Source organism: Urocitellus parryii, chromosome 4, assembly GCF_045843805.1.
Source record: "Urocitellus parryii isolate mUroPar1 chromosome 4, mUroPar1.hap1, whole genome shotgun sequence".
Classification (NCBI taxonomy): Eukaryota; Metazoa; Chordata; class Mammalia; order Rodentia; family Sciuridae; genus Urocitellus; species Urocitellus parryii.
This window is the reverse complement of record NC_135534.1, coordinates 105,594,237-105,726,848: the sequence shown is the minus strand read 5'-3', so window position 1 is coordinate 105,726,848 and position 132,612 is coordinate 105,594,237. Positions and strand designations below refer to the sequence as shown.

Sequence of the window (132,612 nt, the reverse complement as noted above, 5' to 3'; positions counted from 1 at the left end):
AAGTCAGCCGGGAAGACTTTGAAAGAGGAGCCAGTCCTTCTCAGAGGGTCAGAGATGCTCCTGCTATTGCTGGCTTTGGAGAAGTAAGCTTCCATGGTGGAGGGTTTCAGGGCAAGAACTGCTGCGGCGTCCAGTAGCTGAGTGCTGTCTCTGGCTGACGGCCAGCAGGAGAATGGGAACCCCAGTTCTATCCTACAGTAGTAGGAGATGAACTCTGCCAACAATCTGAGGTGAACATTTCTCCACTTGAGCCTCTGATGAGAACACAGCCCCAGGCAGTCCCTGAGAGCAGCCTAGAATGTCCCTGAAGCAGAGAACCCAGCTAAGCTGTGCCTAAATTCTGACTTACAAAAAGAGGTAATGGCTGTATGTGGTGGGATACACCTGTAATCCCCGCAGCTCAGGAGGCTGTGGTAGGAGGATCTCAGGTTTGAGGACAGCTTCAGCCACTTAGCAAGGCTCTTAGGGCAACTTAGCAAGATCACGATTCAAATTTTTTAAAAAGGGCTGTGGATGTGGCTCAGTGGTTGAGCACCTCTGAGTTCAATCTCTGGTACCAAAGAGAGGGGGGAAAAAAAAAGAGGCAATGTGTGCTGTGAAGCTGCTAACTTTGTGGTAATTTATTACAGAACAATAGAAAATTAACATGCATTTTACCTGATCAACAAGCAGCTTATGAAACAAAACATGGCACAATCCCATTTTTTTACTTAGAAAATGAATCTTTATATATACTAAGAAAAATACCCAGAAAGAACAATGCCAAAGCAAACATATTATATAAAGATAGTATAAAATATCCTTATATTTTATGTAAAAATTATTTTATTTATATCTTTAATATAAATAGGTGCATGTAAGCAGTTGAAAGTATTAAAAAAAAAGAATAGAGGCTGGGGATGTAGATCAGTGGTACAGGGCTTGCCTAGCACGTAGGAGGCCCTGGGTTCAACTTTCAGTACCATTAAAAAAAAAAACAATGAAAGAGAGAGAAAAGAAAGAAAGGTGGTGGGAGAGAGGAATGATGCAAGGAAAGAGAGAAGAAACATAGGAAGAGAGGAAGGAAAAAAGCAAAGGAAGGAGAAGAGTAAAATACTAAGAATGAGCATAATCATCATGAGCTGTTAACATTTTATCAACCATGAACTACATATGTGACAGTTGCTGCTGAGAGCCATTAGCCAAGTAGGTATGACAATTTCCTTGCCAGCATACCCCCATGTTGCTTAGAGGAAGGACTCGTGGACATTTGCAGTGGACATTTGCAGTGACATTGCATGTATGTTTGAGAAAGGTGACCCTGCTCAAGGACCAGGGTGGATCCGGGTTTAGGGAGGATCCTACTGGATTAGGGCGGTTCCAGGTTTAAAGTGTACCCTGCTGGGAATAGGGTGTATCCTGCTGCCTCCGGCACACCCACTCCTTGAGTTCCTGTTGAGTTCTTGTGGGATTCAGAGAGTATTTGGGATTCAGAACGTGGATTTTGCCCAGAACGTGTGTAGAGTGCCGGTGTGAGTTCGGGAATAAAGAATTGCTGTTTGAATCTACAAGGCTGTGAGTGGCTCGTGATTTTGTGCCCAGCCAGACTGCGGCAAGTTGCAGACGCCTTTAAGTCCTGATGCACCAGGTTCTGAGCAATTATTGCCTTCCATAGTACCCTGGGTGTTCCCCCAGCTTGGATAACAAGGCGTGGCTCTGGGAGTAGGTGTCACCTGCTGGGGTTGAGTTTCACCCACCTGTTCCTTTGTGATCCTTCCCCTTTGCCCTTTTTGGGATAGGACATTCCATGGAACCTCCCCTTGTGTGTCCCCTATATAAGAATAAAGAATTCCAGTGGCTCTCTCCCTTTCCGTGGCCCTTAAGGTCGAAGAGCCGTCATGGGTTTTGAAAAGGTACTTCTGTGCGTTTGTGTGCTTTCTTTGTCATTTTCTGAAGCTATTGGTATAGTCCGATTTTGTGAACCCAGCATGAGGGCGCCACTGGGTAGGTGGTGATACGGAAGAGTTCTTAGCGTATAACAGACGCTTAAAACACACCTTTGGAAGGAAAAGGACCAGAAAGTAGAAGCAGTAATAGCAGCACAATTCCTGAACAGAATAAATAAAAATAAACCTGTACTAGATACATTTCAGAGAAACCACAGAACATGGACAACAGAGATGATTTTAAAAGTCACCTGACAGATCACCGGGGGCAGAGGCAGGGGGTGGGGGTGAGGGGTGTCCAGGAAGCAGAACTCTCCATAGCAGCCATAGAAGGCAGAGCCACTGGAGTTCAGATTCAAAGTGCTGACGTCAAGAAATAACTCACGCTGGAATTCAGACCCCACAGAGCCATTCGGGAGGGTTCCTGTTCCCTACTGCTGTTTGAAGGCACTCCAAGATGCCACAGCGCGAAACCCACTGCCACCTCCTCACTCAGGGCACAGTCACTTGTCTGGTCAGGGCTCAGCTGGGACGTCCTGCTGTGCTGTGTGGTGTTGGGGGTGGGGGGTGGCTCAACTTGGGCCATAGATCCGACAGCCTCACTCACAAGTGTGGTCCTCAGTGGAAGGGGCTGGAGTCGTTGGTGGCTGGCTGCCATCTCTCTCCCCTTGTTGGCTTTCATCTTTCAGGTCCACTTTTTTAAAGAGAGAGGAGAGAGAGAGAGAGAATTTTTTTTTAATATTTATTTTTTAGTTGGCGGACACAACATCTTTGTTGGTATGTGGTGCTGAGGATGGAACCCGGGCCGCATGCATGCCAGGCGAACGCGCTACCGCTTGAGCCACATCCCCAGCCCTGGACTTGGTTTCATGATGGTTGGATCCCAAGAGAGTGAAAATGGATGCTGCCAGACCGCCAAGGCCAAGGCCTGGACCGTCCACCTCCTATTGGTCAAAGCAAGTTACGAGGCCAGCCCAGACACTTAGGAGAGAGAAAATCAATTCTGCCTCTCCTTGGGAGGAGTGGGGGCGTGCACAGGGCAAAACTGGCCGCCATAACCTCCACAGGTCATCCCAAATGGAGTGCAAGCAAAAAAAGGACCTTTTCAGATGAAGACTGGAAGAGTTTCTCCCAGCATCACCAACGGCAGAACTACTGAGATATTATGGTGAGAGAAAGGAAATGGAGCTCAGGAGTGAGATGTAAAAACAAACCAGTGGAACCTATGGATAAACTAATGTGGGCACCGCCGTGGAGAACCATATGACGATGATCCGGGGACAGTGAGAAGCCAGGAGTGACCGGGCCAAGTCCCACTCCCCATAAAGACCGTCCCTGATTAATTTTAGTCTTGTCAATAGAGGCAAGCACTTAGAATAGGAATGAAATCCAGCACTTCCAAACCAAAGAAGAGAACAGATGAATGAAACTTACAAGTGATAAGAGTCTAAAGAAATTCAAAAGGAGTAGGAAGCAAGAGAAGGGAAACTCAGAAAAGGGAAAATCAAACTCAGATAATCATCATCATCATCATCAAAATAACCTTAAATCACTTAAACTTCTACATTAGAAGGCATTAATGCTCAGACTGAATTTGTGTATTATGATAGCTAAGTCTCAAAAACATACAGCATTGAAAAAAGGCAGCAAACTGGCAAATGATAGTCAAATACCTTGTCCTCCCCCCCCCAGTACCAGAGATTGAAGCCAGAGGCACTTTACAGTGAGTTACATCCCCAGTACTTTTTATTTTTTATTTTAAGACAGGGTCTCACTAAGAGTTACTCAGGCTGGCCTTAAACTTACAATCTTCCTGTCTCAGCCTGCTAAATTTCTGAGATTACAGGTGTGTACCACTGTACATAAGGTTTTTAATGAAGCAAAGCACTGTGACAGTTCCTCAAAAATTAAACTGAGCACCAGTCATGGTGGTGCATACCAATGATCCCAGCGGCTCGGGCGACTAAGGATCACAAGTTCAAAGCCAGCTTCAGCAATTTAGTGAGACCCTAAGCAACTTAGCAAGACCCTGTCTCAAAATAAAAAAAATAAAAAGGGCTGGGGATGTGGCTTGGTGGTTAAGTGCCACTGGGTTCAATCCTTGGTATTAAAAAAAAAGTCATTAAAATGGTAAATTTCATATTATGTGTATATTTTACCATGATGAAAACCATGCTTTGTTCCTCACCAAGCTCTGTTCACAGACATACACATATCCAAGAGCAGCATAACTGTTAGGACAGAATGCTGATCTGCAGGCTCAGGAGGCCAGTCATGTCCAGGACAAGGAGCAAGATAAAGGAAAGGGAATTCAGGATATTTTGGGTGGAGCTGTGATGTTTCCATTCCAAAATCAGAATAAGTACCCCTGAGATCAATCTCCACTTAAAAAAAAAAAAATCCAAAATCCAGAATCAAATCTGAAGGAAAGAAGACAAAGCCAGGTGGTAGGCACATTTGTGTTTCTTATATTCTAAACATTCCAATATGCCTTGAAGATTCATAATGTAAAGAAGATTTTATCCATACCTGTCGGGTTTCTGTTCTCGCAACTAAAAGGCTCAGGGGTCACTCCAGTTAAACTGGGCTAACTGGGCTGCACGAAATAACCACACAAGAGACACAAATACCTTTTTCTTTGGGGTTGCTGTGACGGCTCCTCTGACCTTAAGGGTCCGCAGAAAGAGAGAGAGCGAGAGCATGCGCTGACCCTTTTTATTGTGGAGAAGCTATTCAAATGAGGCAAGGGGTCAGGTTTCAGGGGGCTGAGTCTGTCTTCATGATGTCCACTGTCAGCAGGTTGACTGACACCTGGGTAGGCCACACCCAAGGGCACAGTAAGAGAAGGGGACACACACAAGGCACTTCCATGGAAGATTCTATCCTAAACAGGGCAAGGGGTTATATTACAAAGGAACAGGTGAGCATAGCTTCACCCATGGGGCTGTAGCAAGACACACCCATTTCTGTGACTGAGTGCCTCAGCACCCAGCTGGGGAGTGTAACTCAGTCACCCATAAGGTTGGCCTCCCACACATACCTGGTTAAGTTGAAGGGAAGGGGCCCTGCAACCATCTGCACAGCGGAGATTGACCAGCTTTTTAGAGACTCTAAAGTAGAGAGCTACTTTCCTATAACCCTTTCCGTATTTTTTTTCTTTTTGTAGTACAGGGGATTGAACTCAAGGGCACTTGACCTCTGAGCCACATCACCAGCCCCATTTAGAGACAGTGTCTCACTGAGTTGCTTAAATGCCTCCTTTTTGCTGAGGCTGCCTTTGAACTTGTGATCCTCCTGCCTCAGCCTCCTAAACTGCTGGGATTACAGTCTGTGCCACCATGCCTGGCATCTTTCTCTTTTCTTTTAACAAAGGGTCTCACTAAGTTGCCTGGGCTGGTCTTGAACCTGCAAATACCCCTGCCTCAGCCTCCTAACCAACAAGTAGAGGCAGTTACCATTATGCCCAACATGATAAGTCTGTGTGTGTGTGTGTGTGCGCATGAGTGTGCATGTGTACATGTGCATGTGCCCGAACACGCACATGTGTGTACTGAGGGTGGAACTGGGCCTTGTTGCCTGCTAGACAAGGATGTAACACATCCTGTCCAGGAAGGCAGAACCTGGTGGCCTCAACACCTCCCGAAAGCCTACCTCTCAATACTACTGCATTGGCATTGAAGTTTCAACAATACTTTTGGAGGGACACACTCTTCAAACCACAGCACAAGGAAACAAAAGTCAAGGGAGTTGGTCACGCCTGGACCTCCCCTTCATGAGAAGAGTCCTTCATGATGAACTGAATGACATTAGACAGGGACTCAGAAATGGGTGACGCCACACAAGTCTCTGGATATGCAAGTTCATGACAATTCTAAGAGCTGGAATTACTTTGGTTGTCTACGTGGAAGGGACTAATTTAGAAAAAACACTCAATTAAGAGTCTGTGATACCGAAAACATTGTGTATGCCCAGGTGGCTTTGTGACATCAACAACCAAGGGGGATGGGGTCAGGGCTGCACATTAGAATATTATTGTTGGGGCTGGGGTTGTGGCTCAGCAGTAGAGCGCTCACCTAGCACATGTGAGGCCCTGGGTTCAATCTTCAGCACCACATAAAAATAAATCAAATAAAGGTATTATATCCAACTACAATTTAAAAATAAATATTTTTTTTAAAAAAGAATATTATTGCTGTAGATTCACATCAGACTTGTATCTTCCACAGTTTAAGTGGAAACCCCATGGGAATCACAAAGAAAGGGCCAGAGCACACACCCCAAGTTGGTGATAGGAATAGAAATGTTCTACTCCAAAAACTTGCCCTGGCCACCCCTCCATTCCTCCAGGCTGATATCTCTGGACATACATCCGTCCCTGCTCTCCTCACCCCATAGGATGTCTGGCTCACTGCTCAGCACCCCTGGAAATTCATGGTGGCTGAAGAGCCCATCCCTGGGTCAGGATTCTCAAAGGGACAGTCCTGTGGAGCTGCTCAAGAGATCAAGCATCACCTTTGGAAGACGGAACTCCTTGCATGTTACGGTCAAACTAAGAAGCAAGAGCAGCTCCCAAGCTGTTCTGGGGGAGGCACCCACCCATACCCAGACTCCCATCCTGGTCTGTACCACGGGGTCTCCTTGAGCTATTCTGGGTGTCTCCCCAGGAGTACGCTAGCTGATGGCTCCTCCTGTCAATGGTTCCCTTCTGACATTGGCAGCCGGGCACCATCTGTGTCAGGTCACACACAAGGTCCACATTTCTGCCACCAGGCAGCTCAGAGTCTTGTCCATTGGAACACTTTGAGTCACGTGTTGCCCTTGGTGGACCTTAGTAGGTCTCTAAAGTCACTACCAACTTACACATTCCCATAACGACATTACCACCCACTCTTCTGATGCTGCGGGGAGGAGGCCAAGGAATGAAATATCTGATCATTGATGGAGCACCAAATTTATGATAAGATCTGGGAGAGATGGAAATGTATTAGGAACTTATTGAAAAGCACGTCTACCCCAGGAACCTGGGAGAAAGAGCAGAGAAGGCAGCACAGGGGCAAGTGTCCCAGGAAGGTCCCTAATGTCTATTCCCATGGAGCGGAGAGGCCACTGGAGTCTGGCGGCTTGGATTGCGTGAGGCAGCAGGCACAGCAGGTTGCTCGACCCCCTCCAGCAGATGCAGCTCCTCCTAGGTGAGACCCCATGGGATCTGACTAAGGACACAGATAAGTGAATAGGCAAAAGTCAACCACCCCATGGCGCCCAGATTGGCCTAAACCTCACAGCACCCCACAAGTGTGCACGGAGCTGATCTGTGCTTTGGAAAAGGACACCAAGCAAAGCACAGGTGAGATCAAAGGCAGCAGCGCCCCTCCTACTTGGCTCTGCTGGTGTCTCAGCTGTGTGCCCCCAGGGAGCCACTCTACTCCTGAACCACCTTCTGTGGCCCTGCCCTCCACTGGGGGGAGTCACTGGGTCCAAAGGTGCAGGTGGTGTGTGTCCTCCTGGCCCGGGAGCCACTGTTTGTTTTCAGGGCCCGGCTTTGCCCCCACCCCCCCACCCCCGGCAGTGGAGCATGAGGTAGGTCGCTATGACTTCATCAAATGGGCGGTTCGTCACCGACACCCAGGTTTCCTGCAGCCCATAACCCAGGTCCAACATGGACAGCAAGATGTGGGATCTGGGTACTTGGGGAGCAGCTCAGCAGGAGGACTCACCCTGGCTCAGCCAAGGGTGCCCCAGGATCTGCTCTAGCATGGGCCTGTGCTTGGCCTCCATGGTCAACATCTGGGAGATGAGGCTTCGCACCTTAATGGACAGGTTGGAGGGGAGGGTGTACCTGGCCTGCAGGACCTGCTTCTTGAGCTGCGCCAAGGTGGTGCCGTTAAACAGGAGGCACCCCATGAGCATATGGTACAGGAGGATACCCAGGCTTCAGACGTCCACCACGGGGCCTACGTACTCCTGCCCCTGGTACAGCTCTGGGGACCAGGAGGTAACAGTGGTACAGAACACGTCCAGCTACTGCCCAGCCATGAAACTGCAGACCAGGACAAATTCACAGAGCTTGATGCTGCCTCTGGCAGGATGTTGTCTGCCTTCAGGTCCCGGTGCACCATGCTCTGTGCAAGGCAGTAGCTCCAGGAGTACACAAATGTGCCATAACTTGAGCCTTGTAAAGACCCCATTCTATGTCCTCTCAAGCAATGTAATTCCTCCTCCTTCCAACTCAATTGACTGGCGTCAAAAGCTTGGTGGCACTTCACTCACATCAGCACACTGGAACAAAATGCTCTGCCCCCTGAGACCCATGGCCACATTCCTAACATCTGGGAGCCTGAGAGGAAGGGCTCCTCCAACATGACTTCCTCACAAGTTCCTATCACATTGCTCACCAGAACCTGCCTGGAACCCAGAAGGCAGTGGGTTGGTATTTTCAAAGTGATGAAGGGTGATCCTGTCAGCCAAGCACCCTATGGCCAGAGAGTGTCCTTTCCAGAATGCAGAGAAATCGAGGCATCCCAGATGCCTCAATCTGGATCATTTGGAACCTCAGAAACTGATTGGGATCCACTTCTGAGATCTGAGGAGTCTGAGGAGTCCAGGGTCAAGGCTCCAGGAGACCAGTTGTCTAGAGAGGCTTACTTTCTCCTTCCAACGTGATACCTTGTTGCCGTGTCCTCAGGCTGATAGAAGGGCAGAGCTTTGAACTCACCCCTTCAAGCCCTTTTCACCTCTCTTTCCTTCTCTCTTCCTTGGTAATAGGCTCTTCCCTCCTTCGGGAGCCTGCAGCAGTCCACACTGATTTGGGGATCTTGTTGACAACTCTGAGGACGAGCCTCCTGTATGCTTCTGTCTCCCCTGAAAATTTTCATGTCAGAAGACCCCACCGGCCCATCCCCACCGGACCATCTACACATCCGCACTGTAAACCCCAGGAATGGAGGGTGGAGAAACTGCCAGAGGAGCCAAGCTGCCAGACAAGCCAGGGCAGGTGGGTAGAGCAGGGAAGGCTGCCTTGTTCAGGTGGAGACCTGGAAGTGTGTTTTTCAGGCAGCAGTCAATGCCATGGAAAGGTGGTCAATGTTCCGGGTCAGGGTCTGCTGCCAGAGCTTCCTCCTTCCCTTCGAAGCTCTGCAATGGTTTCAAAGTCCCACCCAAACTCATGCTTAAATTTAATCCCCATTGAGAGGTATTGAGAGATGGGACCAGGTGGGACCTTTAAGAAGTGATTAGGTTGCAAGGGCTGTGCACACGATTTGCCTGCATTCATGAGGCCAAGTGTGGCAAAACCAGGACACGTGTCTCCAAGTCCCCTGCGGAGGGCTGCCTCAGCCTAGTGATCAAGAGCGAGCAGTCCAGGGGTGGCGGGCAGCCGAGTCTCAGATGGCTTTGGCCAAGTTCTGCTGCCCTCGCCCAGGGCACTGATTGAGGGTAGTGCGTGGGAGGTGTTAGACCGTAGTAGTTTCACAGCAGCAGAGAATTGTCTGTGAGGATGAGCTTGTCCTTTTCTGCTTTTTTATTTAGTTTTTTTCACTATTTCTCACCACAACAGAAACTGCTTATCTGCAGGTGCGCAGCTATTCTAAGAGGTGAACAGCTCGCGGCTTCCCATCAGGGCTCCGGGGGTCAGCGAGAGCCAACCCCAGACGCCGGCCTATCGGGAGGCTGCGGACCCATCCTCCAGCCAGATGCAGCTGTCCACGTCCCAAGGCGAGCCACTGGCCATCCACGCCCTTTCCCCTCCTGTCCAAATGGAGCCAAATCATGCTGTCTGATGGACTTGTTTTTGAAATTTCCAAGTGATTTCCTCATGAGCTATATATGGCATGGCGCAGGAAGATGTGTAAGACTGTGTGGCAGTTTAACACATCACTGTATGCAGACACCTCATCGTGGGGTAGTGAAGTTGAGCATCACCAGCATCCAGAGCTGGAAGTGGGTGGCCAGACAGCCCCAGCCTCACTACCCGCTCCAGAGCTCCCAGGAGTTGGTTGCCCAAGAGTGCAGATAAGGTCAGGTGTCTGGAACTGCTTTCCTCTGTGTTGGGGAAAACTGGGAAGCAGCCAATGCGCATGCTCAGCACCACCTGCTGCAGGGATATTTGGATCCATGTGAGTAGGGATTTAGGCTTTTGTTGGTTGTGTGCTAGAAGGTATCCTCTCCCTCCTTTTTCCTCCTTAAACCCCTAGAGCTGGGCTGGGGTTAGGACAGGCAGCCAGGAGCACAACAGTACTGAGACATTGGAATCTGGCTGAAAATGTCGTGGGGATGGAGGAACATGTCCTGGCCTGAAGCCACCTGGGGAAGAGAACAAGAGCTGCTCTGTTAGAAACTCCCTTCAGCCATAACACCAGAGCAGTCTGAAAACAACCAAGGGGTTTGTCTGTCTCATATAACAGGATCCCAGGGCTCTGGTGACTCACAGAGACCATAAGGGCCCAGTCAGTCTCTTTCCACCTCCCTGCTCTGCTGAAGCTTGCAGCTGTCCATTGCCTCCTGATTGCAAGGTGGCTTCTGAAGCTCCAGAACATTTCACCTGTCCTTCAGACAGGAAGAAGGGAGAGGGGTAAAAGGTGAGGAATACAGAGCCAAGTCAGGTGAATCTTTTTTTCTTTTTTTTTTTTTTAATACGGGGGATTGAAACCAGGGACATTTTTGCACTGAGTTACAGCCCCAGCTCTTTTGTTTATTTATTTATTTTTAAAATTTGAGACAGAGTCTCACTAAGTTGATTAGGGCTTAAGTTGCAGAGGCTGTCCTCAAACTTGTGATCCTCTTGCCTCAGCCTCCCAAATCACTGGGATTACGGTCATGTGCACTGCACCTGGACCAGAGGAATCTCCTTTAAGGAGCTTTCTCTGAACCCTCTCCAGGGAAAGCAAAAGGGACTTCCTCTTGCTCATCCTATGGAAAAACCAATGTCCAAAGTACAAGTGCTAGAGAGAAAGAAAGGCTCTGTTCAGTAGCCAAAGAATGGAGAAGAGAAATCTCAGCTTACAAATCAGCTTCTCTCCTGCAGGGTTGAGGGGTTAGAGACATAGGACAGGAACAAGGTAGGAGAGACAGAGGCTAAGGACTGGGGGAATATTCATGTCTTTTCTGGGAATAGATGGAGATCTTTCAGGAACTCAGGTGCCACCTCTTTTCATTCCTTCCATAGCAGCTAGGAGGTGTCTTTAACCTTAAGGGGTGACAGGCTAGGGAGACTAGGCAAGTCTAGGTCAAGTTAACCCCGTATTATAGTTTTGGACAACGCATTTCTCAAATGTTCCACGTGTCCACGTGCTGAATAGAATCTGACCAAAGGCTAAGGCAGCAAAGCAGACAGACACGATATGAAGGTAGAGATGCCAAGCCATTTCTTCCCATTCCAGCCCCCAACCAACATCTGCAGGCCGAGTGAAGAGTGTGTTTTCAGCAAAAGTGGCCTTCAGGCCAGGTGCAGTAGCATATGCTCATAATCCCAGTGGCTTGGGAGGCTGAGGCAGGAGAATCACAGGTTCAAAGCCAGCCTCAGCAACTTAGCAAGGCCCTAAACAACTCATGGAGACCCTGTCTCTACACACAATATGAAAAAAGGGCTGAGATATGCCTCAGTGGTTAAGTGCCCCCGGGGTAAATCCCTGGTAAAATAAATAAACAAACAAATAAATAAATAAAATAAAAGTGGCCTTCAGGTCCCTGGAGAGTAACCTAGGCAACTGTTACCATCATTACAGACACATCAGAGGTGTTACCAACAGCAAAACTAGTGGGAGACTAATAATGTATTGATTACCAAGTTGTGTAACTTCAAAATTGGTGATTTTTAAGCAAAGTTAGAGAGTTTATTTAGGTTTTCTAGACAGAGGTAGCTCTTCCTTAAATACATACATAGGATCAGAGGGCAATGAGACACACCCAAGATGTTGTCAAAGGGTGCTGGGCCAATAAATCCCAGCACCATTGCTGACAGGAGTGTAATTTGGGATCAGGTGGTGTTACTAGGAGAAGGAAAGCTGACCCCTTAGGCTCGCTAACAAAGCCCTGATGGCAGCTTGGAGTGGGGATGTCTCAGTCCTTCTCTTCCCAGCCTGCAATGCCACCTCAAAGTCAAAGCTGAATAAATAGTTTGAAGTGCTGTTTTTCCCATCAGTGCTGTTTCTGCTTATAAATATGTAAAAGACTGGGAAGATCAGGGTGAGCCTTAGAGGATCAGGGCACGGGCAACCCGGGGGGTGGCCAGCAGCTGGATCCTGGGGCCGAGGCCTAGTCCACATCTAGAGAAGAATGAACACAACTTATGTTTATTGGCCGTTCAAATGTATTCTGTACACTTTTTCTGTGTGAAAGCACTGTTTTTCTTTCCTTTTAAATTTGTAAGAGATCTCTACCTATTAAGGATATCATTATACACACAGCACATTGATTTAAGGGGGACACCAATGACTCAGCTAACATTCCAGGCTCAGGGGCTGGGGCTGTAGCTCAGTGGCAGAGCGCTTGCCTAGCACCCAGTGTGAGGCACTGGGATCGATCCTCAGCACCACATAAAAATAAATAAATAAAAGATATTGTGTCCATCTACAATAAAAATAAATAACAAATAAATAAATTCCAGGCTCAGGCTGGGTTCTAGGACAGAGCCCTGAGCACTGTGGAAGGAGAGGATCCCACACATAGAACCCTCTGGTGGTCATGCCCCCTCTTAAATACGTACACCACCACCCCCACACACACAGCAATTGCTCTCAGATTTACGGTTAGAATTTGAGACATTGAGACATTGAAAACTGAGAAGATAACACTTAGAAATATGCATTTCTACCTTTCCACCCACCCTCAACAAATCAGGAATATATATATTAGTTGTAGACAGATATAATATCTTTACTTATTTATTTTTATGTGTTGGTAAGGATCGAACCTAGTGCCTCAGACATGCAAGGCAAGCGCTCTACCCCTGAGCCACAACTCCAGCGCCCCCACCCCGGAACTTCTTTAAATAATAAATCCACATGCCCAACAGCAACCATCCCCTGTGGCTGAGCCCCTCATGACACAGCATTGTATGTCCAGGTCACTCCAGTCTCGGTCACTCTGAGCACACCCTACCTCTCATAGCCATCCAGCTGCTGGCTTCCTTATCTGCAACCTGTTCACCGACAACTTGGAATTTGAGTTTCACCCACAGATAAAGAGCAAAGCCTTCAATTCATAGTAAATGACCTGAAAAGGAGCTGGGACTTGCCCGAGAGCACACAGCCTGTGGTGCGGTAACTGAGGCTTCAATCGGGTCTCCTGGGATGCAGTTCTGATTTAAAACGTCTCTTGTAGGGATCTAGGAATCCTGGGGATGGCAGGGAAAACGCAGGAGAACACGTGACTTGAATTGGGGTCACCAGTGGCATCTGACTTTGCTGATACAGGCGGCGGCAGTGGGACTCCCCGGCTGGCAGGGAGAAGCCCAGGAGCCCAAGCATGGTGGGTGCCCCTGACCCCCTGTCCTGTTCCCACGGGGAGAGAGGAAGCCACGGTGGTTGAAGTGAGAACAAGAGGTCGGGCGGGTGCTGTTGGTGGGCAGAGGCGGCTGCAGGCAGCTGCAGCTCGCCAACGCCAGGCCCAGAGGCGCACTCTACACACTTGCTTCAAAATTTGCTGCCATGTGCTGAAATGCAGAAGCGTGCAGACGCTGAGGGTGAGCGCTCAGAGTCCCCGGTGTGTGCAGGCGCAGTGACTCAACTCCAGCCCCAGTCATGCACATCTTTCAGGTGCACATCCTTCAGGCAATTGGGGGTTAAATTTAAAAGAGAGAGGCCTTGTTGATCCACAGGTGGCTGTGGTTTGACTGTAGATGAGTTGTTTTTTTTTTTTTTTTTTTGTGGTCCTGGGGATTGAACCCAGGGCCTCACACATGCTAGGCAAGCATTCTGCCACTGAGCTCCACCCCAGCCCTGGTGGCTGTGGTTTGAGTGAAGGAGTAGGGGGAGGGGAGCTGAGCCTTCCTTGTCTTGTACCAGATTTTGGCCAAGTGGGAGGCTCTGCCCTGGGAGTAGAGGGCAGCAGTAACAGGTCAAGGGTCAAGCTGCAGAGGAGCAAGCCCCATGTCCAGCCCCCTCACTACAGGCCCCTGACTCTTTGCCCTCTGCAATCTCTCTTGCCCCAGGGACAACTCAAGAGAAGAGACTAGAATTCTAGGAGGCTCTGCCATCAGGCATTCTGGCCTGCTTCTGCTGCCAAGTTACCATCTTTGGGCAAGTCTGCCCTGCAGCCCTGGGAGGTTCTCTGTAAGATGCAGCCTTAGCCTGAAGGAGCCTGGGGCCCCGTTTCCCTGCACAGTTGGCACAGTGTTCAGCATGGAGCCTCCAGACCTGGGACGAGGTGAAGCAGCCTGAGAATGGCCTGTGCACAGTCCAGGAGCTGCTGACCAGAGCCTGCCCTCCAAGTCGCTCCTTGAACCACAGGACTCAAACATTCTGCCCAGTGTCCACAGCCTGGGTGTGAGAGGGGGCCAAAGGCCTCCAGAACCCCTGGGTAGGCTCGGACCTGATATTCTCTCTCTCTGTCCCAGGGCAAGTCAAACCTCCCTCCTGAGTCTTGGCTTCCATCGCCAACTACAAAGTGAGCCCATCCTGCCTCCTGCACGCAGGGCGCCGACCACTCTTCATTCCATGTGGACTTGCGGAGCTCTCCTCGCCCACCCTGACCACCTCACTAGCTCTTGCAAGAAGAGCATGAACAGAAGTTAGATAGGGAGAGAGGCACAGATCACAGTGAATGCAGCTGGGGAACTGCTCAGGGTGAACAGAGGGTGTTGGACAAGAGGAAGCAGAATAGTGTCTCTGGGGAGCAGAATAGTGGAAGGACCAATCCCTGATTGGATCAGGGAGGGGACAATCAAGGCATAAAAACTGCATGCAAAGGCCTTGAGGCACCTTTCAAAGATCAGGAAGCAGGTTCTTGTGGCCAGGATAGAGGTGAGAACAGGCTGAGTGTAAGAGGAGGAGGGGGCTCCCAGAAAGAGGAGACCCTGTCTTGTCTCCAGGGGTAGCGCTGGGATGGTGCTGAGTGGTTCGATAAGGGGATTTATTTTGAAGATTGAACTTGTTGGTGATCAGCTGTGGAGCGTGAAGGGAAAGACAGTATCTGGAACAATCAGGCTTTGTCTTGAGCAATTGCAATGAGGACTTCAGAGAGGCTGGCTGGCTGAGTGTTTTCTGTTGAGCTCACTGCCATGTGTGGAAAGAGGACCCTCCTTCTCTCAGCCATGTTTGTCACTAGACTTTTAAGACCCCCCAACAAACACACACAAACGTGTTCACATGCACACTGACACACCAGGCCTTCTCCAGTCCCTGGGAACATCACATCAGCGGGCCTGGCCCTGCCCAGGACACTGCCTGGCTCCAGGTTCCCCAGCACTCCAGGCTCCGCAGCGCCACATGCCACACAGACCTGGCAGCAGCAGGCAGTGAGTGGCCAGGCTCCGCTCCAGGTCTGCGGCTGCTCGTCCAGGTGGTCAGGGCCAGATCAGGCCAAGCCTCGGTGTCCTCAACTCCCTGCTACTGGCCCTTGAGGACCTGGCTCAACTGGATTCTGAGTAGAAAGCCGACCACTCAGCTTGGCACTGGGCAGGTGAGCAGCCTGCAGTGACTGAGAGGCTGTGGCCCCCTGTGTCCCCTTATCCTCACATCACGGCTGTCACCAACAAGCCAGATCCAAGGGGCCAGCCTCCACCCCAGTGTCTGGCCAAGAGGGAAGGAAATCCCAAACGCTTTCCCCAGGTGTGGTAGATATGGAGGAATGTGTCCCGGGAACAGCAAGGGCAGGAGCCGCGGGGGCTTGCACATCAGGTCCTCTCTGCCCTCTTCTGCCGGCTCTAGTGTGGGAGGTTCAGCGACTCTGAGGAACCAGCAGAAGAGGGTGCAGGTGTTTTCAGGTCAGGGAGGAAGGGGCTGTGCCGGCACAAACATGCTGAGCAGCTCTCAGTGCCAGGGAGCGCCAGGTCCTGGGTGAACTTGGGCAAACTGCTGGCTTCTCTTAGCCTCAGAGAAAGGGGAGGAAGTTCCCCCCACACACGGCACCAGTACCATCCCTGGTGGAGAGGCCTGGCCCAGGAGCCCAGGCAGGGGAGAGCCAGTGGGGAGCCCATGTGGCACAGGGGGCAGCACTCGGCAGCCTGGAGGTGACCGCAGTCTACGTTGACCTGAGGAGGCTGGGAAGGCTGTTGGGTTGAAACCAGGGGTTAGAGGAAGATGTTCCGCTTCAGACCTCAGAAGCTCTTTCCTTAGGACCCAAGGCAGGGCCCTGCTTGTTCAGTCCAAATGCAATGCCACCACCAGGGAACCACTCCCAGGCTGAAAGGTACAGAAACTTGCGGGCCCAGCGCTTGGCCGCCCTCAATGCCCTCCTGTGGGACGAGCAGAAAGGCGCCTGGTTCGACTACGACACAGAGAAGGGCAAGAACCTGGAGTTTTACCCTTCCAACCTCACCCCGCTCTGGGCCGGCTGCTTCTCTGACCCTGCCACCGTGGACAAGGCTCTGAAATACCTGGAGGTGAGGGACAGCTGGCCGCTCTGAGCCCCTGGAGACACTGAGCAGGGACCTGGCAGGCCAGCCACCTACCCAGTGCTGTCAGTGCCTGTCCTCGCCTGCGGGTCCCACTCAGGCCACCAGGGGACAGCTGTGAGCCAAGAAGAGGAGGGACAGGAAGGGCCCCTCTGCTCCCTGAGGGCCCAGCATCCTGGCTCCCTGCCCAGGCTCCACCCACAGTCCCAGCAATGTCTGGAACCTTCTAGGACAGCCAGGTCCTGACCTACCAGCATGGGATTCCGACCTCTCTCCGGAACACAGGCCAGCAGTGGGATTTCCCCAATGCCTGGGCCCCCCTGCAGGATCTGGTCATCAGAGGTAGGCAGGCAGGCAGGGGATCTGTGCCAGGGTGGACCCCAGCTGCTCCGGGACTGGGGAGGTGTGACTGAAGGATGCGGGACCCCTGGTCCTTTCTCTGGCTCCTCTGTTCTCTCTGCCCCGCAGCTAACACAGCCTCCCCGCTGTCCAGTATAACCAGCCCTCCTCTCCCTCCAAACCTCGGCCCTGGGTTAAGTGCAGGGTGGCCTCTGGTTCAAGAGGTCTCAGGACCCAGCCAGGCCTCATTCCCTCTGTGGGGACAGTAAGGCCCAGTCTGTTGTGCCAGGGAAGGGGGCTCTGGGGATTCAGGTTCTGCTTGGGGTGGGGTCTAGGCTTGGCCAAGTCCTCTTCGCCTCGGACCCAGGAAGTGGCTTTCCAGCTGGCCCAGAATTGGATCCGAACCAACTTTGATGTCTACTCCCAAAAGTCAGCCATGTACGAGAAGGTGAGCTGGCAGGGGTGTTCTCTGTCCCTCACCCTCCTCCCCCAGGTGAGGTGGGGAAGAGTCAGGCTTGGCAGACCCTGGACTGTGCAGCCAGGACAGTGGCGGCGCCCAGTGGCCACTGCCAGGCACTGCAGGGGCCAGAGCTTCAGGCCAGAGCATCTCCCAAGGGCTCCAAGGCTGGTTGCCTGGGGCTGGAGTGGTGGCTTGGGGACAGCTCCTGACCTACAGCTTGCCCTCTTGTCCCCAGTATGACATCAGCAATGGTGGACAGCCAGGTGGAGGAGGGGAGTATGAAGTTCAGGTGAGCGGGCCAGGGCTGAGCTGGCCAACACCTTACAACTCCTGGGCTCCACTGTCCACAAGAACCGACTTGACCCTCTGGGCCCCAGTGTGCCTTGTCTGGGGGCCCACAGGGAAGACCTGACTGGTGCTCCTTGGTACCCCTGGGGATGGGCGGGACAGAGCTCCTGGGGTAGGGAATCCCACACCCTCAAAACAGGGGCTTGGGCTCCCCCGAGATCTGGCCCCACAGGCCTTGCCTCTCTCCAGGAGGGGTTTGGCTGGACCAATGGAATGGCCCTGATGCTCCTGGATCGCTATGGTGACCGGCTGACCTCGGGGACCCAGATGACTCCTCAGGTGCTCCCCTGCCTGATGGCTGCCCTTCTGTTCCACCTCCCGCTCAGCTTCCTGCCCTGGTGACCAGGGCCTAGCAAGGTGGCCTCACAACCTGCCCCTGCCTGCTGCACTTCCTCCTCTGCCCCGTCTCCCAGCCTTCTCTGTTCACAGTGCAGGGGGCAGGGCAGTGGCCTGGAGGCCAGGTGGTGGGGCTGGGGCCCTCTGGAACCTTTGAAGGGATGCTAATCCTGCAAGGTAGAGAAGACACCGCCCCGCCTCCCGTGTACCCCAGCCCCATACAGCCTGTTCTTCCACACACTTACATAGTCCAAATGCTTTATTGTTCTGCTTATTTGTAAATGCTTACCAATACTGAAAAACACCCAGCCCGGCCCAGGCCACAGGGACACGGGGCTGGGGAGGAGGGCAGGGGAAGTGCTGTCAGAATGACTATCTGACTCTGCCTTCAAAGGATTCCAGACCTTAATGGATTCCTCTCTCAAATGCATTTATATTCCTGAGTCTTGTTGAAGACAGGTGAACAATTGGCTTGCAATTAGTGGAGATTAATTGCTGGGTGTGCTCAGGGAGAGAGCCCTGCCCAGACCTTGGAATGACTAGGCACACCCAAAGCTCTGGCCCCTCCAAGGAGTCACACCGTGGCCTTAACACCTCAGGAAGGTGCCTATAACACACAGGGGACTGTTATAATCCAGCCAGACAGTCCACACATAGGTGAACAAGTAATAATGAACTCAAGGAAGAGGAAATGCACAGATTGCTACAATATATAACCTACAATGCCTATTTTTTTCCTTTGGTACTGGGGATTGAACCCAGAGGGGCTTTACCCCTGAGCAACATTCCCAGCCCTTTTTATATTTTTACTTTGAGACAGAGTCTCTCTAAGTTGCTTAGGGCTGACATGCCCCAATAGACCTCCAGGAGCCGAATCCGATGCAATCACACAAGAGTCTTTATTGCAAGCTCGAGCCTGGACTCACAACCATTTCCTACGCAGCGGTCCCGAGAGTGAGTCCTGATCCTTAATTCAGTGAGGATTTATAGGTTTTGGGGGGATACTCTATGCGTCACAACATCACACAGCAAATCATTTCATACCACGCGAAAATCAAACATTGATTAGTACATTCACTGGCGGGAACAAGTCAGGAAGGGGTGATTGGTGAGTTTAAGTGGTGGATACATTTGAAATGATTGGTTTAGGCCGCAAGAGGTTGCGAGAGTGTATATGCTAAACTGCAGGGTTGCCTAATCAAGTTATCAATCACCGAAACTACTGGGAGGGTCACTGGGCATTTCAGGTATTTTCCCTGTCTCACTCTGATTGGTTGTCGCTATGGTCCGAATCAGGCCTCAAGTATTCTTTTGGTCTTTTCTGGAACTTGCATTAGCTGAGTCATGGACATCTGGTACAGATGAATGACTCAGCAGGGTAGCTTATGTGCCTAGGAACGGGTTTTCCAAGGACAAGGGTCATCCCCTGCCCCCCTTTGGACTGGCCCTGCTCTGAGGTAGAGGCTGGTTTCTCAAAAATGGAGTCACATCAGTTTCTCAGGGCCTTGCTAAGTTGCCAAGGCTGGCCTCCTGTGATCCTCCTGCCTCAGCCTTCTGAGTCACTAGGATTATAGGCACGCACCACCATGCAAGGTCTCAAATGTCTATTTTCTTACAAAAACAAACAAAAATCTGGGATACATGTCAAGAAAAGGGAAAGAATGATACACAGCAAAACACATTCACTCGGGCAATAGAAACTGTCTGGGATTGTAACCATGGTCCACTTTATGCTTTGAATATAGCCCTTGGTGCTCTGCCACTGCAAGTGATTTTTAAAATGATGTGTTTCTTTCTTTCCTCTTTCCCTGCTCTTCCCTGATCTCTCCCCCTTCCTGATCTCAGAGGAAACGGAATTACCTTTCTTCCCCACCCTAGGCTGGGTTATCTGTCCTTTGAGGACTCACCCACCGCAGGAAAGAAGTAATCAGGACTTTGGGGATGGTACGAGAAGACCTCAGAAATGGCTATTTCCCAACTCCAACAGAGAGCATGTGGAATGCAGCCTTTGAGTCACCTCTACAAAAGCCCCCTCACAGCCTCTGGGACAGGAGTGCCCCAAGGTTCACCTTTGCTAGCAAAGCAATCAACTTTCTTTCTCCTTTTTCTCAAAATCGTGTTCTCATTATTGGACCAGCACCCAGGACAAGGACCGAGATTTCCACCACAGGATGTTGTCCCAGTGTTGGAGACTCTAGGACTTGAAGAAATAAATGACAGAAAGATGGCAACTCACACCACATAAAGAATGCTGATGGGAAGACAGAGCCTGAGGAAGAACCCAGCAGGGCACCTTGTTTCTGGTCTGGCACGTGAGGGTCACTCCATCAAAACAAGTAAACGTTGAACAACAGAAAATCGACAGTTTCTTAGATCTGCCAGAGAATCAAGGTCACGGGCAAGCCGCTGCTCTCCAACACTGGAAGGGCAGACTGGCAGGTACGGAGACCCCACAGCTAGCTGACCAGGAACCTCAGCAGTCATGTCTAGCCTTCAACAAAAAAATCCTGGGCAGGGCAGAGGGAGGAGGGGAGGAAAGGAGAGGGCTAATGGGAATTGGAATCGAATTCCTTGTCTGTATAATTGTGTCAAAAGGAACCCAGACACGATGTAGAAATATAATGCTCTAAATTTAAAAAAGAAAAAAAAGAAGAAAGAAATGAGAAAGGAAGGACGGAGGGGGCTCAGGGAGAAAGAAATGAAAAATGCCCAAGCAGGGCTGGGGACACCAAGGCAGGGCTGGGGACGTGGGTCAGTGGTAAAGCACTTGCTTCGTATGCACAGGGTCTTATGTTCAATCCTCAGCACCTAAATAAATAAGTAAATAAATAACAAGGCCTAAAAAAAGGCGAAAACAGTTTGAAGAAACCGGTAAAGTATCTGAACCAGACTTGGATAGAGCAGCGTGCTGGAATTTTCAGACTGTGATAACTATATGCTAAGGGTTCCAGTGGAGAAGGGAGACAACGTAGAGAACACTTAAGGCAATCATAACAGAACGGAGAAAATTCAAAGGAAGAATAAAGGAGATGCTGCTGTACACTTTGTCCCTCCAGGGGTCCGTGTGCAGAAGGCTTGATGCTCAGGTGGCATTGTTGAAGCAGTGAAAACTTTATAGGTAGAACCTAGACTGAGGTTCTCAGGTTAATTGTAGGGTGTGCTCTTAGAGGGGGTTGTGGGGCCCCAGTTTCTCTCTGGCTTCCTGTTTGGTGATATAATCTCTTTCCCCCACGCTTACTCTGCCATCCACTGGGGAGCCCTTGCCAGAATCTGCACCATGCTATTTGGACTTTCTGCCTCCAAATCTGTGAGCTAAAGCTCTTTTCTTTATAATGTTAGCCTGCCTCAGGTATTCCATTATAGTAACAAAAAGGAACCCAATAAATTTAAAAACACTGTAACAAGTGAAAAGTGCCTTTGATGAGCTTATTTGACTGGACATGGCTGAGAATCAGTGAACTTGAGGATATGTTAACAGAAACCTCCCAAACTCACCTTTTCATTTATTTGCTGCCGTAGTCTCTCAGGGATCTGAGCAGTTAAACATGAGGGATAAAATAATATTGAGCCACTGTAAATTGGGGTGAAGTAACTTTTCTCTCTTCTACATGGTCTAGACATTGTTTTTGGAAGAAAAAGAAAGAAAGAAACTTCTGAAACTCAAAGACAAAGAAAAAAGCCTGAAACATAAAAAATACTCAAGCACTGTAGGACGACTACAAAAGGTGCATCATATATTTCGGAAAACAGAAGAAAAAAGAGGGAAGAGGACGGAAGAAATATTCGAAAAAATGATGAGAGTCTCTCAATATAATATCAGACACCAAACAATGGATTCCGGAAGCTCAGAGGACACCAAGTAAGATAGACACCTCCAAAATCTACACCTAGGCCTTTTAGATCCACACTCACAAATTCAAAGTTAAAGAGAAAAATCCCAAAAGAAGCCAGAGGAAGGAAACACCATGCGTAGCTAGAAGAAGAATTAAATCAGAATTCTTAGAAACCCGAGCAGTGGAAAGAGAGCAGAGTGAAATATTTAAAGTGTAAAGAGAAAAATAAATAAATAAATAAACCCCATCAACCTAGAATTCTTTATCTTATGAATGGATCCTTCCGATGAAACGAGATGAAATGAGAACTTACACAGACAAAAAATTGAGTCCTGGGGCAGGAGAGCTACTTTGCACGAAGTGTTTAAAACGAAACAACAACAAAACTTGCACAGGAAGGAGCTTCATGCAGGCCAGAGGCTGAGACAATATAAACTAGGTAAGAGCATTAGAGAAGGAGTGACGGCAAAATCAAAACTTTTTTTAATTGTATATCGTCTGGGGATCAAACCTGGAGCTTCACACACACTAAGCACACACTCTACCATCTTGGGCCCTATTTTTCTTATTCTGACCACAGCCACATAGTCAGTGATTGCAGTCAGTGGATAAGTGAGATGAAAGGCCCAGGGCAGCCGGGAGGGAGTCAGGCTAACTCGGTTATTGTGTTCTCACAGCCCAGGAGGTGGCACCGTATTTATTTGAGTGGACTCTAACTTGTCAAAATTTGTCATAGACAGTGAACTCAGTGATTGAAGGAAATTCATAGCACGGAATGCATTTATTAGAAAAGAAGGAAGATCTAAAATCAATAGTCTAAGCTTTCACCTTAGAAAACTAGAAAGAGCAAATTAAATCCAAAGTAAGCAGAAGAAAACAAATAATGAAAAATAGAGCAGAAATCAATGACATGAAAAACAGGGAAGCAAGAGGGAAAATCCATAAAACCTGAAGCTGCTTCTTGAAGACTTCATTATAACTGATAAGTCTCTAGCCCAAGCCAGGCGTGGTGGAGCACACCTGAATCAACTCAGGGAACTGAGGCAGGAGGATGGCAAGTTCAAAGCCAGTCTCAGCAATTTAGTAAGGCCCTAAGCAACTCAGTGTCTCAAGATAAAACAGAAAAAGGTTGTGGACGTGACTCGGAGGTTAAACACTCCTGGGTTCATTCTCTAGCACCAAAAGGAAAAAGGAAAAAGTCTGTAGCCCAGCTGTGAAAAAAAGACATGAATTACTAATGTCAGAAAAGCAGGGGCTGGGGAGGTGGCTCAAGCTGTAGCACACTCGCCTGGCATTTGTGCGGCCCGGGTTCAATCCTCAGCGCCACATACCAACAAAGATGTTGTGTCCGCCAAAAAATAAATATTAAAAAATTCTCTCTCTCTCTCTCTCTCTCTCTCTCTCTCTCTCTCTCTCACACACACACACACACACACACACACACACACACACATACTCTCTCTTTAAAAAAAATTAAAAAGAAAGAAAAGCAATAGGAACATCACCACTGATCCCACAGACATTAAAAGTATAGCAAAAAGCCAGGTACAGTGGCTCACACCTGTCATCCCAGCAGCTTGGGAGGCTGAGGCAGGAGGATTGTGAGTTCAAATCCAGCCTCAGCAAACTTGAGGTGCTAAGCAACTCAGTGAGACCCTGTCTCTAAATAAAATACAAAATAGGGCTGGGGAGGTGGCTCAGTGGTTGAGTGCCCCTGAGTTCAATCCCCGAAACCAAAACCAAAAAAAAGTATAACAGAGAATGTTGTGAACAACACTATGCTCACAAATTTGATAACATAGATAAAATGGGCCAGTTCTTTGAAAGACAAACTTTGCCAAAACACAAACAAAAAGAAAGTATTTGAATAGGCCTATAGCTATTAAAGAAATGGAATCAATAATAAGAGGCCAGGCCCAGATGGGTCCACAGATAAATTCTACAAAATGTTTTAGGAAGAAATTATACAAGTTCTCTACAATCTCATCCAGAAGACAGAGGCAGAGAAACTATTTCCTAACTGGTTGTGAAGTTAGCATTACACCAACACCAAAACCAGACAAAATGTTGTAAGAAAGGAAAACAACAGATAAATATCTCTCATAAATATAGAAGCAAAATTCCTCAAGAAAACTATTTGGCAATTGAATCCAACAATTCATAAAAGGAACAATACACCACCACCTCTTGGGATTTATCCTTCCTATGCAAGGCTGGTGAAAGTCAACTAATGTAATTCAACACATTCATCCACAGGCTAGAGGGAAGAATTGCATAACTAGGTCAATAGATATAGAAAAGGTATTTGGCAAAATACTTTGTAGTCCCAGAGACCTGGGAGGCTGAAACAGGAGGATCCCAAGTGTAAAGCCAGCCTCAGTAACTTAGCAGGGCCCTCAAATGTTCTCTCTGATATGCAGATGCTGACTCACATTAGTGCACTGGAGAGTGGAGGTTCACTGGATTGGATAGAGGGAGAAGGGGAAAGGGAGGGGGCTGGGAATGGGAAAGACAGTAGAATGAATTGGACGTAACTTTCCTGTGTTCATAGGTGAATACACAGCCAGCGTAACTCCATATCATGTACCACTGCAAGAATGAGAAGTTATACTCCATGTATGTATGATATGTCAAAGACTAAGAAGAACAAATAAAAAAAGGATTCTTGGCTGGCAGGTTTTCCTTAAGTACTTTAAATATGCCACTGGCTCCCTTGTTTCTGATGCAAAGTCAGATATTACTTGTGTTGAGGTTTTCCTGTGATGAGTCATTTCTCTTTTGCTTAAAGCCAGAGAGTTTAAAATACAAATTTGTAGAGCTTGAATCTAATGAAGAAGTCCCCCATGAACTCAGTTGCTGCAGCAGATTGAAGGGCACCGTGGGTCCTAGTGGGTCACTTTGCTTGGGCAATTGGTACTCCTGGGGCATCTCTGGAGGTCTGCGTTGTTTTGCTTTGTTTAGTTGTTGTTTCTGTTTTGGGGGAGAATATTGGGGATTGAACTCAGGACTACTCGACCACTGAGCCACATCCCCAGCCCTTTTAAAAATATTTCTTATTTAGAGACAGGGACTCACTAAGTTGCTTAGGGACTTGCTAAATTGCTGAGGCTGGCTTTGAAGTTGAGATCTTCCTGCCTCAGCCTCCAGAGCCACTGAGATGACAGGCATGCACCACCAAGCCCTGCTGGAGGTCTGCTTCAGATTCCACTTCTGATACCAATCTTTTAGAAGAGAAATTTTAAACAAATTAAATTCAGCAGCATTTATTTGAACAAAGAAGTGATTCATGAGTCAGGCAGCACTCTGAACCAGTAAAGTCAGTATTTGTAGGGAGAAAAAGGAAGTGCCATACAGAAATAGCCTGATTAGAGAGCTGGGAATGGCAGCTCACGACTGTACAGCTGCTCCGGAGGCTGGGGCAGGAGGATCGCAAGTTCAAGACCAGTCTCTGTAACATGGAAACTTATGGAGACCTGACTCAAAATAAAGAATGAAAAGGAATGGGGAGCTAGCCTGTGATAGAGTTCCCCTGGGTTCAATTCCCAGTGCTGAAGGGCTGGGGATATAGCTCAGTTGGAAGAGTGCTTGCCTCACATGCACAAGACCCAGGATTCATTCAATGCCAGCAGCACGGGTGCGCGCACACACACACACACACACACACACACACACACACACACACACACACACACAATCCCACGATGCTAAGAAAGAAAGAAAGAAAGAAAGAAAGAAAGAAAGAAAGAAAGAAAGAAAGAAAGAAAGAAAGAAAGAAAGAAAGAAAGAGCCTGATGAGTCTCCACACAGTGCTTGCCGATTTGAACACACCTGATCAGTTTGAGACCCAACGGCTTGGTTTCAAGAGTTTATTCTCAAGTTAAGTTGCAGACTGGTCAATAACATGTGAAGGTAGTTTGGCCCTTAGGGAGGCAGCTTTAGGCTCAGTTTAATTTCTCAACTCAAGCAAGGTGGCCCAGTTCAAAGAGGCCCCTTGACAGGGCTCCTCTCCCTACCACTGTCACCCCTGATGGCCAGATGTCATACACTTTCTTCCTTCCTTAATTTTTTTTATGATGGTCAAATATGTGTAACATAAAATTTGGCATTTTAGCCATTTTAGGTATACAGTTCAATTATTTATATTACATTCACAGTGCACAACACCTTTGCATTCCTTGAATAAATCTCACTTGCTCAAAGTGTATCTTTCTAATAAACCATTGGATTTGGTTTATTAGCATTATTTTATTGAGGACCCTCACACCTGTATGCACAGAGGATATTGGACTGTGATCCTATTTTCTTGTTATATCTTTATCTGGTTTTGGTGTCAGGATAATGGTAGCCTCATAAGACAAGTTAGGAAGAGTTTGATTTTTGCAGGGGAGGGTACTAGTGATTGAACCCAGGGGTGCTTAACCACTGAGCCATATCCCAGCCCTTTTTAGTTTAGTTTAGTTTTGTTTTGGGGTGCACCAGGGATTAAACTCAGGAGCACTCAACCACTGTGCCACATCCCCAGCCCTACTCTGTATTTTATTTAGAGACAGGGTCTCGCTGAGTTCCTTAGTACCTCACCATTGCTGAGGCTGCCTTTGGACTGGTGATCCTCCTGCCTCAGACTCCTGAGCCGTTGGGATTACTGGTGTGCATCTGGCTTTATTAGGTTTTTTTTTTTTTAATAGGTTTTTTTTTTTTGAGAGAGAGAAATTTAATATTTATTTTTATTTTTTAGTTTTCGGCGGACACAACATCTTTGTTGGTATGTGGTGCTGAGGATCTAACCCGGGCCACACGCATGCCAGGCGAGCGTGCTACCGCTTGAGCCACATCCCCAGCCCCTTTATTAGGTTTTTGATCAATTACAAAAACTGAGGCCTCTATAAAGCTGAATTACAGTTTTCTACAATTATGTAACTTTCCATATTTGCCTTTGATGTCTTAATTATCCCTTTGTCTAAATGACTACTGTTCACTACTTTGATCAAGTGTTTTAAGCCAATGTTTTTTTTTAAATATTTTTTAGTTGTAGACTGTCACAATACCTTTATTTTTCATTTATTTATTCATATGTGGTGCTGAGGATGGAACCCAGTGCCTCACATATACGAGACAAGTGCTCTGTCACTGAGCACAATCCTAGCCTGCCATTGTTATGTTTTTACTTCCCCAAATCAAACTCTAAATTCTTTCTTGACCTCGAATTAGCTTTAGGATTTTCTAGATGAGCTTTTGCGATACCTCAGGAGAATCCCTCTTTCTATAATAAGATAAATAGTAAACTAATTGGACTTATTTGGTGTATTAGATTATACAGAAAGCATTCTCAATAAGCAATGCTAAGCTGGGCACCGTGGTGCATGCCTGTAATCTCAGCAGCTCAAGAGGCTGAGGCAGGAGGATCTTGTGTTCAAAGCCAGCCTCAGCAATTCAGTGAGACCCTGTCTCTAAATAAAAAATATAAAAAAGGGCTGGGGATGAGGCTCAGTGGTTAAGTGCCTCTGGGTTCAAACTCCAGTATTAAAAAAAAAAAAAGCAAAGCTAAACCCTTCTTTGAATTATATTTGTATGGATATGTTATTAATAACTGTTTCAGAAGTTGTATGAAATCACAGAAATCTGCTTGTCCTGGTGTACCACTATCGCTCATAATCATAGTTATTCTTTTTTTTTTAAGTTGTAGATGGACACAATATCTTTATTTTCAGCTTGGACTGGGGTTGTGGCTCAGTGGTAGAGCGCTCGCCTAGTATGCATGAGGCACAGGGTTCGATCCTCAGCATTACATACATACATACATATATATACATATGTCCATCTACAAACAAGAGAAGTACTTTTAAAAAATGCCTTTATTTATTTATTTTTTAATGTGGTGCTGAGGATCGAACCCAGTGCCTCACAAGAGGTAGGAGAGCGCTATGTCACTGAGCCACTCCAAGCCCCCACAGTTATTAACTTAAAATGTTATATGCAACAGAAATAATAAACATCTTTCTCATTGTAAGATCTCTCATCAGATGTTTAATGGTAGTTGTTTTGGGTCTTGTCATAGATGGTTAATGTTTACTATGATATATTTCTGCACAACTAAAAGCCAAAGTATTTTGTCTTCAAGGAGATTCACAGCAAGGACTCTGACACTTATATATTTCTGATCACTTTAAGATCACACCATTAGGCTGGGTGCGTTGGCACAGGCCTTAATCCTAGCAGTTTGGGAGGCTGAGGCAGGAGGATTGCAAGTTCAAAGCCAGCTTAGTTCAAAGTTGAACAGCAAGAGCCTATCTCTAAATAAAATATAAAAAGGGCTGGGGATGTGGCTCAGTGGTTAAACGTCCCTGGCTTCACTCCAGTACACACACACACAAAAATCACACCATTGGATGAACTGGTTCATTAAACTGCTAACTCAACATTAAGCAAAACAAGAATCAATTAGATAACAAGGAAATTATTTGGCAGATTTTCATGCTAAGTCAGCCAGTACTGAGATTAAGACAGGCAATGTGAGTGACATCCAAGTCAAATTGCCTGACAACCTACTTATTCAATGGTGCTGTACACCTGAGTTGGGGGGAAAACCTGTGTTTAATTGGATGTTCAGACAATGTTAAACAAAAACTAGTGGAGAGGCTGCATGGTTGCCTACTCTTTCCTGAGTCCTCAAAATTTCCATTATTATAAGTTTTTTTGTGAAACAGTTCATCATGAGAAAGGTAAAAGGACCCCATTTATGAGAAAACATGGTTGTGGTGACGGTTCTAGAACTACTAAAATGGTGTATGACCAATGTTTGGTATGTCAAGTCCATAATCCAGGTAAGACAATAAAAACCTCAGGTGAGCCACACGTGAGGGTGCACACCTGTGATCCCAAGTAGTCAGGAGGCTGAGGCAGGAGGATTGCAAGTGTGAGGCCAGACTGTGCGACTTAGTGAGACCCTGTCTCAAAAAAAGTCAAGGGACTGGGGATGTGGCTCAGTATAGACAATTTGCCTAACGTGTGTGAGGCCTTGGGTTCCATACCCAGTACCCCAAAGCAAAAACAAAACAAGCTTCAGAGGACACATACCTGGTACCTGCTGGATCATTCAAACACATACAGATGGATTCTATTCAATTGTTACCTTGCTTTCTGCCTGAATAGAAGCTTTCCTGTGAAGGACGTTTGGTGCTAGAATAGTAGTGACAAGGTTATTAGAAATGTATTTCCCTTATGGGGTGCGAATGGCAAAGTCCTCACGGATAGAGGTATGAAACTGTGAAGCAATTAAATAAGGTATTACAAACACAGTGGCATCAGGCAAAGCTAACCGAGAGGACTGGATCACCCTTGGTCAAAGGTATTGCCCATTGACAGCCTGCAGGTGCCCTCCGCTCGAAAACCTTTGACACCTTATGAAATCATTATCTCCCACTCACAGCTCCTGATATGACTCCGCAGGGCAAGGTTCTGGTGCATTATGCCAAAGCATATTTCCACCAGGGAAAAGAAGAGATCCACCAGCTGATGACAACCAGACCTTTCATGATCTAGAACCTAGAGATTGAGGCTCTTGGAAATGACACCACAGAAAGACTGCCCTTGGGCCCCATTGGAGAGGACCACACCAAACGCTTCTCTACAGCAGGACTTCAGGGCCTGAGTCTTGGATCCATGTCTCTCAAAGGGCCAGATTCCGGGATCTGCACACCTGTGGCAGACCTTCCTGTAAAGCTAGCCAGGGAAGTGCTTCCCCAGAAGCAGCGGCATCCCAGATGTGGGCAGCTTTCCCAAGATTGTGGATCAAGACTTCTCTTTCATCATAAAAGTCTAAAATAGTCTCCCTTTCTCCTAGTTCCTGTGTCCCATCCCCCTCCCTTTCCTCACAGGAAAATCCACAGGACCATAGTTTGTGGATAGCTTTTGATATGGTCCCTTCCAGTGGAGTTCAAGGGCAGTCTTTCTCTGGTGTTACTTCCAAAAGCCTCAAACTCTCTGGGTTCTAGATCATGAAAGGTCTGGTTGTCATCATTGGTGGGTCACAAAGGGCCTCTTGTTATTTTTTTTATTTGTTCTTTTTAGACAATTTAGGACAATAGAGTGTATTTTTGACATATCATATATACGTGGAGTACAACTAATTCTAATTAGGATCCCATTCTTGTGGTTGAACACGATATGAGCATAGGTAAGTTATGTCTGATTCATTCTGCCGTCTTTCCTATTCTTATCCCCCTCCCTTCCCTTCATTCCCCTTTCTCTAATCCAATGAACTTCTACTCTTCCCTTCCTCACCCTCCCTTGTGGGTTAGCATCTGCATATCAGAGAGAACATTTTTTGGGGGGACTGGCTTATTGCACTTAGCATGATATTCTCCTGTTTCATCCATTTACCGGCAAATTCCATAATTTCCTTCTTCTTTATAACTGAGTAATATTCCACTATATATTTGTACCGCATTTTCTTTATCTGTTCACCTGTTGAAGGGCACCTAGGTTGGTTCCATAGCTTAGCTATTGTGAATTGAGCTGTTATAAACATTGATGTGGCCATGTCACTATAGGATGCTGATATTTAAGCCCTTTGGGTATATACTGAGGAGTGGGAATAACTGGGTCAAATGGTTGTTCCATTCCAAGTTTTCTAAGGGATCTCCACACTGCTTTCTAGAGTGGTTGCCCCAATTTTCAGTCCTATCAGCAATGTATGAATAAACTTTTCCCTACATCCCCGCCAACATTTATTGTTACTTGTATTCTTGATGATTGCCATTCTGACTAGAGTTAGATGGAATCTCAGTGTCATTTTAATTTGCATTTCTCTAATTACTAGAGATGTTGAACATTTTTTCGACCATTTGTATTTCTTCTGTAAAGTGCCTGTCCAGTTCCTTTGCCTATTTATTGATTGGCTTATGGGTTTTTCTGGAGTTAAGTTTTTTGAGTTCACGAAGGGCTTCTTCTACCTGGTGGAGTATGCTGTGGCGTAAGGCTTTAGACCCTTGCCCTGTAGGCCGCCTCCGGGGTTAGGAGCAGGAGTTACATGAGGTTTTATACAGGAGAACAGGCTTCCTATACTCCTGCTCTGGCCAGAAACCAGAGCAGTTGCTGGGTTTGTAGGTTAATGCCTCCAAGTCAGGAAACATCTCACTAATGCCAGTGCCTCTTCACCATCCCAGTGACAGCCCCCCACAGCCCCAAAGGAAGAATGGAAAGCTACCTTGAACTTCTAAACATCACTGCTACTTGACTTCCTGCACTTGCTCAGAATAGGTCCTGTGGTGGTGTGGAGGGAAGTTTCCAAAGACCCCTGTGTTAAAGGCTTCACCCCGAGAGGTGCTGGTGGAAGGTGCTGAAGTCTTTGAGAGATGGTGCCTGGAGGGATGTCCTTTAGGTCTCTGGGGTCCTGCTCTTCAAGGAGACTGTGGGTTCCCAGCCTCTCAGTCTCACTGCTTCCTGGCAAATGGCTTGCTGCACCACATGCTCCTACCATGATGTGCCACCCTTCCTCACCAGAGGCCCCAAGCAAAGGGGCCACTCAATCTTAGACTAGATCCTATAGAAACCCTAAGCCAAAATACATCTTTTTTTCTTTATAAGTTACTAGCCTCAAGTATTTCATTATTAACATGACTAATACAATACCCCTATTTTTTCCCCAATTACTATCAAATGTATAAGACCCATCGAGTGATGAAAAAGGTATTTTGTGCTTCCAGGAAAGAGTCCTCATGACCTGGGGACTATCTACATAGGTATGAGTAATCACTTTATGATTTCACGTATTAAATCCAATAAAGTTCCTTTCCACTAACTGTGTTATGTATCCTTATAGCATATTATTCAGAATCCACAATAAAATAAGTTTTCTACTGGACCCTGTTCAAGATCAGCACAAAATTACAGGCAAACAAATTTAACTGAACTCTGCTCTAATGACACCAGGTGGCGCTCTTTCCCAGCCTCTGAGGGCCTCTATTGAGCAGAGGGAGTTTTGCTTACTGTGTTGAAGAACCTGTCTGGTTGCAGAACCTGGGTATGTGACCTGGCTCTTTCTTGCCTTCCAAATAGCTTTCCTTGAAAGCTTCCAAGATACCTCCCACAATCAGAAGCCTCGGCGTTCAATAACTGGAATTAGTACTAACCTCAAAGTGGATAAAGATAAGTTTCACCAAGAAATGTTCCCAAAAGTGTTCCTGGGAGTGCAAGAATATTCTTGGAAGTAGGGTACAAGTGGTATGGAATTTAAAGCTAATCCATAAATTGCTAGAAATCTTGGATTTTGTAGCCAATCATACCTCCCAAGGGTTCAGGTGGGTAGAAGACACTCCAAGGAGGTAAAGAGAACATTTGTGACCAACAAAAGCACTTAACAGCTCATCCTGAAGCTCTAAGTCCCTTTGCCCAAGTTTGAGGTTTACAAACAGTGCTGAACAAACTGAACATTGCCTTGTCTTTTCCTGACTTTATTACTACAAAAGCTACATTTAAAAGTGACTAAATCCTAGATTTGCTCTAGATCCTGCTTCTGGATACATGAAGGAAATTTCTCAGAAGGAAGGAACACAGGAGATATTTCTGAGAGCAGCTAACATATGGTTTGCAGGCATCCTGAATGGTGGACAATAAGCTGGACTATTCTAATTTTTTTATTATTATTTTTTGGTACAGGGGATTGAACTCAGGGGTGATTTACCCTTGAGCTGTATCCCCAGTCCTTTATATTTTTTACTTTGAGATAGGATTTCACTAAATTGCTCATGGTCTTGCAGAGTTGCTAAGGCTGGCCTCAAACTCGTGATCCTCCTGTGATCAACTTTCCAAGTCCATGGGATTCAGGTGCATGACACTAACCCTATCCCCTGTTCCCCATCCCCCCACTCCAGGGTAATTTTCCAATATTTTCATTTCTTCCAGTGGGGTATCCAGGTAACTATAACTTGTATTACCAGGCTAACAACAAAAATGGATGCCCCTTTAAATCAAACCGTTTTATAGTGACCCATGGTCCTTAATTGCAATCATGCCTGGAACAAAGGCTATGACTAATTGAACTAGAATACTATTGAACTATCTTTATCGTGTGAACTTTGAATTATTTGATTTTTGTCAGTTAAGTTCATGGAGACATGTGTCAAGAAGCAACTTAAAAAAAAGTACACTTTTACAAATAACCTATTGAAACTCACCCTTTAAGTGTATGGTAATCAATAGGTGCTTGAATTAGGGTCATGCAGCTACTCACACTGAAACGAAAAAAACCGAAAAACTCTTCAAGATGTTTCTTACTTTTGAAAAGATTCCTATTTTCCTCAGGGAAGTAATTAATCATTATAATCAAAATCAAAATAAGTCAATGAAAAGGTATTCCTATAATAATAAAATATTTGTTTTGAAGAAAATAACACAAGACAATCCCTGCCTAACAGCGGTTCCACTTACAATTTTTTGACTTTACAATGGTGCAAACATGATAAACATTCAATAAATACCACCCTTTAAAAAAAAAGCATACATCAGTTTATTGTCATCCTCTCCCAGATTGTCACTATAATCATCTCCCTGGTGTGTTGTATCCCTTCAAAAGTCCTAAATGCTTCTCTGTAGACATCCTTTGTTACTAAATGATTCATATGCACAGAACAACAAAAACATAAAGCATAAAGCACTGCCCAACCGCCCAACTAATTGGATTTTTGTGAATTGTGAATTTCATACTGAGACAAAACAAGTCCATTATGATGATGGCAGAAAGTGGTGTCAGTGGTCAAGGTTTTAGCCAATCCCTTAAAACTGATTAGTTTACCAAAACAAGAACGATTAAAATCGTCCTAAAGCTCCTCCAAACTATAACCAAACTTCACAGGTAGGTGAAGGCAGGCTCCCTTGGGAGCACAGTTTCCACAGCAGTGGCCGAGTCTCAGCCAACACTGCACCTGCGCTTTCAGCCAATCACAGGCTGCAAACTTCTCAGACAGGTCCAAACCAAGCCAAGGCCAAGTGGTAACCCAACGGGTTATTCCTGCAGGCACTTCCTTCTTCCCTCTGTAAATACTGCCCTGCGGCTCCGGGGAGCTCCCTGAACTTTACTGTTCCCGAGCGCTGCCTGGTTCATGAATCCCTTCTTTGCTCAAATACCGATAAATTTAGCCCAAGTTCTTGGAACGGTGGCACACACTGCTCAGGCGCTGAGGCTGACAGCCTCCGACCGACCTCAAGCCTGTGTCCTGCAGGAGGCACCTCCCTGTGGGCTCCCCCAATCCCACCCCGTTGCTTCAAGCCTGAGTCTTGGCCCCCTTGCATCATGGCTGCGCTGCCTCCTTGCTCCAGCCTCCTAATGTGCCTGCCCATCCTCCACCACTCTTCTTCCAAGCAAGCCTGCCGGTTCAGCCAGCTGCCTCCTTGGCTTGGCAAAGCCCTCTCACAGACCAGTGCCAACGCGACCCGCCAGCTTGTCTCACAACCTCCCCTGCAAGGCCAAGTTCTGTGGAGCTGGCCCAGCTTCTCACTATTCCCTTAACAGCACATGGAGATGGCCTCCTGCCCATTCCCTTGGCAAACTCCTATGTGATCTTCAAGACCCACTGGGTCATCCTGACCCACCCTGTCCTGCGTTCCCACAGTGCTTCTGTGGGTAATAATGAGGGTCCCTGAGCTTTATGCAACACTGAGGATAGACTCTTCAGCCATTCTGTTTCCAGTGATGTAGAAAGGGTCACCCTCTGAGGCTAGCAGTTTTGGAGCCACACCAGGAACTGGTATCTAGCTCATGGATGTGTGGCCCTAACTATCTCCCTGGCCCTCAGGGGCCCATTTCCCCAAACCTAACCACATGACTTTGAGGGACAAGCCTGAGCAGGTGGCTCCAGTTGAAACTGGTGAACAGAAAAGGCAAAAAAAAAGTGGAAAGAGAGGGGTGAGCCCTGTGGTCAGAGATCAGGAGGGGTAGGTAGGCCACATCCCCTCAGGTGGCCACACCTCAAAGCCTGAACTTTGACTGACCCGGATAGGTAGTGAAGCCAGGCTGTGCCCAGGGAGCTGGAGGTGCCAGGCTTGCTCCCTCTGCCACAGTCAGAGCCACCATGGCCTGGAAGACCTGGGAGCTGCACCTGCTGCTTTTGCTGGGGCTGGGACTAAGGTCCCGGGGGGCCCTACCGCCACCCTGTGAGAGGTAGGCTTCTGGGGAAGGCTTCTGGGGGCAGAGAGGTGGGCTGGGATGGAAGGCTGGAGTGAGGCCTCAAGCTCTGAGATTCAGCTCTTCAGAGGGAAGAGGGAATTAGGTTTTCTTGTGTAGCAGGCTCTGTGCCAGGCACCAAGCCTCCAGTCCTGGGACAAGGTGAAGCTGCCTGAGAATGGCCTGTACATGGTCCAGGAGCCTGCTGACCAGAGCCTGTCCTCCAAGCTGCTCTTTGAACCACAGGACTGTTCTCAGGATTATATTATTCTAGCAAATAGTGATAAGTGCCTCTGGGTCCAGTCCCGGGTACCAAAATAAACAACTGAGCAATGCGGAGATCGGGGAACGTAAACCTATTTCTTTACTTCCCTCTAAGGCCTGAAACGCCAATAAGAGCTGTTCTGTCTGTCAGCAAAAGAGACTGAGGCCCCTGGCTATTGTACAGAATCCCCTGGGAAAAGGCCCTGGACACAGGGGCAAGTTGGATTGATGCCAGGGATCCTGGAAGGCTGCAGGTGTGTCCTAACAGGAAGGGACAAGGCTTTGCGTGGCAGTGCAGGTGGAAATGCTCAAAGTACTGCAAGAGGACCAGGACAGAGGACGCAGCAGTTGAAGCATTTCTTATCTGCCACAGAGCAAGATGAAGGCGTAGAAGGCTGCTTATACACCTTCCCACACGTGCTCACACTCCACGAGGGGGAGCGCCTCAGGAGGGTCCCTGCTAGATAGAGGGCTCCGCTTTTCTGGGGAATTGAGAGGTGGGGGGCTGGTATGGTGATCCAGTTCTTCCCATGGGGGGAGATGACATCATAACTATACTTTTTTCCTTGGTACCCACGTCACCTTTCTTTTTTTAAAAAAAATATATATTTTTAGTTGTAGTTGGACACAGTACCTTTATTTTATTTATTTATTTTTATGTGATGCTAAGGATCCAACCCAGTGCCTCCCCCATGCTAGGGGAGCGCTCTACCACTGAGCCACAACCCCAGCCCCCCCTCCCCCCCCCCCCCCCCGCCCAGCCCCGCCACATCACCTTTCTCTATCCTGCGTGATACGGTGGTCTCAGTACCAACTGCAAGAAGCGGCGATGATTCCTAAGTTTAGAAAATGTAACTAAACTTTAAAACCTTCATGTGAGAATTTCTCAGGGCCCTGTGGGTGGCCAGGCCTTCTCTCCCTCTGACAATATGGGGCCAGCCGCAGAGGCAGCCTCTGTGCTGCGTTAGCCCACCTGGTCTGTAGGGATGCAGCCCTGCCTATGTGAAGGCACTGAGGGAGAGGCACTTGCTAGACCAAAATTGCTAACTGCAATCTGCACAGGCACAGTGGCAGAATCTAATGTCTTTTCCAAAGGAGGAAATGTTTGGGTATCGGTGGAGAGAAGGAAGGATTGCCGCTGGGGGAGGAAAGGAATGAATAGATGGATCAATGATAAGTGCAAAGAGGGAACTCCCCTGTTCTATTAGTGTTCTGAAGGAGGCTCAAAGGAAGGGATGACATCGCCTCTTAGTCACTTACACCAGGTGCCTGCCTTGGCACCTGATAAGATCAAATGGAACCCTGTACACCTGAGTGGCCTTATCCTGGAGGACATTTTGTCCTGTGATATGATGATAGCCTGTCATTGAGGACAATAGGGCTCTAGTGTTATGCCAACATAGTTTCACTTTTATTGTTCTGCTATTATCTGCCATATGGTGATATTGTAAAACATTGGCATTGTTGATAAGATTATAATGTTAATATTAATGGTCATATGTATTGGAAAACCACCCCATCTCTTCCTCCTTGCTAGTTTCTCTAAATTTTAATTGTAGCATTTTGATGCTGTTTCTTTATCTGTTAAAAAAAAAAATGCTACACCAAACATAAATGCTGAGAAAAAGTATGACTGTTTTGCTGTAGGGGACTGGTGGCCAAAGACTAGGGGGTGGACTGTTGTATAATTAACAGGTTTGTTCTTTGACCTCAGTTCTTGGGAGGTGACCTCTAAACTCTTGGAATTTCCCAAATGATAGGATTGTCTTTGGTATTCATGGCCATCTTATGCTAAATAGCTTTTGCTGAGGAATTGACTCAGTCAGGGGTCAGGCCACTGGGGAAAGCCTGACCACGTGGTTAGGAGGTGGGCTCTGAGCCACCTGGTACCAGCCCAGACTCCTCCTTCTGGGTGGGGGGCAGGGGCTGGAGATGGATTCCAGTTGTGGTCCACAATTCAATCAGTCTTGCCTATGCAATGAAACCCCAAGCTCTGGATACCCAGGATTGGAAAGGAAGTCAACCCGGCAGTGGGCGGGAGGGCTGTGTGTCCTGATTTTACAAGGAAAAGACGTGGGAGCTTGCCCTCAGGACCTTCCCACACCTCCCTGTGTGTGACTGTTACTGTCCAGGGGTCTTAGGTTAATGGTTTCCATTCAGCAAAGAATTAACGAATGGGACAGAGATAGCAGTTGAATAGAGATGTGTTCCAAGCCACAGCAACAGACTTCAGGAAGGGGCCTGGAGCTAGGAGTCAGCTAGAGAAGTTCTGGATGGTTCTTTTTATGGTCTCTGGAATCCCTCCTTTGCTTTTCTTCTCCCCTGCCCGTGCTCTCCTCTCTATTGGTGTTCCCTGTGTCCTTGTGTCTGTCTTAGTTTGTCTGTTGGACACACTAAAGGAGCACCAGCTCACAAGCATCTATCTATCTGATTGTGTCTGACTGTTTCTCGCTCGTGTCCGTGAGCACTTGCGTCAACCGGGAAGTTGACCTCCTTGGCGGACCTTCTCCCTGCTCCCTTGGTCTGGAGGCGCTCTGACCTCCTCCTTCACCATCCTGCCCTGGCTGCCTCCCCCTTCTACATCTCCCTTGTGTTTCTTCATTTCATTATTAGGATAACGCTGTTGTGGAGCTGGGGCTTTTCAAGGAACTGAGGCGGCGCAAAGGCCCCTCTCAAACCCCAATTCTTGTAATCAAGTCAGAAAGATTTCAGAGTAATGAGTTTATTGAAGGGACACGAAAAGGGAAAGGGGACACTTTCAGGGGAGAGAGTGGATCCTTTCAGAGAGGAGGACATTGTGCCTCTCCTGCACTCCAGTTTTATTGGGGATCCCGGAGAATTCCACCCAGGTCCACCTCTTGACTTTTGACTGACAACAGATTGACAGACAACTCTATGACAACTCAATGTCACCTTGGCCCATGGTGACTAGTTATATTGGATTCTTTTTTTTTTTTTTTTTTTAAGAGAGAGTGAGAGACGGAGGGGGAGAGAGAGAGAGAGAGAAAGAGAGAGAGAGAGAGAGAATTTTTTAATATTTATTTTTTAGTTTTCGGCAGACACAACCTGTGCTAGGGATCAAACCCAGGCCGCATGCATGCCAGGTGAGCGCGCTACCACTTGAGCCACATCCCCAGCCCTATATTGGATTCTTAATCATCTTTATAGGTTTTTATGGTTAGGAAGAATTATCCTTATCTTCTGGGATCTGTTCTATGAAAAGGTCACAAATGTCTCTCCCTTCAAAGTAACTTGGGTTCCTCTCTTATCGATGTTATTTCCTGCCTGCATTTCCTGGCAGATAACAGGGAGTTTGCTGAGGAATGTGACATAGCCTGTCCACTTAGGCCAGGGAGGGCTGCAGGTAAATTGCTTTTTGGTAAAGAAAACCTGTGGAGTCAACACAGTGGGCCTATTTTATAGAATTATTCTCTTACCCTGTGTTCCCACCATCCACATCTCTCTGTCTCCTAACAAAACTATAATTTTAAATGTAGTTTGTCTACTGTACTGATTTGTATAAAACTAGAATTGTAAGAATAGCACCTCCCAGGGCTGGGGCTGGGGCTCAGCGGTAATGCACTTGCCTGGCATGTGTGAGGCACTGGGTTCAATTCTCAGCACCACATATAAATAAGTAAAAATAAAGATCTATCAACATCTAAAAAAATATTTAAAAAAAAGAAGAATAGCATCTCCCAGAGTTCCATGAGCCACTTTAGCAAATTACCAAATATAAGGGATTATGGGAACCCCCAGATTTGCAATGAGTTGGCTGAAGTACAAGTAGTCTGGGGACCCCCAAACATGCAGCTGGCATCTGAATTGAGTATGGTTTTATTAAGCTGTGCCCTGAAACCTGTGCAGTCCACTCAGCATCACAATTAAATTGCATATACCAACATTCCTCTGACCTCTGCTCTCTTATGACAAAACCATTGTATTTGCTGGGTATTTAGTATAGAATTAAGTGATAGATACAGCAATAATATCAGTCAGTCTGTGCCTGATATGAGAAGAAAGCAATGATGGCTAGAGATAGATTTAAAGAAACTACTAATGTGACCTATTTGCATCTTATGATAAACTTGTGCACTAAAGGAGCACCAGCCTACAAGCATCTAGCCAGGCGTGGTGTGCACACCTGTAATCCAAGCAGCTCGGGAGACTGAGGCAGGAGGATTGCAAGTTCAAAGCCAGCCTCAGCAAAAGCAAGGTGCTAAGCAACTCAGTGATTCAGTGAGACTCTGTCTCTAAATAAAATACAAAAATGGTGGGGAGCTGGGGATGTAGCTCAGTGGTTCAGTGTCCCTGAGTTCAAATCCCCAGTACCCCCCACCAAAAAAAAAAAAAAAAAAAAACTTTTACAGAACTGATATAGGACATATGAGGCTGGACACCTGAGGAATTTTCAGGAAGCAGTTTTATTTAAACTGCAGTGGTCCAGAGGGGCTAATACCCAAAATTCTCTGAACCTCAAGTCTGGAAATTCTCTTAGATTAATACTCAGCGAGGTGGTTATTACACAGTGGGTGGGTACATGACAGTTACTCCTTGTCCCATGATTTAGGCTAGACAGAGGTTTTTCAAGTTTTCACCATGGAAAACAGATAATATCTTTAGCACAACAACAAGCTTGGTGGCAGACCTCGCTTTTACAAGAGAGAGAAACCTGGCCTTTACAAGACAGAGGAAGCTTCAAATCACACTGAGTTCTTTGCAGAAATCCTGCTAACAGTCTTTGTAAAGATCTTGCTGACTAAGAGAAGCTTGTATGTTACAAATATGGTGGGGGGTTTCTGGAGATGCTTAATTATGGGTGGGGGTGGGGAGTACCTGGTCTGCATCAGAACTGCTTAGTATAGAAATTAGCAGCAGGTGTGGTGGCACATGCATGTCATCCCAGAGGCAGGAGGATGGCAAGTTTGAGTCCAGCCTCAGCAATTTAGTGAGACTCTGTCTCAAAATTAAAAAAATGAAAAAAGGGCCAGGATGTGGCTCACTGGAAAAGCACACCTGTGCTCAATGCTCAGTTTTTGTTTATTCTTTTTTTTTTGGTAAAGGAATAAACAAAAATTCCTCTTCAGGCCGGTCACTTTCCATTGGTATTACATCCTCAGGAAGCTTTGACTCAGTCTCCTAATATGGTCAGTCGTCACTCTCAGTACTATCATATGATTTGTTTATATAAGGTAGTTAAATCTTATCAACAATGCCAGCCTGTAAAAATTACAGAGATGTTTTCTATAAAGCCCTCCTAGTAGAAGAATAGACATTATGAATAGACATCAGTGCAGGTGACATGACTTGATAATTTTCAGGGTTCTAGGTTGGTTGGGGACAAGGCCAGTCACCCTGCCTTAGTTCGCAGGCTTGCACTGAGACTGGTTTCACTGTGTGCACCAATAGTACAGGACCCCCCTCCTACAGGGAGGACATGGTGGTATTCAGAATAGTCGTCTCCTTGCTAACTGGCCTGCAGGGTAGGTAAGGACAGACATAGTGCATCAGTGCATGTTGCAGGTACCCCCGGAGAACCCCCACAAGTAGGAATGCCCCTAAGATCCCCAGAGCTGTGGCCTTGGAGCCTCAGCAGCTGGAATGCAGGGTGTTGCCGTGGTTGCTTTGGTCTTAAGTCTGTGTTCACTAATCAAGAGGCCCTGCTGGGGCAGTGCACTGGCCCTTGCCCACGCTGGGTCCAGTCATAATCCAGCATGATTAGCACTTGGCCTGACTCTTCACTAGAGTGTCCTCGTTGGTCATTATTCCTACGGCTTGATCCCCTCCTGGGAGAGAACTCCCCAACCTGCTTGATCTAGTTAATAAATCCTTTTCCTCTGAGTGCTGCTCCTCATTAAAAGCATATTCATCTTGTTCCACAGTCGGGGAACCTGTCTCGCCCAAAGCCTCCTCTGTCTCCTGGCCAGTGGTGTTCAATCCGTCCTGTCTGTCATTGTCTTTGAGTGTGGAGGGCCTGAGCGCTGGGTTCCCCACTGCAGAGTGAGAGGCACGGTGGGTCGTCGAACTGAAGTGAAACTGAGTATGCTGAAGGAAGGCCCACAGCCTTCCTCGTCTCAGGACGGGGCTGTTCCTCGGGAGCAGTTGGACGGCCAGATGCTGCCACGCTTTGATCCCCTTAGAAACCCATCTTCCTCTATTCTGTTGGGTAATCATCTGTCTCCAAAAACAAAGGTGGCCGGCCTCTGTGCATATAGCACACAGTGTGGGCTCAAGCGTGCTGCTGCTGCCGCTGCTATATTTTGTCCACCGTAACCAGGAACTTTCTAAGCACTTGATTATCAAGGTTTACAGTTACAGTGATTTGTCTGCCACACGGTAAACCACCCACTTCAAAGGGCCAGTAGGGAGAAGTTTCCGGAAATTCTTTCCCAAATGCTCTGCTCTCCTTGTAGTAAATGTAACCTGAACCTAAGAGTCAAAAGACTGGCACATTCCTCAAGTGACATCCAGTCCTCAGCAATTGGTCCAGCTCATCAGCTTATCATATGACCAGCATGTTTCAGAGCAGTGCCACCCGGGTTCCCAAAGCAGGAGGACTCCTGGCAAATGCAAGGCTTCCCACCCGCAGGCATCTGCTATGCCCATGCTAAAAGACGGTATTATTCTCTTGTTCCAAGTCCCTCTCAGGCGCCAACGTGATGTTAGGTTTCCTTCACTGCACAACTCATTTATTTATTTATTTATTTACCTACAGCTACGTTTCTCCTCTCCATTACCCATCAGTTTTTTTTTTGTTTGTTTGTTTTGTTTTTAATATACTGGGTATCAAACCTAGGGACATTTTACCACTGAGCTATGTCCCCAGCTTTTTTTAGTTTTTGAGACAGGGTCTCAAAGTTGCCTAGGGCCTAGCTAAGTTGCTGAGGCTGGCCTTGAACTGGCATCCTCCTGTCTCAGCATCCTGAGCTGCTGGAATTCCAGACATGTGCCACCACACCAGCTTCACATTGTGTTTCTTGATCTGAAGGAAAGTCGCCCAGCAATCCACAGAGCTGCAGGATCTTCTGTTCCAAGATAGCATTTCATAGAATTCTGAGCATTTGCGTCTATACACAGGTGTGTTCTGTCACTTTAGCATCCCCTCTTAAATTTCTATAATAACTCCCATTGGGTTCTGTCCCGTAGGGAGGACATCTCTAATAGTTCAGTTTTTCACTGCTCATCTACCAGGCCATTGGCCACTGCCTGTGAGTCAGTAAAAACCCAAACAGAGGGGGTTTCATCATCCAGCTTTGCCTTCACTGCAGGACAACAGCACGCAATTCAGACCCTGGGCTGATTTGTTCTTACCTTCTTCAGAGATTCTCTGTTAGAGTGAGTGGCCTCTTAAACAAACCCCGAAATCCACCAGCTTTTTGTTGGTCAATAGAGAGCTCCCAGGTGGCCATAGGATCCATCAACCCCTTGGGGCCTGCCAAAGTTGGCTATGGGGGAAGAGAAGCTGCCTGCTCATCGGTACAGCAGCCTCTCCTGGCCTCCTTCCCGCTGCACGAAGCATGTCCCTGAGCACCATTGCTATTGCATGAGGAGCTCTTCTGGGCTCCGCTTCTCCACCAGAAAACTCTGTTGACATCATCAAGACCTTTCGGGCATTTCAGGTTTCAGAATAAGTATCCTGTAGTCATGGAGCAGTTTCAGTGAGCACCCAAGAGCAAACTAGTCACTCTTTTACATGGCATCCATTGTACACCACATCTGGAAATTTTCTGGTCTGAAATCTCAAGTTTCCACCAGGTGCAACTCACAGGCTTTTGTTATAACACTTCCTGGTCCTGGTTGGATCCACACGAGGCTGTTGTGCAGAGAGCTGGCCCACGCCAGCCCTCCAGGGGCTAATACATCACTGACTGAAGCACTCAGCTTCTTTCTTCACCAGCTGCCCTGCACTGGGTCCACATAACAACCAGCCAGGTCCCTGGCCACTGCGCACTTCCTTCACTATACGAAGACCCTGCTTGTTCTCCCAGCCATGTCTGTCACCACCTCCCACAAACTGCCACCACAACAAACACCACAAACATGCACGGTCCTAGTCCAGTCCCGGGGAACACTCCCTGAAAAGCCTGTTCAGGCTCTAGCCTCTCTCTGACCCTTTTCGCCCATGAATGTTGCTGCAGCCAGATTTACTGCCATGGGGAACTCCTGCACCAAGTTCAGATGGCCAGGCTCTTTCCAGACGACAAGCAGTTTGTGGACATGTCGCTCTCCACAGCTCCAGGTGAGGCCACCTCCTACCCAAAGAAGGCAAGGGAGAGCAGGGCGCAGTGGTGCATGCCTGTAACCCCAGTGACTTGGGAGGCTGAGGCAGGAGGATCACAGGTTCAAAGTCAGCCTCAGCAACCTAGCAAGGCCCTAAGGAATTCAGCAAGACCCTGTCTCTAAATAAAATATTAAAATATGGCTCAGTGGATTCAATTCCTGGTACCAAAAAAAAAAAAAAAAAAAAAAATGGCAAGGGAGAGAGCAGGTGGAGAGGCAGCCTGCTGAGCCCTCCCTGCTGGTGCTCTCCAGACCAAGTCCTGCAGAGGTTCGGCGAGCTGGCTGAGGCCCACAACCACAGCATCCCCAGGCAGCAGCTGCAGGAGTTCGTACAGCAACACTTCCAGGCTGTGGGGAAGGAGCTGCAGCCTTGGACCCCCGGGGACTGGAAAGAGAGGTATGAGTCTGGACAGGGGATGGGAAAGGACCCTTCTGCCAGGAGGGCCTCCCTGAACCCTGTGGGGCCGGCACTCTTCCAGTCCCCAGTTCCTGCAGAAGATCTCGGATGCCAAGCTTCGTGACTGGGCACGGCAGCTGAACCAGATCTGGAAGAAGCTGGGGAAGCAGGTAACGCTGTCCTGGGGATGCCCAAGGGTCTGGCCCACAGCTCTGGGAGTGGGAGATGGATGGTTGTTGGGCTCCTGGATCAGGCCTCTGCCTCGGGACAGTAACTGCTGCTGTGTGTGTGTGGGGAGCCCTCCCTCAGCACAGTCCCAAGGAACTTTCTCCCATTTGTCTGAGGCTCAGAGAGAGGCCCGTAGTTTGTCCACCTGGAGGATCCCCCTGAGTGGTCTCCCAGGACCACCTGAGTGCTCTCCAGTGGCCTCTGTTTGCTGGCACTGAGAGCTGCTCAAATCACCCTCGACAGCTTGGCCACCTTCTTCCTCACAGGGACCCACCTGTGCCCCGTTCTGCTAGTCCCTCAAAATGACTGAGGCAGGCTGAGCTTCCACTGATACCATGCACACTAGAATTTGGACAAATGGGCAGAGAAAGGAGCTGCTGAGCCCTGTGCAAGCCCCACACTGCTCTTGCCCTTGCTGTCCCTTGGCCTGATTCCTGGGGAAAGGCATTCACCACAGCTGGGGAAGCATTTGAGATTTTGTTCCCACCTGCCAGAGCTGCGGGTGGGAGGCTCGCCCATGGGGCCTGACTTGGATTGGTGGTAGCCACACAGAGGTGGGAGTGGAAGGGAAATGAGGGCCAGCACCCCCTCTCCTGCTTAGGCCCCCAGGTTGCTGCCTGGTGGTCACCTGCCAGGTGCCAAGCTGAGTGGTCAAGGCTTCCACACACGGATAGGTTGAGCCAGGACCCTGAAGGCTGTGGAAGAATGAGGACCAGAAGGCTCCTCATGGCCATGCAGCAGCAGAGACAGATCCTGGCTCCTCAGCCATGGCACCAGGGCCTCTGCCCCCACCACCATAGCCTCCACCCTCGTGTGGCAGTAGGCTCCCCTGTACCCTCTCTCCTGACTCCAGATAAAGCCAGAGGTTCTCAGCCAACCTGAACGATTCTCTTTGATCTACTCAAAACACCCCTTCATTGTGCCCGGCGGGCGCTTCGTTGAGTTCTACTACTGGTGAGAATCCTCAGGGGTTGGCAGTGGTGGGGGACGCAGGGATAGTGCCCGACTGGCCTGGCTGTGCAGGGCCCGAGGGCTGATGCCTGACTGCCCCCTTTCCCAGGGACTCCTACTGGGTAATGGAGGGTCTGCTCCTCTCTGAGATGACAGAGACTGTGAAAGGCATGCTGCAGAACTTCCTGGACCTGGTGAAAACGTAAGTGGGCTCCTCCAGATGGGACTGGGCAAAGCAGGCTTGCAGCTGGATCCGCCTTGGCCATTTCATCAGGCCCCCCCTTTTTTTGGGCAGCTATGGGCACATCCCCAATGGCGGGCGCGTGTACTATTTGCAACGGAGTCAACCCCCGCTCCTGACCCTCATGATGGATCGCTACATGGCTCATACCAACAACATCACTTTCCTACGGTGGGTCTCCCCCCCCCCCCACCTTGTGCTGCCCTGCAGGACTACCCTCTACTGGGGACCTCCCAGGAGGGGGGCCACCCTGTGCTTGGGCTGAGGCTCTGCTGCCTGCACTGCAGGGAGAACATCGAGACCCTCGCCTTGGAACTGAACTTCTGGACAGTGAATAGGACCATCTCTGTGTACTCAGGGGGAAAGAGCTATAACCTGAATCGCTATTATGTCCCTTTTGGGGGACCCAGGTAAGGAGCTGCGCCCTGCCACACACACACAGTCTTCTTTTCCATTCACTCTGGTGTGAGCATCACAGACCCAGGATTGGGGGAGCTGCAATTTAGCCTGGCCTCTCAGATGGGGATGTTGAGAGCCCTGAGCCACCTAGGGCTGTGGGGCCCAAGGGCAGCTGAGTGGAAATAGCTCAGTCTCCTGCTTGAGCAGAGGGGCCGAGCACCTCCTAGTGCCAGTCCGCACCTCTCCTCTTTGCCAGGCCCGAGTCCTATAGCAAAGACGCTGAGCTGGCAGAGACCCTGCCAGAAGGTGAGCTGCAGGAGGCTGGGGGGAGGGCAGCTGGACTCCTACAGTGGGTGTCAGGCCTAGGTCAGCTGCTGCCTTGTTCTGCTCTGTCCTCACAGGGGACCGAGAGGCTCTGTGGGCGGAGCTCAAGGCTGGGGCTGAGTCTGGCTGGGACTTCTCTTCTCGCTGGCTGGTTGGAGGCCCAAACCCCGACTTGCTCAGCAGCATCCGAACGAGCAAATTCGTGCCTGTTGATCTGAATGCCTTCCTGTGCCAGGCAGAGGGGCTGATGAGCAACTTCTACTCCAGCCTGGGTGAGCACAGCCCCCCCGGGAGGAGGGGACTGATCAGCTTGGTTTTCTGCCTTGGCTAATGGGCCGTGCGGTAGGGAAGGCCTGCCTGCCCAAACCCCATCATTGGCAAGGTCAGTGAGTCATCTCTGCAGTAGCATAAATGTACTGGGCCCCCCTCATCGTCACACTACCCCTCCCCTTCCTACTGTGAGGCCTCGAGGACCTATGGGGGGACACCCCAGTCCACAAATCCAAATTCCCGCCATTCCCTTTTTCCAAAGCTATACTTGGCCCTCTCAGAACCAGGGGGACACACATACAGAGACCCAGGCAGGCCCAAGGAGCAGTCCAGGGCCATTTGCTCAGGAATTTTATGACTCAGAGGCTTGAAAAGTGGTGGGCTCTGGGGAGACATGGCCCCTTGACCAGGATGGCTCAGCCCCTGGGGAAGAGCACAATAATGCAGATCAAAGGAGAGTCATTTAAGACATGGGGACCCAAGCACAGGGCCCTGCTTGTTCAGTCCAAATGCAATGCCACCACCAGGGAACCACTCCCAGGCTGAAAGGTACAGAAACTTGCGGGCCCAGCGCTTGGCCGCCCTCAATGCCCTCCTGTGGGACGAGCAGAAAGGCGCCTGGTTCGACTACGACACAGAGAAGGGCAAGAACCTGGAGTTTTACCCTTCCAACCTCGCCCCGCTCTGGGCCGGCTGCTTCTCTGACCCTGCCACCGTGGACAAGGCTCTGAAATACCTGGAGGTGAGGGACAGCTGGCCGCTCTGAGCCCCTGGAGACACTGAGCAGGGACCTGGCAGGCCAGCCACCTACCCAGTGCTGTCAGTGCCTGTCCTCGCCTGCGGGTCCCACTCAGGCCACCAGGGGACAGCTGTGAGCCAAGAAGAGGAGGGAAGGAAGGGCCCCTCTGCTCCCTGAGGGCCCACCATCCTGGCTCCCTGCCCAGGCTCCACCCACAGTCCCAGCAATGTCTGGAACCTTCTAGGACAGCCAGGTCCTGACCTACCAGCATGGGATTCCGACCTCTCTCCGGAACACAGGCCAGCAGTGGGATTTCCCCAATGCCTGGGCCCCCCTGCAGGATCTGGTCATCAGAGGTAGGCAGGCAGGCAGGGGATCTGTGCCAGGGTGGACCCCAGCTGCTCCGGGACTGGGGAGGTGTGACTGAAGGATGCGGGACCCCTGGTCCTTTCTCTGGCTCCTCTGTTCTCTCTGCCCCGCAGCTAACACAGCCTCCCCTCTGTCCAGTATAACCAGCCCTCCTCTCCCTCCAAACCTCTGCCCTGGGTTAAGTGCAGGGTGGCCTCTGGTTCAAGAGGTCTCAGGACCCAGCCAGGCCTCATTCCCTCTGTGGGGACAGTAAGCCCCAGTCTGTTGTGCCAGGGAAGGGGGCTCTGGGGATTCAGGTTCTGCTTGGGGTGGGGTCTAGGCTTGGCCAAGTCCTCTTCGCCTCGGACCCAGGAAGTGGCTTTCCAGCTGGCCCAGAATTGGATCCGAACCAACTTTGATGTCTACTCCCAAAAGTCAGCCATGTACGAGAAGGTGAGCTGGCAGGGGTGTTCTCTGTCCCTCACCCTCCTCCCCCAGGTGAGGTGGGGAAGAGTCAGGCTTGGCAGACCCTGAACTGTGCAGCCAGGACAGTGGCGGCGCCCAGTGGCCACTGCCAGGCACTGCAGGGGCCAGAGCTTCAGGCCAGAGCATCTCCCAAGGGCTCCAAGGCTGGTTGCCTGGGGCTGGAGTGGTGGCTTGGGGACAGCTCCTGACCTACAGCTTGCCCTCTTGTCCCCAGTATGACATCAGCAATGGTGGACAGCCAGGTGGAGGAGGGGAGTATGAAGTTCAGGTGAGCGGGCCAGGGCTGAGCTGGCCAACACCTTACAACTCCTGGGCTCCACTGTCCACAAGAACCGACTTGACCCTCTGGGCCCCAATGTGCCTTGTCTGGGGGCCCACAGGAAAGACCTGACTGGTGCTCCTTGGTACCCCTGGGGATGGGCGGGACAGAGCTCCTGGGGTAGGGAATCCCACACCCTCAAAACAGGGGCTTGGGCTCCCCCGAGATCTGGCCCCACAGGCCTTGCCTCTCTCCAGGAGGGGTTTGGCTGGACCAATGGAATGGCCCTGATGCTCCTGGACCGCTATGGTGACCAGCTGACCTCGGGGACCCAGATGACTCCTCAGGGGCTCCCCTGCCTGGTGGCTGCCCTTCTGTTCCACCTCCCGCTCAGCTTCCTGCCCTGGTGACCAGGGCCTAGCAAGGTGGCCTCACAACCTGCCCCTGCCTGCTGCACTTCCTCCTCTGCCCCATCTCCCAGCCTGCTCTGTTCACAGTGCAGGGGGCAGGGCAGTGGCCTGGAGGCCAGGTGGTGGGGCTGGGGCCCTCTGGAACCTTTGAAGGGATGCTAATCCTGCAAGGTAGAGAAGACACCGCCCCGCCTCCCGTGTACCCCAGCCCCATACAGCCTGTTCTTCCACACACTTACATAGTCCAAATGCTTTATTGTTCTGCTTATTTGTAAATGCTTACCAATACTGAAAAACACCCAGCCCGGCCCAGGCCACAGGGACTCGGGGCTGGGGAGGAGGGCAGGGGAGGTGGGCTTAGTGTTAAGGCGGCAAAGGGCTGAGGCCAGACAGCTGGAGGCTGGTCCTCCACTCTCCTTTTCCATTATCCTTCGGAGGCTGAAGGGTGGGCAGTGGAGCTCAGGCCAGTCCCTCTGTGGCTCCCTCTTGCCCAGTCCTTCCTTCTGAGAGCTCTGAGCCACCCCTCTTCCTGTCCGGAATTCAACCCTGTAGGATCCAGAGGACACCCTTTGGCTTCCTCTCCCAGGTGCTGGCTGTCCCTCTGGTCATAGATCCCCTGCATCATCCCTTCTGGCTCTAGGCAAGGCACGAGTGAAGGGAGAGGGCTGGCGTGGAGTGCCGCAGGCTGCACGACTGGGGACTAGACACAGGCAGGGGGTGGGGAGGTGCTCAGTCCTTTCCCCCTGCATGAGATGACCCTGCGCCTGGGCTGGAGAGACGATGGCGCGTACCCTCAGATGGCCCATCACTGAGCAGTGGGCTCAGCCATGGAGCCGCTGCAGTTAGTATGTAACCATGACAATGAAGCGATCACCATGGAGACCATGGTGGTGGTTCTCCAACCAGGGAATGGGGCTGGAACCTCAAGGGTGACACTTGAAGTGTCAAGCAAATTAAAAACATAGAAACGAGGGAGACAGTGAGGCAGAGGGCGCTGGAGCAGTGCGCTGCCTGCGCTGCTGCCCCGCGGGGTAGCTCTGCTCGGCCCCAAGGCCCTGCAGGGCGGAGGCAAGAGGATCTTTGGCAGAATCTGGTACCATAATTAGTCCTTTACAAAGAGAAAACAGACTGGGGAGAGCAGGTCAGACTGAGCCTCTGTGGCAGTTCCTCCACGGTGTGGGCCGGGCACCAGGCAGCATTCTGAACAGGAACTGCGAGTTCTGGGCTCCCAGGAGGCAGCAAGTCCCCTCCCACCTTCCTCTTCTGAGCCCAGAAACTCACAGGACTGAATCCCTACAGAGTACCACAAAGTCTTCTTGCACAAAGGCCCTGGCCGCTCCGCTACATCCTGCTCCTGTGAGGGCTGGCGCCCGCTGTGCAGCTGCCCACAGGGGCCAGCAGAGCAGCAAGAGGCTGGCGTGGGTCCTGGGGCCAGCCTGAGGGTCCCGGAGGCCACGGCAGTCAGTTCATAAACTGAGTGTAGCCCTCAGCCCCTGTGACGATGACATCCATCCAGATGCGCATGGCCTCCGCAGACGGGGCCACCATGTAGTACAGTCGGTCATGGGTCTTCACGCAGAAGGTGAGGGCTGGGTTCGGGCTCTGTCAAGGGAAGAGAGGAAGGGCTGAGGCAGGACTCGCCAGCCTGGAATATTCTCCTCACCTGCCTCCTGTCTGCCTTTCCCTCAGCCCCAGGAAACCCCAGAGCTGAAGGCTATGTCCACACGCCCCAGGTGGAATGTTCCCCTTCTCACATCATGGCAGTCACGGGCTCTCTGTACCAGTTTTCTTTTTTTTTCTTTTTTTAGTACCAGGAATTGAATTGAACTCGGGGCACTCAACCACCGAGCCACATCCCCAGCCCTTTTTTATATTTTATTTAGAGACAGGGTCTCACTGAGTTGCTTAGCGCCTCGCCCTTGCTGAGGCTAACATTGAACTCATGATCCTCCTGCCTCAGCCTCCCAAGTCACAGGAATTACTGTTTGTTGGCCCCCCTCCAGTTTCAGAAGCGAGTATGAAAGAATAGATCACAAGAAGATACTCCAGTGGGGACCAGAGTTTTTCAGCAAAAAAGAGGCAGGAAAGAGCTATCAGCAAGGTGCCAGGAGGGGACCCAAAGAGCAGAGGTCAGGATAGAGCTGGCATGGGAGGAGCTGTTGAGAGAAAGGTGGCACGCAGTAGGGCTGCTGGTCCCCTGCCCCAGACACCTCTTGTTCCCTCCCAGATCTAGTCTGAGGCCCCTCGACCCCTTCTAGCTCCCCACTCTGCACTGCCCGCCCCCGCCCCCCACAGCCCAACATCCTGCTGCCACCAGACTCAAGCCCACAGGGGCTTCTTGCTCTCTCTCCTCCCTCAGGCCTGGGCAAGTTAGAGCGATGGAGGGGAGAGTCAAGGTCAGGACAGTGGACTCGGAGGTGTTAATGTATGTAGCTATGGTTACAGGCACATGGGGAGGGGTACCTCAGTCACCATAGTGAAGTGGAAAAACCTCTTCTGAGAAGGAAGAGGGAGAAAGGAAGAGAAAAGTGACAAAGAGAACAGGGACTCGGCCGGAGCCTCCACAGAGGGCAGGCTGGAGGCCTTTGCTCCCAGAGTCCAGCTGGCCCACCCTTCCCTGGGGCGGCCCCTGCTGCCCCCCTCTGGTGCTCCACCTCTGACCTTGGCTGCACTGCGCAGGTGGTCATAGTACACTTCCTCGATGGCCTGGAAGTAGATGACCCCCTTCAGCTTCGTCTCATGCTTGTCTGCAAAGGGAATAAGGTCCAGGTGAGGAGGCCCACCATCCTTCAGGACCCGGGCCTGAACTTCCCCGTCTGGGAAACGGGGTGATGGTCCTAGCCTCCTGGACGCCGAAACAGTGCTCAGAAAGGGAACCCCGAAGACATGGATAATGCTCAGCACATAATTAGAGAAATGCAAAGTGGAACTCTAGAGACAGGCCTCTGCTCACCTGTCAGAATGGCCAAAGTATACAAAAAAACACACACCACACTTTTGGCAAGGCTATGGAGAAGGAGGCAGTTTAATAAATGAAAATGGGAATACAAACTAGTAAAACACTTTTGGACAATTTTCTCATGTCTATCAAAATTAGAAAGTCCAGGCAAGTAGTACATGCCTGTAATCCCAACTACTTTGAGGCGAAGGCAAGAGGATCATAAGTTTGAGGCCAGCCTCAACAACTCAGCAAGACCCTAAGCAACTATCTATCTATCTATCTCAACAGAAAAAAATATAAAGGGCTGGGGATGTGGCTCAGTGGTTAAGTGTCCCTGGGTTCAATTCAGGGGTATTCTACCACTGCAAAAAAAGAAAAGAAAAAATTCAAGCTGATAAATACGCCCCCACCCAGTACAGGGAGCCATCTGAGTTGAACCCAGAAGTGCTCTGCCACTGATCTACCTCCCCAGCCCTTTTTACTTCTACTTTTTTAATAAATGAGACAGGGTCATTAAATCATCCAGGTTGGCCTGGAACTTGTGATCTTCTTTCCTCAGCCTCCACAGTCACTGGAATCAACAGGTGTGAACACCACACAAGGTTTCAGTCTAAACATTTTCCTGGTTGGTTGTTTATTTGAGTATTGGGGCCAGAACCCAGGCCTTGGGCATGCTAAGCAAGTGCTCCTAGGGATGCTTAACCACTGAACACCATCTCCAGCCCTTTTTATTTTTTATTTTGAGAAAGGTTTTCAATAAGTTGCTTAGGGCAGTGCTAAGTTGCTGAGGCTGGCCCCATATTTGCAGTCCTTCTGCCTCAACTTCCCAAGTTGCTGGGATTACAGGCATGTACCACGGCACCTGGCCTATATTTTGATTCTTGAACCATATAGATACATTTACTTCATTTGAAAACAGAAAGAAGGCACAACACAGATCCCTGAAGTGCTCCATAGCACACAGCATCCAGAGGTCAGGGGTGGCAGGAAGTGGGAGCATGGCCATTAGACGCAAGAGCAACAGGAAGGGAGAACTCAGGGCCTGGGCCGTCTTTGTGTGGCAAACACTGCGCCATCGCTACAACCGATGCCCTCAACCACGAGCCTGTGTCCTGCAGGAGAGGTCGCGCCAATCTCTAACTCAAAGGTGAGAGCCGCAGTAAGCCCCTCCCCGTGGGCTCCTTGGGTAACTTTAAGCCCGAGTCGTGGCTCACCTGCACCCGTGTCATGGCCGCACTGCCTTCTTGCTCCAGCCTCCTAATGTGCCTGCCCATCCTCCACCACTCTTCTTCCAAGAAAATCTAAGCCTGCAGCTTCAGCCAGCCGCCTCCTCGGCTTGGCAAAACCCTCTCACAGACCGGTGCCAACGCGACCCGCCAGCTTGTCTCACAACCTCCCCTGCAAGGCCAAGTTCTGTGGAGCTGGCCCAGCTTCTCACTGTTCCCTTAACAGCACACGGAGATGGCCTCCTGCCCATTCCCTTGGCAAACTCCTACGTGATCTTCAAGACCCATTGCATGTGTGACCACTATGATGCACTCTCCACATAGAATCTACTAAGCTGAATTGGACCTTCCTCCATTCGTGAATCCGCCTCGCTAACACCAATAGGTTCCAGGCCCACAGCAGGCACTCAATCATTGTGGAGTGAATGAGCCCTATGCCCTGGTGTCCGGAGGGAATTCAGAAATTCCTCTCCTAGGAAACTGCGGCACAATGGGGAGAAGGCACAGACAGCCTGTTCATTGGCAGGCGTAGCTGGGGAGTCCACGTGCACCTACGCATCCTGGGTTGCCAAGAGTATTAACGTGAGAACACACACAAAGTATGCGGCGTGGTGTCTGGCACATATTGCACATCTGTCACTGCATCATTATACCCTGGACTGATGTCACACGGCAGACAGACCCTGGATCATGGCAGGAGCTCAGAGGAGGGTGGGAACCTCTGCAGTAAGGTAGAGCCACGGAGGCTTTGCAGAAGCAGTGTCTGACCTGATCTAGTCCAGGGGCTTCCAGCAGGAGGCAGGAGGTGGTATAGGCTGAACAGGCCAGGCCCCTCCAGTCCGGATCCAGCCCCACGCCCATCTCCATCTCTTCCTCAGGACAAGGACCCTGGCTCCAGGCCTGGCCAATAGCTAGGTTCCCATTATCTCCTATTCCTTCCTTCACTGGAAATAGTAACACGCTCTGCCTCCACTTCCTTACCACCCACCTATCCTTGATCTTGTGCAATCTGGCTCCTGCCCCAAGCACAGCAGAAACGTTTCTCTCCACAAGCTCCAGTCCCTGAGTCTAATGGCCTTCGGGCCACATCATTCTTGGCCTTTCATGCAGCATTCAGTAATGCTGGTGACACCCCCGGCTTCCAAATGCCTGCCCCTTTGGCTGGCTTCCTTCCCTGTATTCACTGCCTGCCTGAACTCGGTCCCCTTTTATTTCAAAAACAGTAAGGAAGGTCACATATGCCAAGAGCCAGCCCTGTGGCACCTGACATATGGTGGCACTGGTTTCCTGCTGCCTGCCTCTCCTGTCTCTGCTGGTCTCTCCCCCTTTCCCAAGCGGGAGGCCTGCCCTGGATATAGCTCTCTCTCTCTCCTCTGCTCTACCTCGCAGCAGCTGTGAGACCCAGGGAAATCTACCTAACTTCTTTGGGCCTCAATTTTCTTCTTTGTAAAATGGGTGCAAACCTATGCTTTTCTTCTAGGCTTGTTACAAAAATTAAATCACTAAATCAATGCATAGAGAGCGCTTAGCCCAGCTCCTGGCTCATACAAGTACCTGATAAACAGGATCTGTTATATTGTAGGTCTTATTATTATCAGTCCAACAAATTCGGCTATCACTCTGCCTCTATTACTTTTTCCACACCTAGAAGTCTCGGAGGACCACAACATCAATAGGCCAAACCTGGAGCTCATCTCCCCAGCTGTGTTTCTCTCTCCCAAAAAAGACCCTCTTCCTTCTCAGCCCAGGTAGAAAGGTGGGGACACCTGTGCCTCTTCGTCTCTACACCTAGAGCCCAGGGAGGTCAGGGAAGGCTTCCTGGGGTATGTGTGTGGGGGGGTGATACTTGATAAGGGACCAGGTTAGAGGAAGAAGTAGGACACTCCATGTCTGGGCTTCCATGATACCAAATCCTGCAGCCTTTCCCCACTTCCAGGTTTCTAGTGGGATTGCTCTTCCTGGATTTGTGGCAGTGGGATTGTGTGACTCAGTGAAAGGACCCATCCATGGCTTTTGAACAGTTAGGATGTGTGTCACTTCTAAGCTGGGGTATTTAATGCCAATGCAAGGCCCATTTAAGTATCTCTTTTCCCTCTGTCACCGTGGCCAGCAATGGTCTAGAAAGACATATTCTAAAGCAAAGACAACCCACAATGTACACCACATACATACTGGGAATAAAAAGGAAGACTGAAATTCTGAGCTACCAGAATTTGAGAACTGGTTGTTACTACAGCTTATCCTTGCTTAACCTGACTAGGATATACTCCAAGAGGTAAAAGTCCAAAAGGAGTTCCAGGGATAGAAACTACACCAGAGACAGAAGAAAGGGAGTTGAGGGAGCAGTGGGGGCCAGTTGTTTATCCCTTGTCCCTGGACTATCCTGAGTGCCCCTTGGCACTGCTTAACTGCTTATCTTGGATAATTTCTAAGGGAACTTATCCAAAAGGGCATCCTCAGCCCACCCTGTGCACCTGCATTGTGTGGGATGTCCCCTATCAGCAAACCCACTGTGTTTTCTTTTAATCTTTGTTCAGTGTTTGCCTTCATGATAGTGAGTTTCCAAGGGACAGAGCTGTGGCCACTTTGCTTATCATCAGAACTTACAGTGGTACCTAGAATTTGTCAGATGCTCAGTAACACTGAGCAAATGAATGAATGAACGAATAACTAAATGGAGGTGAACCACGTAGACTCCATACACTTTCAGGAAGGGGAGGTCAGTTGTCCTGGGTGTTAAATCCCAGGGGTACCAGTTCTGGGGGGCCCCAGGTGGTACTCACCCACATAGTAGGAAAGGGTGCGCTTGAGCCGGTCAAAGACAAACCAGCGCTTCTTCCAGGATTTAATCTTTCCTCCCATCTTGACCAAGTAGCCACGGCAGACCTGGTGGGAAGCAGGAGTAAGAAAGAACCCAAAGCGCAGCCCCTAAATCCTTCTCCCGGAGCAGCCTCCATAAGTATGTGCTGTCCCCTGCGCCTGTATCCCCAGGGGCTGTTCCCAGTATTTCTTCAGGCCCCAACCTCTCATTAGGTCTGGGACACAGACCTCGTCAGGCTGGGAAAGGAACAGAGGCCACTATCCCAAGGCCCCAGGAATGCCTCTGATCACAGGACCCTGTCCCCAGCATTCTGGGGCCACATCAGCCTAGTACCTTACTGCTGAGCACCACATGCAAGCAGGTATCCACACCATGGCCTGATGACTCGATGTGGGTCTTCAGGTCAAAGTCCTCCTTCCGGATAGGCAGGTAGCGGGTCAGGGGCCGTGCCTGGAGCAGGGGGCAGGGTCAGCATTCTCTTCTCTTTCCCCATCACTCCCTTGTCCTGGTCCCATGGCTTCTCCTGCATCCCCTACAACCTGGCACTCTCTCCCAACCCTCACTCTGTCCCTCAGGTTTCACAGGCCTGATGGCAAAAGTGAAGACTTACACGCTAACTCCACTTAGGCCTGAGCAAAATGCCAAATGAATCCTTGCCTCAGTTTCCCCACTTGGGACCAAGACAGTCATCCTCACCTGGCTCCTGCCCCTCCTTCCTCCTCCCTCCTGGGCTGAACCAAAGACCTGATGTGAACATCCTCCAAGAAAAGAAGTCCAATAAGAAATCTGCTCTCTAGAGCCGGGGTGTAACTTGGTGGTGGTATGTGCAAGGCCATGGCCTAATCCCCAGAAATGTAAAACACAATAAAGCTGGGCATGATGGCACACACCCGTAATGCCATTGACTCGAGAGGCTGAGACAGGAGGATTGCAAGTTCAAAGCCAGCCTAAGCAACTTAGTGAGGCCCTGTCTCAAAAAATGAAAAGGGTTGGCGATGTGGTAAAGCCCCTGGATTCAATCCCTAGAACCCCTAAAAGTAAATAAATAGATAAAATAAATCTGCTCTCCAAATTCAAGTCTTATTCCCATCTGGGCCTTACTATCCTTACATGTAAAAGGACTAGATGATCACTAAGGCCTCCTCCACTTCCCACACTAACTAGAATCCTCAGTCAAGTGGAATCTTAAAACAGCAGGAAAAGGAAAATCACAAATTAGTTAAAGAAACACAGAACATACAACTTCTAGAAGGAACCCCCAAAGATGGACTGACTCTAGCCCCCCTCTGATACCAGACACTGGCATCCCCTCCAGCATGACTGAGCCACAGGACAGGGACTGGAAGAGACCGTCACCAACTGAGGCAGGAAAAGAGAATTAGGCATTTGACAAAGATTCTGAGCTGAGCACAGTGGTAATCCCAGCGACTCGGGAGGCTGAGACAGGAGGATCACAAGTTCAAGGCCAGCCTCAGCAATTTAGCAAGATCCTGTCTCAAAACAAAAAAAATAAAATAAAAAAGGAGCTGGGGTTGTGGCTGAGTGGCAAAGCACCCCAGGATTCAATCCCCAGTACCAAAAAGAAAGAAAGAAAAAAGATTCTGACAACAGAGGTGAACTGACCGAGTCCCTGATTGTTTCTTAATTCCCAAACCCACCCAGGTGATTTGCCCTTTAGCACTTATGTTGTTGCACTGCAGAAAACAGGTGACTGCTTGTCACCACTGTGGGGAGATCCCAGAGAACCCCCACCTGGGGAAGCCTGCAGAGAACCCATCAGAAGGGACGGCTCATCTGGATCCTACAGGTCCTCACAGGGCCAGGGGTTGGGAGCAGGGACACAGGGAGATGCCTTTTCTCAGCCCCATTTCTCCTTCTCCTGGCCCGCATTTCCTGTGGAAGGGCTGGCTCGGGGCAAGGAGGGAATCTCTGTCCGAGGAGAAGCTATGGCCAGGCTCTTGGAGTTGTGAACCCAAAGTCAGAGTGAGGTCATCTACCAACAAGGGATGGAGTGGAAAGATCCCATGCGGCTAGGGTCAGGACACGGTGGGGTGCCATAGGCAGGACAGGCAACAGGGCAAGTGGGCGAGAGCGGGCAGCACAAATTCACAGAGTGGATGGGGGGCCAGAGAGAAGCCAACGACGTCACACTGACTCTTGACTCTCAGCTCCCATGTCTGAGAGGCCTGTCCAGACCCTCTTCTCTGACCCCAAGGCTCTGTAGGTGGCCTGCCACAACCTCACAACTCACCCACCACCAACAAACACACACACACACACACACACACACACACGGACTTGAACAAGCTCCAGTGGGTCTGTTTTGGGGGACCAATGGCAATCTTTCGGGAGAACAAGTTTGACAGCCCACCAGAGGACATCCATCCTCCTCTTCAGCCTGCACCATCTATCCGACCATGGCCCTACCCCAGCACCCACTCACCTGAGAAAACTGTTTCTCCCGCATCTTGACCTCCTTCTCCACCAGCTGCTGCCTCCGAGCGCTCTCACTCTGCAGCCTCCGTTCCACCTGTTCCCGCCTCCGCCGCTCCTCCTCCAGGGCCTGCCTGCGCAGCTCCATCTCCCTCTCCTGTCCCCAAGGTCAGGGGTCAGTTCCCAAGGAAGCCCTCTGTGCCCCCTGCTGGTCCTCCTCAGGCCTGCACAGGGCTACAGGAGGCCTGGGACAGTGGCCAGGGCAGAGGAGGCACCGTCCTCAAAGTTCACCTTCTCTGAAAGCCCTGCTGGCTAAGGATAAGCCCTTTAAAGTATGACTGTCCCGGCTTCCAATGCTGGTTCTGCCACCATTATTACCCTCACAGAATCATTAAACTCTCTAAGCCTCAATTGCCTCATCTGGAAAATGGGTTTAAGAATACCTATACCTGTCAAGCTCAGAGGCACACACCTCAAATCCCAGCAGTTCAGGAGGCTGAGGCAGGAGGACTCCAAATTCAAAGCCAGCCTCAGCAACTTAGCAAGGCCCTAAGCAACTTAGCGAGACCCTGTCTCAAAAAATAAAAAGGGTTGGGGATATGGCTCAGTGGTTAAGCACCCCTGGTTCAATCCCTGGTATCAAAAAAGGGGGCATGGGGTGGATTAAAGAATGCCTACTCCTAGAATTGTAATAAAAAATAAATGAGATCATGTATATAAATGCCCATCACTGATCCAAGAAGTAAAGTAGCACTCAATAAATAAATGGAGCTCTTAATACTTTATCTGAATTCCTAGAACATGAATTATTTGACAACTTTTTTTGACAGCTAGTATATTCAGTAGTCCTTCCCTTATCACTGATTTAAGGCCCTTGGAAACTTCAAATTAGTTTTTTGTGTAGTTAATATTTGTTGTTGAACCCTAAACTTTATGGGGAAAAAATATGATAGGACACCAAGTTCACAAAGAACTTATATAAACCATCCCAAAAGGTATCAGGGTCAATAAAACAATTCCTAGGGCTGGGGATGTGGCTCAAGCGGTAGCGCGCTCGCCTGGCATGGGTGCGGCCCGGGTTCGATCCTCAGCACCACATACCAACAAAGATGTTGTGTCCGCCGAGAACTAAAAAATAAATATTAAAAATTATCTCTCTCTTTCTCTCCTCTCTCACAAAAAAAAAAAAATTCCTAAATACGGAGCATGTCTCAATACTTTATATGTCTTAACCAATGCTAAAAACTTTGCCATTTGCAATTTCTTCCCAGCTTGAAACTCAGCAGAACATCTTTCCCTCTCCATTCACCAAGAGATGCTTTGTACTACTTTGATGTGAATAAGACTGAGAGGCACTCTATTCTGGTCTGCCATCTAAATGTTTAGAGTCTTTTAAAACCAACAAACGAAAATCTCTAGCTGCTGACTCTCACTCTCATCTCAAAAGATGCAGAGCAAAAGAAAACAAAATATTTTTTTAAAGTAAGCCAAGAGTGGTGGCTTGAGCCCACAAGTTCAATGAGATCACCTGGGCAACATAGCATGATCCATTAAAATAAATAAATAAATAAAAATAAAGATGCAGAGTGCCTGGTCAGCCTCTGCAGACATTCTGCTGAACTTCTCTCCCAGGCACAGCTTCCCTCTGCCTTTTAGTTGCCCAGGATACACCACTAGTCCCTCTTTTCTGAGTCCCAGCTCCAAGCACACATGAAGAAGATCGGACTTTTCCAGAGCTCCCCAGCCAACACCTCTGCTCTGGCTTGGACAACTGCCTCCTCTCCCATCCTGGGCCTCAACCCCCAGTTCCTGATTTCCTAAGCACCCCCAAGAGAAATGACCTTCTAGACAGAAATCAAACTTCCCATGGTTCCCAAAACTCCACAGAAGGAAGCAATCAGACTGGAAGTTCCCATTCAAGAAATGCCTGCTGGACGGGGTCGCTGTGCTGCCTTCCCCGTGCTGAAGAGCTGTGAGGCTACACCCTGGACAAACCTCCTGTGCCCATTCGAGGAACACAGACTTTTTAAATACTCTATTCCCAAGGGAACAATGGGCAGTTAATGGGGTGAAAGGGCTTGGGACAGAGCACAGGCCCTTGGCAGGCGGAGGGCAGCTCTGGGCCCCACTGCCTTCTGCCTCTTGGCCCAAGTTAGCCTCACCCTGGACTCCATGAGCCGGCTCTTCTCTGCATGAGCTTCTTTTAGCATCTTCTCCATCTCTTCAATCTTGCCCACGTCCAGACCACTGGCACTGGGAGGGAGAGGAAGAAAGGCTGCATCAATGAGCCAAGGGGACATGGTGGAGGAGGTGGACCTGGCGCAGAGGTGGTGGGCCTGGCGCGGAGGTACCTGGACATGTTGTCAGGAGAGCAGGCTGAGTTGCCTCCAGTGGAGATGCTGGTCTCCATGCTGTCTGAGCTCTCCAGGCTCAGCGTGTCATAGGCGTGCTCACCCTCGTCCCCACGCTCCCGCCCAGCTGGCAGGTGGTGCAGGATGGAGTGGTGCATGAGTGGGGGGTAGCCCGAGGGGCCTGCCTGGAAGGGCACTGCCCCATGCAGGGCATTCCACTGGCACTGCGCCTCCGCCGCCGCTTTCTGCTTCAGCTCAGCCAGCCGCCGCCGCTGCTCCTCGATCACCTGCTGCCCTGCAGGAGAGACAGGTGGGAGTCACAGTGGGCTCCCCACCCAACCAGGAGAGGAGATACTAGCATAATCACAAATCATCACAGACAGAGGGAGGAGGCGAGCAGGGACAGGTTAACACAGGGCAGCCCTCTCCCAGCACCAGCTTCCCTGAAGCCCCAACAGCTCCAGACTAGCAACCCTGCCCAGGCTTCGCTGCCCGCACAACTGGCCACAGCGCACAGTCTGGTTTCAGCATCCTTTCAGCATCCCAAGCCCACACAGGGCATGAAACTTGTCCAGGGGTACCCTGGCAGCATGACGGCCAGCTGGCTGCAGCTTACAACCAAGGCCTGAACAGGGGAGCAGGACACATGCACCCACTGCCTGCTAGGGGAGGAAGGAGATGCGGAAGCCATAGGAGCATCGGGTTGCCAATGCAGCCCCCTGCAACGCAGAAGCAAGAGCAACAAGAGCAGGACAGAAGGCACCAGAGACAAGGAGCAGAGCTGAGGGCAGCTTGGGTGAGCTGGAGGGGCAAGGCCAGCGGGCACCCAGACCAGCTCGGCCTGGGAGCCTGCCTGCAGGCAGCAGGGCCCTGGGCAGGACACATCATGCTGATGCTGGGGCGGGGGCTGCCTGGCCAAAGCAATGCCCTCAGTGACCAACGCTCTACCTGCTGGGTCGTCAGTTGGGAGGGGCTCGGCAGGAAGCAACTCGACTGATGTGGGGAACCCCAGGCAGAGGGTACGGAAGAGAGACACAGGGGGTGAGAGGAGAGAGAGGCACAGACATGGGCTTTTCAAAACAACCAAAATGCAAACGAGCAACAGGGACTCTGGGTCCCCGGAGCCAATGTCTCAGGGAACCATTCTGGAGGTCATCCAATCCATCCCCCTGCCTCCAGACAGGGCAATGTCTAGACCTACTTAGGTCAACAAACACTTCCCTTATTGGCTGGACTCTCTAGGAGAGAACATGTCACAACCCCCTAGACCCTTTGTTCCCTGTTCTGGAGTCTTCTTAATATCCAGTGATGCTCTTCCTTAGGCACCTAATCAAAATCCTTTCTGCTATTGCCCAGAACCCAGTGAAGGAAACACAGCCTGTGAAAGGTGGGGAGGGGGGTCCCCCAGGGAGCAGTGGGGCTGGCACCATGGCCACTCACCCTTCTGCTGCAGAGCCAGTTGGCGCTTGGTCTCAATGTCCTGCAATGTGGCTGCCAGGTTGCGGGGAAGGCTGCCAGTGCCATTCTGGGTGAGCAGAGCACTCTACAGAGGGAAGAGAGGGCTGTCACGGGGGCTCAGCACCCCACCTCACCCCCAAGGCCTGCATGGGTGGTTTTGGCCTCTTCCCAACATGGCAGTCTCCATTTTCCCATCGCCCTGTCCTCAGACCTTTGGAGAAGGGCTACGGCCCAGGGTAGCCACGCTGAGCTGTGAGGACGAGGAGGAAGAGCCAGAAGAGGAGGGGAGGGGGCCACTGCGAGTCCGGGGCAGGGGACTGGTGGCCTCACCATCCATCTTGGAACGGTAAACCTGGAGGGAAAAGACACTGCTCTGTGACCTCGGGGTCCCCCACTGGTCACACCCCCTTGTAACCTAGGCAGGCTGTGATCTCAGGTATTGCCTTGCACCGGGCCTCTGAGACCTTCTGGCTCCAGCTAACAAGAGCTTGAGCTTCCTCAGCCAGGCCAGGAGGGAGAGGCTCTCTGCAGCTGCCAGGCCTCCTTCACACACCATTTCTTCCAAGGCCGATCCTTGGCTCAACCCTGGGTCTGAGAAAGGAACTGTAAATTGACCCATGCAAGGAGTCCATGTCAGTCAGGCAGATCTGCATAGGACACCAACTGGAGACCAGTGTCCTTCCAGTCCTAGCTCTGCACTAACAGGCTGTGTGACCTCAGGCCATGCACCTCTGGACTCCGGGCCTTGGCTTCCTTATCTGCAAAAGGAAGGGGCAGCTCTAGACTAAATAACTGCCAAGCTCTCTTGCAACACTAACACAGAGAATATGATCTTTGGAGTCAAGAGACCTGACTCTCTGCAACTTTCCAGCTGTGTCACCTTGGCAAGAACACTCATCTTCTCCACGCCCCAGTGTTTGATCCGTAAAATGAGAGTTAACATCATCTCAAAGGTGAGAAGTGAGAGTTAACAACACCTCAAAGGCCTGTGGGGGTAATTAAATGAATGAGACCATGTCAGATTCTCAAGGCAGCTGGACACAGGAGAGGTACCACAGATATTCTATGAACCAACCTCTCAAAAGGAACACGGAGCCAAATATGGATTACATATGCCAACACATGTAATCCTAGCAACTCAGGGGGCTGAGGCAGGAGGTTTGCAAGTTCAAGGCCAGCCTCAGTAACTCAGTGAGGCCCTAAGGATTTAGTGAGACCCTGTCTTAAAACATAAAAAAAGGGTTGGGAATGTGGCTCAGTGGTTAAGTGTCCCTGTGTTCAATCCCCAGGTCATAGCCTTAGAGGTACAGTGCCTTCACTCAAGAATGAATACTGAATGGTGGAATCTCAGGCAGGGCAGCAGGGCAGCAAAGCTTAGGGAGGAGACTGCCTATCACCCTGCCCCATGGTCACCCTGCAGCTTGCTGCAGGCTCAGGAAGGCCCTGCCCTCTGTGGCAACTCTAAGGAGGCTGGGGCATGTGTCTGGGGATGCAACTTCAGAAGGGGATGTCCCCTTCTTTTCTGTCCCCAAGTGTCACTCCTGAGAAATCAGGAGAACAAAATACTGACTGTTCTCCAAGGACACACTGGTTCTAGCTGCAATAGGCCCAAGAGTGTGTCAGGCCCCCATCCTGGGAGGAAAGCTCTGGGGAGAAGCCCCTTCCACCCCCTTCCATCATGTCACCTTAGGACTTAGGAGGCTCATCCTCCAGCTGTCCTAAACAACAAGATAGCTGCCCACAGAGAGTCCCTCATTGCTCTCTCAGGGCCCAGAGGCCCTCCTTGCCATGCTGGGATGACCCACTACCCAGAATGCACTGTGTGGCTGAGGGATTAGCAGGAGGACTCAGTGTAGACAGGAGCAAGACTTGGAAGGCTAGATGGTGAGGAGGTTACCTGCAGTTGACGGGAAGCTTTGGCAGGCAGAGGCGGGGGGGAGGAGCGAGGGGAGGCTGCAGTGGGACCAGTCCCCAACCCGGCCATCAGCTCCTGGTACCACTGCTCTAAGTCTACAGCAGGGAGCAGCAGCTTCTCCATCTGAAGGGGCAAGTGGAGGGTGGGGATGAAGAGGAAGGGCCCGGACAGGAGGGGAAAGGTGATGGGAGGAAGAGGGTGCAGGGAGGAGAGGATGGGAGGGAGGATAAAGGAGGGTCAGGAGGGAGAGATGGACAGGGAGGTGAGGGAAGAAAGGAAGGGAGGGAGGGAGAAAGGAGAGCATAAAGAAAAGGAAGAGAAAAACAGTGAGATGACAGTTGGCTTTAAAAGGGCAAAGAGAAACAGGGGACAGCTCCCAGAGCACAGACCCTCACCTGCCAGCCAGCTAGCCAGCCAGCCCTCAGGCACTGTGCAAGCACTCCCCTAGGGCCAGCCCAGGGCCAAGGCCGGCAAACAAGGGTGGCACACACACAAACAGCCAGCCAGCCATGGTGGGGCAGCAAGAACACACAGACCACCGACCTTGGGTGAAGGCGTGATGGAAGCGAAGGAGGAAGGCAGCGCGGGAGGAAGGCAGGTGGTGGGAACCAGGTCCCGAGAGGCAGAGGCCCAGGGAGGCAGGCCCGGCGCGGGGGCTGGGGGTGTGGGTGAGGTGCCCCACAGCACCTTTAGCTGCTCAAGCATCACGTACTTGGGGGAAGGCCAGATGCAGAAGGGAACATAAGAGGTTAATGGGACTGGAACCCAAGAGACGCCCTTCCCACAGGGGAGGGAAAGGGAGGAAGCACAGAGCAGAGTCCAGCCCAGGATGGCCAGAGTCCCTGGGCAGGATGCCTTCCCAGAGCAGAAGGCCCGCTCCTCTTGGGGCCATCAGGAGCTGAGGACAGCTCCCTAGGCTCAAGGGAGAAAGGGAACCAGTCTTGACCCTACTGTGCCAACGTCCTTCTCCCTTATTGCTGAAGACAGACCCTGCAGTTCCTCCACCCCCACCCAGGCCCAAGGGGAAATGGAGGGCATCCACAAGGAGGCCCTTAGGCACAGATGGGCACACTCGGTGGCTGGTACCTCACTGTCAGGCAGGGGCTGTGTGAGCACGCTGGGGGAGGTGGCAGAAGCATAAGGGTCCAAGCGGAAGCACAGCTGGAAAACCTCTGCCAGGCTCACATACTCCTAGGATGCCCAAGGGGGCGATGGGGGGGGGGCAGAAAAAAGGTTAACAGGGTTGAACCAGGTCTCTAGCATCCCACGTTCCATGCCAGGCACAGAGCCATCACTCCATGTCAAAACAGAGCCCAGAGCAGGAGTAGGATGCTCACGGTAGCCACCGAGGGCTTTGAAAGTGAAGAAACTTGGAGAGGCCTGACTGCTGAAGGCTCCTCCTGACCTCCACTTTGGGGACCAAACTGGCATTTAGTCACTGTCTCCAGAATATCCTAAAGGCCCATCCCCGAGTCCTGGCTAAGGCAGGTGAATAAGCTCAGAAAAGATCTTCCAAAAGCCCACAAGGAGCAGCACCCAGTACCTAGAAACCCTACCCATCTTAACCGCTGAGCATCCCCAGTGGGGCACACACATGCAGCATCGAACACAAGGCACACTGTTCCCCAGGGCCCCTCACACCCCATTCACCAGGGCAGAATTGGAAAAGAGCGAATAAGTGGAGACCCCACTAGGGTCTCAGAAGGCAACCTCTGAGAAAGAGCAACTAAAAGCCCTGGCAGGAATATGGGCCCACTGCCTAGGGTAAGTACTTGCAAAGATGTCGGCACACTTGACTGAGTTGGGGGACAAGGACAGTCATACTTAGAACTTAGAACCTGAGCTTATATATGTGCTGGAGGTACAGCAGGCACCCACAATATATGCTGGATCAAAGCATAGATTCCTTGGCCTGCCCTATGCAGGGCACCCATGCAGGATGAGCTCCACAGCCAGACTGTCCTCTGGGGTAACTTAAAGGGAAAATGGGCCAGAGTGTCCAGTGTATTGTGAAAATTGATGAGTGGCATGCAGAATATATGCAAATTTAATATGCAAATCAATGTTCTCATTTTGCAAAGGCTGATCAGGCACTCTGTGACGACAAAATGGCACACTCACACAAACTCCCACACTCTGCCCAGCGAAAGGATAGTCATCACACGCCCTTCAGCTGGGCCCTAGGGAGGAGCTGTAGGCAGGAGCTCAGTGGGCACGCAGACAAGGCAGCGGGCAAAGAAGAGCAGGCAGTTAGCTGCAATTACCTCTTGTGCTTTGGGGCAGAGTAGAGTGGAAGCAGACGGGGTGAAGGAGACAGAGGAGACCCCAGCCTGAGAAGACCCCGAGAATGGGCCCAGAGCCTTGGTCCCCAGCCCCATCTCTGAGGATTCGGAGATGAGCAGCTGAGCCTACAGGGAGGGTACATAGTGAGGGGCTCAGCCCAGTCAGCCCACTCAGGCCTAAACTGCTTGTGCGATGAAAGAGATAGGAAGGCTGGAAAGAGGTCGGGAAACCTATCCTAGGTGTACTTCACACACAGCATGTACAGATGGGGAAAGAACTGCTTGAGGGGCCTCAATGCCCACTTCTGAGATGAAAGCCTGTCTCCAGACTATAGCCTAGGGAACCCCAGCATCAGGACCCCTTGATCCCTACCCTGCCCCTTGAGATAAGTCCACACAGTCCCATACCCCACCAAACCTCTGAGCTGTCCACCAGGCCCCTCACAAAAATTCAGCCCCCAAAATGATGAGATTGATGACTCCCGAAAGCAACTAACAGGAAGCAAGTTGGTGGCCACAGAGAGCCAATCCCAGACCTCAGGGAACTCCTCAAATCTCTCCATTCAGGAAGATATCATTGGGGTGAAGGTGGCACATGTTGCTCCAGGCCTCCCAGGACCCCTCCCTTGACCAGAAGCTAGGAGCTGACCCAACAATGTTACCTCTTTGAGGGTCGAGGTGGTCTTCGGGAAAGGCCTGCCCCCCGTGAGTGAGTGGTACCTTCTTTCCAGCACAGTCAGTTTCTCCTTTTCCTGTGAGCCCCAAGTGGCAGAGTCAGAGGAAAGAGGGGGCAAGGGTGATAGAGGGGGGGACTCTGTGACCGGGGCTCCATGCTGGCAAAGGTCCACCCCAGCCCTCTGTGCTCCCTGCACTCACCCTACTCCCAAGCCCCACCCAACCCAAGGAGCTACCTTCTGCAGCAGCTGCAGGGATGCATTCTTGTCCCGGGCCAGACGCTCCGACTCCTGCACAGCCTGGGCCCGGATCTGCCCAGCTTGACTGTCCAGGACGGCCAGGCGCTCCTAAGGAGATGGGGTGATTAGTCAGGCCCTGGGGAGATGGGGCTGAGCCCAAGGTGAGGAATGGCTGACTCTCTCCTGCCCAGAGACCCCAGGCTCCAATGAAGGGAATCAACCACCTCTTCGCCTTGGCCTTGACTCAACCCAGGAAGACCTGGCTGCCATGGTCAGCTCCATCTCTGCTCCTCCCTCCCTCAACCAGTGACACTTTGCCACCAGGCATTACCACCAGAACCCAGATCCCCAAATCTCTCTTCCCTCACCCCATAGCCAATGGCTCCTGAAGCCTAGAGACACTGAATAGCTCCCTGCCTCATGCACCCACAGCCACCACCCAGCTGGGTCCTCTCACTAACCTCCTGCTTCCACTCTCAAATTTCTGATATACTCTACATTGTCACAAAATGTCTTCCTAAAAGGTCTCTGGCTTTATCTGAGTTTTCTAATCTTTCTAAAAAGAATATATATTACTTGAATTCTTTTTTTTTTTTTTTAAATCCACAACTAAGGTCATACTACCTCTTTCCTCAAAATCTTACAGTGGTTTCTCATTACCCATAGGCTACAGCACAAACTCCTTACCTGGCAACCAGTCCCACCCTTTGCAGTTTCCTGCCTGCTTGGCCCTCTGTACCCCTAGCTCAGCATGCTATATACCCAGCTCTGCGCCTCTGGACTCAGGCCTTCCTCAGTCCAAAAGGGCTATCTGGGGTTTGTCCACTCATCCTGAGTCTCCTCATCCTCCCAGAACAAATGCTACCCCACCACAAGCCTTCCTTGATCACCAATTTCTTTGCTCCCTTCTCTGTGCTCATATTCCACCTCACTGCCCTTCTTATCCTATTGCTATTTGTGAATACATCTGTCTCCACCACCAGCCCTGGCTAACTATAAGATCCAAGGGCAGGACCAGTGTCTTTTCCATCTCTATAACCCCAACAGGGCTTAGCACAGTGCCTCACTCAACAATCTTGTGCTGAAAGGAAATGAAAAGACACTAGTGAGGGGGAAGCATGAGGGCTAGGGACAATGGGCTGGGTTATTCCCAGGAAGGTTTTCTGGAAGAGAAGGTCTTAAAGCATCTTCAGAGCAACACATGGGAGAGGAAGGCATGACTCCCTAACCTGGAGTCATCTCAAGTCAGTGCTGCAGCAGGCCAGGCAGACCCTCAGCAGGAGTGCCATTTACCAAAAATCTAGTAGGAGCCAGGAACTCTGCTAAATGTTTTGCATTTGTTACCTCATTTTAATCTTATGAGGCAAGTGTTCTTATGCCCATTTCATAAGTGAAAACAGACATATTTAGGAGCAAACATCGTTTAGTTAGTAAGTGGTATAGCTAGAACCAGATCTGTTGGATTCCAAGGCCAGTGCTTTCAACCGCTCTGAACCAGAGTGGACAGAGAAGCACAGAGCTCCAGGGCAGACACAGCCTGGGGTGAGACACTGGGAGCCCAGGATGAAGATTAGGCAAGGCTCACCAGGAGGAGCATGGGGAAGAATGTGATCCCCAGGGTCTCAATGGTTGAGGGCACCCAGAGGCCATGGTGGGCGTAGAGAGGAATGAAGTAGAGCCCACTACCACTGACCCCTCCCAGACTTCCTGAGCTCACATCCACTAGGGCTTCAAAGGCACAAGATCAGTTGATCTAAGGCTCTTTGCTGCACCTCCTCTAGGAGGAAAGAAAAAGAGGCTGAAGAAGTGCCAGCCCTTAGACCCTGTGGGCCACAGTACAAGAAACATATATTGTGGACCAAGCTGGCCTGGGTTCCAACTCTAACTCTGAAATCCATAGATGGGAGGCTTTGGACAAACTTGGCTTCTGCAGGTTCTAGTTTCCTTGTCTATTAAAAGACAATAAGAGCACCTGTGAGATGACCTAAGGACAGCAAGGAGGCCTCCTGGCAGGGTCCCTGGCACATACCCATGGGCTTGGGAAATGCCAGTTTTCTTCTTTCCTTGCATCAGCCTTACATTGGAAAGTGGATGCAGCTCTGGGAAGAAAGCATGGACTCTCTAGACTTGGGAGGTCCAGCAGCTCCACTTTTGCCACCAAACCAGTCCCCCAACTTACCACTTTTGGACACTGTTCCCTAGATCTGCATCCTTACCTTCCACACTCATTCCAGCCAGGGAAACTGCAATGCTTGTATATGGATGCACGAGCTTGAGGCTCAGCCAAGAGCATGTGAACCACCTGGTCTATCTTCTACATTCCCTCCCCTGCCTCAGACTAACACACACCTGCCCATCATCCTGTCACCATTTGTGCCTAGTCTGGCTGAGATCAAAAGCAGATTATCAGAGCACTAGTGCAGTAGAACCCACCAGAACACAATACTCAATCCCCTTGATTTATACCTCAGCCATGTGGAGACTGAACCAGAGATGGAATCTAGAAGATGCCTATCCTGGGGCCCCAGCTAGCTCTAATATTCAGATCATAGGTCTCTATATGTGTCCCAGCCTTACATGGGCAAGGGCAGGACTGGGGATAGTGGTAGAGTATGTGCTTAGCATGCATGAAGGAGGGGCCCTGGGTTCAATGCCCAAAACTAAAATAAATAAATAATGACAGGAGCAAGCCTCTTCCTCTTCCACTTCATCTTTCTTTTCTTCTTCTTCTTCTTCTTCTTCTTCTTCTTCCTCTTTTTGTGGGGGGGAGGTACTAGGGATTGAGCCCAGGGGCACTCCGCCACTGAGCTACATTCCAGCCCTTTCTATTTTTTTTTTTTTTTTTAATTTTGAGACAGGGTCTCACCAAGTTTCCAAGGCAGGTCTTGGATTTTTGATCCTCCTGCCTCGGCCTGGCCTCTAAGTGGCTGGGATTACAGGCTTGGGCCACCATGCCCAGCTCTCCACCTCCATCTTTTACTTCTCTGACCAATCAGTGCCCAACTCTCAAGGTGAGCCCACTCCACTTTCTACTGGAAGACTGAGGGGAGTCAGAGCTTAATTTTAGCCATCCTTTGTTGAGCACTTTCTACCATCATGTCCTGTTCTGCTTCTACATACTAATTCTCATAGAATCTTGTTATACTTCTAATACTACAGACAGGGAAATGAGGCCTCAAAAGTGAAGTTAACTCTCATTACATCACCAACTTCGATTTCAACGCAGGTTACTGGCCTCCAGCCCCCTTCCCCACGGGCCGCCCTCAGCAGCAGTGGACGGGACACACCTTCCTCTGGGCGACACTGCGCAGCAGCTCGGCCTTGCTCCGCAGCAGCCCCTGGCCCGCCAACTCGCGCTCCTCCTCCACGCGGCTCTCGCGCTCCAGCTGCTGGAACTCCAAGTCTTCAAAGAGCTTTGTCTCCGTCTCCAGGGCCTCTGCCTCCTTCAACGACAGCGACATTGGGAATTGGGTGGTGCTCACAACGCCACTCTGGGCCAGGAAGGCCAGGCCACAGAGGTGTGGGTTTGGGGGGCTGCACCCGGGAAAACTAGGGAAGGCACCTGCCCCCACCCAACTCCCTCTGCTCTGTTCGGCTGTGCGCCTTTAGCGGGCATCACAGCCTGGAGCGCTGATCCCCCCCAACCTTGCCGGTCCCCTCCAAGCCACAGCACCGACCCTGGTGTCCGGCAGGTACTGCAGGGGCCAGGCGGTCCCGTCCCACTGCTCTCCTCTCTTCTGTCTGGGCGGTGGCCCGCGGGGGCCGGGGGAGGGGGCTGGTGGAACTGACCCTTCTCAGCTGCTCCTGTAACTGTTCCCGCACTGACTCGGGGCAGTTATCGAGCTGCGTCTGGAGCTCGGCGTAGAGCGCCTGGCGGGCCTCCAGGTGCCTCCGTCCCGCGGCCAGCTCCGCCCTCTCCTGGTCGGCGGGAGGGGAGGGAGGCGGGGCACAGGGGAGAGAGAACACACACTCCTCAACTCCGGCCCGGCGGGGGAGGGGCGCGGGCGCAGCGCGAGACCGCGAGCGGGGCAAGAAATCAAAGAGAAGGAAGAAGAGGGCAGAAAGGGAAAGTGAACAGGGTGGAGGTAGAGGGAGGCAGGCCAGAAGCAAAGGTGTAAAACAGGGCTCAGTGGCGCAGGGGACAGTGTAAGACAGGCACAGGTGTAGGGCAGGGTGGAAATTTTGGTCTCTTGGAGTTCCTTGAACTAGGAATGTCTGGGTAGGCATTAAAGTAAGGCCTTCTGTTGCCTCTCCAAACCAGTCAAGGTCAAAGTTGATTCTACCTGGTGAAGCAGAGCCTCAAGCTCCACGCGCTGCCCAGAGACCAAAATTTAACCCAGGGAGAAAGAGGAGTGATGAGTTAAATCCAGGGGCTGGGGAGGATGTTAGAGCTACAGCAATGCAGCAAGGGGACCCCAGCCCAACACCCTGGCTGCCCTCCCCTCCTGCTCGGGGTGGGGGTGGGGTGCCAGCTCTGCAGGCTGAATTTCAGCAGGGATGAGGGTTACAATTAGTTCGGCCGTTGCCATGGTAATAGGAGCCCCGGGAGTGGGTACAGAGAGGAGGTGGATGGCTCTGTCTGGGCGAGATGACACTCTGAGGGCGGCAAGGGGGACGAGGGGAGGAGTTGGTGAGTCACCCCTCTAAAGGACAGGCAAAGGAGAAACTGTGATTACTGATACCAAAGCCAAAGTGGGGCCATGGGCTGAGGGCTGTAAAGGGAAAACAAATGAACCTTTTCCACCACCACCATCACTACCACCATCACCAACAGCACCTTCCTTCACTGCCACAACCTCAAACAGCTGGGCCCAGAGAGAAGGCAAAGCCCAGGCCTCCAAGCAATCTCAAGTCAATGAGAAGTGAGGACAGGCAGGTTCCTCATGAAATGTTGAGCTTCATCCCTGAGAGTAAGCCCCTACACTGCACTCCACCACTCACCCTGCCTCTTCCCTCCACACCACCCACCCACCTACCCATCTCCAAAAGAAGGCCCTGATCAGAAGCTCCTGGGGTCCAGGCACTTCCACATTCTTGGACCCTGCCTTTAAAATAACCTGTGTTCTAGATGGCCTCTAGGGGGTGGGGGAAGGATGGGAGAGGCTACCCCTTCTTCTGATTGGAGTATGTGGATTTGGGAAAATTAAGTGGGGAGCCACTGAGTTGACACAGAGGTCCTGTCCAATCCCTCCAAGGCCATGCCCACAACTGGACCTCCTTATCCCTCATCTCCAGAGGGCAGGTGGTTGAAGGAGTACAGCCTGCCTCCCCCTGCTCTGCAGGAAGCTGCTAACTGTCCAGTGGGAGGGGCTGTTCAGGCTGAGCAGTTCTTGAGCCAACCATCCCCCCACCACCACCACCTTTATAGCCCTTCTGCCAATGCCCCATAGAGAAAAGTTTAGCTGCTGTGCCCTCCTGCGACTTCCTTTCTGATCAAAACCATAAGATCCCACATCAAGAAGGAGACAATATTAGAAGGGAGAGGTCAGGGCACGAAGGCACCTGTGGAGTTAGTGCAAAAGCAGGCGTGGCTCAGCCCTGCCTGGGTGGCCTGGCAGTTAGGGGCATGCGGAGAGCCCAGGACAGTGATTAGACAGGGCGTTAGTGCAGGCCTGGTTGACAAGCATGGAGTTAATTTGGCACAGAATTTGGGAGTGTGGTTTTGGGGGCCAGAGCCAAAGCTCAAAAAAAAAAAAAAAAAAAAAAAAGAATTTTTAAGACTTTCAAAATTGAGGGCAAGAGGAAGATACTCTCAAAAAATCCAAAGGGAAAATTTAATTCTTGGAAAAATACTGTCAAATCCAGAAATAGATGACCCCTCTCCACTTCAGAGCTTTTGGCACGTTGTTGGGCATCTTGGACATGCTGGAATGGCCCCTGTGGGATGGAGCGGCCCCTGCAGGCTGGCACGAAATCTGAAAGGGGCAGGGGCAGGAGCTGGGACCATCTGAGATGGGAGGGTGCAGATTCTGAAGACTTGGGAAGCAGAGGCCTGTGGACCATCTCCCAAAGACCACAACCTAAGCATCTGAGGCATGCTGGAGGAAAGTGTCCTCCAGATGGCGGGACCCAAACTTGAATCACCTCCCAGCACAAGTCCCTCCAGCTGTACTCACTGCCCAAGAAGGGGCCCTGGCACTTCCTAAAAGGGCCATGAAGGGCCCAGAATGGCAGGAACCCAGGCACCCAGAGGTAGCACAGAGACCCAGACAGAGAAGACCACAAACACCAGCCCAGCCCCAGGCAGCACCCTTCAAGCTGGTACCTTCCAGAGAGGACTAGGCCCCTGGCCCTCGAGGACCACAGAAACCACCTGGTATACAGGGTGGATCATAAGGTGAGGGGTTTAGGGCCCCAGGGAAGGCATTTCTCCTTCTCTCCTGGGTCACTGGTTCCCAGCACCAAGCTGGACCAGGTGTGGATTACCTTGTCTCTCTCCTTCTGGATGCCAGTCTCCAAGGCCACCAGCTTCTCCTGTAGTTGGTCCACTGCCTTTTGCTCCTTCTGCAGCAGTGCCCGCTCTGCTTCCCTCTCCCCCTGCAGCAGCGCCCTCTCCATTTCGGCCTGGAGGTAGATACCAAGATCCCTATTGAAACAGTGAACTCGGGACCCTATAGGGGTCTGTACCCTACCAGCCAGCTCACCTCTCTGGCCGCTTCTTGTAGCTGCTGCTCTAGCTCCTTCACGCGGACCTTGAGCTGCTCCACACGCCCCAACACCTGAGCCCGCTCCTCTTCTAGGGCTAGCAGCTCTCCTTGGAGCTTGGTGCTAGGTGCATCTTCATGCTGGAGGGGAGGGCAGCCATCAGCCAAGGATGCCCAGTGCCTTCCAAGATAACAGATTAAGAGACCAAACCACATATTCTTCAGGGCACTTAGAGTGGTTGAACTGAGACAGGAGGCTACCCACCTGCCTGCCAGGGAAGCCATAAAAGCTCAGCCTCAGGGAATAAAGATTTACCAGAGTGCCAGGCCTGGGTGGGGCCCCAAGGAAAGGCAGGTGAAAAGCCTATTAATAACTCGGGAAAGTCAACACCACCTCTGTTCTTTTCCTTGCCTCCTCATTTCTACACCTCTGGTCTCTGGTCTCTTCCCAAACAATGCCTTCATTACTTCCCTCCCACTGGGTCCTGGCATTCACCACACCAGCCTCCCTCTGGTGCCCTGGCCCTGCCCCTCATCCAGTGGAGTCCCTCAGCCCACCCCACCTCCTGCTGGGTGCTCTCTGTGCTACTGCACTCCTCCTTGAGATTTTCTTCATCTGAGCGCTCCACGCTCTCCCACAGGCGTTGGGCAGCACTCCCAGGCTCCTCACTGCTCCGTCCAGAGGCCACAATGGCCCCGGCAAAGCCTCGTGAGGGCCTCCGACCTGCCAGTGCCAAAGCTGCAGTGGCCTCCCCAATGCTGGGCAGCTCCCCGGCCTCTGGTCCCCCATCAGCCCGGCTGTACTCAGCACACAGGTTCAGGATGGTCTCCAAGCGCTGGCGCTCCTGGGAAGGGTAGACAGAACAGGGCATGAGGGAGAGGCCGAGCCCTGCGGGGAGGGAGAGCTGGAACACTAAATGCATGGGGCCCAACATCAAGTCAGGAGAGCACCAGCCCCAAGAACTATGGGAAACCAAGGCAAGGTGAGTGCCCCAGAAGTGGACATAAGGAACCAGCCTGTGTGCCACCTGTCCATGTGGCCCGCCCCTCCTATCTTCCTGTTTCCTCTCCCTTCTCATTCTATCCCAGGATGGGGCTTCCACGTGGTCACAAGGACACACATGAACACACACAGAGACATATGGGTAGTCAGACTGAAGACCACAATGAGACACATGTCAACTCAGGTGCTCACGCTGACACAGGTACACACAGATCTTACGCACAAGGGCACAATGACACACAGATATGCACACAGGCAGGTGCAGATGCAACGTGTGCACTAGCCCTACGTTAACAGGTAGATACACACACAGACACCAGCCCTGACATGCACAAATACATACTCACACAGATAAACACAGTCCACATACAGCTGGGTGGGCACCAGCAGACAGACAGGCTGGGAAGCAGACCCAGGGGCCCACAGGACCTGACACTCAGCCCAGACACACATGAAAAAGAGGTACAGCTGAGACCCAGTCCTCTCTATCCCCATCCCAGCTCCAAGCCACCCTCAGACTCCTTACCAGCAGGGAGGGCTGCTGCTAGCTGTTGAATGTGCAGACCCAGATATAAGTGCTCTGTGGCCCTGACACTTACAGCCTTCCCTACACACATCAAGAAGCAGTCACCTCTCAGAAGATGGAGATGTGAGGACAAATAGTGCAACCATGCTCCTGATCAGCATCCCAGTCTCCATTCACAGTACTCCAGCTCTGACTCCTGGTCCTGAGCCTCCCATGGCCCTCTGGGGTCTGTTAACCTCTTCAAAGGTTTCTGACTACACACAGTTCAGCCATGACTCCTCACCCTTCCACACTTACCCGGTTTTCCTCCTGCTGCTTGCCCGGTTCCATGGCAAAAAATGCAGGAACAGAATCCCAGCACCCAGAAGGCTGGGCCCATGCCCTGCCTCCGCCCTAGGACCCAGATAAGCAGCCTGGTTGGGGTGGGAGGGGCAGGGCGGGCAGCCTCCAAGACTTAAAGTGGCAGGTGGGGCAGGTCAGGGCTGGTGGTAAGGTGTGCCTGTGTGACGGGATGGGGGTGGGGAGGCTCAGTGGAAGAGTTGAGGCACTCTGCCTGTCTGGGGCCAAGCTCACTGCCCCAAGAAGGAAGAGATCCCAGGGTGGCCAAGCACTGTGGTGTAGGCCAGGGCCAAACAGTGACTGAAGATGGAGCATTGGGAAAGACCGGGAGCCCACTTCCCACCCAGCAGAAGCACACTGTTGCACACCCTCACCCCAAACTGTCCAGCTTCTTCCCAAAGGGTCTCCAGTTCCAGTTCCTCTCCTTAAACCAATCCCATAGTTCCTGGGCCCTCAGGAACCCCATGCTTCCACTCTCAAGGGAAAGTGAGCAGAATCCATTTTCCTGTATGTGGGCTCAAGTATGTATACATTGGCCAGAGCCTCTGGAGCTCCTTGTACCATCTGGAGAATCCCCGGCCCCAACCCAGCTCAGATGCCAACTCCAGCACAGCTGCCCAGAGCCACACCCAGCCCTGCATGCACCCACATGCACACATGCAGACGCATAGGTCACAATCACACATGCCAGCCAGGGGCTGCCCACCCTGTTCTTTCCCTATTCCCTGCTACCATACTCCCAGTTATCCTGCTGGGGCTGAGATGAGCAGCTGCCTTCCATTTGTAGAGGTCAAAAAGAAGCAAGAAAGAAGGACCAGGAGCTATTCTAAAGAACAAGCCTCAATGCCGGAAGAGTTGGGGAACTCTGCCTGTGTCTGGAGCCAAGCTCACTGCCCCTCAAAGGAAGAGATCCCAGGGTGGCCAAGCACTGTGGTGTATGCCTACTATCGCAGAAGCTCAGAGGATGAGGCAAGAGATCACAAGTTCAAAGTCAGCCTCAGCAATTTAGCGACTTAATAAGATCCTGTCTCAAAATACAATAAAGGGCTGGGGATGTGGCTCAGTGGTTCAGCACCTCTGGGTTCAATCCCCAGTACCAAAAAAAGAACAAGCCTCAAGCTGGACATTGTGGCGCACACCTGTATCTCAGCTACTGAGGTGGCTGAGACAGGGGGATCACAAGTTCAAGGTCAGCCTGGTAAACTTAACAAGACCCTCTCTCAAAACAAAATAATTAAATAAATAAATAGGAATGGGGCAGGCAGTAGCGGAGTGTCCATGAGTTCAATCCCCAGTACCAAAACGGGGGGAAAAAGCCCCAGACAGAGATGGAAAGACAGCAGATTTGGGTTCCAATTCCAACTTTGCCAAAACTTGTTGTATTACTTCAGAAAATCCAATTCCCTCTCTAGGCCTCAGCCTTTTCATCCCCACAACTTGCTTCTCAAACTGAGAGATACAAGGCCTCACCATAACTAAAACTAAAAAATAAATATTAAAAAAAAAAGTGGTATGCTTTCCTAGAGATTCATTGTACTCGGGTAAATAATTAAAACTTAGTTTATACATTAAAACAAATGCTCTGTTGTAGAATATATGCAAAATTAGAAAGAATTTAAAATAAAGCCTTAGAGGTTTCAAAGTTACTCTTCAGGGCACCAGAACTATGAGATACTAGTCATTAAGGTGTATCCTGAAGTTGGGGATGCATAAGCCCAGGCCCTATCCAAGGGCCCCCTTGCTCTGCCAGCTGGCCTGCCCACACCCTGGCAGAGACCCTGCCTTGGATGGTGGCAGTCTCCCTGGCATCTGCTCACCAGCCTCTCCATCTCCTGCTCCCGGAGCCGCTCTTGGCGCTGCCGCCGGTGGTACTCCAGGAGGTCATCTTCATTGTCACTGATCTCTGTGATGCTATTTTTCCTTTCCCGAGTGACAGGCACCCGCAAGTCCCCACTGGAGAGCTTCCTCTGGGCATGAGGACTCTGGCGTGGCGAAGCCCCAGTAAGAGAACCCAGACTATAGGCTGGGCTCAGCCTGCCACTGAAGCTGCCCTTGCGAGGTGCCAAGGACTCCCCCAGGGTGGGTGAGGGACTCCGTGTTCTGCGGCCTCGTGTCCCCAAAGTCAGGGAGAAGTCCTCCGGTGAAGCTCCATGGGCTGCCCACCGCCGGGGCAGTGGACTGTCTGCTACCTCCCTGGTGAGCTTGGGATCTGGGGTGGTCCGAGCAGGCAGTGGGGAGAGAGCTCGTCGGGACAGAGACGGGCTCAAGGGAGGGAGTTCTCGCATACTGTCCAGGCCCCGCCGACCCAGGCGGGGACTCTCAGGAGGCTGCAGGGTGCGGGTGGCTGACCCATCTGAAAATGTTCGGCCCACCAGTTGGCGAGAGGGACTCGTTGTCAACACCCTCTCCGTGCTGGGAGGGTCACGGAAAGGGCTTGGAGGGCGGTCCTGGAGTGTGCTGATCTTGTTGCGAGGAGCAGGAACTGGAGACTGGAACTTGGGGCTGCCAGGAATGCTGGTGGGTTGGCTGCGGGCACTGGCAGCTGGGTATTCACTCAGGCTGATAGCTACCACAGGCAGCTGCCCTCCCAGTCGGGGGCTCTCAGTGGCTTTGCGGGCTTCTGCCAAGACCGTGGCTGAAGGGCTATCAGTCAATAGCCCACGGAGGCCAGGGCTGGGAGGCCTCTCATGACCTCCTTTTCTACCCAGCCGGGGACTCTCAGAGGAGCGGGCACCACTTGGGCGGGACTGTGGGGGCTGCAGGGCCAAATGGTAGCTGGATGAGCGAGCAGGCACCAGTGGGGGGACAGAAGACAGTCCTGGCTCCTGCCCACTGGGTGAATGGCTGGCACAGCTCCCACTGCTGGCTGGTGAAGAGAGTGGTGAGAAGGCTGGAGAGGTGTTCTCATAGCTAGAGCCCACAGACATGGCCCCAGGGCTGGTTGGAGGGGACAGCAGGTAACGGCCACCATTAGCCATTGGTGACAGTGGGGAGGTTGCAGCAGGCTTCTTGCCAGCAGCTCCAGGTTCCTCTAGCACCAGTGAGTCCATGATTTCCTGCAGGTCCTTCTCAATGGAGCTCACTAAAGAACTGTGGCTGGCACAAGCTGGGGGTCCCCGGGTTGCAGGCTGTGGGGTGTGGTTCCCATTCACCAGACTTTCTGATTCAGCTGAGGGAAAAAGCAAAGAGGTCTCAGGCTCTGGCCTTGGGCTTTGGAAGCTACATATGCACAAGAGCAAGGACACCACCCCACCTCTTCCTAGCCCAGATCTGAAGAAGCCAGGATATCTGGGTTCTTTACCAGGTGCTGGCACCAGCCAGCTCTGCCACTGCTGTGCTCTGTATCCTTAGCCAAGTTACTTGCCCTCAGTGTCTCCTTTTTGTAAAGGAAGAAGATGGGCAGGACCCTCCTGGCTCTAACATTTTATGACATAGGACAAAGTTAGCAAAACGCCAGGATACATCTAAGCCTAGTTTTTGCCAACTTGCCCCTGGACTAGACTCCTTCCTGCCTTGGTTTTCTCATCGTCCTTACATCTCTCTTCAGGAAGGGTAAGGGGACATTCTGCAAAGGAGATGGGACCTACTGTGGAGTGGGCCAGAAGTTCCAGGGCCTCCTACTCTAATAGGACATCATTTCCTCCCAACACAGCAGCCAGAGACCCAGGGAAAAAAACAAAGCCTCAGGGCTGGGCAAGGGCTGTGCGCTGGAGCGCTCTGTCCAATCAGAGGCAGGGGAGGGATCCAGTGCTAATGGCTGGTTCCTGGAAGCCCTGCTGGCCAGCCACGAGGTGCAGCTCAATGCCTCCAATTATCCCATTAAGCCACACCAGCAAGAGCCTGCCTTTGCCTGGCCCCTTGTCAACCAACCAGGGGACTGCAGTCCCTGGAACCATTGCCTCAAACAGCTCTGAGAAGTGGCATAACAAGGCTGGGGTGGAGGCAGGGTAAAATTAACCAGGGAGTGGACTAGAAATCTAGGCTTCTGTGCTCCCAGGGGACTAGAAGAGACTGGGGTTGAGAAAGAGGAGAAGGGAACTCCTATGCAAGACAGAGCATGGGTCCAAAATTCTGGGACTGTGTGCAACACAGTCAGATGGGGTTGTCATGGATAGTGTTGATCCCAATGACCACTCAATTTTCTTCAAGTTCCCGGACTATACATTTAGGTCGCTGATAACTACTCCACCAGATGTCCCAGACACATATGTCCATCTGCCCCATAGCTACATTGGCACCTGTAGCCCTGCAGCCATTGAATGCCACTGCAAAGTCTAGAGGGGCAGACTCACTGCCCCCCACCCCAGGCAGCTGACTGAGGAGGCCTGTGTTGGTTCCTAGAACAATCACCGATTCTCCTCTGGGGATCAATAATTCACACACAAACTGCAGCTGCTCCTCTGAGTCATCCTCGAGCATGGCAAGGCCTGAGGGTTGGGTAGGGCCCAAGAACATGATCACCAGCAGGTGGGCCCCACCAGGGCTTACTGGGGGTTCAACCTAATGCTCAGGCCATTCTTGAAGGTGAGGTTCCTGGTGGTATCACAAGAAGGCAGGGTCCCAGACACTGAGTGGCCTCTTCTAGGTCAGTAGGATAAAGACAGGCAGACCCCTCTATCCCTCAAGGTACATCAATTCCCAATTTCAGCCAAGCAGCACTGCCTCGGCTCTCTCCCAGTAGCCCCTCTGCCTGGCCTTCTCCAGCAGACTATGGTAGGTGGCAGCGAGACCAGACCCTGTATATTGTCCCACCCTAACACTGTAAGAATGGTTGAAGTGGGCGAGAAGAGGTCAAAGGGGCACCACCAACCCAGCATCTCCCTGCCCAGGCTAGACACCTACCAGAGCCAGGGTTGTAGGGGGGCCCAGGAGCCCGGCCCCCTGCTGGAATCATGCTCTTCATCCACTTGGCTTCAGCAGGGTGGTTAAAGCGGAGGAAGGTGGACTGACCCAGGCACAACATGCAGCCTGCAGAGAAAGCAAATGCTTGCAAGGGACCAGCAGGGCCAAAGCCATCCCAACCTGCAGCACTAGTAGGTTCACCCCCAGCTCCAAAAAGCAGTTCCCACCTATACTTACAGTGTCCCCACAATGCACACCTGACCCTGCCTGTCCCTGAGCTGGGCCTGTGTGGGGCTCCACAGCACAGAGCAGAGTAGAAAGAACACTGGCAGGCAAGTCCCCAAACTACATCCTCTTAATTCCTCTTCTCACTACCACCTGTGAGATCTTTCAGTGAAGTTACTTCACCTCCAACTCTAGTTCTCTCCTCAGAAAAATGGGACCATACCACTGAGCTTACCGGGCTAAAAAGACCATGTGTGAAAAAAACCATCAGTGGAGAAAGTTCTTCAGAGAACATGAACACCACATCCTCCTACCCCCAACCCAGATTCATGATACATCCAATCATCTTCTGAATAGAACGGTCAGTCTGTTTTTTACTGTTTTTCCAGTACTAGGGATTGAACCCAGGGTGCCTTACCAATAAGCTACATCCCCACATCTCCAGCAGTTTGGTTTTCTTTTCTTTCTTTTCTTTTTTTCTTTTTTATTTTTTTGTTGTTGCAGTGCTGGGTATTGAATCCAGGCCTTCATGCATGCTAGGCAAGAACTCGATCCCTGAGCCACGTCCCCAGCCCTCCAGCCCTTTTTATTTTTAATTTCAAGAAAGAGTCTCACTAAATTGCCCAGGCTGGCCTTGATCCTTCTGCCTCAGCCTCCCAAATCACTGGGATTACAGGTATGCATCACCATGCCCAGCTAGAAGGGTTAATTTAAAAGGCAGCAACTACCAGAGTCACAAACAAAACTCTGAGATAGTGGACAAGGGAAAAGCCATGGTTTGGTCAGATTCCTTCTTGCTGTGTGGCCTCAGGATTACTGCCACCCTCTCTGAGTATCTAAGGAGTAACCACCACCTGTTTCTTCTTTCTTTCTTCTTCCTTCCTTTTTTTTTTTTTTTTTTTGAGAGAGAATTTTAATATTTATTTTTTAGTTCTCGGCAGACACAACATCTTTGTTGGTATGTGGTGTTGAGCCTCGAACCCGGGCCGCATGCATGCCAGGCGAGCGCACTACCGCTTGAGCCACATCCCCAGCCCTTCCTTCCTTCCTTCCTTCCTTCCTTCCTTCCTTCCTTCCTTCCTTCCTTTCTTTCTTTCTTTTTCAGCACTGGGATTAAACCCAGGGATACTTTACACTGAGTCACATCCTCAGCCCCTTTTTTATTTTTTATTTCGAGACAGGGTCTCACTAAGTTGCTTAGGGCCTTACTAAGTTGCTGAGGCTAGTCTTGAACTTGTGATCCTCCTTCCTCAGCCTCCCGAGTCACTGGGATTACAGAGGTGCCCCACTGTGCCTGGCCACCCTGTTTCTTTTTTTCTTTGTTTCTTTCTTTCTTTCTTTCTTTTTTTTTTAACCCTGTTTCTTTTTGACATGGCATCCTCTGGCTATTCCTCTAGTCTCACCTGGAATCTAGTCAGACCCAGACCACTGGGCTCAGTAAAGCCCATTCCCAGGCGGAAGACACAAGCCTAGTCCTGCCCAGGAAGTGTGAGTGCATAGAAGGGGGAGATTATTATGTGGGAGCCAGAAAATGTAGCCAGGGGCTCAGGAGTGTGCACAGTGGCAGGTGTCCCCTCAGGCGCCTAAGCCTGGCTGGCAGAATTCCACCTCCTTGCCATGCCAGGTGCTAAAGGACTCCTACAGAAGATGCTATGCTAGGAGAGGCCAGAGCCCCTGCTCTCTACCACCCACCATTCCATTTGTCTACACCCCTGGTCTCAGCCTCCTGTCTACCCAACCCAATGCCACTTGGCACCCCAAACTTCATGCCAGTCTGAGCTAAGACTGGCAGGGAAGTCTACATTCCTGGACGCTGAGACAGTGCAGCTCAGGGAGGCAGCAAGGGCAAAGGGCATCCCAGGCCACGTGGGTATTTTGGCAGGCCCCCTACTGAGAAGCTCAGGAGTCCATTCTTAAGACCCCTGGCATTGCCATGGGGCGGAGGACTAGCAGGACAAGAAGCCCATATCAGACAAAGCCGCTCACTCCCTTGGCACACCCAAAGGCCCGCCCAGGGTGATGGGTGGTTAGGAAAGGGGATCGACTTCTCTGCCAAGTCACCAATCAGAGAAGCTGATCCCAGAGTAATCATAACTGAAATAAATGCCAGTCAGCCACACCGTCCACCTAATTACAACCACAGCTGTTTCAGGAACGGCCCTGCCTGGCCCCTCTCCTTCCTTTCAGCCATTTAACAAACTAATTAATGATGAGTTTGCAGGGTCTAGACAGACCCACTCAACTCGAGGTTGATGGAGGGAGGGGGATAGAGGTTAGGAAGAGCCTGAACACACAGTCCAAACTGGGAAGGAGGGGGTTTCTGGGTGGATCCCATCCCAGCAGTGCCAGGCCCACCCAAGAAGGCTGTGAGTATCTATGGACCCTCTTACCCTGGCCAGTATAGGACTGGAGGCACCTGCCCCTCCCCCTACCCCACACGGGGGTGTGGCCTCGCTCCCTCTGGGCTATAAATAGTGATGCCAGGCAGCAGAGCTAGAGCTGTATTAATAGAGCGGGCAGGAGGGCAGCAGGACTGAGAGCAGCCCAGCTCCTGCCCAAATTAACTTTCTATTTGCACTCAGGGGCCTCAGGCATAGCCCCAACTCTGGCACCTACCGCCCCCAGGGGAAGAAGTGGCCTCTCTGTCCACTCCTTCTCCACACCCACAAGGCTAGCCCTGTCTGGAAGCCCAGGAACCCAACCAAAGTCATGGTCCCTGACCCCCATGCACAGAGCACCTAAGGTCCAGCTGCTGCAGGTGGGTAGAGAATCTGCACATCTGGAGGGAAAACACTGGGCAAAGGAGAGGGTGGATCCTGCCTCCAAGAGATGCACAGGGGAAACACCTCACACAGACACACTCATAGGAACACACACAGAATCATAGGCAGCCATGCTCACTCGCACACACAGAGCGACACTCACTGCCCTGCTGGTCACACATAGAATGAACTGGCCAAAGGGAGGGTGGACGAAGGGAGAATAGGAACAAGAGCCTTGGTTTTTCCCATCAGAGACCCCTCTCGGCCACAACAAGGCTCCCCTCATCCTAACCGTGATCCCTCGACCCCTTGGGAGGCGGATCCCAGGAGGGGACTGCCCAGCGCTAGGAGAGATGAGGTCTGCACAGCTGAGAAGTGGCCCCAAGCCCAGAACCCCACTCAGAAATGTTCAGGGACTCACAACCTTGGAGTCTCACAGCCTCAAGCTCCCAAACAGAGGTCGAACACCCCATCCCCCTCCTTGCACCCACCCTCCCAGGACGCCCCAGCGGCCAGGGGCTGTGGCTGACCGGGCTGAGCACTCACCGCTGGACCCGGACCTCCAGACGGTGGGCCCCGGCCAGCGCGGGCCCTGCAGGTCCCCGGCCCGCCCGGGGCCTTTGAGGGGGCGGGCCGACCTCCCGCGCCGCCAGCTCCAGGCTCCGAGCGAGCAGCCAGGCAGCGAGCAGCCGCCAATGCCCAGGGAGGGGCGGGCCGGCCACCAGCGGCGGGGGAAGGGAGCCAGGGAGGGAGGGACAAAGGCGAGGAGGAGGGGAAGAGGAAGTGATGGAGGAGACGAGTGTGGAGCTGGATGGAGAGGCGGGGCGGGGCGGGAGGATGCAGACAGGCAGCAAGCTGGGGATCCCGCGCCAGGGACAGGAGGAAAAGTGGGGCGGAGAGGGAGGAGAGGTTCGGGGGAGGTGACTCCTGAAGGAAAAGTGGTGGTAAATATAGAGACCAGAGGTTGAAGAGCCAGGAAGCTGGAGTGAGGTCAAGTGCAGGTTTCGCCCAGGACTCTCTGGGGTAAGTCTGTGGGGGAGGTCTGGGGTTCAGGCCAGTGTCACCTTGGGCCAGTCACACCCTCTGGCTTGGGATGACTTATCCAGAGAATGAGGAGGATGCCCTTAGTGACCATAGAGGACATTCCGTGGTTCTACTGAGGAAGAGTAGAAGAGTGGGGGCCCAGTGGGTTCCAGGTAGGTCACTAGGTTCAGCTCTGGACCTCAGTCTCTACTGTGACAAGGTCACCCAAGCTGGGGACTCAGGTCAAGCAGTGCTCTGTGCAATACAGGCAGCACAGTCCAGATCCTGTCTCCATCCTAAATATCTACTCTTCCATTCCCTACTCCCCAGAGCTCACCCCCATTTACCCAGGCTGGACCAAAGCATTGCCCCTTCCAAACCAGCCCACTTCCTGGGGCTCCCAAGTGCTCTCTCTCCCAATAAGATACCCTTTCTATCTGGAAAACAGGGCCATCTGTCTCTGGTGCCTCCAGGGACAGGCTGAAGATTCTGAGCCAGGCTGGTACCTACCACCCAACTGGATCCCCAGAGAGTTGTTCTTGTCCCAAGGAACTGACCCTGGACACTAGAATCTTAGGGGACACACCACATTCACCCTGGGACACAATACATGTTAGGCAGCTCACACATCCCCACACCAACTCTCAAAGACATACCAACACTGTTCAGTCACACTGACACCACATCAGCTGGGCACAGGGTCTCACAAACACTTCATTCCACATAGACCACTCTTATGTCTCACACAGGTTTATTCTCATGCACACATTCTCCCAGGCCCCACTCCCTGTCTTAGTTTCACTCTTACTAGGGAACAGCTATCCTTTTGCTCAGACCCTGGAGAGACTCTTAAATACAGTTAATCTCCAGTGGTGCTTGCCTGTGATCCTACCTACTCGGGAAGCTGAGCAGGAGGATCTCAAGTTTAAGGCCAGTCTGGGCAACATAGTAAGACCCCCATTTCAAAACAAAATAAATAAATAAATATAGCCAGTTGTGGTGGTGTACACCTGTAACCCCAACAACTCAGGAGGCTGAGGCAGGAGGATCACAAGTTCAAGGCAGCCTCAGCTTAGAGAGATTCTGTCTCAAAAAAAAAAATATATATATATATATATACACATACATACCACTGTAGCTCACTGGTAAAGTGCCCCTGGGTTCAATCCTTAGTATATAAAAAAGTGTGTGTATGGGCTGGGGCTGTAGCTCAGGGGCAGAGCACTTGCCTAACATGAGTGAGGCACTGGGTTCAATCCTCAGCACCACATAAAAATAAACAAATAAAATAAAAGCATTCTGTCCATCTACAACTACAAAAAAAATTTTTAAATAATAAAGTGTGTGTATATATACACATACACACATACCAGCCTCCTTAGAGAAATAATGAGGGAAATTTTCCACCATTGCTGAATAGCCGATCACCACACGCAGACACTGCCATGCTACACACACACGCACACACACACACACACACATGAAACTTATTCCCCTTCTGAGGGAAAAAGGAAAAACCATATAGGGTCAAATGCAAACTGAGGGGAGGTTTCAGAAAACAAAACCTCCTCAAGGAAGAGTGATTCATAGATCTGGAAACTGTGATGGCCAGCTGGACAGACCCAGGCAGGCAGCGATGCCCGCCAGTGAAAACCAGGGCAGGAGACAGACGCAAGGAAGTGGGAAAGCTCCGAGGCGTCGCTTGTGCTCTTTCCTTTGAGCCGTATTAGTCAAGATCTTCATCAATCTCCTATCAGAAAGCTTGGAGTCTTCCCTCCCAACTTACAGAAGGAATAATTGATAACTGGGTGGAAGAAGAGGCCCAATGTCCTGGACCCCAGAGAGCACACTCCTCTGCTGGCCCCACACAAGCCCCTACCCACCAATGTGGGGTTTTGAAAGTAAAGGATGCTCGGAGGCAAAGGCTGGCAGTGTGCATCAGGAGCAGAAGGGGACCTCCTGTCTAGACAGCCAGCGCCCTGAGCTGTGTGGCTTTCTGGACCCTCCCCTTCCTAGTCCGCTCCCTGATCTTTCATGTGGTCTGGCTCTGTGATCCCAGGGTGGGGCAGCCTAGACCCAGATTGAGATTCTGCCTTATTTCCTTGGTCCTATTCCCAGCTCCACCTCTTGCTCTGTAGAGGAGAGGGCAGTACGGGATGTGCCAAGATGCTCCCGTACTGGGAGGAATCAAGGTCCCCCTGGGTCCCTCACTTCATGCTCCCATGTTCATAGCTCTAGGATAAAGGTTGGCATCTGCTCTCTGCCCGCCTCCCCCCTCCCCTGGCCCAAGCATACTCCTGCTGCAAGAGCCTGTCACTGCCATCTCTGCCTGTCATGAAGTGTGTCTCTCCAAGTTGCCCATGGCTGGGCACAGTGCCCAGAATGATGTTTCTAAGGCCTGGCCCAGCCAGAGCAGACTCCTTGTTATTCCCAAGACCCCCTCTGTTTTTTAAAGAGGAGGGTCCACTCTATAAGGCCATATAAGAGAAATAAGACAGGGAAAATCCCCCCTTCCCGCCACCCTGTGCTAAGGATGGAATCCAGGGCTTCACACATGCTGAGCAAAGGCTCCACCACTGAGCCACAAAACCCAGCCCTAAATAGTCCTCACAAGCATCTGCCCACCCGAAGGCATATGGCCAGTGAGTTCTCATATAAACACTTAAGTACACTCATGGGCATTTTGGTACCATCAGTCCTGGATTCACCCCCACACCCACTTGAACACACTGATCCATAAACACAAGGAAAGACACAAACAAATGCAGAAATACACAAGCCTAGAGTCACAAACATATCCGGAGATACATAAACACACTCCTGTTACACAGACACACAGATAACACATGCACCCCGAGCCACCCAGTTCCCAAGGAAACGCACTCCCAAGAATGTCCGGAGTGGGGCCAGGCAAGGCTGGGCTTGGTGCCTTGCTCCAGAGATGAGACAAGGAAACCCTTAGCTCCTGGAGCCCAGGGAGGGGGAGGGCTTCAGAGAAGAACACCCATTCCTTTGTGCTTCCGCCTACCCCTCCACAGGCTGCCAAGCTTCTAAGACAGGCGAGCCCAGACAAGAAGGCTACTGGGGGGTGGGGGGTAAAGGGAGTTTAGGGTCAAAAGAGAGTGGGAGGGTACATACTTGGCAGGGTGGGCTTCTGGCTGAGGAAGGGGGGTCACTGGGGCCACAGGAAATGCTTAAAAATTCCATCATGGCCTCAGGCCCGCCCTCTTCTCAGGGAACTGAAGATGCTCTGGGAAGATCCAACAGAGGCATAGGGAGCACGGCTCACAACTACCCTGCTCACAGCACGAGGGGCAAAGGTGTTCTTAACCATGGAAGCAATGGGATTGGGGGCTGGGGAGTAAGGGCTGGGCCACCTTTGAACTTTGCCCTGCTTCTCCTTGTTTCTCTGCTGTCTCACCTGCACGCACCCAAATCCTGGAGCAGATGCTCCCTCTGAGACTGAACCGGACCATCAGGAACCAGATGGCATCATGACCAAAGCCCCATTTCCTGGGTTTCTCTTTCTCAACCAGAGTCAGGAACCCTGAAGCCCTAGAGAAGGCAAGGACTTGCCCTACTGCTGCTGGGGACCTGTCTCTCTGCAGTCTGTTTCCCTACCCTGTGCTCACCTCAGGGGCAGGAGGAAGGAGTGGGGCATGGTCATTCCTAGGCCAATTTTGAAGAAATTGGCACTTAAAGGCCCCAGGCATGTGAATAGAAGGAGCTTGGGAGACAATGGAATGAGTGGGATTTCCCCTGACAAAGGGCTTCTGACCAGTGAGAGTCCCTCTGTGCAGAGCCAGGCGTAGTCCAAAGCTCTGGTCTTCATTATAATCTCACCTCTGGCCCCGCCCACATCTGCTTTTCTTATTCCTCTGATGGAACAACTCACTGTATGAAATGATGCTCAGAACCTAGTTTCCAGAGGAACTTCCACACCTGGCCTGTCAAAGTGCCACCTGGCCAGCCCTTTACCAGCCTAATAACCATCATAATTAGGGGTCCTTACAACACAGGGTCTCCCTTGCATAAGAGAATGGCTGATGCTTTGGGAAACAGGGCGGTGACCATATTCATGACAGTCTTGTAGCAGGAACAGGCACGTCCTCAGATTTTGCCATCAAACTCAGCTAACTTGCCCCATTTCCACAGGGGTTTCATCTTCCTCAACGGCTTCTCTAAATTCCCTCTTGGCATCGAGGAACAGCACCATTGATCCCCTTAAGACTGCTGTTCCGGGGGAGCTGGGGTTGAGGCTCAGCGGTAGAGCGCTCGCCTAGCACACGCAGGGCCCTGGGTTCGATCCTCAGCACCTCATAAAACTAAATGTTTGGAATAAATGTATTGTGTTCAACTACAACTAAATATATATATATATATATATTAAAAAAAAAAAAGACTGCTGTTCCACTTGCTCTGTCCCAACAACCATTAACAGCCACACACACTCGCTCCCAGGCCCTCTGACAGCAGGAATTAGAGTCTCTTCTCTCCCCATGGTGTGGGGAAGCAAGGTAAGGATACCCAGAAATGAAAAGCAGGTTGAAGACAAGTCTGGCTGCTGGAGGGGTTTTGTAAGTCCAGAGGCACCTGACTATGACCATTCAGGCAGTTACCATGGTAACCACCATGTTAGGTTTCCCCTATACCCAGCATGCACAAGCTGTGACCAAGAGGCTCCTTCCTCAGTTTAGGGGCGTCAATCTTACCCTGAGTGAGTCGGGTAGGCTGCCGGATGGGGAGCCCATCAATAGTGCAGGCATTGCCACAAGGATAGAGGGTGAGGGTACCCCGAAGGTTCTCGATGTAGCAGTGCTCTGGAGCCAAGCCTGGACCCTGAAGTGAGATGTCTCTGGCTGCGGAGCCAATCACTGTTCTCCCTGAAGACAGGAGGAAAACTAAATCAGGGGACTGTCCAGGCAGAGAGAGCAAGAAGAGTCACTGTGGGAATCCATTTCACCTGCTGCTCCAGGGAGAATTTCTGCCCACCACAGCTCACCCCTCCTGGGCCCCTGAGTCTGGTTGAGACTGTAAGTGACAAAAGCTCTTCTCAAACAGAAAACTCTGCCTTGGAATGGGAAGGCACAAAGGGCACAGGAGCCAGACTGAGAGAGTAGAAAAGGAGGATACCACCTTTAGTTTCTCTACCCACCCACTAAGTTCCTTTTTCTTTTCCCCCTTCTGGCTGTTCCCAGCTTTTCTTCTAAATCTTGCTCTCCCCTTTTCCTTCTGCCACCTGCAACTCGTCCCTTCCCTTCCTTCCTCTCACCCAGTACAGCCTCTCCCCCAGCCCCTCCTTGGCAGAGTCCCTGGGACTGGTATTTGGAGAATGTGGGGAATGTAGTATCACCCAGGCAACAGGTGCAGCCAGGAGAGAAGAGGGGAGGGCAGAAGCTGAGAATTATAAGGAGCCACGCCAGGGCCTCCTCTTGGGAGATGGAGCCCCCTCTTCCATCTCGTCATTCTCCACTGGTCCTGCCTCTCACGCAGGCATCATCCTGGAGTGGGACCCCTTTTTCCCTGGGACATACTGGTTGCTAAGAGCAATGTGCTCTCCTTCTTGTTTCTAAACTGATCTTTAATCCTAGAAAGGAGCCAGATTATCTACCAAAGAAGGCAAGCGGTCTGGGGAAGCATTGCTGAGACAAGGCCAGCATTGCTGGCAGAGGCAGAAGGGCCCCCAACATATGCTTGGGAATGGCCTCCAGAACAGAATGCCTGTAATGATGAGGGTGGGGAGTCCCTGTCCACGCTTACCTTCCTCCAGTGGCAGAAGGGTGATGGCTGTGCTGAGCCGCCCGCTGCCCAAGCTCACCAGATGCGGTTTGTCCGTTTGCACTTTCAGCCCTTTGCCTGTCTCGATCAGGTCCAAGGGTCCTTTCTGCAGGTAGTGGGGGTAGGAGATGAGCATCATTATAGACATTGGGCCAGCACCTTAACACCCTAGTCCCAGTCGCACCAGCATTCTCTCCAGCCCTTGTCCCTCTCTCTCCAAAGGGCTCTGAGGTGCTGAAAGGCTTAGCACAAAATCTTACACAAAGCATTATTCCACTAAATTGTAATTAGATCTGAATCTAGGCCACTAACTCGCCCCACTGGATTTATCTCAAGTCTTGGCTCAACTGCCCCTTTTGTCTATTAAAACAGAAACAAGGAGAGAAGGGTGGGGGCAGAGCTCTAGGTAAGGAGGAGGGGGCACTGTAGAGGAGGGCCAGCCCAGCTCCTTTCAGTTTTGTCCCTGGCTATCCACCTGGCTGCTGCTTGCCCCTACTAAACTAAGCTACAAGGAAGGGCGGAGGCATCGATCCAGGATCCAGCCCAGTGATACAGTCCAGGGACAACCTGTAAACCGCTTCTGACTTTCAAAGGGGAGTTTCTAGGTGAACCAATTAACCTGATTCAGATAAAGACTCAGCTGTTAATAGGCTTGGTAACTGGGGAAGGACAGAGAGGAACAGAACTGCTGCTCTCTCTTTTTTTTTTTTTTTTAAAGAGAGAGTGAGAGAGGAGAGAGAGAGAGAGAATTTCAATATTTATTTATTTTTTTTTAGTTCTTGGCGGACACAACATCTTTGTTGGTATGTGGTGCTGAGGATCGAACCCGGGCCGCACGCATGCCAGGCGAGCGCGCTACCGATTGAGCCACATCCCCAGCCCAGAACTGCTGCTCTCATCCTTAGGCTAGGGCCACAGATGGGTAGAAGAGCTGAAAACATCCCCATCAATAACCCTCTTACGCCATGGCCCCAAACCCACTCACCTGCACCACAACCTGGGTCTTGCATCCAGGGCCTACCTGGCTCCTATTGAGAGTATCCATGGTCCTAGGACTCCAGAGTTCCTGGGGACACAGGATAAAGGTGAGATGGGGAGCTCAGGGTAGAAGAGGGAAAGAAACAGGCAGGTAGCAGCAGCTACCCCCTCCTCACCAGCCACAACACAGCCACCACACCTTACCAGTCCTGGCCCTTGCCAGGGTAAACACAAATAGCCTAATAGGGCCTGGCCTGTATTTCTGTGCTTTCTTGCTCTATGCAACCTAGAACTCAAATCTTAGCAGCTGAAGACCCCCAGCCATCTGGAGCCTTAAGTAGGTTGGGAGAAATCCCACTAATGGGTGGGTGGAAGAGCAAAATCTAGGGAAGCCCCTCCAGGGGCACCAGTAGACAAAGGGTCTCCAGGTGGGTAACTTAACTGAAAAGGGCTCCATCCCCCATCCTTTCCTTTTCTTCCTCTGCCTCTTTCCCAGGGGTCTCAGTAGGATGTTTTTTCTTTCCTCCTTCCTTTTGGGAGGGGGTACCAGGGATTGAACCCAGGGGACTTTACTACTAGGCTCTATTCCCAGCCCTTTTTATATTTTTTTAGTTGTAAGTGGACACAATACCTTTTTTTTTTTTTTAATGTGGCTGAAGATTGAACCCAGTGCCTCATGCATGCTAGGCGAGCTCTCTACCACTGAGCAAGCCCAGCCAACCCTTTTTATTTTTTGAGACAGAGTCTTGCTAAATTGCCCAGGCTAGCCTTGAAACTTGTGATCCTCCTGCCTCAGTGTGCCCTCTTAAGTTGCTGAGATTATAGGCGTGAACCATTGCCCCAGCTAGCAGGATGTTTTCTTAAAAGAGACACAGGAAAAACACAGCTATTCTTGCCATCTCTGTTTATCTCAACTCTTACGCCTTCTCTTCCCCAGAAAGCAACCTCACCTCACTCTAATCAGCTAAGTCTCAATGGTGACTATTACTGGGAATGTAGGACTATCGTGTTCTTACCTAGCTTGGTGCTATAGGAAGCTTAGATTCCAGAACCAGAACTTGAATCCCCACCCACCTACCACTACCACCCATCCCTCTTTCCCTGGTTTATGATTCTAGTACCTGAGAAATGAGAGGAAGAACCTTTGTGTGTTACTGTGTGTCTACACGTCCATCATCTGGCCAAAGTGTCAAAGTGAGAAACATTCATTGGCTACTGAAATATTGCCCAGGAAAGCTAAGGGCTTAGGGAGGTAGATAAGGAAAGCAGGGTGTCCTTATGCTGTTTCTTGCTGCCATCTACCAGGTGACTTACAGAGGAAGTAGGGGCAGGAGCCAGCGTTCCAGGGAGTGTCTGACCCTGGCAAAGGGTCCCAAGGGCCTCAGTCATGGAGCAACTAAATTTATCCTCCCAGGTTCCACCCTTCCGGGCCAGGACTACATCATCTCCGTCACCATTTCCAACCAAGCTGGCGGAAAAGAGGCCGGAATAGTGCCTGGGGCCCACCCCAAGCCTGCCTGGGAAGAGGGAAGGCAAAGGCCATTAACACACCAAGCCCCAAGCTGGCTTGGCACCTGCCCAGGCATCCTGGCCACAGGGAAGTTTCCAGGGACAGATTGCTGTCCTGCTTCCTTAGACTCGGGAAAATCCCTCAGCATTTTCTGAGGGTGTAGAGACAAGAGAGTGGATTGGGAATGGGGAGTTTATGTAAAAGAATGGGTAAGAAAAATTAAAAAGTACACAATGGTGAAGAAAAGGCATCATCCTTCAGTGAAGAGTTTTATTTTTATTTTTATGTGGTACTGAAGATTGAACCTAGGGGCATTCTATCACTGAGCTACACTGCCAGCCTACACTGCCAGCCCATTTTATTTTTTATTTTGAGAGAGGGTCTCATTAAATTGATGAGGTTGGCCTTGAATTTGTTTTTTTTTTTTTTTAAAGAGAGAGTGAGAGAGGAGAGAGAGAGAGAGAGAGAGAGAGAGAGAGAGAGAGAGAGAGTTTTTTTTTTAATATTTATTTTTTAGTTCTCGGCAGACACAACATCTTTGTTGGTATGTGGTGCTGAGGATCGAACCCGGGCCGCACGCACGCCAAGCAAGCGCGCTACCGCTTGAGCCACATCCCCAGCCCTGGCCTTGAATTTGTAATCCTTCTGCCTCAGCCTTCTGAGTGGCTGGGATTATAGTCATGTGGAAAAAATTTTAAACTGGGATACAATAGCCTTAAATTCTCTGCTGACTTTATTATTTATTAGCTATAAAATCTTGGACAAGTTATTTAACCTGATTGTCAAGTCAATCTTCTATAAAACTATAATAATAATAATTTTAAAAGATTGGATTAGTGTTTGCCTGAGGCTAAAGGTAGAATAGAGAGTGAATAAATGGGCACAAAGATTTTGAGAGGGTTGATAGAAATGTTTTAAAATTAAATTGTGATGATGGTTGCACAGCTCTGTAAATATACTAAAAATCATTGCACACTTAAATTGGGTGGATTTTATGGTATATAAATCACACATAAATTAAACTGTTCGTTAAAAAAAAAGATTGGAGATTCAGTATTTTACTAAATGACACTCTACAAAGTGCAAAGCACTATAAAAATGCCAGCTCTTATTATGAGTTGTGTGACCTTGAGCAAGGCACTTCACCTTTCTGGGCCTGTTTCTTCATCTGCCACCCTGGAGTGTTTGTCACTCTGAAGCCTTTCCTGTGATCATTTATTTACACCAAAGAAATTCAAGTGGAGATAAAGAATTATGTTGATGGGGAATAAGAGTGATTAGATGAGAGGCCAGAATGGAACAAGGAGGTGAAAGCAGAGGGAGAGATAAGGAGAGAGTTGTAGGAAGAAGATAAGAGAATATGTAGAGGTGCAAGGCTGTGGCTCCAGCTCAGAAACCTAACCCAAGTCAAGTGTAAGACATCCAAACCAACCTGCCCCAGCACCAGAGCTGCATTGACACAGGGGTCTCGCAGCGCCAGGGAGAGGGGCCACCTGGGGGCGTCCCTTCCTCAGACCCCAACCCCAGCCGGGACGGCGAAGCGGCTCTGCGCCCGGGCGCCCCCCACTGGCTGGCCCGCTTCCGTCCCACCCGGCTGCTACCCACCACCCTCGGCTGTAATTACTCACCCGCCCTGGCCTCTGCTGCCTTTCTGGGAAACCCTGCCCCGCCCCGCCGCCAAAAAAAGGCCGCTGCGGTGTGAGTCCCACTCTGGGGCAAGGAAGCCGGCTCCCACACCCTCACATAGATGCCCAAATGCCTCCTCCGGAGCAAGGTGTGGACGCCTAACTGGCCAGATTTGGAGAGCTACAGGGAAGGTCCCCGACTGCGTAGAGAAGGTCACCCCGGACTGGCCCCTTTGGCCTCCTCGCCTAGCGGGAACGCGCGAGCAGCTGGGCAACACGGGACACCGGTCCCAGCCTTGTCTGCCGAGTGGGGCGCTCAGAGACTCCCCTCGGGACCTCGGTACCCGAATGGGTGAGGTGAGGCCCGGGCCAACCAGCTCTGGCACCGGCAAGCACTGAAGGAGGCCTCCAGGGGCTCCCAGTGACGCCCGAGATGCGAGCTCTATAGCCAGCCCCCGAGGGAAAGGCCTGGCCCCCGTGGGACCACTGCTTGCGACCCCCAAGCGCTCACCTTGGTCCCGGGAGGCCAGCCGAGGCCTCGCCCCCAGTGTCGCATGGCTGTGGCCGTTGGGCTGCGGCGGGTCCTCTCGGCCCGCTGCGGCTTTCGCCTTCCCGGCACACATCCGCCCTCCGGGAAGGGCCACAGTCAGAGGAAGGAGTCAGGACGGGAAGGAAACTGAGGACGGGAAGGAAACTGAGGCTAGGAGCCCAGAGGGCGGGATGCCCGAGCGGGGCGGGGGTGTCCAAAGGCCCCCAGAAAGGAGAAAACTTAAATAAAGGCGTCTGCGAAGGGACTGGGAGGGGAAAGCGACACGCGGGGGGTTGGAGGGGGACGTTTAAGAGTGAGCCTGGGGATAAGAAAAAAATGAAATCAGAGGAGAAGATTAAGTGCAGAGGATGGCGGGGGAGAGACTGAGGATAGACGATGGGGAAAATTGGGAAGGTCCCAGGAGGTGGAGGGGCAGTGGAGGGGGTGACCGTAGAGCGGTAGGTAGGCGAGGTGGAGGAAAAGAGGGAGATTAGGGGCACACCAGCGGCCGCACAAGTCGGGGAGAGGAGATGCAGCCAGATGACAGAGGAGACAGCCCCAGTAAGAGATGTGAGTGTAGTTTGGGGGTGTGATTTTTAGTTGGGGGATGCCGGAAAGGTTCATCTCGTTCACCTCTCTGAAACCGGCAGGTCGCGTGGGATTTCCGTAAGCTAGAGGCCCCTGTCACCCCCTTGGTTGCCCTTCCCCAGGCCGCCGGGTGGGACAAGGCCGCGCAGTGTTGGGCTGCCTGCCGCAGCTGCCCCGCCCGCCCTGACTTCGGGACAAGAGGCCTTTCTTTGGTTGGGTAGGGAGAAGGAACCGCTTGTTTGCGCGGCGGGGAAAAGGAATGGCCCCTACACACAGCAGCTTGCAGCTGGGCAGCTGCAGGAAGGGGACTGGCATGTGTGAGGGACTGCATGTGTGAGTGAGGCTGACTGTGTCGCTGGGGACTAGGTGTGTAAGCGGAGCAGCTTGTGAATGGGGCTGCGTGAGCACGGGGTACGGTTTCCTATACGTGAGTCGTGCAGTGTGAAACGTGTGGTGGGGTCTAGGCGTGTTGGGGTTTCTGCGTGTGTCCCAATGGCGAACGTAGCACAGGGGCTGTGTGTATGTAACGCGTGGGAGTGGAGGGTGGGGAGCTCTGCGTGTGTGCTGTGAGGATGCCCGACGTGAGAGCTTGCGCTGGTGTGACAGCTGTGGATGAACCCGCCGTCGGATGAGTCAGCCCCCGGGAGCCTCCGGGACCGCTGAGCTAACGGGCCCAGAATGCAGCCCCGCCCCGGCGCCCGGGGTCCCCCGCCGGGCGGTGCGGTAGCGAGCCAAGTCCCCGCTAACGCGCCCACCTCCGCGGAAGCGTCTGGGGCGCCTCGGCAACCCTGCGCCCGGCGGCCCCACCCAGTCAGTCGTCCGCCTGCACTTCCCCATCCCGGGGGAGCCCGATGACTTGTCTCAGCGTCGGCTTGGGGGAACTCCGCTAGGCATTCGAATCCAGACCGCGAAGGCGTGGCGAAAACCTGCGACTTACTCTTTCAAGGTGCCCCATGTGGCCTCCGGGACCCCAAAAGACATGGGGTCTTGAAGAGTGCCTGGGAAACCTCAAACGCGCTTCCCATCTCCTGGACAACCCCAAGGATCCCTCCTGGACTCCCGTTCCTTCCAGCAGGACTCCTTATCCCTTCGAAATCTATCAAGGCGGCTGACCCAGGGACAAGAGCGGATACGCCACTGGGGATCCCCCTTCCTGTGTTCCTGCTTTTGGCGGAGAGGTTGGTGTGGGCTTTGGAGACAAGGGCACGCACGCACACACGCCACCGCAAATGTCGGTCTAGTCGTGGTGGTGCCTAAAGGAGAGTTTGGATCCGCAAGTCTCAGAGTCCTTTCCGGGGGGAGTCCACAAGGGCCCCCTCTGGCGGCAACGTTGGCAGCGGCTTGGAAGGGCAAAATCAAGCTGCTCACGGGAAAGCAGCGAAGCTGACTCCCACAAAGCCCTTTTCATCTCCACGCACTCACCTGAGAGGTCCCCTCCTTCCCTACGGGTTTCTTCCGAGCTCCCTACTCTAGAGCTGATCTCGCCAGTACCTGGGGACTTTCCCTTATGCGGTCCCAGCCGTGCAGTGAACCTGCCGTGAGAGTAGTGAGAGGAGGTGCGCTTACCTCGAGGGGTGAGGGGGACACCGGTCCCTTGGCCCGGCTCCGCCGCTGCGGCCTCAAACTGGGGAGAACACAGTTACTTTTCCTTGGGAGTCCTCTGAGTAGGAGGAGAGTGAGCCTGTCCCGCCCCCCACCCCCGCGCGTCCCCGCCCCCACCCCCGTCCTGTCAGCCTGGCCAGCCAGAGAAGACGCCCTTGTGGGGCTGGAGCCCAAGGTCCCCCACCCACCCTTTCCCACAGCAGCACCTCCCCCCGCCTGCACAGCGCCCGCTTTGTTCATCTGTACAGCTGGCTCTCCACCGCCACTGCCACCACCACCATCACCACCAGCACAGCACACGCGCACACAGCCTTTCCTTCCGCCCTCCCCTCTGGACTCTCCTAGACCACCCTGGACCGCTGTTTTAACGCTGTTTTGAGAGGGTGTTTTTGACAGCTTGCGCTCCCTCTTCTCTCCTATTCTCTTCTCTCTCATCTTACATGCCTAAAACATTCACTGGTTCCCACTGAACCTCCTAGTCGGCACAGCCCCAACATACTCTCAATTCAACATTTCCTCCAGAACATCTACTGGGGACACCTAGGTCTTCCCTCCTTACCACCTCTCCTCACTCCATTCCTAGGCCCACCACGAAAAGCCACAAATGAGGTTGAGAACCCTGCATATGAGGCTTCACAGTTTCCTAAGAATAGGTAAAGAAGGCATGTTAAAGTGCCACGCAATCTGAAAAGCAGAGGAAAGCCGAGTGGAGTTACTACCACCAGCTCCCCGATTAGTTCCACCCCACCACAGATCTACTGGATTAAGGTTGGGCAATGGGGAGGCAGGCTAGAGACACACACAAGCCTATAGTAGATTGAGTCTTTGAAGAATGGGGGTTAACAAGAGAAAAAAAGAGGAGCAGTAAACACTTAAGAGCAGCCTAGAAACTGAGCCTGGTCAGTCATTCTCCATCTCAACCCCCACCTAGAAATTGAACACTGACAGTGGATCCTTAACTTGCAAAGCCAACTCTTGCCTCAGGAGACTGGCTGGGAGGCCCTAGGGAGCTGAACTCAGCTAGAGTGGATCTCTTTAACCTGAATGCTATAGAGGGACCCCAGAGACTCTTCCTGGCTGAAGGAAGGAGCAGGAAACCCCAAGTCTGGCCTAAATTCCAACTGAGTGGATAGCAAAAAATAAATTGTCTTTGAGATGGAAAAGCCTTGTTCTGATCTGGTGGTTTTAGTTTCTGCCCTCTCTCCCTAAACCAGAAACAGCAGGAGTCTGAACAGCAGGAATCCCTGGTCACTCATTGACAGGGCTAGCATTAGCAGGGGGCCCTTCACCACCAGAGACTGACCAGCCAAGCAGTGGACAAAAAGGGGGAGGGGGGAGGGTGCTCTTTGTTGCTACCTGTTCTAGGCAGTGGAGGTGGGACAGTCAGTTTCCAGCACACACTGTGGGTATCAGGAAACCTCAGGAGTTGGGAGGCAAGCCTCATTCTTCCTCTGTTCATACAGTTTGAGGTTCATGAAAGGACTTTAACTCTGGCCAGCCTTCATGAAGCAGATCACAACAGTAATTTTCAAGCTATTCTGGTGTGTTTAAAAAAAAGAGAAAGAAACAAAATTGTTGTATCCCATATACTAACACCCAGCATTTGTGGAGGGGCTCAGATTGGGGTACCTCAGAATTTTTCATTTCCAACCCTAGCTCCTCTTTACTGTCTCGGTAAAGAATTTCAAGGAATAATTGAGCTGATCATAGAGGCAGCTGCTGCTGAGGCAGGGGGTTGAAACAGCACCCAACTGTCCTCACTGTCCTCCCAATCCAGGGACCAGCTGACCCCTTGATGAAGGCTCTGTGCAATGTGTCCCCTCTCCTGCTGTGTTGGGTCTCTATGTTCCCACAGTAAGAGCACTCAGGGGACTGAAGACCTACCGCCCCCATCCCTCCACCCTCTTCCCACTCCACATCTGGAGCCCATCAAATAACTCAGTGCTCTCTCACAGTTACGCAAGAGGTCGAGCAGCTGGGAGCTCAGGAAAGGGGGAGGAAGAGAGGAGAAGAAAGCAGAAAACAGCTTTCCAGGCATGCTTCAGACTTTCCGAAATGGAAGCAGGGGGAGAGGGCAAAGACTGGGTGTGGAAGGAAGAGTGGATTTTTTTCAAGGCCTCTGCACTTGGCTATGAATGTCAGGAGTGGATTCCACACTCCTCCTGCCTTTGCTTTGGCATATTTCTCACTCTGTCCCTCTTCTCAAACTGCACTCCCTCTACCCCAAAAAGAGGTGATTGTTGCTCACACAACCAGCAGTCCCTGTAGATACACACCCTCTCCCAGAAAGCTATCCCTTTCTGACTTCTTTGGATTCTGTACTCAGGCATCATTAGTGTTAGGTGTGGTAGCAGCAAAGATGCCAAACAACTCCTCACTGCATTCAACTTGGGAAAATGTTCAAACTTTGTTTCAGTGGCTGCAAAGCAGCAGAAGCTCTTTTCTCAGCTTGTCCTAGAAAAATTACACAAACCTAATAGATCCAAACTGACTGGGAAATTTGGACAGGACAGATGACTGGTTCTGTGTCTGGAGCTTAGGATCTTCCTGTGGGCTGTAAAGAACAAGCATTGAAGGCTTGGGGTACAGATAGTGGTAGAAAGCCTGTTGCATTAGCTCTAGGGCCTGCCTTCAATTTCCATCATCACACTTATTTGGACAAAAGAATGGGAAACAAGACCTGTTTCCATTTCTCTTTGCCTTGGAGTTGTAATGCCTTTCTTTCAAATAACTCCTGTCCTGGTTTGGTAACCAACCTGATGTTTCCAGAACTGGATTAAACCACTTAGGGGTTAAGTAGTTAGCAGGGCAAAAACCTTTTTTGGTGAAGAATGGGAGAAAGTGCCTGGTAGTTTGGCTTCTTTTGTTTGTGAGAGGGAAAACAGCCTGGAATGGGAAAGTTAGTCTAATTTCCCTAAAGGCCTGGCTTGTATTTATCACTAACTCCCCAGGGTAAGATAGAAGACATTTATAGAGATGGGGTCTGCCCTTGGGTAACGGGGAATGCACAGTAACCAACCTACTTGTAGGTATAATAGGAATTTCAAAGCTCTAGAGTTGTAAATATACTTGCCAAATGAGGTAAGAAGAGGGAATGGACATGTATGTGTATGTGGTGTTACTATAAGATAAATGTGCATAGTATAGTCATTCTGAGTTTTTGCCTCCCTGACCCCAGCACTAGGGATTGAACCCAGGGTTTCACACATGCTAGGCAAGTGTTCTACCACTGAGCTACATCCCAAGCCTTATGTTTCATTTGATTCCCCTGAAGCCTACCTGACAAGAAGCCATACTCTTGGGCTGGAACTATAGCTTAGTAGCAGAGCACTTGCCTAGCATGCGTGAGGCACTGGGTTCTATCCTCAGCCCACATTTAAAAAAAAAAAAAAAAAGAAAGAAAAAAAAAGCAAATAAAGGGATTCTGTCCATCTACAACTACAAAAAAAATTAACAAAAACATACTCTCATTTAGACCCATGTTATCACTAGTTGTAGTTAACATTGGTCTAGCTTAGAAAAAGATTTCATAACCAGGTAATCACTGCTTCCAGTTGGATTTTTTTTTTTTTTGAAGATGAGGACTGTTTCTCTCCTATCTCCTTAAAATAAACCCTGCCAGAGGTGAACTTTAACAAAAGGCTATTCTACATCCACCCTGGAAATCTCTCAGATCCTACCAAGTATGAACAATTTTAAAATCAATTTAAAGGCAAAAATTTCCATCATCAGAGATGGCACAGGTTGAGTTTTTTTTTTTTAAGTGTTTTTTTTTTTTTTAAGAGAGAGTGAGAGAGGAGAGAGAGAGAGAGAATTTTTAGTATTTATTTTTTAGTTCTCGGCGGACACAACATCTTTGTTGGTATGTGGTGCTGAGGATCGAACCCGGGCTGCACGCATGCCAGGCGAGCGCGTTACCGCTTGAGCCACGTCCCCAGCCCCCACAGGTTGAGTTTTGAGATTTGTTGCTACCAAGAGTGATTTTTTTAACATGGAACTCCTGTCCAGAGAGGTATGTTCCCAATCTTCTCTACATGGGATTAATCAATTCAGAGCATGAACCACAAGCCTCCTACATTAAACAGAATGCTTGACTAGATCTATTTTGCTAGACTCCCTCACAAGAGGCCAACAAAAAAATCCATGTGATATCACAGAGGAATTAGCAACCCTAATTATGACACTTGTGGCATGATTTTGGTATTCTTCACTAGATTAAGGTTACAATCGCAGCAAGGCAAGCCATATTTTAGCGTCATTAAATCATATACTATTTCATTAAGAAAAAAATTCATAATCTTGGCCTTTACCATTACAATGCTTTCATTTTAGATATTTATTATTCAGAGTTCTCTATCTGCTTTCCTAACAATTTGTTTACATTCAATATTTTTCCCAAGTTGAATAAAAGAGGAATAAAAAAAGTAAGACACCTTCTCTGAGGGAATTAACAATTCCCAAGGTATTCACTGCCTCTTCTTGGTTCACTCAAAAAAAAAATTAATAACTAATAATATAGGAATCCGCCCAGGACATCATGCATGCTAGCCAAGTACTCTACCATTGAGCTACATTCCCAGCCTTTTTCTATTTTGAGACACAGTCTTGCTAAGTTTCTCAGGTTGACCTAGAACTTTGATCCTCCTTCCTTAGCCTCAAGTAGTTAGGATTATAGGGGTGTCCCACTATGGCCAGCTCCTGATTCACATCTTACCGCTGCCTAACAGGGAGAATAATATGCTGCATAACATTATTCTTTGAAGATGATACTTCATTTTTCGGATTGTACAATTGCCCCTGATAAAATTAAGACTTCAAATTAAGACTCGCTGAACCCACAGCCTCCTCCCCAAAGCCATAAATAGTAACAATTCAAAAACTACGTTGTTAGGAACATATGTGTGCATGTACATGCTCAAATGTAGAAAATACATGAGGCGCAATACCTGTAAAATGGAGGAAAAGGCAATGAATACTCTTGCTTAGAGATTATTTTCTCTTAAAAAAAATTTATCATCAATCTTTAATCTTAGATCCTATTACAGCATCCTGAATCAGCAAGCAGACACCTAAGTGTAAGTCAAGAGCCTACTAAACATCTCATTTTATAATACTCTTTATTTGATTAAAGAATTTACTTTCTTTGTGTACACTGGAATGTTATATTCCCTATGTATTTTACAGGGTTACAAAATGTCTTTCATTTTAAATATTACCCCAAAAGTAATTTCAGAAAAAAAATTTGTGAAATTAAACTTGACTTTTTAAAAATCATATAGACAAGCAACTCTCAAACAAAAAATGGATTAATAAGATTTCTTGCCTACTTAACTACATGACAGACTTCTTGTCCCAGTCCCCTTCCTCAGAAAAACCTCATGTGGAAACCAAGCTAGAGATAAGGATTCTTCCCTGATGCAGTTAGGGGAAAGGGAAAGGCCAGAAATTTCTTTGGCAAGCAATTCCAGCCATGGCCATTTGTGATTGCTTTGCTTCAAGTACAGTACACTCTTTGCAGGGAGGGCCGGATGTTCAGAGGGAGCAGTGGTCTCCAAACAGCTCAAAGAGGTCATCTATGGGCCTGCAGCCACTCAACCCTCACCCTAACAAGTGCAATACTGGGTTAAAGACCAAAGCTATGCTGGCTGATGTTGTTCTCCATTGAAAAAGTAATGGATGAAATGGAGCTGAGAAACAATCATTACATGATGACACTCAAAATATTTAGGGGGAGGAAAAAAATTTCAAGAGACAGGCTGGTGGAAAATGGTGGGTCGGCTGCAAGGAAACATAGTACACAAGAATAATCCCTCCACAACCAATATAATCAACTGCCTCTTGAAACACTACAACTTCAGTGTTAGAGATGGAGTTTCTCTGATAGTTCAGGGCTAAACAGACTGGCAAAGACTCACTGAACCCACAGCCTCCAAAATCATAACCTCTTTTCTGCTAGAAAGGAGAGGACTGATGAAAGAGTGATCAGGAAGAGGGAGGTGGTAAAGTTGAGGAATGTGAATGGATTCCAAAGACTGTTTTGGCTCAAGTACCCAAAATATAGAGAACTGGAAGCTTGGGTTGCACTAGCAGCAGACATGATTACATGTAGATGTGAAATTCCTTACTGAACACAACTATTCTTCTCCTAGACATCCTGGAGAGGGGACTGCACCATCTGAAAGCTGCTTCTCAGCTATATTTAATATTGACACAAGTAGGAAAGACAGGCCTTAAAAGGAAAACAACTTAGCAAATGATAGAGGGATAGATGGACAGAAAACAACCTTTTCCTTTAACTTCTAGACTCCATACCCCTTAAATAGTTCACCTGTATTGTCCAAAAATCAGTGGGTTAGATAACCTTTGTTCCAGGAGTGCCATATATAATGCCTATGTACAGATGATCCCCGTGCTTGATTGGCTGTACAGAAAGAAAAACTAATGATAAAGGAAAGGAGTATGAAAGATTAAAATCTTCTACAGAGAAAACTTTCTAAAAACAAATGAAATATGAAATATAACTATATTTAGGGATTAAAAGAAAGGAGCAACTTAGGTGAAGGCAGAGTAGGTGTTTACAGGGGGCATTCTCTGGAGAGCTTGCTTTCCTGCTGGCCAGTAAAATCTGCCAAAGAAATCAGCAGCCTTTCCCTTTATGTCTGTGTCAGTCTTTGTCAAAGAATGTCTCCATGACACTGAAACACTGGGGGTGAGTTGAGGGTCCTTGAGCGCAGAGAACGTGCACTGTATCAGAAAAAAGGGTCTCCAATGGCTTGTAAATTTGGAAAAATTCTTCAGCCACTTTTGGCTTCTTCTTTATAAATTTGAAAATTTTCCTTTCTGGTTCTTTCTTCTTGGTATTACAGGATTTCATACTTATCCACTAGGAAAGTGGTCTCTGTGGAAAACCTGACAGGGCTGTTTCCATCTACCTGGGTCACTTTGGTAACCTAGGAAAATAAACAAAGAATATTGTAAAGCAAAAGGAGGATGATTCTAGTCTCTAAGAAGCTAACTAAATCCTCATTACAGAACAGATCAAGTCCCCTAAACATAGTATTAAAAGTAGCTTAGAAATACTAAAAACTCTTCAAATCATAACTGCAGTTCACTGCCTAACGCTTACCCATCAACATACCCATGACTCATCTGCTCTCCAGAGAAAGAGAAAGGGTAATTTGTCATGAGATGTAGAGCAGAATTAATAATATTAAGTAAAAGCTCCAGAATGAGCGACCACAGCCCAGCTCTACCCTACAGAACCTATGAAACTCATCAACATTCTATCAAAATGATCAATTAACATGTTAACCCAAAATGCAACATTTTAACTCTTTAATATTATTCATTTCATCTGTTCAAAAAAATCTCTTGTGTTCAATGTTCTATTAAGCTATTCCACAATACTGATTTTCTAAGGCATGGCTGGTTTCTTTCAATGAGATTCTTTTTCTAATAATAGGACCAAATAGGAAAACCCATTTTGGGTTTTAACCCAATACTGATGGGGTTATGCTACTAACTGAGAGTGAGTACTACTCTTCAGAATCTACAGAGGAAGCTGTAACTTCCCAAGAACCTCCCAGATAAACAGAAGCCATATGGGAAAATAAGGTAGTTGCAGAATAACAAAGAAGTCAAATAGAAGACACTATAAACTGGGTCCTATTAATGCAAATCGAAACACTAGAGGTGAATTTAAAATGCTAAAGGAACAGTTTACACATTTCCATTGCTTTGTCTACCTAAAAGACAAAGTTTGCAACAGAAATGGTTCATGATTGTTTGCAGTAATTTAGGGAGCCATGCCATAAATAATCTGAAAATTGGCATGTATAAATATGACATAATGAAGCTCACTGTTCTATATAATATACACTAACAAAAATCCAGAGCTTTGGATGTGGCTCAGTGGTAGAAGACTTGCCTAGCATATGTGAAAGTCCTGGATTCAATCCCTAACACTGGGGAAAAAAAAAAAAAAATCCCCAAATCATTTCCATTTGTTAGAACCACTTTTTTTTCCTTTGGTGATGGTGGTGGTGCTAATGACAGGGCTTCAGGCATATTAGGCAAATGCTCCACCAGGGAGCCATAGCCCCACTCTTAAAACTTTCTTTTTCTATGGACTGGGGTTATGGCTCAGTGGTAGAGCGCTTGAACATGTGAGGCACTGGGTTTGATCCTCAGCACCACCTAAAACCAAATAAATAAATATATAAAAGAAATACTTAAAAAAAAACTTTTTCTTTTTTAGATTGACACAATATTCTTATTTCTATTTCTATGTGGCGCTGAGGATTGAACCCAGTGCCTCATGCATGCGAGACAAGTGCTCTATCACTGAGATAAAATCCCAGCCCTTTCTTTCATTTCTTGGATAGAACTGAGAACAAGACATTATAAAATCATGCAGAGTATTTGGATAAATGGATTTTAAAATGGACACAACTAAGTATATACCCTATAAGTACTTTTATGCACATTCCATATTCAATTTTTTTGTCTGACCTACATAGAAAATCTTAGGTGAGGCAGGCGAGAAATTTGACCATAATCAATTGGTCAGAAATGGAATCTGAGGGGGACATTAGCTTTTATGATTTTTGCTCTAACATGAAACCATGCTGCCCCAAAGCCATCTATCCCACTTTTCTTCTCATACATGCACTCTATTAAAATGGAGTACCTGTATGTTACAGTAATTTTTTTTGGAGATGAAAGAAACTTGAACCGGGAAGAAGTCATTGGGCTGCCCAGCAATGCTAAACTCCAGGCTGCCACTCTTATTTTTGGCATCAATCACTGGCAGGCACCACTCCAAGGTATTTCGTCGACTGTCATGTCGATATTCCCCATCGATCTCACCAATAACTGGTGCACCAACACCGGATCTGTCATGAGAAATATCTGGTCAAGTTAGATGTCCAGAGATTGAAGAACTACAAGGAAAACCAACCCCAAATTTGATTATGCTTCTCAAATTCAGCTTCAAGTTTTCTAGAACTGCAATATTTATGCAGTCCTGGAAAAATTAAGACTCCCTAGTAATAAGTTCAATGGTCAAAGTCCCAGCACCCTGGCTAAGGATCTTACTCAATTCTCTGTAGATATGGGTATATACAATGATAGATACTTGGCAGATAGACCTGGGAGCTAATAGGGGACTAATACTGCAAATGAGTGAAGCAGGACATGTTTCCAAAAATTCTACACTAATGATCTGTTATAATTTTAATACAATTCAACTCTCTTTATAGGTAACAATGGAGAATAAAGCAGGTTAATAACAGTATTGGGGAGAGGCAGTAGTTTAAATACATAATGGAGATTAATTTGTCCTGTGAGAGAATTTGTTTTCAGAAAACTGAGAAAGATTCAAAACTGCCTGACGCTGATGCCAAAAGATTTATCTGACTTATAATCAAGTGGACTCTCATTTGATAAATGGAAGCACAATTATCCCTGGGCAAAGTGGAAACATGACGGGAGAAAGAGATATATGGTTATCTTTATTCTACAAAAGAATCAGGGCTAGTTTGAATATACTGTATACCCTCACACATGGCTGACAGGCAGTGTCACCAACTCCTACACATTCTAAATTTACCATCTTTTAATTCACTAGTGACATTCAATGCTTGTATCAGGGGCAAGGTAAATATGGGAGACAGAGAAAACTTTAAGGGTGGCAAAAGACATTTATTAACTCTTCTCTATCAATTTTATGGTCCTAGTTCTTTTATATTCCTTCTCTGTGCCCCTTATTCCAATCTGATCTCTTATAATTTGATCAGTTATAGACAATGGAGTAAAGTGCTGTCTTAAGGGTCTCTTCTAGAGACTATTGAACTAAGACATAGGAAACCACTGAAACCACAATTATAGGGTGGACAGAAGGGCCTAAAAATTGTGGCATCCTAAAAATAGTCTAGTAAAATAAATCTTGACAAACAAAACCCCACCTATTACCAATGCCCAAATCCTACAACGTTTCAAGGCAGCCATCTATTGTTCCACAAGAATAATCAAATTGTGAATAACAGGATTTATATGTGCGCGTGTGATATATATGTCAATACTTATATCTGTATATATGTCTATTTAACATATATATATGATATTGGTTATAAAGTATATCTTTAAAAATGGAAATAAGAGCCAGGTGCATTTATCAAATGAAAATCCACTTGATTATAAATCAGATAAATCTTTTGGCATCTCAGAAAGCTGTGGCAGGAGGATCTAGAGTTCAAAGCCAACCTCAGCAACTTAATGAGACCCTATCTCTAAATAAAGTCTAAATAAATATAAAAAATGGCTGGGGTTGGGGGCTGGGGTTGTGGCTCAGCAGTAGAGCACTCGCCTCTCACCTACACGTGTGCGGCCCTGGGTTTGATCCTCAGTACCACATAAAAATAAATAAATACAATGATGGTATTGTGTCAAACTACAACTAAATAATAAATATTTTTTAAAAAATGGATGGGGATGTGGCTCAGTGGTTAAGCCCCTGGGTTCAATCCCCAGTACAAAAAAAAAAAAAAGGAACTAAGAATGACAAATGACAAACCAGACTTGACAATGTAAAGGACTGAGTTAATCAAAAGGGAACAAAAATATAAATTAAGTTAGTACCATTTTCTCCACAACAATAGTAAAGATCCTCTAAAAATATACTATTTTTCAAAATTAAACCTGGTACTTATTCAGGGTTAAAGGAGTGCAGCTGAGATTCACTGGGGAAGTACAAATGTACAATCATTGAAAATGTAAATGAGGAAATAAATTTAAGGTGGAGAGTATTTCCAGATGATCCTGGAGAGTAGGTCATTTAAGTGCATGGCAAAAAATTACTAGAGGGGCTGGAGATGTGGCTCAAGTGGTAATGCACTCGCCTGGCATGTGCAGGGCGCTGGGTTTGATCCTCAGCAACACATAAAAATAAAATAAAGATGTTGTGTCTGCGGGGGGGGGGGGGATTACTAGAACTAATTTTGAAGGGGTAATGGGCATTTTCATTTTCTTGATTGTATTGACAGTTGCATAGGTACACATGTCAAAACTTAACCACTTTGCACAACTTAAATATGTGTAGTTTATGTTAATTATACTTAATAAAACTATGAGAAAATTTACTGAAACTGATGTAGATATCTTGTTTCAGCAAGAATCAATAGTTCCACTGAATATATTCTCATCTTTAGTGATAGTTAAGACAGTCAGTGAAAAATAAAAATTCAGTCTGACAGACTCAATTTCTTTGTGAAACAAAACAAAGAAAACGTGACTGAAAAGTGGCTCCTCCTTTTGGAAATCTTCATTATTACATGAAGACGCTAAGAACTAATACCTAGCCCCAGAACTACAACTGGCTTTTTTGTTTGACTGGTTTGGACTGAAAGCCAAAGCTTATACACTCAATGTATTTTAACAAATGTATGCAGTCTTGTAAGCATCATCAAAATCAAGTCATAGAACATTTCCATGATCCCCTGAAGTTCCCTTCTGTCCTTTCGTAGCCAAATACTTTCCCTTCTACTTCCTGATGTTGTTCTAAGAGTATTACCTTTTCCAAAAAGTCTTGGAAGTAGAATCATATAGTAAGTAGCCTTTGGTGTCTTGCTTCTTTTACAATTGGTCTTTTTAAAAAGCAAATACCTTAGAATGCACTGCAGCAAGATGCTTCCTCCAAAAAGACCAGTTCTATAAGCTAACATAGGGGACATGATTATGTGGGGGACACCACTTACGGAAGTGGGATGGTGATAACTACATCATTCAGTTCTAAGTTATCTTCTTGTAGTTCGTATTCTATGTTGACATCACAGCCATTTCCACTCTCCGAGGGCCAGCAATTAACTGAGGAGTAAAGCAAAGCAGTCATACTAGAACATCAGAAAAAAGTAAAATTGCCTCAACATTTTGACTAAAATCAAGTACGGAAAAAGAGTAGATAAAAGTTAAGATGGCAGGGGCTGGGGCTGGGGCTGAGCAGTAGAGCGCTCACCTGGTACATGTGAGGCCCTGGGTTTGGTCCTCAATACCACATAAAAATAAATAAATAAAATGGGGGTGTTGTGTCCAACTATAACTAAAAAATAAAATATTTTAAAAAAATGGGGCTGGGATTGTGGCTCAGTGGTAGAGTGCTCACCTAGCATGCATGAGGCACTGGGTTCAACCTCAGCACTACATAAATATAAAATAAAGATATTGTGTCCACCTAAAACTAAAAAATAAATATTAAAAAAAAGGTAAGATGGCAAATCCAAGCTAATTAACATGTGCAGGCTTAAAACATTCTAATATAAACTATATATATGAAAAATTTAAGTGAAGTCAGACACTGTTGTGCACACCTGTAATCCCAGCTACTCAGAAGGAAAGAGGATGGAAATTTCAAGGCCAGCCTGGAAAACTTAGTGAGACCCTATCTAAAATGGAGGGAAAAAAAGGGTCGGGTGGGGAGTAAGGGCTGGGAATATAAGATCAGTGCCTCTGGCTTCAATATCCAGTACCTCAAAAAACAAAAACAAAAAAAAAGTAAAGCAAATGATTAAAAGCAATTTTGAAAGATCATTTTGTCAAAAATAACTTTGCCCCAAATACAGATAGCAGATGGGAGTTCAAAACCCAATAGAGTCAAATGTATGAAAGATGATTTATCAAGAGCTCTGTAATGTTTGGAACAATCAATAAAAATAAATAAATAACTAATAACTTTGCTATGGCAAAGAAAATGAAAGTGTACAAGCTAGGATTATTTCAAGTTTTCAATGTAGACTAGCTTAGTGGAAATGGTTAGAGGCACTTACTTGTCAGTGGAATAAAAGATTCCTCTGTGGTCTGTAGTCTCCACTTTAGCACTCCTACATCACTATTGACTGGAAACGACTTCTCTGGATTCTTTAAGCCAATTAGAGACTCTGAGGTGAAAAGTTTTTTATCCACATTTGGATGGGTCTGGAATGAGTCAGGAAGGAAAACTTAGGTTCAGAAAGGATAAGACAAGAAATAAACTCCCTCTGGGCTTACATGGCCCATAATCTAAACATCTAAGATAAAGTGTCAAAGCTGAGTACACTGGTGCATACCTATAATCCCTGTAGCTCAGGAAGCTGAGGCAGGAGAATTCCAAGTTTGATGCCAGCCTCAAACACTTAGCAAGGCCCTAAGCAACTTAATAAGACCTTATCTCTAAACAGAATATTTAAAAGGACTGGAGATGTGGATCAAGTGTTAAGTGTCCTTGGGTTCAATCTCCAGTACCAAAACAAAGAAACAACTTATAATTGAAAAAGTCAAAGAATAATAACCAGGTCCTTTCCAAAAATACTTCTTCAACAGGGAGCTATTTCTTGCAGAAGACTAAATCAGGGAATAGGAGTGAGGATCAGTGGTAGAGTGTAACACAAAACAAGTGCTTGCGCGTATGCACACGATGACTGGAGTCAGATGATAATCAGCTGCCAGGGTCAGACAGCAGTCTTGGCCTTATATAAAAACAGATAAGAAAGGAAAAAGCTGGGGCTGGGGATGTGGCTCAAGCTGTAGCGCGCTCGCCTGGCATGCATGCGGCTGGGGTTCGATCCTTAGCACCACATACAAAACAAAGATGTTGTGTCCGCTGATAACTAAAAAATAAATATTAAAATTCTCTCTCCCTCTCTCTTTAAAAAAAAAAAAAAAGAAGAAAGGAAAAAGCTATCTGTAGAGTCTAGCTGTAATTTTGTCTTAGAGAACATAAGTTATTCAAAGCCAGCTTCAGCAATTTCGCCAAGCCGTAAGCAACTTAGTGAGACCCTATTTCAAAACAAAAAGAGGGGGCTGGGAATGTGGCTCAGGCGGTAGCGTGCTCGCCTGGCATGCGTGCGGCCCGGGTTCGATCCTCAGCACCACATACTAACAAAGATGTTGTGTCTGCCGAGAACTAAGAAATAAATATTAAAAATTAAAAAAAAAAAAAAAAAAAGAGTTGGGGATGTGGCTCAGTGGTTAAGTGCACCTGGGTTCAATCCCTGGTTTTGGGGAAAAAGTCTCATCTTTTTAAAATAAATTGTATTAGAATAAAGAAAAAATAAGTCACTTTTGTGTAGCAAAGATAGCCAGCAAAGATGTTGTCAAATTATAAAAGCACTACTTCCAAAAGAGAATTCTGCTGATTATGGGGAAAATAGACAAAAATACACTTTTCCCTGAAAAGGCTTTGTTGTTGAACAAGATGTAAAATCAACCACCTAAATAAAATGTGAAAAGAACCACCATAATAAGAAGATACAAGGCTCAAATACATTTAACATTTGTCCACACATATTTATTCTGGTAAGTATTTTATGCACTGTTTATTTATTTATTTATTTAGTTTTTGATAGATCTTTATTTTATTTATATGTGGTGCTGAGAATCGAACCCAGTGCCTCACACATGGTAGGCAAGTGCACTACTGCTGAGCCCCAGCCCCAGCCCCAGCCCTGAACTTTTCAAATATACCATTACTAGATACTGCCATTCATCTAATAAAACAAACTCTGGCAGTTTATAAAGGACAGAATGACTAAACTGATTGTCATACCTGTTTTAATAAAATATCTCCTAATAAAGTTTTTTGCTAAGTTGCTTATGATCCTCCTGTTTTAGCCATCGGAGTCACTGGGATTACAGGCATGTGCCACTATGCCTGGTAAGAAAACCATATTTCAGTAAGAAACTAAATTATTTTACTTTTTTCATAATAGTTAAACATCTCTTTGGCGCTATTGTTAGTGATATGAAGAAATCACCTACTAAATTTCAAAAGGATCTTTCATTCAATCCCAATATTTGAAAGTCATTCTAATACTGCTACAGTCTATCACTCAGGAACCACTGTATGTAATATATTAACTTCTTTCCTATGCATCTACAATGGCACTAGCTCTATTACTTAAATAATTTTCTGTATTCTGTGGTTCATGAGGACTTCTAGTTGAGAAACACTGTGCTTTGGGTTAGGAATGTAGCTTAGTGATGGGGCACTTGTCTACTATGTATAAGCCCATGGCTCAATCTCTAGCATTATAAAAAAATTTTTTAAAAAAAGAGTAAGAAGATGACAACTGTGCTGGGTAGACCAAAGTCTAAATATGTACCTGTAGCTGTACCCCTTTCTTATCTTCATTTTCCACATGAAGACGAATTCGGCCAAATTTGTCATCTGAGATCCTAAGCATGATCATGCCATGCAATTCCATATTCTGTAATCCGCCATCCCGTCCACAGGTTAGCGTAATCTTTTCTTCAATCTTCATATGCACACTATAAAGAAAAAGTAGTTAATTTGTTGAGAAAGGTAGAAACCAAAACTCTCTTTCTCCAGGTGATTAGCCATCAAAAAATATTTAAGATGCTGCTGCTTTATCAAAATCTAAAGCATTATTCTCTTTGATTCAGCAACTCTCTATAATTTGTTCTGTAACTAAATTGTCACCTGTGCAAAACAATGCATTATTATTCAACAAAAAATTGTTTGTAGACTGGGTATGGCACTATACACTTATAACCCCAGCAACTCTGGAAACAGAGACAGGAGGACTGCAAGTGTGAGGCCAGCCTGGGCAACTTAGTGAAACCTTGTCTCAAAATAAAAGTAAAAATAAAAAGGGTTGGAGATGTGGTTCAATGGTAGAGTATCTAGTACCACAAAATAAACAACCAAAAATATTATTAACAACAAAAAGAATCATTTGTGGAGAAAAATTGAAGGCATTCCCTCTAAAAACTAGAACAAAACAGGGATGGCATCTTTCACCACTTCTATTTAAACATAGTTCTTGAAACACTGGCCAGAGCAATTACATGAAAGAAATTAAAGGGAAACACATAGGAAAAGAAGAAATCCTCAGAAAGGGAAACGAGGAAAACTACCCATTTACAATAGCCTCAAAACAAAAACAAAACAACAACAACAAAAAAAAAAACAAACAAACTTAGGAATCAACAAAAGAGGTGAAAGATCTATATAATTAAAATTACAGCACAATTCACAACAGCTAAACTGTGGAACCAACCTAGATGCCCTTCAGTAGATGAATGGATAAAGAAAATGTGGTATATATACACAATGGAATATTACTCAGCAATAAAAGAGAATAAAATCATGGCATTTGCAGGTAAATGGATGGAGTTAGAGAAGATAATGCTAAGTGAAGATAGCCAATTCCAAAAAACCAAATGCCAAATGTTTTCCCTGACACAAGGAGGCTGATTCATAGTGGGATAGAGAGAGGGAGCATGGGAGGAATAGATAAACTCTAGATAGGGGAGGGGCTGGAGGGGAGGGGAAGAGGCATGGGGTTAGAAATGATGGTGGAATGTGATGATCATTATTATACATAGTGCATATATGAAGACACACATTGGTGTGAATACACTTTATATAAAACCAGAGATATGAAAAATTGTGCTCTATATGTGTAATAAGAATTGTAATACATTCCACTGTCATATATAAAAATTTTTTTAAATAATAAAAATTTAATATTTTACTTTTTAAACAATTAATGTATTAAATACATAATTAAAATCAATGTATTTAATTTTTTTATAAAAATTTTTTTAAAAAGAATTATTTGTAGTAAAAAAAGTTTCAATGTCCATCTGTGGGGAACTGTTTAAATACATAAAGGAGGCTGGGGATATAGCTCAGTTGGTAGAGTGCCTGCCTCATATGCACAAGGCCCTGGGTTCAATCCCTAGCACCACAACCTCAGCCCCTACCTGTATGTATGTATGTATGTACGTACGTATTCACCACAAAATAAATAAATGCATGCATACATACATAGATACATAAATACATACATAAAGGTAGGGGCTGAGATTGTAGCTCAGTGGTAAAGTACTTGCCTCATATGTGTGAGGCACTGGGTTCAGACACATAAAAATAAATATAGATACTGTGTGTTCATCTACAACTAAATAAACATTTTAAAAAATATATAAAGGTATATCAATATGAATGAGTACAAGGCAGCTGTGGGGGGATGAGGAGAAAAAAATGAAAAATCTTTTTATTTAAAAACAATTTTTAAACTTTAAGAAATTATAGGTGTATGCCTATAATCCAAGTGTCTTGGGAGGCTGGGACAGGAGGATTGCAGGTTCAAAGCCAGCCTCAGCAACTTAGCGAGGCCTTGACCAACTTAGCAACACCCTCAATGGTTGAGCCTCCTGGTTTGAATCCCTGGTAAATACTACTACTACTACTACTACTACTACTACTACTACTACTACTACTACTACTACTGCAGGGCATGGTGGTACACTCCTGTAATCCCAGTTACGTGGGAGGCTGAGGCAGGAAGATAGCAAGTTCCAGGCAAGCCTGTTTTTTAATTTAGGGAGACCTTATCTCAAAACAAACACTGAAAAGGCCTGAGGATGTAAAACAGTGGTAGAGCACCCATGGGTGCCCCAATTCCAATAATGATGATAATAATAATAATAATAATAAATCCCTCAAATGAGGAAATTCTTATCTATAAATAATTAAATGCAAAAAAGCAATTAGACAATGTGTTTAGAATGCTACTGCTATGCTTTGTTTTGTTTAGTACTGGGGATTGAACCCAGGGGTGCTCAACCACTGAGCCATATCCCCAGCCCTTTTTTACCTTTAATTTTTGAGACAGGGCATCAATAAGTTACCTAGGGCGTTCTTTGCTAAATTGCTGAGACTGGTTTTGAACTCCTGATCCTCTGCCTCAACCTCCCCAGATGCTAGGATTATATCTTTGCACCATGGCACCTGGCTAGAATGCTGCTGCTTTGTATAAAAATGAAAAAGAAGCCAGGCATAGCCTGTAACCCTAGCTACTCAGGAGGCTCAGGTAGGAGGATCTTATATTTAAAGCCTGCTTGAGCAAATTAGCAAGATTGTCTCAAACTAAAAATTAAAAAGGGGCTGGGGATATGGCTCAAGCGGTAGCGCGCTCGCCTGGCATGCGTGCGGCCCGGGTTCGATCCTCAGCACCACATACCAACAAAGATGTTGTGTCCGCCGAGAACTAAAAAAATAAATAAATATTAAAAATTCTCTCTCTCTCTCTTTCTAAAAAAAAAAAAAAAAAATTAAAAAGGCTGGGGATGTGGCTCAATGGTTGAATGTCCTTGATTTCAATCCCCAATACCACAAAAATAAAGGAATAAAAAAAGATACATTTTTATTCTTCTATACATTATAGACTATCTCTTCAGAAGGATACACAAAAAGCTAGTTGATGTCAGTTGGTTCCACAATGAAAAACTTGCATGTCTAGGTGGGAGGAATACTTTTTATATTAATGTCTTTTGAAACCTTTTGAATTTTGTGCTATAGGAATATATAACTTAATAACAAAGTAAGTAAAATTAAAAAGTGCTGCTACTATGGGTGATTATTAAATACAATCTATCCAAATTCAATAATAAAACTATTTTTAATTGGGTGAACTTCAGTTCATTCTCTATTCCAACCTCTGATTTTCCTCAAAACAAAGGTTTTCAGACTCAAGATCACAAAGGACTGTATATCTTAAGATAATGCAGGGTCCCATTTTACCTTCACAAGAGTTTTTCTGCACTCAAGAGGTTCTTCATGATTAAAAAGAACCTTAATCTTTAATGTGATGGTCTCCAACCTGTGTTAAAAAGTGTGATGCCTTTGTCTCACTTAAAACAGCCAACAGGAATAGGACAGGCACTTCAGTGAGTCAAGAGAATTATCTGGATGTAACTCTATTCATTTTCACACAGAATAGAACACCTAAACAGTAAATACTCTACTTTTATGTAGACCTAATTGAGGTATCCTCCCAGACTCATCTTTCACTTGACCTCAATACCATCAGCAACAGTAGAAGGTCTGGACTCAAGAGAAGAAATCTGAGTCATGAAAATGTGAACTTGATCAACCACCACTTAAAAATGTTATAAACCACTGTCTCAACCCTGGAATAAAAGACAAACCAAAATATTCTACACCGGGTTCAAATACTTAAAAGGCAAAATATGTTAACCTGCTGTTAAAGTTACTTACAAATTTTGGATTAAAGAATGGTTTTTCTTTACAATTTAATTAGAAAAATATGCCAAAATATAGTGCAGACCTCTCATTCAAATCCATTTTTAAAACTTTTTTGGTACTAAGGATTGAACTCAGCTACTAAGCTGTATCCTTGTTTTCTTTCTTTTTTTTTAGTTGTCAATGGACCATTATTTTATACATTTATTTATTGTAGTGCTGAGAATCAAACCCACTGCCTCACATATGCTAGGCAAGTGCTCTACCACTGAGCAACAACCCCAGCCTGCCCCGATTCTTTTTAATTTTCTATTTTGAGACAAGTTCTGCAAAGTTGCTAAGGTTGGCCTCAAACTTGGAATCCTCCTGTCTTAGCCTCCTGAGTCTCTGGGATTACTGGAGTGTGCCACCATGCCCAGCTAATTCAAACTTTATTTTAAGAGACTTGCTCCACGCTAGACAAATCACTTTTGCTTAACTTACCCAATAAAAGGCAAAAACCGGTGACTGAAAAACATTTTAAAAATACCTTAAGTTAATATCTAGAATATGTTCTGTATGTATCTTTCAAATCAGGAAAAATTAGGGGCTAGGATCAGTTGGTAGAGTCCTTGCTTCATATGCATAAGGCCCTAAGTTCAATCCCCAGCACACACACACAAAAAAACAACAACAACAATAATAATAATAATAATAATCAGGAAATATTAAAAAGCACAAAAAATTGGACTGAGGGTATATAGCTCAGTGGTAGAGTACTTGCTTAGCATGTGTGAGGTCCTCGGGTTCAATCCCCAGTATACCACCCCCCCCAAAAAGAATTTATAGCACATCGAAAGAGGATTTTTTAAAAAATGGTAACACTCTACTTACTGAAAGAATTAATTCTTACCTTTCCATATTAATAGGTGGAGCATGCACTTTGGTTGCTTCAGAGGTACGTTTGCCCATATTAGAGGACATGATAGTTTCACCTTCAGATTTCAATTTGTCCACAAAGTTATCTACTTCCTTTCCTTTGGCTCCAAGTTTCAAAGCCTTGCTGGGGCCTGAAGGCCTAGGTTGAAGAATACAAAATAAGAACACACACACATATATGCAGAAGCCCAAAACATTAATGACCCCACATCAAAGAAGCTTTCCCTGAAGCTATTCTTTATTTATTTTTATGTGATGCTGAGGCTCAAACCCACTGCCTCACATGTATGAAGCAAACACTCTACCACTGAGCTCCAGCTTCAGCCCCCCCTGAAGCTATTCTTTTTTTTTTAAGTTGTAGATGAACACGATACCTTTATTTTTTTTTAATATGGTGCTGAAGTTTGAAAGCAGTGCCTCACACATGTGAGGCAAGCACTCTACCACTGAGCTACAACCTCAGCCCCTGAGCTATTCTTAGGAGGAATGTGAAGACCTCAAATGGAAAATCCAAACTTCCTACTGTTGGTGGACAAGTAGACTATGATAGTCTAATACGAATCCACCAAAACTTGATAGTCATTATTAATATGTAAGCTTACAGTACCCAGACCAAATGTGGGTTTGGGGGTTTTTTTGGTACCAAGGATTAAACCCAGGGATGCTTCGCCACTAAACCACATCCTCAGTCCTTTTTATATTTTATTTAGAGTCAGGACCTCACTAAGTTGATCAAGCCTTGTTAGTTGCTGAACCTGGTTTTGAACTCAAGATCCTCCTGTCTCAGCCTCCCAAGTTGCTGGGATTATAGGTATGCACCAAGGCACCTGTCCCAAATATGCATTTTTTTAATCACATATGATCAGATGAAAACTCTGTAGCTTCCATTCAGATAAAATAACTACACAAACAAAATTCTGCATATAACTTCGTAGTTCAGAGATTCCCCTTAAACATTAAGATTAAATATCCATGTTCCATAAACAGTTAAACACCCCCTCCCTTCCCTACATAAGGCAATTCTAGTAGGAAACTGAGGTCATAGCATGATCTGTAAAAGAACTCTCTTTTACATAAAAGTAGTAATACCACATTCACTAATCACTCCCAAGTATAAAAATATAGCCTTCCTCTGGCTGGTAATACACTGGGTTATACCTGGCTGGTGCAGGTGCCACTTTTGGTTTATCAGTTTCAATGATGGTTTCTGTGATCATGGCAGCTGTGCTGCCTCCAGATACTGCAGAGCTACCAAATCCCCCAAATCCTGGTGCTTTTTTCCCTTGTCTCTCCGCATCTCTCCGTGCCTGTTGTAATTCTTTTGCTTTACGCCGCATCTCAGCCTTAGCTTCACGTTCTTGAGTCTACAAAAAGAGACATGTGAATATAACTTTGTGTACAAACTACATTATCAAGTAAAAACAGGAAAATCAGATTAGTGAAAGCTAAAAGACATTAAAACCAGCAGTCCCAAAGAAGACCCCACTCACCTCTCTGACTGCTCTGAACACTTTCTCCTCATGAGAATCCATTTCTGTGAAGGTTCTGATCTGTGCCAGGTTAACATTCTCCCGGTATCCCAGGGCAACAATCTCATCAAAAGCAAAAATCAAATCAAAACAGTGCTCAGATATTTCATTCTCCTCTAAGGCTCGGCAATACTCAGGAATCTAATCATGGACAGCAATGGAAAAGAAAGATTTTGCATTTACTAGTAGTTTTTTCCAAGTCTTATTCTTTTTTTTTTTTTTTTAAATATTTTTGAGTTGTTCATAGACCTTTATTTATTTGTATGAGGTGCTGAGACTCGAACCTAGTGCGTCACACATGCTAAACAAGCGCAATACCATTAAGCCACAACCCCAGCCTAATTCTTATTCTTTGTTTTATGTGTGTGTGTGTGGGGGGTGGGGTGGGAGCATGGATTAGACTCAGGGGCACTCGACCACTGAGCCATATCCACAGCCCAATTTTCTATTATATTTAGAGACAGGGTCTCACTGAGTTGCTCAATGCCTTGCTTTTTTGCTAAGGTTCGTTTTGAACTTGGGAGGCAAGCCGCTGGGATTACAGGCATGTGCCACCAAGCCTGGCTAGGTCTTATTCTTTCAAGTACAGAAATTTTATTAAACCTGAATACCTTTCTTAGCTCCTTCCAGTTTTTGTTTTAAGCAAGACTTTGGCATAAAGTCTTTGTTTCTGTGTCTGCATCATTTAGCCTTATCTAAAATACATGGCCAAATAAATTTCCTAAATATAAAGGCACTAGCCATGCATGATGACACATACCTGTAATCCCAGATACATGGAAGACTGAAGCAGGGAAAAAGTCTGAGATCAGCTGCTTGATAATTTAGTGAGACTGTTACAGCCTGGGGTTGTGGCTCAGTGGCAGAGCACTCACCTAGCACATGCAAGGGCTGGGTTCAATCCTCAGCACCACATAAAAATAAATAAATAAAAAATAAATAGGGCTGGGGATGTGGCTCAAGTGGTAGCGCGCTTGCCTGGTATGCGTGCGGCCCGGGTTCGATCCTCAGCACCACATACCAACAAAGATGTTGTGTCCGCCGAGAACTAAAAAATAAATATTAAAAATTCTCTCTCTCTCTCCCCTCTCTCACTCTTTCTTAAAAAAAAAAAAATGTACCTTTAAAAAACAAATAAATAAATAAATAAAGAAGGAAGGAATGAATTTCTGTATTCTCTTCTGGGATACTTAGAGTTCAGGAGAGGACTTAATAAATGTCTGCTGAATGAATAAGGAGTTGTAGCAATAAACTGCTGAAATGGGAGAAGCAGAACCTACAAACTGATAAGCATAAGCTGTCTTGGAGGAAAAACTAGCTTCACACAAAAATGTGGAACCAAGCCAGTTGTCGGGTCATGCCTGTAATCCTAGCAACTTCGGAGGCTGAGGCAGGATCGAAAGTTCAAGGCAAGTCTCAGTAATTTAGCAAGGTCCTAAGCAACTTAGTGAGATCCTGTCTCAAAATTAAAAATAAGAAGCTCAGTAGTAAAGTGCCTCTGGGTTCAATCTCCAGTATCAAAAAAAAAAAAAAAAAAAAAAAAAAAAAAAAAGTGGAACCCAGAATTATTACAGAAAGACTCTTACCACTCTTGAGAAGAGCCTTAGGGTCTCCAAATCTTCTAAAATGTTGCTGTTTTTGGTAGTGATAAGTACCATGTACAGTTTCTCCATAGGCTGGTAGACATATCTTACACTCTCCGTTTCAACGAATGTATGCTGTTTTCCAGTGTTCATGAGCTTTGGGAAAGCTGCTAATAAGCCTTCAATCCGAGTTCGGGTCATTTCCACAAACTGTCGAGAAACAATAGCCTTTCCTGCTTTCGTGCAGACTGCTGCTGCCAACAGCACCTGCAGGGAACACACATTATAAGTACTAATTAATATTTCTTCATCTCTGTTTTCTCAATGTCTCAGGGGATATTATACAGATTTGACACATTCAGGTTATTTAGTAACATGATTACTATTACAATGTTTTCACATTCCACTGCTTCTTTAATTATAGTATGTAATTTTTAAGATTAATGTAAAGTAGAGGAAAATGAAAGTATTATTCCATTTCTCAATAATATACATAAAGAAATTATTTTAAATAATATTTATTTTAATTACTTTAAAATTATTATTTATTAATTAAATAAATAACCTTTTCTAATTCCACATATATATTAGTAATAGGTTGGTTGTGTCCCAGAATTGGGTTATTCTCCAATTTGGCACACCCACGAAGAATAACTTTTTAAAAAATATTTTTTTAGTTGTAATTGGACACAATACCTCTATTTTATTTATTTACTTTTATATGGTGCTGAGGATCAAACCCAGGGCTTCATACATGCTATGCGAGCGCTCCACCACTAAGCCACAACTCTAGCCTTGGTAACTTTAGTTTTTTTTCTAAAAAAAATACAGAAAATTTCCAGTCAAAACAGAAGTCTAGTCTCCAGTACCAAAAAAAATTTTTTTAATTAAAAAAAGTAAAATTAGGATTGGGGTTGTAGCTCAGTGGTAGAGTGCTCACCTAGTATGCGTGGGGTATTGGGTTCGATCCTCAGCACCACATTGAAATAAAATAAAGATACTGTGTATACCTAAAACTAAAAGCAGATTAAAGGTATATAAGTAAGCAGCCTTTTAAGAAGCCCCTGACCTTTACTTTTTACCTAGAATATGAAACCAATCTAGCCAATCTAAATTTATCATTTGCATTCCCATCCCCCACTATGCTATTCCCAGATAGTCAAACAATCTGTATAATAAAAACCTAAATACTAGGCAATGAACAAGACCCAGCAGCCTTCTTCCAGCATTTCATTAGACAAAACAAAGCACCAAACAAAGAAGGTAGACCTTCAATGCCAATACAGAGGAGTAAGAAAATTAAGTACAGAGTCAACAGTCTCTTGAGTGTTAGAATACAAGAGTTCCTAAGCACAAATAACAAAAAAAGATTTTTACACATTTGGGAAGCCTAAATGCTAAGATATGACCTCTGAAATATCAAAATCCTATTGATGAGACTTTTCATTTTTTTCCTTCTATTTATTTTCAATTTTATAGAAATCTGTCCCCTACAGATGAGCAGTTTGAGGGAAAAAGTCAGTTTGAATAAATATTCTTATAGTTTTAATATATTAATGCTTTTAGAACAATTATAGGAGAACCCATCCTCATCTTTCAAGGATAAATAATTAGGAACTAGGTGTGGTGGCTCACATTGGTAACCCCAGGTACTCAGGGGGTTAAGGCAGGAGGATGACAAGTTCAAGACCAGCCTTGACAACTTAGCAAGACGCTGGCTCAAAATAAAAAATAAAAAGGGTTGGGGTATAGCTCAGTGGTAGAATGCTTGCCTAGCATGTGTAAGGACTACATTCTATCCATGCACAGTTTAAAAAAGGAAGAAGAAAAAGAAGAATTAGGATATTTGGGAGACACTGAACAGCATGCTTATTTCCAAGCAGTAAGATAAAAAACAATTCATTCTAGAAAATGTTTGATTGATACCTTGCACAAGTAATTTCCCTTTATTGAACAGATTTTTGTCTTTACAGATTGATTTACTTCAAATGGGTCCAGGTTTTCTTGTGTGAAATCTCAAAAAATATTATCAACTGCTCCATTTCACAAATAATAACCCAAGTTTAGAAAGAAGTAGTGCTAGGAGTTATACAGTTCTGTTTATGTTTATGAAATTTACCTGTTATCCCAACTAAAGTTAGTTTTTTTAAGTCATAAATCACTAAGCAGTTTAAAAGCTGGCCACAGTGGTACACACCTGTAATCCCAGCAACTCCTGAGGTTTACGCAGAATTGCAAATATGAAGCTGGCCTCAGTAACTTAGGGAGACCCTAGGCAATTTAGCAACATCCTATCTCAAAATAAAAAAGTAAAAAGAAGAGGGCTGGGGTTGTAACTCAGTGGTAGAGCACTTGCCTATCACCTGTGAGGCACTGGGTTTGATTCTCAGCATTGCATATAAATAAAATAAAGGTCTACTGACAACTTTAAAAAAAAAAGTAAAAAGAAATGGGGATGTAGATATTCCTCAGTACTTAAAAAAGTCCATGGGTACAGTGGAACATGAAAAGCTGAGGTAGAATTATTTGAGCCCAGGAGTTCAAGGCCCTCCTAAGCAACACTGTGAGACCTCCTCTCAAAAACAGACAGCTGGGCTGGGAATGTGTCTTAGTGGTCAAGTGCCCCTGAGTTCAATTCCCAGTACCAAAACAAACAAACAAAAATCAGCTGGACATGGTGGCACATGCCTATAATCCCAGTGACTTGGGAGGCTGATGCAATCTAGCAAGGCCCTAAACAACTTAGACCCTGGGATGGGATTGTGGCTCAGCGGTAGAGCACTTGCCTAGCACATGCTAGGTATGGGTTCAATCCTCATCACCACATAAAAATAAATAAATAAAATTAAGTTATTGTGTCCAACTACAACTAAAAAGATATTTAAAAAAAAAGAATAAGGTTTCTGAGCTGGATGCGGTGGCACACACCTGTAATCCCAGTGGCTTGGGAGGCTAAAGCAGGAGGATTGAGAGTTCAAAGCCTGCCTCAACAATTTAGCAAGGCCCTAAGTAACTCAGTGAGACCCTGTCTCTAAATAAATACAAAAAATGGCTGAGGATGTGTCAGTGGTTAAGCGCCCCTGGATTCACTCTCCAGTACCAAAAAAAAAAAAAAAAAAAAAAAAAGTTTCTTATAATTTTGACACACAAATAATGATAATAACCTAGTACCTTACCAGAAATTAATCTAAAAGTATCACCACTCACAGGTTTTGTTTGTATGTCAAAGACTAAACATACTCAAGAAATTTGTTTTCACATTAATTTTTATCATAGGAGGTTCATGTTTCAACCATATACATATGTCTGGCAAAAATAAAAAGAACAAAATTAAAATGTGATTGTTGTTTCACCTTACCAATGACAAGCAAGTAAACTGTGCTGGTTCACTAAGGGTTTAAATGCCATATATTTCCAAATATAAGGTAGATTTATCCCAAAATTCCCCCAGAAAAGAGTTGTACCACACAAAAACTTGTACATGAATGTTCATTCTTAACATAATTCATAACACCTAAAAAGTGAAAATCAGCCAGGTGCAGTAGTGCATGCTTGTAATACCGCAGCTTAGGAGGCTAAGGCTGGAGGATTGTGAGTTCAAAGCCAGCCACAGCAAAAATGAGGTGCTAATCAACTCAGGGAGACCCTGTCTCTAAATAAAATACAAAATAAGGGGGACGTGGCTGAATGGTTGAGTGCACCTGAGTTCAATCCCCAGTATCCTCCCAAAAAGTGAAAATCAATGTCTATCAGCTGATGAATTGATAAATAAAATAAAGAATATCCATATAATGGAAAAGTTATTTAGTCATAAAAGGAATGAAGTACTAATACATGTTAACAAAAATGAATCTTGAAAATATTATGCTAAAGAAAAGAAATCAGATGCAAAAGGCCACCTCTTGGGCTAGGTGATGTACTCAATGGCAGAGTCTTGCAAGCTTGATACCCAGCAACCACAGTGCTCCCCACCTCCAAATAGGATATATGTTACATGATTCCATGTATATGAAATATCCAGAACAAAGTCATAAAGAAATAAACTAGTGATTGCCAAGGGATTAGATAAGGGAAATAGGGAGTGATTACTAATAGGTATAGAGTTTCTTTTTGAGTGATGCAAAGATTCTAAGCTTACAAATTATAAGCCAAAGTACTATAGACTTAGATTATACATGTTCACATTGTAAAACAGTACCATTACTAATAATAAGCATATATCCCATTAAATGATTTATACCACTTCAAGGTAGTGGATTTGTACATTTATGGGCCTGTCCATATTTTGATATTCAAATAATAGAAATTTTTTTCCATAAAAAAGTTTAGGAAAAAATTTACATATTATTTTAAGAAATGTACTGATCTTCTAGAATAATAATTCTCTTATGATCCATAGAAAATCAGCTCATAGCAGTGAGAAATATTAAGAAAGGGGAGCATATTGTAAATCCAATTCCTGTACAGCCTTCATTCTCACTCCAAAAGGTTGAGACTAGGGGCTGGGGTTGTGGTAGAGTGCTTGCCTTGAATGAGTGAGGCACGGGGTTTGATTCTCAGCACCACATATAATTAAAAAATAAAGGTCCATCAACAACTAAAATGCATAAAATAAATAATTCAAGGGTAGTTCTCAGGGTTCAAGCTGTTGTTAAAAACGCCACCATATATGCAGAGAGAATTTAGCTAAATATTTACATCAAGGGCAACATGAGAGAGAAAAAGGAACAAAAAGATGCATGCTATGGAGGGAGCAACCCATCCACTTTATCGACTGGGCATGTTCAAAGGCTAATTTTAGGTATTAGTAATCTTTATTTTAGCCATGTTATTATAAGAATAACTGAATTAACTGGGTATGGTGGTGTATACATGTAATTCCAGCTACTTGGTAGGCTGAGGCAGGAGGATGGCAAGTTCAAGGCCAGTTTAGGCAACTTAGTGAGACCCTGCCTCAAAATAAAAAGGGCTGGGATGTAGCTCAGTAACAGAGCACTCCTGGGTTCAATCCCTAGTACTGGAGGAAAAAAAATGAATAATTATTTATTGAATATCTTCTCTACTTACTAGATGCTCTCTAGGAATGAAGAAGAAAACAAACTGGCATTCTAATGACAAGAAGTTCAGTAGAGAACATAAAACATTTAAAAACAAAAAATAGAGGGAAAAAAAACCAAAACTGTAATAGGAGGCAGACTATGGTAAATAACCTGAGAGTTGCTGATAAAGTGCTATGGGAATTCAGAGAAGGAAATTATCTCTAGCTAGTAAGATCAATCTGATGGAAGAAACAGCATCTTGAAACTGGTAAAAAAAAAAAAAAAAAAAAAAAAACAGCATCTGAATCACACTTCCATGAATTCAGGGATTTGAGCATGTAAAGATAAAACAGTAGGGCTGGGCATGGTAGTACATGCTTTAATCCCAGCATCTTCGGAGGCTGAGGCAGAAGCATCATAAGTTTAAAGCCAGTCTCAGAAACTTAGCAATATCTTGTCTCAAAATAAAATAAAAACCAAAAAGAGCTGGGGATATGGCTCAGTGGTTTAGTACCCCTGGGTTCAATCCCCAATTCATTAAAAAAAAAAAAAAAAAGATAAACAGTATGGTGAAATGGGTCGAAAGCAGGAAAACTCTGAGATTCTTTTTTGAGTTGTTCCATCATCTACACATAGCAAAACAAGGCTCTCAAAGTAGAATCAAAATTCCCCATACCAAGTGTGGCATAAACCTCAAACATCCAGGACACCACAATCAAAGGGCCCACCAAAGTTGACACAAGTCTGTATTCACTATGTTTCAGTTACTAAAATGGCTAAATGGCATGGTCACCTTAAAACAAGGTATCTATTCTACAGTAAGTTAACATATGTCCATTTTTTTTTGGGGGGGGGGGGACAAGGTAGCAGTTCTGGGAATTGAACCCAAGGGCACTGAACTGAGCCACACCCTCAGCCCTTTTATTTTTTGAGACAGGGTCTTGCTAAATTGCAGAAGCCTGACCTTGAACTTGCAATCCTCCTGCCTCAGCGTCTTGAGCCACCGGGAATACAGGTGGGTGCCACTGTACCCAACAACATGTGTCTTCTTAAATGCTTTGACAAAATAAAAGCTTCTCTTCATATCAATGTTTACCAATGCCTATCAATTATTAAATATGGCATGTACTAAAAGACAAATTAATTTTTCCTTCTGCAATTTTTTTGATGAATTTTATTTTTTATAACATTGATTTTCTTTATATTTATTTTTTTAATTTTTAGAAAAGAACTTTTTAGACTTTTTAAAAAGAAATGTCAAGAACCCTTGATAGGAGCAACCCCTATCAGGTCCCTTCTCACCTTATTCGAATTCTCTTTTCTTCTCGCTTGAATAAATCCTACTCCTTTCAAAAAACAAACAAACAACACTTGATAGTCAAACACATTTCTCGGGCTGGGGATGTGGCTCAAGCGGTAGCAGGCTGGCCTGGCATGCGTGCGGCCCGGGTTCGATCCTCAGCACCACATACAAAAACAAGGATGTTGTGTCCGCCAAAAAATAAAAAATAAATATTAAAAAAAAATTCTAAAAAAAAAATAAAATAAATATTAAAATTCTCTCTCTAAAAAAAAAAAAAACACATTTCTCTTCATATTTACGTGGTTTGAGTACACTATCATTTGTGCAAATTTAGCACTTGGATCAGAAAGTGCCTTGAGTAAACATGGAGAATAAGGTTTCTGTCCTGACTATGCCACCTAATTATGTAATCTTGGGGAGTAAGTCAATTGCTTACTGATATATCCCTATATATATATTCATATAATCTTACTATTTAATTTTATATGAAATTAAATAGTAAGTTTATATGAAATCCAAAGTGCCTTTTTTTTTTTTTTGGTACCAGCATTAAACACAGGGGTGCTTAACCACTGAGATGCATCCCTTTTTTATATTTTATTTAGAGATAGGGTCTCACTGAGTTGCTGAGGCTGGCTCTGAACTTGTGATCCTCCTGCCTCAGCCTCCTGAGTTGCTGGGATTACAGGAGTGCATCACCATGCCCAGCTCCAAAGTGCCTTTTAATCTACAATATTCTAAAGTTGTTGAGCAGGATAGGACACATCCATAATTCCAGCAACTTGGGAGCCTGAGGCAGGAGGATCACAAGTTTGAAGCCAACCTCATTAATTTAGCAGTACCCTTTTTATTTTTGATTGAACCCAGTGTGCCTTGCTAGGCAAGTGCTCTAACACTGAGCTACTTTCTAGCCCCAAGATTCTGTCTCAAAATAAAAAATAAAAGATAAAAAAGAACTGGAGATTGATAAAGGCTCATTGATAAAGTGCCTCTGGATTCATTCCCCAGTAACAACAATAACAACAATAAGATTTATAAGTCTACAATTGGGGAGGCTCAGGTAGGATGACTGAAAGTTCCAGGCCTGCCTGATTAACTTAATGAAATCCTATTTCAAAATAAATTAAAAAGGGTTAAGGATGTAACTCAATGTGTAAGGCCCTGGGTTCAATCCCCACTACCATCCCTAAGTCTAAGCATTTGAAAACTTCACAGTAATAGAAAATGCACAATACTTCTATTTTATACCCACTGCTCCAATAACAACTACTTGGGAACCCTATACTGCTAGAAGGCAAATGGCCTAATCCAAATAAATTGTGTGTGTGATAAGAGACAGAAGAATAACAGGTGGCAGTTCAGCATAAATATACACAATTCTCTAAAAAAAGGGTTTTTTTCTTTTGGTACTGCAGACTGAACCCAGGGGCATTTTACCACTGAGCCACATGCCCAGTCCTTTTTTTCTTTAAATTTTTTTTAATAGTTTTTAGTTATAGATGGACATAATGACTTTATTTTATTTATTTATTTTATGCGGTGCTGAGATCAAACCCAGTAACTCATGCATGCTAGGAAAGTGCTTTACCATTGAGCCACAACTGTAGCTCCCCAGTCCTTTTTATTTTGAGATAGATCTTGCAAAGTTGCTGAGGTTGGTCTCAAACTTGCAGTCCTCTTGCCTTAGCTTCCAGCATTGCTGGGATTACAAGTGTGTGCTACCACATGGAGCTAAGGTCTTTCTTGAACCTCTAAATGTTTCAGGATTCCAGAATTAAATACACATACATAATTCATGGTTACAGTAAGGCTACTTTCTACAACTGTCATAGAGGACTATTTTATCTTTCCTATCTATATGAAGTTAATTATAAATAAAACCACAGTGAAGATTACAATAAAATCTAGACCACAAATAAAACCTTAAATTTGAAAAGTAATTTACTCAGGATTTTAAGTCTATCACTTGCATGTGTGTGTGTGTATGTGTGTGTGTGTGTACACATATATTTAGTTGTATGTGGACACAATACCTTTAAGTTTTTAATATGGTGCTGAGGATTGAAGCCAGTGCCTTAGGCATGCCAGGTGAGCACTCTATCACTAAGCCACAGCTCCAGCCTTGAGAATTTTTTTTTTTAAATGACATTACTGGTTATTACTGTAGTGAATTTCCTATATGAAGACACAGTAGACAATAAATCAATGAAAAATCCTTTTCATTCTCTGCAGTACCCTCAAACAATAATCAAAAAAGATATATAAAGAATACAATAGTTGTGCAGCTACAGTACCGTACATGAAAAAAGAAAAGCAATACTAATTCCTTAATTAGGACCTGTTATTAATAGATAGGATTTCAGTTTCTCCTTCATTATATGTAGATTTAGTCACATAAATTCAACTCTAGTTTTCTAAATAATGAATAATTTGGGGGAACTGTACTTACTGTGATCATTTATATTAATGTCACCACAATAGGTTTGCTGTCTGTACTTAGTAAAGAATAGCACTCTTTAGATAAGTAAAAATTTTAAAGATGGGGGCTACTGTGAGACTTAACATCAAGTTTATTCAAATATAAGTTTAGTGAGAAAAAGAACTGAGTAAAATGATATTTTGACAAATATTAAGAAAATAAGGGCTGGGGATGTGGCTCAAGTGGTAGCGCGCTCGCCTGGCATGCGTGCGACCCGGGTTCGATCCTCAGCACCACATACCAACAAAGATGTTGTGTCCGCCGAGAACTAAAAAAAAAATAAATAAATATTAAAAAATTCTCTCTCCTCTCTCACTCTCCAAAAAAAAATAAGAACATACTCTCATTACTTTGCAGAAAACTAGAAGGATCAAATTAAGAGATAACTTGCTTGCCAGATGCCCACCTGCCTATAATCCCAGTGGCTTGGAAGGCTGAGGTGGGAGGATCCAGAGTTCAAAGCCAGCCTTAGCAATTTAGTGAGGTCCTAAGTAACTTAGGGAGACCCTGACTCTAAATAAAATATAAAAAAAAGGCTGGGGAAGTCTCGGTGATTAAGTGCCCTGGGTTCAATCCAAAACAAAAACAACAACAGTTCTTTGTATTTCATGTTATATGAAATCATCATAACCCCCCACCCCCAACTTTTTTCTTTTTTGGCAGTACTGGGGATTGAACCCAGGGCTTGCGCATGCTAGGCAAGCACTCTAACACTGAGCTACATCCCCAGCCCATAAACTATTTGTTTTTTCCATTTGTTCATGTATGTACCTCTTAAGACTTCACAGTCGAGGATATTTTACACTAACTTCAATAACTTAAGCCAAAAGGAACTTATTTTCCAAAAAAATAATCTCTATATATCTATAATTTACTTTGAAGTGTATTTTTATAAAGATGGAGAGGAATGGATGGATGAGTAGATGGATGACAAAGGACGTATAGTGAAATGTTAATTACAGATTCTAGCTGGTAGTTATAAAATTGTTCACTGTAAAGCTCTTCAACTTTTCCAGATGTTTGAAAATTCTATATCAAGGAAAATCAACTTTTAGAAGTTTCAATACAATTTGTAGATCAAAAATTTCAACTTATTTGGACATGTCTAACATACAAGAGATCTCTTTGTAATACAGTACGATCCAAGAACATTACACAGAAACAATGCCATGTATTAAGACAACAGAAGTTGGGTTTGGTGGCGCATGCCTATAGTCCCAGTGGCTTGGGAGGCTGAGGCAGGAGGATCATGAGTTCAAAGTCAACCTCAGTGATTTAGCGAGGGCCTAAGCATCTCAGTGAGACCCTGTCTCTAAATAAAATGTAAAAAAGGCTGGGAATGTGTCTCAGTGGTGAAGTGCCCCTGGGTTCAATCCCTGGTATCCACCCCCCCACCCCCGCCCCCAAAAGACTTAAGACAGCAGAATGTACTGATACAAATTGCTCTTCTGGGTCATGCCAAGTCCCTAATAATTTAGAAACACCTGACACAATTGTATGCATATGTGCACATGTCAAAATAATATGTAAAATTTACATATACACGTATAAATATACACATTTATTCATATATATTATATTAATATTACTCAGAAATTTACCATCCCTGGATTATCAATGAATTTTTAAAAAACTAAGTTTCAAGAACATTTTTTAAAAACAAGATTTTTGTAAAGATCTGTATTTCATTTACATAATACAAGACTTTAACTTTGCTATTAAAATTACAATACAGTCTAAAATAAACTATTAATATATCCCAAATGTAAAAGAAAATGGAGTTTTTAAAAAAACAAATACTGTCCAAATACTGAGCCTCCTAGTGGAATTGAAAAAAAAAAAAGTTTTGACAATTTTACATCTAATACAAAAGTTGTAGGATGCAAACCTGCTTCATGTAATTTATATACCTGAGGAAGAAAAAAAATTTTTTTTCAATGGTTTCAAGTCCAAACACAAATCTTCCCTCTATTCATGTTCAGACCTAAAGACTGTCAGTAGAACTTAGTAAGACTGGCACCAGGGCTGGGGTTGTGGCTCAGTGGTAGAGTGCTCGCCTAGCACGTGAAAGTCCCTGAGTTTGAGCCTCTGCACCATTAAAATAAATAAATAAATAAAATAAAGGTTTTGTGTTCAACTACAACTAAAAATAAATAAATAAAAACAATATATAAATTATATATATATAAAGACTGGCACCAAATTATATTGTCACCTCTTAGATATACAGGAAGATACTTAAATCAAAATATCTATTGTCAAAACAACAACAAAAGGACTTCTTCAAAGGACTGAAGGGCATAAGGTGTACTAAAATAAATTACTAGCTCTACTAGCTCGTCTGAACCAAGGAATTTCTTCTACTTCATGAATAGCCACAAATCACAGAGCTAAAGCAAGCTAGTGGAGTCAGCAGTTGTGTGTTTTCCCCCATCCTCACCCACATTAATTTTTCCTATCTCTACAAAGATAATGCATCCGAAGGCAAGTAACAGGTCCCAGAGTACGACCCACCCCTTACTCCTCCTCCTCTGAGGTATCTGATTACTATATGCCACATACACATTTTACTTCACCTGAACAATGTGTTCCTTGAAGACAGAAACCCTGTGTCCTCATAGCTTACGTTTTCCCAGTGTTCTATACACAGTCACACTAACAAGCTCTACCTAAGTGGAAGGTTTCTGCGACACTTGCGACCTAAGAATGACTGTTAGAAGTTACTCCCCGCTCTGGGCTTCCATTTCCCCCTTTCGAACAAACAAAAGGCAGCTGATAATAGAATGACGGGAACCTCCCGCGAGAGGCCCAGCCATCTGAACGCTCAGGGAACCGGGTGGACATCAGCGCCCAGGGCCCACGCGACAACCACCGCCAGGTTCCCGTAGTCGTTCTCAGGGGCCGGTCCCGGCAGAGGCGGCAGTCCAGCCGGCTGGGGGTGGGGTGCCGCGGCCACGGCGAGAGGGACTGGAGTCGGCTCACTCGGAGCTCCGAGGAGGCTGGGCGTGGGGCGCGGGCGGCCACACTGCAGTCCCAGGAGAAGCAGCGGGCTCCAGACCCTCGGGGCGGGGCCCCTCCGGCCCCAGCACCAGGCCCGCCGGCAGGGCGAGGGGTCGAGAGAGTCCCGGCCCCCCAGAGTTCGGGCCTGGCTCGCGTCTTACCATGGTGAGGACGGTGGTGGCGCGTACCCGCGCTCTGGCTCCACTGAGGATAGGGCCGGTCCGGGCAAGGGGAGCACCGGCCGCTCTGGACCTGCTGCCCCCCTGACAGGAGCAGCTGCCGCTTCGCCTCTTACCAAGATGGCGGCCCCGAGCCACGTCTCCAACCGGAAACGGCGCGGGTCAAAGGGCGGAGGGCGGTTCGGCGGGGTGGGGAAAGCCTGGGTACCGGGATGCTGCGCCGGCTTTCCCCGCGACTTAGGGACGGCTGGACTCCAGCCGTGGAAGCTGGCGCCTCTGTCCTTGCTCACTGTCGTCGCCTTCGTTCATTTTGCGTCACCTCTTACAGTTTATAAAGCCATTCTCACAGCCACTGAATAATATACAAAATAATCTGTGTGTATAAGGGACTAGTATCCAGAATACATAAAGAACTCTAACAACTCAACAATTAAAAAAAAATCTAAAACGGGACAAAGGATTTGAATTGGCATTTCTCGAGAAGATACACAAATGGCTGATAAAATAAAAATAAAAATAAAAATGTTTAGCAGGGCTGGGGATGTGGCTCAAGCTGTAGCGCGCTCGCCTGGCATGCGTGCGGCCCGGATTTGATCCTCAGCACCACATACCAACAAAGATGTTGTGTCCGCCGAGAACTAAAAAATAAATATTGAAATTCTCTCTCTCTTAAAAAAAAAA

At 47.8% G+C, this 132,612-nt stretch overlaps 3 protein-coding genes, 1 long non-coding RNA gene and 1 other non-coding gene across 27 annotated transcripts; 3 read left to right on the top strand and 2 right to left on the bottom strand.

Annotated features, from left to right (window-relative positions):
* Nucleotides 1–17,157: 17,157 nt before the first annotated feature.
* Nucleotides 17,158–18,084, top strand: LOC144254152 (uncharacterized). Its single transcript, XR_013343435.1, has 3 exons — nucleotides 17,158–17,260; nucleotides 17,508–17,561; nucleotides 17,810–18,084. It is a non-coding gene; the product is annotated as an uncharacterized LOC144254152 (long non-coding RNA).
* Nucleotides 18,085–21,451: 3,367 nt separating this feature from the next.
* LOC113188194 (small nucleolar RNA SNORA20) lies at nucleotides 21,452–21,579 on the top strand. The gene has a single exon (XR_003301511.1). It is a non-coding gene; the product is annotated as a small nucleolar RNA SNORA20 (small nucleolar RNA).
* A 13,277-nt stretch (nucleotides 21,580–34,856) lies between these two features.
* Treh (trehalase) lies at nucleotides 34,857–48,544 on the top strand. Its single transcript, XM_026396342.2, has 15 exons — nucleotides 34,857–34,945; nucleotides 43,351–43,451; nucleotides 43,745–43,889; nucleotides 43,972–44,059; nucleotides 44,971–45,071; nucleotides 45,178–45,270; nucleotides 45,364–45,480; nucleotides 45,597–45,719; nucleotides 45,965–46,014; nucleotides 46,110–46,304; nucleotides 46,830–47,044; nucleotides 47,286–47,397; nucleotides 47,730–47,842; nucleotides 48,090–48,143; nucleotides 48,392–48,544. Exons 1-15 carry the CDS (start codon nucleotides 34,857–34,859, stop codon nucleotides 48,542–48,544), a joined length of 1,749 nt encoding a protein of 582 aa, XP_026252127.2.
* Nucleotides 48,545–48,792: 248 nt separating this feature from the next.
* Nucleotides 48,793–96,894, bottom strand: Phldb1 (pleckstrin homology like domain family B member 1). 23 transcript variants are annotated; one of them, XM_026396299.2, is made up of 26 exons: nucleotides 96,824–96,894; nucleotides 91,013–91,093; nucleotides 90,010–90,133; nucleotides 88,962–89,132; nucleotides 80,240–80,365; nucleotides 77,215–78,566; nucleotides 74,093–74,374; nucleotides 73,530–73,670; nucleotides 73,312–73,449; nucleotides 70,675–70,803; nucleotides 70,173–70,328; nucleotides 66,883–66,993; nucleotides 66,634–66,723; nucleotides 65,954–66,097; nucleotides 63,672–63,812; nucleotides 61,986–62,126; nucleotides 61,757–61,859; nucleotides 61,265–61,309; nucleotides 60,317–60,611; nucleotides 60,128–60,218; nucleotides 57,976–58,122; nucleotides 55,866–55,982; nucleotides 55,495–55,597; nucleotides 51,206–51,291; nucleotides 51,008–51,040; nucleotides 48,793–50,146 (listed from the first exon to the last, which is right to left on the bottom strand). In XM_026396299.2, the coding sequence occupies exons 2-26, from the start codon at nucleotides 91,070–91,072 to the stop codon at nucleotides 50,006–50,008; spliced, it is 4,467 nt and encodes a 1,488-aa protein (XP_026252084.2). In that variant the 5' UTR covers nucleotides 91,073–91,093; nucleotides 96,824–96,894; the 3' UTR covers nucleotides 48,793–50,005. The 23 variants fall into 23 exon arrangements, with proteins under 23 accessions (XP_026252084.2, XP_077653063.1, XP_026252080.2 ...); XM_077796937.1 differs by having other exon boundaries at nucleotides 91,049–91,093; nucleotides 96,824–96,893; XM_026396295.2 differs by lacking the exon at nucleotides 96,824–96,894 and adding an exon at nucleotides 94,652–94,748.
* A 4,756-nt stretch (nucleotides 96,895–101,650) lies between these two features.
* Nucleotides 101,651–132,059, bottom strand: Arcn1 (archain 1 coat protein complex I subunit delta). Its single transcript, XM_026396348.2, has 10 exons — nucleotides 131,914–132,059; nucleotides 119,935–120,198; nucleotides 118,310–118,489; nucleotides 117,978–118,183; nucleotides 116,794–116,958; nucleotides 111,991–112,156; nucleotides 109,678–109,825; nucleotides 108,613–108,721; nucleotides 105,549–105,753; nucleotides 101,651–103,809 (listed from the first exon to the last, which is right to left on the bottom strand). The coding sequence occupies exons 1-10, from the start codon at nucleotides 131,914–131,916 to the stop codon at nucleotides 103,720–103,722; spliced, it is 1,536 nt and encodes a 511-aa protein (XP_026252133.1). The 5' UTR covers nucleotides 131,917–132,059; the 3' UTR covers nucleotides 101,651–103,719.
* Nucleotides 132,060–132,612: the final 553 nt, after the last annotated feature.

Excerpts from the sequence above, each read along its gene's own strand:
- Treh (XM_026396342.2), top strand. The coding sequence starts at position 34,857 with ATGGCCTGGAAGACCTGGGAGCTGCACCTGCTGCTTTTGCTGGGGCTG. Across the intron at positions 45,481-45,596 it reads AACAACATCACTTTCCTACG|GGAGAACATCGAGACCCTCG; the intron begins GTGGGTCTCCCC and ends CCTGCACTGCAG. Across the intron at positions 47,843-48,089 it reads AGTCAGCCATGTACGAGAAG|TATGACATCAGCAATGGTGG; the intron begins GTGAGCTGGCAG and ends TCTTGTCCCCAG.
- Arcn1 (XM_026396348.2), bottom strand. Across the intron at positions 109,826-111,990 it reads AGAAAGGGGTACAGCTACAG|ACCCATCCAAATGTGGATAA; the intron begins GTACATATTTAG and ends GACTCATTCCAG. Across the intron at positions 108,722-109,677 it reads ATCTTTTATTCCACTGACAA|TTAATTGCTGGCCCTCGGAG; the intron begins GTAAGTGCCTCT and ends TTTACTCCTCAG.
- Phldb1 (XM_026396295.2), bottom strand. The coding sequence starts at position 94,696 with ATGCGACACTGGGGGCGAGGCCTCGGCTGGCCTCCCGGGACCAAG. Across the intron at positions 78,567-80,239 it reads CCCCTACAACCCTGGCTCTG|CTGAATCAGAAAGTCTGGTG; the intron begins GTAGGTGTCTAG and ends TTTTTCCCTCAG. Across the intron at positions 74,375-77,214 it reads AGCAGGAGATGGAGAGGCTG|GAGCGCCAGCGCTTGGAGAC; the intron begins GTGAGCAGATGC and ends TACCCTTCCCAG.